We start from the raw sequence: 144,179 nt of genomic DNA, 5'->3' as shown, positions 1-144,179 counted from the left end.
ATATTCCGGAAATTTAATGAAAAACTGTAAAAAGCAGAAAAATGTGGAAGTCAAGAAAGTACAAATTGAAATATTTATGGAAGACTTAATCATACCAATGTTAGAGATAGACAAGGCTCAACAACAGTTAAGATGGGAGGTGATGAGATAAAAACAGTGATGTATAATTAATCTTCAGGAAAGCCTCCTGGAACAGATGTCATTCCTGTGGAACTTTGTAAATTAGGAGGGAAGAAAGTGATAAAAAGCTGGAATATTTTGTTTAACAGTATTTTAAAAGGAGGAGAAGCACCAACATTTTGGAAGAAAGATGTGGTGCCTGCATTAACTAAAGATGTCAAAGGCCCTTCAGACCCAGATCATATAGACCCATTTCAATTTTAAACCACAATTATAAAGTATTTATACTAGCTAAAAGAATGGCAAAGGTGTTGACAAAATTGATAGCTATGGATCAGTGTGATTTTCTGGAGGAGAGGCAAACATTTGATAACATGAACAGAACAATGATGATCCAGAGGGAAGCAGAATGTAAGAAAATACCTCTGTTATTGGTGGGTCTCGATACGAGAAAGCATTTAACAAACTAAGCTGTGATTTTATGATTAGGGCATTGGAAGCATTTGCATTCCATGATACAATATTAAGATTAATTAGAAGGATATGTGAAGGATCAGAGGCAAGAATTAAAGTGGGAGGGTTACTCTCTGATAAGCTGTGTTGAATAGGGGAACCAGGCAGGGATGTCCTCTTTCTCTTTGGTATTTGCTTTATATTTACAGCCATTGGCAAAGAAAATAAGGGACTCAGAAATACAAGGATATAACTAGTACGGTAATCAAGTAAAGTTGGATTTATTTGCAGATGATATTATTTTGTACCAGATAAATCCATAAATGACATCTCAGTGCTGTGATTTGCGTCTATTTCAAATCTGTTTGGGATATAAAATTAATGAAGATAAGACAAATTCTATAGCCGTAATTTATGTACCCACGCAAAATTGGTTCATCAATACCCATATTTATGGGGACATGATAAGGTGATGTATTTAGGACTATGGTTTAAACATGCTTCTGTTATAGCAGCTAAGGATATGTGGGAAGAGACTACACAAAAGATAATGCAACGAACTGAGAAACTGGAAACTCTTATTTATGGATATGGATAGTAAGATACAAGAAGTGAAAATGTTTTTAGTTACTTTAGTCTTGTATACAGGCTAGGCATACTTTTATCAACCCAGGGAGAAGCTGTGGACAATAATTAATAAAGAATTAAACGTACTTATCTGGATGGGAAACCAGGCAAGATTTATCTGGGATAAGCTGATTCCCCAAACAGAACAAAGTGGTTTATTTTTACCTGATTTGAAGGGATATTTTAGATCTACACAGTTAAAGCTCATATACATACCACAAATAGAAGGTTATAATTCAAAGTGGAAAATGATGATGATGAAGCAAGGGGGGGTGTTCAAGAAAAGGAGAAAGAATGGGATTCAGGATGCAGATCCTTAATGAGAATAATAACTATACGGGATATTGCATTCATAAAATAGTAGAAAGTATTCTAAGAACTAAACTAATACAAGAATGGAGAAAATAGATTTTGCCAATAGGGATGACTACAAGTAGGGGTACAGAAAATAGGCAAGAAGGGGCTAGAATTTACATGACAAACCTGGTAAAGGAACCAATATATTGGGAGCAAATAGCTCAAGCAGGAATGCTAACAGAGTGTGATGAAGCCAAGAAGACATTAGGATTACAAGCTAGAGACTGACGTCCCTACCAGCGCTTGATCCCAGAGTACAGGCAAGGAGAAAGGGATATGAGAATTTTAAATGAAAGACCTGCTCTGGTAGAGATTTTATTGAATCTATAGCCAAAGCAGCTATTAAAAAGGGATGATTAGTAAGGCATATCAAATATTGCATGATAACTATAAGAATCAATCAGAGGAAGTTAGAAAAGTTTGGGAAGAGAGACTGGAAAAGCAATTTACAAGAAAACAATGGGAAGCCGTATGTATGGCTCCCAAATATCCAACAAAAGTACACAACCTAGTCCAGACGGTTTAGGATCTTTGCTTGGAAGTGTTTAAATATGTATTTTTATACCCCAACCAGACTTCAAAGAATTTTTCCTCGGGTAGACAGCAAATGTCAGAGGTGTGATGGAGAGGAAAGAGGTAACTAGGAGCATATGCTTTAGGAGCATAATGAGTTGGTAGACTTTAAAAATTCCCTACAGAGTCCTCTAGCAGAAATATTTGTTGATAAAATGGCTGTAAGTAAGGAAATGATAATTCTGAGCTGTGAAACAAGACCTGAATTGTCTAGACATAGTAAGGTCTTATTAAGTTTAATTCTGTTGGCTACCAAAAAAGCAATTACTAGAAAATGGAAATCCAAGTCTACACCAATTGAATATGAAGTATTGAATATTATAAAATAGATAAAAGAGCTGGAAGAGGAATCTTCAGAAAAGGGAAGGAGCAAATTGGATAGAAGTAAGTGGAAACTGTGGGAACAATACATGGATAATAATGTTCAGGAGGAGGAGTGAGGAATTCAGCAATGTGTTTGTAATACTGAACAGAAAATATCAACAAAGAAAAGATACATGATATTTATTGTTTTTTAATGGAAGCATGTTAAAATTGTTAGTTTTCTTCTCTGGTAATGTATGTTTGCCTATATGTTAAATGATAGGTCTAATTCAACTACGATGCTAAAAGGAGGAATAAAAGGTCACAGAGTCTGAATGGTCAGCATTTTGAATTTTAGTACTTTCACATACAGAGAGGAAAGATCTATAACTGGTCTCCAAGAAAGCTCTTTCTTTAGTATCAAAAATTTTCTGAAATACAAGCCTTTGCCGATTTGATATGGAGGCACCAGTTCTATGGCTCCTAGGGTGAGTTAATGATGAAGAACCCGAAGATGTTTGGTTCAGAGGGTGGGGAGAAATATACATGAAAGGAGGTATTTGTATCCAGTACCAACTGTAACCCTCCTGAACCACTTTTAGCACCCAAGAGTCTGAAACAATATGTTGCAAAAGAAGAATGAATGCAGACAGTTACTGGAACAGATTTTCAGAGATAGGGGCAGGAAGGGTGGGCAGGAGGGATTGAATGGTGGTATTGTCATTCTTAAGCATTAAACTTTTTTTATGTTTAGGAAAAGAACCTTGTTTTTTGTGGGTTTTTTTCTTCTGTGTTTGCCTTTATTCGGCAGGGATTGCATGTGTTTTAAAGGAAAATAAGATTTGGGAGGTTTGTGAAGGGGCAGAGTTTTAAATATCTTAAGACACTCCCTGAATTAGCTTCCCTCTTTCATCAAATCATTTGAGGACCTGAGCATCAGGAGAGCCAAACAAATCCTAGCTATCTAGTGCAAAATTCAAAAGTTCAGGCTTTATTTCATCAGCAAATTTTTGGTGACATACCCAGGCATATCTCCTACAAATTGTGGAAGTAGCAGTGGCCCTAGACACAGTATCTGCACAATAATACACACTCTAAGGCATGCTTAGATACTTGAGAAAGATTAGAAACAATACGATTCATAGGTTCATAGGTTCATACTAGGCTATCTGCCCTGGGGCAATTATAAGCCTAGCCCGATTCTGTATGGCTTACGCCACCCCTTGATTTGAGTATACTGTGCCCTTTTTAAGGTTTTGTTTACTGTGCCTCTGTCTAATAGTGACACAGGAGTAATCCCTGGGACAAACCTATGATCCCCCATCCACTTATCGAGATTCTTCTTGAAGAGATTCAGTGAGGTGCTCTGCCTCACATGAACTTGAATTCTATTCCAGAGCGAAGGGAGCCTCTGGGTTATGAACCTGTCCCTCCAGCAAGTTCTATTTATTTCTGTGCTGAGGTTCAAGTCCCTCGAGTGTGTGGCTCTAAGGGATTTAGATTTACTTAGGTGGAGAAAGGAGATGTCCTCTGAAAGAAGTGAGGTGGAGTATTCCCTCAATCTGTCTGCGCAAAACAGAATAAGCTTACACATGTCTGCCTGCTAGTTAATAATTCTATAAGCTAAAGTGGAAGAAAATAAAAATTCTCTTACCATATATATCCAATACCTTGCCTTCTTTGTTCACTGCAGAGGGGTTGGTGCTAACAAATAGTCTGTTGTCTACTGGCAAAGAGGTAGATATAGCAACTAGTTCTGATCAAAGATGAGAAAACAAAACACTGATAGTCTGAGGTACTTTATAATGTCCGTCTGTCTTTCTGAGGAATGAAGGATCCACTTATAACATATGATATTTCCTCAGTTCAGGTGGAACATCCACTTTTTCCCCAAAAAATACCGCATTCATCCTGGAAATAGTCTGAAAGAAAGTAAATCTCCCAGAGGAGGTGGGAAAGAGCACATTTCCTCAGAATCAAAGTTATGGGCTTGGAAATCCATGGGTGCAGAAGCCCTGTCTCTGTCAGAATTCTCTGACAGATTTTCCTCCAAAATTTCTTTAGTGACTTTGCCCTCATGTAAGAATTTCTCAGCAGCAGGATTAACAGTCTGTAATAATAGCCTGGCTAAGGCAAGAAAATCATCTTTCCTAACAGATACAGTCCTTCAGATGAACAACGTCTAACCTTCTGTTTTTTTCTTTGAAGATAACACCCTAAAAGGCCGACTTGAAGATGGCAGTTCAGCCCTTTCAAGAGGTCTCTTTGCCCTGTTACCTGGAAAAGCATCCCTTGCGGTGTCTCCCTGCCTCAAAGAAGATGATTCTCTCATGCCCACAATGGACACTGGAATAGCCAAGGAGGATGTGGTTGCTCCCCAGTCCATGGTGGCTGAAAGGACTACACCAAAGGAACACTGAGAAGAAAGTGAGTAGTCTGTGGAACAATGTTTGTTCACTACAGGTTCACTCACTAATGGGTGAGGCACTAACTAAGCCCAACAGTGGTGTCAAGGGCTCTTTATTGTGTTATTTCTTCTTTGTAGGTACAGCGGGAGAAGAGACAGCAAAACCAGATTAGGTATCCATGCTGCAGTCAAGGATGAGGACTGAATGCCGATAAGCAGTACTGTAACAAGTCACACACACACACACACACACACACACACACACACACACACACACACACATTTACACTTAACCCCACAATTCTTTTTCTGTAAAAGCAACAGAAGAACACAAAATTCCCTACCAGAAACAAAGCACTTGCGTATAATGCACACTGACAGAACAAATAACAGGTAAGAAGTCACGAAGTGCAGACAAGCACTACATACATAGAAAATAATTTCTGCCTATTTAAAACCCTCTCCAACCCTTAAATTCTCATAAATAAACTAAACGTTTACACAAACAGGACACTTTTAACATAAAAATAGACCCCAAATCTAAAAATCATCCCTAAACTAAAATAGGGCTCCCTGACAGGAAACTTCCGATATTGTGAAAAAATACCAGATATGAGAAGTTAGATTCTTTTAATCTATTTCTCAGAGAACAGTCAAAAATGGTGTATTTTTTGCAAGTGCACTGAACTAAAATTTATCATCCGTTAGAAAAAAAATGGGATAAAATGTGCATTTTAATAAAAGATTGAAAATTATTTTCTAAATATACAGGATTATTTTTAATATTATGATGTTCTTTTTAAATTAGAAAAATAACCTGCCATAAAGCAGTCTGACATACCTAGCAAAGGGACCTTCAAAATAAACATACGTAGACAATCTCTGTTTAGTAAACATATTAATTTTGAGGTATGTGGATTTTTTTTTGTTTGCAGTAGTTATATACTGCGGTGGTGGTGCTGCGGTAGCGTTGTTGCCTCACAGTTAGACGTTGCCCGTTCGATTCTCAGTTAGAACGTCTTCTGTGTAGCGACATGCGTGAATGGGCGTTGAAGGTTGTGCGTTAGGCCTGGCAAGCCAGTACGTAAAAATCTACTGCCAATCATTAGCGGACTGGAGTTCCACTGTGGCGAACCGTAACCGGGAAAAGGCCAAAAGACACAAACAAACAAACATGAGCTTTTAAGGAAGCTGCACCCAGTTTAGATTCCTGACAAAATCTGTGCTCTGCCTTGGTATGAGACTGCAGTTGTATAGTAGTTACAAATATTTATTTATTATTTATTTCTTTGCAGTTTGTTAACCAGGAAATTCCATTGGGCCAAAATGAGCCCATTTTCAATGGATGCCCGGAGAGAAAAGCTCCATATGCAATTATTACAAAGCTAATATCAACAAAGCTAACAAGTAAAATACAATTTTCAAAAACTACTAAAACACAGTAATATAGAAGACAGAACAACAATACTTGAGCAAGGTGTTGTAACATATGCATTTGCTTTTGTTTTTCTTGTTCATAACTGTTGTTTGACATGTCATTCATAAATTACTGCTAGCTTATATAGAATGTAACAAGTACAGCAAATTGGGAAACACTGTTTTATTTTATTTTCATTTCAGAGTCCTTTTTGCCTCACACAAAATCCATATTTTTATCTGTATTCATTTCTTGTGGGGTTTTTTTCAGTTTTTTTCTATGCTTGCGATTTTTCAGCATGCAGCTATATGATTTAAATTTATGCAGTGATATCGTGATACAGAGATGGAATTTATAGACGTTGCATAGTACCCAGGGAAGCAGCCACATGGAAGATGCATGTCTCAAATGCCCTTGATTTTGTCTCATACGTTTGTGTCTGTTCCTCATAATGTTTGTAGTTTTCTGGCAAGCTGTTAAGAACTGCAGTCATTAACTAATGACAGATATTTGAATTTCAGACTTCATACTATTCCGAAAATGCATGTTAGTATGAAACTTGTTATTCTAGCAACTTAGTAAACAAGAATAATATTTAAAATCGGTCCCTGATTTGGGGTCTCTGTCCCTTATTATTCTTTGGATTTGTCCTTGTCTGATTTTTGTGCCAAGAGGTCAAGAGCTATATATAGCAGATTTCTAAAGCAATCAGTTCCTTCACCACACTTAGAGCCATGCATAGTGCAGACCAGTGTATGCAACTTTAATGTAAATGTTTTCAAAATAATTTTGCTTTGTTGGAGCTCAAAGCAGAGTAATCTAGTAGTTTACTTCCACTGTATATATAGTAAGCTGTGTGTGTGTGTGTGTGTGTGTGTGTGTGTGTGTGTGTGTGTGTGTGTGTGTGTGTGTGTGTGATAGCAACTCAGTGTCAGTGACCACAGATGAAGTGCTGGGAAGTGCATTTTTTTTTTGCAGGGTGTATTCTTATAATATGGACTCATAGTACTGAAATATTAAGGCAGATCAGAACTGTTACTGTGTGAGATAGGTTGGAAAAAAAAACAGTCAAAGTTTCAAAAGTTCAAAGCATGTTGAGGAAAAGTGTCTAAAAAAGAAAATAATGATTACTGTAGAGGAGCATGTGGTCCGTGTCTGTGTGAGGGGCACGTTAAGTTAAATATTTAGTACAAACTTTAAACCTATCAGTTCTGATGTACTTTCTTCACAAGTAGAATATGCTCTCACAATACAGAATTAAAAGCAGCAAAAACAGGTGACCCTATTTTTATGCATCAAAAGATGCATATGATGTCCAGTGAATCTATCCAGGTGATCTGCTGGGGCAAAAAAAAGCATGATCCCCTGTAGGGTGACCACCGGAAACAGAATATAACATATGTAGTCACTAAAACTGCTCAGCTCTAGAATGGTAAAAATATGCATATATTTACTTTGGAACAAGTAAAAACATGAGATTAAACCTCTCAAACCTCTTCCAAAAACAGAATGATCTTTACAGCCCCATTAAGCATGCAGAGATGAACTGATTTATCATTGGAGGACTTTAAATGTGAGCCAGAAAGTGGTTCACAATATCTATGTCTAAAATCCACTGGTCATTTGTGAGGATTCTCCATACCAGTGGAAACTCAAGAGACCCACATAGTTATAAGTAGTCCCAGACAGGAGTCAGGAGTGTAACAAAATAGTGAGCAAGGTCATCCTGTTGGGAAACGTATCTGTCAGGTAGAGGAAACAAGACTGTGCGACACTTCACAGCCTTCCTTAGGCAATAAAGTAGAGAAAACAAGACTGTGCAACACTTCACAGCCTTCCTTAGGCAATAAAGTAGAGAAAACAAGACTGTGCAACACTTCACAGCCTTCCTTAGGCAATAAAGTAGAGAAAACAAGACTGAGACACTTCACAACCTTCCTTAGGCAGTAAAATAGAAGAAACAAGACTGAGACACTTCACAGCCTTCCTTAGGCAGTAAAGTAGAGGAAACAAGACTGTGCAACACTTCACAGCCTTCCTTAGGCAGTAAAATAGAAGAAAGAAGACTGAGACACTTCACAGCCTTCCTTAGGCAGTAAAATAGAGGAAACAAGACTGAGACACTTCACAACCTTCCTTAGGCAGTAAAATAGAAGAAACAAGACTGAGACACTTCACAGCCTTCTTTAGGCAGTAAAGTAGAGAAAACAAGACTGTGCAACACTTCATAGCCTTCCTTAGGCAGTAAAATAGAAGAAACAAGACTGAGACACTTCACAGCCTTCCTTAGGCAATAAAGTAGAGAAAACAAGACTGTGCAACACTTCGCAGCCTTCCTTAGGCAATAAAGTAGAGAAAACAAGACTGAGACACTTCACAGCCTTCTTTAGGCAGTAAAGTAGAGGAAATAAGACTGTGCAACACTTCATAGCCTTCCTTAGGCAGTAAAGTAGAGGAAACAAGACTGAGACACTTCACAACCTTCCTTAGGCAGTAAAGTAGAGAAAACAAGACTGTGCAACACTTCACAGCCTTCCTTAGGCAGTAAAGTAGAGGAAACAAGACTGAGACACTTCACAACCTTCCTTAGGCAGTAAAGTAGAAAAAACAAGACTGTGCAACACTTCACAGCCTTCCTTAGGCAGTAAAATAGAAGAAACAAGACTGAGACACTTCACAGCCTTCTTTAGGCAGTAAAGTAGAGAAAACAAGACTGTGCAACACTTCATAGCCTTGCTTAGGCAGTAAAGTAGAGGAAACAAGACTGTGCAACACTCCATAGCCTTCCTTAGGCAGTAAAATAGAAGAAACAAGACTGAGACACTTCACGGCCTTCCTTAGGCAGTAAAGTAGAGGAAACAAGACTGTGCAACACTTCATATCCTTCCTTAGGCAGTAAAATAGAAGAAACAAGACTGAGACACTTCACAGCCTTCTTTAGGCAGTAAAGTAGAGAAAACAAGACTGTGCAACACTTCACAGCCTTCCTTAGGCAGTAAAATAGAAGAAACAAGACTGAGACACTTCACGGCCTTCTTTAGGCAGTAAAGTAAAGAAAACAAGACTGTGCAACACTTCATAGCCTTCCTTAGGCAGTAAAATAGAAGAAACAAGACTGAGACACTTCACGGCCTTCCTTAGGCAGTAAAGTAGAGGAAACAAGACTGTGCGACACTTCACAGCCTTCCTTAGGCAATAAAGTGGTGGAAACAAGACTGTGCAACACTTCACAACCTTCCTTAGGCTGAAAATTAAAATCTAGCAAAGATAGACTTCTAACTGTGTGATAACTTAAACCTCTTGCATCAGAAGCCTCATGGGATATATGCAAATCACCCATTAAGGATATCAGGTGTTTCGGCTAAATGGCCGAGGTGGTGCAGTGGTTAGCATTGTCGCCTTACAGCAAGAGGTTCTCCCGTTCGATTCTCGGCTGGAGCGCCTTCTGCGTGGAGTCTGCATGTCCACCCCGTCGTCGAGTGATGTTATAGACATGCAGGTAGGTGCGTGCGTGAACAGGAGTTCTGCTGTGGCAACCCCTAACTAGGAAAAGCCAAAAAACAGCTAAATGACAATTCTGAATGTCCATAATATTTTCTTTTACTTTCATTTTTAAGTCTATTTATGGACAATTTCAGGCCATTAAAGCCAAACTTCTCTAGCTGTGGACATGCATGTTTCTGCCTTCTTATGACATCATCAGAACAGCATTAGAGGAATTATCAACCTTTGGAAACACAGGGTTGTCATACCCAGCTGATATCCATAAACATTAGGGTGTCTACAAAATATCCCAACTAACAAACTAAAACAAAGAGTAAAAAGGTCACACAGATAACTAACTGGTTAAAAAACACAAAAAGAAAAATCTAGCAAAGATAGAATTCTGTGTGATACCTTAAACCTCTTGCATCAGAGGCCTCATGGGATATATGCAAATCACCCATTAAGGATATCAGGTGTTTCGGCTAAATGGCTGCCCACAGCTAGAGGGGTTTGGCTTTAATGGCCTGAAATTGTCCACAAATAGACTTAAAAATGAAAGTAAAAGAAAAAGTCATGGACATTCAGAATTGCCATTTAGCTGAAACACCTGATATCCTTAATGGGTGATTTGCATATATCCCATGAGGCTTCTGATGCAAGAGGTTTAAAGTATCACACAGTTAGAAGTCTATCTTTGCTAGATTTTTCTTTTTGTGTTTTTTAACCAGTTGATTATCTGTGTGACCTTTTTACTCTTTGTTTTAGTTTAGGCAGTAAAGTAGAGGAAACAAGACTGTGCGATACTTCATGACCTTCCTTGGGCAGTAAAGTAGAGAAGTAGAGGAAACAAGACTGTGCGACACTTCACGACCATCCTTAGGCAGTAAAGTAGAGAAGTAGAGGAAACAAGACTGTGCGATACTTCACGACCTTCCTTAGGCAGTAAAGTAGAGAAGTAGAGGAAACAAGACTGTGCGACACTTCACGACCATCCTTAGGCAGTAAAGTAGAGAAGTAGAGGAAACAAGACTGTGTGACACTTCACGACCATCCTTAGGCAGTAAAGTAGAGAAGTAGAGGAAACAAGACTGTGCGATACCTCATGACCTTCCTTGGGCAGTAAGGCGGCCACTTCCTCCAACAGGGATTAGGCTTAGACAAGGAAGGCAGTAGTAAAATGGGTGTGATCATATAGGCCCTCCACAGAGGTGAAGGCCTGCTTCCTTTAAAAAAGATCAGCAAATAATCCCAGGAGGGTGGCTGAATACCACTTTCCACAAGAAATGGGCATTCAGGATTTTGTTCCTGACTACCTGCAAAAGGAAGGCTAATCTTAGCCATGCCATCCTGTGCAGGAGGACACCCCAATCTGCAGCCTAGCTAGAATGCACATTCAAAGTTGGAGTGAAATGTGTGACACCCCTTTACAGAGGCTGCAAACAGAGGTCTTCATTGAGCTTTCCTGACCAAGCAAGACTAAGTGGAACGTGGGGAAATATTTGAATATCCAAATCCCCAAAGTGGAGGAGAATAAAACTCTACTGTTCATTTCTAGTGTCTGACTCCTTCACAAACATCAAGGTGGCAAGGTACTGTAGTCTCTGGGATCTATGATAGATTGAAGTGATTACAAATGAATCAACAATAGGGTACTTTGTTAATTTCTCTAGCCACTCAAGTAGGGAATAACACAGGGCACCTGCCTCCCTGGGAACTGAAAGGGCAGAGTCAGGGTCCTCCAGACTGCTCAAATAGCATTCTTAATAACATTCTCCATGACAGTTCATGGCTTCTCAGGCATCTACCCCAGAAGCTCCACGGGGTATTTCCTGAAGATGGAATAGGTGCCTGAAGCCATCTAAGCCACTTCTCATGATGATGATGGCATTATCAAAGAATAAACCAGAAAAGTAAAAACAGCTGGGAGTGGACTCACTATCCCTGTCCATCTTAGACATAATGACTTCAGGGTTCTCAATCTCCTCATAGGAAATAGAGTGTAAAGGAGCCCATGTCCCCATTACCACCAAAGGTCAGCTTACAAGTTATGAGATGAAAGGGATAATTCTACCTGTGCTTTCTAGGTGTCAGAGGACATGGAAACAGCATTCAGTGGTTTGCCAGGAGAATTGTAAGATGATGGAGGGAGGCCTATGCCAGGCTCATATCTGGATTCAAACCATACTCAGAAGGATGCAATCACAAACCACCAATTCAAGCTCTACCAGGCAAACATTGGTTTGATATCTTGCCTCTGAGATATCAGCCTGGCCCAGAATAATCAAAGAGATCCTCTGCAATCAGCACCTGCCTATCTGACAAGGTCCAGGAAGGAAGTCCTGTGTCTGGACTACCACTGATGCACAATCAGGTGATTTGAGGGACTAAGCCCAGGATCAGTCTAGTTAACTTCCATATCTAACCAGTCAGCTAGAGGCAGGGAGGTGCAAGAATCCTGGGATGCATACCTCAAAATGAGAGCTGTGCCAGAACATCTCTTCAGGACCCCTCACCCTCTATTGAGGCAGAGGACCTCTGCAGGCTCAAATCATTCCTAACCAAGGAGAAGCTCAATTGGGCAGCATATCCAGTTCAAGTCTGCCATTTCATGGCTTAAAATGTGATGTCAACACTGTTTTATTATCCAGTTAATTGTTCAGGGGCTGTTTTTTCCCCAATTTTATCTTGAAGATTTGGTCCACTTTTGTTTTCCGTTTGTTTTCCGGTTTTGCCAGCTTAAACTGCTGGTTCTACTCTCTGCTCTATGCATGTTATGTACTTAACATGTGCCTATGCAAAAGTAAAACAATTCTTTGTGTTCATATTACTATGCATTACAGTCGGTACTATTATTTGGATATGGTTTTTACTCTGAATAAGTTATGTTTAGACTTTCCTTCTCTACATACTGTATTTGTAAATACTTGCCTTATGCTGTTCCACCTGTTTTTTTTTAATGTATCTGTTCCTTGAATGAAATGTTTTTGCTGTATGTTCACAGGTTCATAGATGTTTACTAGGCTTACAACCACAAGGGCCTTTTTAAGCCTAGCCATGCATCCCAAATCTCTGACAAGCTCTGCTACCATTGATAAGTGTAAGCATGGGCCTGGGAGATGAACCATTTACATTTTACCTAGGTGCCAAACCATGGATGCATTTCTGGTTTCCCATCCAATTGTCCAAGTTGCACTTGAATTGGGTTAGGGAGGAACTCTGCTTCACATGGATGGGGATGGATGTATCTTACTTTTGCCACCTTAGACAAGAGTCTTGGCTAAAAAGGGTCTTTGGACCAGTCCACTTACCTGGTTAACAACCTTAAAACAAATAAACACTCTCTTGGCAATCTCACTGAATTCACACTCTACCAAGTTTCATCAACTGTGATATATTGTCAGGATGTGTATTATGAATTGTATCTTGTTAGTAAATTGCTTAAAGCTTTTTGATCCCTACTGCAATCTGGTATAAACTGTTATTATGTTTCTTTTTTTGTTTGTTTTCTTGTTTGTTTGCTTGTTAGTTTGTTTTTGTTTACTTTGTTCGTTTCAGTGGCTACAAGAATTATGCATAAACTGTCTTGGTTTTATGAACCCCCCCAGACACAGCTTTGGTTTAATTCACTGCCATCTACTACTTCTGCTACTAACTCCTGGTTTGCTACTCCTGTTTCTCTGTACATTGTCAACTTTAGGCTGAATTCTAAAATGGAAGAGGGCCTCTACTGCAATGTAATACTATCCTGAGCCTATTAATCTACAATGCACCCTCAGAATGTCATCATGACACACAGCAGAGTAAACAGGAGAAACAAAGTAACCTCCACAGGGAATGCTTCTCAGAACGTACCACACTGTGTGTGAATGGGTAATACACCATATTTTAATGAATCTCATTACCTTTACATGGCACTCTCTGACACATTCTGAGTCCACCACATTCCCCTTAATAGTGTACAAAGCTATCAGATACTACAAGGCCACCCGCATAGCAACCTTAGTACTGCAGTCATTACAGAGGAGGAAACACCAGTATGCATGCAGTACTAAGGCAGAGATACAACATGAGGCATGATGTGTATGAAAGAAGGAATGTGCCTCATAACATTTAATTTTGCTTTGAAAATCAGCTACTGTTTACGAACAAGATGTCAATGTGTTTCAAGAAACTGTGCATACACACTGACTTTGTCCAGTAATACTACACACAACATCAGGATTGCAATGCATTGTGATACCCCTGTATGTCAGCCACACTACAGCAAGCACAGGTGCACTCCCTATGTAATGTATGCAGTACTATGGGTGACGTATAGGTGAAGCTCCTAGAGATGCCAAAATTGCTATGGGCCTTCCCACTGGAGATACTTCTCAACTATCCAGATTTTCGCAGAACGTCCATATTTTTTGCTTCATATTTTTGATGCGTTCCTCACAAAATTTGTTGTTTTCTGGTGAATTATGAAGACTGAAGTCACTAAATAATGACAGATATTTGAGTTTCAGACTTCATATCCTTCAGATAATTTATGCTAATGTAAAACCTTTTGCTCTACCAACTTTTTAAGTTTATAGCAACAATATTTTTAAAAAATCCTATTTTTGGGCCTTTATCCCCCCATTATTTTTGACTTTGTCCAGATTTCTTGCACTAAGAACTTGAGAGGCTTGCCACTGGGTACAATGAGTTATGCCACTGAGGAATAAATAAACTTGTATGCAATTCCAATTTGTATTTACCAAAAAGTTTGGAACATTGAAAGTAAAATATATGGAATCTGGTGCACAGTTGTCACCACCCAAACAGAATACTGTGATTCCTCATTTGAATACTATGCAGAAGGAATTACATGTGTCCTTTTATAGAATCAGCAATGTTTCAACAGGCCTTCAAAACTTAAGGTACCATGCTACCCCAACAGTTAATTATGTTACAATACAATCCTTTACTTTCAGCTCTTGCAGTGTCTTACCAAATTCTGCTTCTGACACACATTGTAGTATTGGTTGATTTCTACAAGCTCATTTTATTTTAATGCATCCTCAATACCAGGGCACCAATGTGCTGTTCTGATAACTTTTACATGGCCGTTGATAGGGTCACTGAATGTGTCATGTATTTCATGCAAACATATCTTGGAAATGTTTTCAGGTTGGTCCAGCATCACCTGTCATCATTTTGCAGTTTCCAATCTCCTTCAGACTGGCCCTCCTGCATAGGATAAAATCTACCTGTGTGCATCATCCTCCACTCTTCTACATCACCCTATGCTCCTCCCTGTTCTTAAAATACGTATTCACATCAGCCAAATCCATCCTTTTTGCAAAATCCACTACCATCTGACCTACTGCATTCCTCTCCTTACCACCATACCTACCCATCACCTCCTCATCCTCTCTGTTCCCTTCACCAACATGCCCGCTGAAATCCGCTCCAATCACCACTCTCTCAACCTTGGGTACACACTCCAACACGTCATCCAACTCACTCCAAAATTCTTCCTTCTCATCCATCGCATACCAACTTGCAGAGCATATGTACCAACAACATTCATCATCACACCATCAATTTCCAGCTTCATAAACATCATTTTATCTGACACTCTTTCACCTCCAAAGCATTCTTGACATACTGTTCCTTCAGGATAACCCCTACCCCATTTCCCTCCCATCCACACCATGGTAAAACAACTTGGGCCCTCCTCCGATACACCTGGCCTTACTCCCCTTCCATCTGGGCTCTTGCACGCACAATAAATCAACCTTCCTTCTCTCCATCCTATCAGCTAGCTCTCTCCCTTTACCAGTCATACTGTCAACATTCAAAGTTCCTACCCTCTCTTCCAAGTTCCTACCCTCTCTTCCAAGTTTCTACCCTCTCTTCCAAGTTCCTACCCTCTCTTCCACACTCCTAACTATTCTCTTTTCGGGATGCACAAGCCAATGTATTTTTTGTGCCAGTCCCAAGCTCAGATAAATGGGGAGGGTTACATCAGGAAGGGCATCTGGTGTAAAATTTTTGCTAGATCAAATATGTGGACAACAATACAGATTTCTCTGAAAGATGGTGTAAAATTGCAAAAATCCTAGCAATGCCACTGGACTACATTACATCTTACCATCAGGGAAGAAAAGTGCATTCGCCAGTCATTTATTTTTATTCAGCAAAAGATACTGACATGTAATTAATTACATCAAAATATTACCTTCAACCACCAGGGATTATCCAGTTGTAAGATGCTGTACCCTAACTACTAGCATTCGTGTAAATCATATTAACAACAGTGCAATATTTATTGCTATCATAAAATTATGTGAAATATTCTGTCCTCACTAGTGATATTACATTACAAAACTGTACAAGCTATAAAACAGGAGCAGGATAGCGTGGACAGATGTAATGTCACTTTTCATTAGCATCACCATACCTAAGAACTCTGCCAGAACACAATGTGCTGGAATCAGTGTGAAACAAATCCAATATGGATGCTCTGTTCTCCTCACCAAAGTCTTTGTGTCTGCTCAGAATGGAGGCCAAAACTCCTGTAGCTGAAAGACTAAGCAAGGCACCACTATTCCATAGAAAGCATTCAGATTTACCTGCTAAAAGCCATAAGTATAACCACACATTCTGGTTTAGTAATGCTGTTTTCATTAAAAAAACAAAACTGCATTGTTGGAGCTTCTTCATAGTGCCCCAATCATAATGTTTTCATCCACAGACGAAGCTGTAGAAAGGATGAGATGATGGGAAAGCTGCCCCTTGTCGTAAGGCATGGATGGTTCTCTGTAAGAGGTGCTGATCAGTCTCTGAAAGCAGTATGGTAAACATGCTTCAATGACAGTCAATGGTTTTGTATGATGAACTGCAGCAAGCAGTTTGTATATCTCTTCACTACAGTTTGGTAAAGAGCTATTATGCAAATGTTTCTTAAATGGCAATCTGTGAACCAGTAAAATGAGTGAAACTATAGCAAGGAGCTATTTTAGTTGTTTGCTAGCTTAGCAGAGGTGTTGATGCAAGAAAGCTATTATGTATCAACATAATATTGCTTTGCTGTATAAAAACACCTTTGCTAAATTAACAAACAGCTATACATAATAGCTCCTTTTGTTTTAATCCTCACCTTTAGTAAATCCAACCTTGTTACAGCTTTATTTACATACATTACAAAAAAATGAATACATGTTGATAAGTGAATGTCTTCTCCATGCACATAGAGAGATAGATAAGACATAAGCACAAACACACATGCATGCACACACACTGAGTCACTGAATGTATGGTTTAAATTTAGGATCATAGGGGATTACTAGGTTATTGACCCGGAGGTCATTTTAAGCCTAGCCGTTTCAACCCAGTGAAATACTATAGAATTGTTAGTCAATACCCAAGATTGCATTTAGTGATGACTGACCACGTCCAGGAGGGTTGTGGGCTCTATCCCTGGTAAGAATTTAAGGTGCTCCATCCACTCATCCAGGTTCGTCTTGAACAGTGTCATAGAGATGCTCTCTTTCACATGAATTGGTAGCCTGTTCCAAAGAGGTGGCAGTCACTGGGAGATAAATCTGTCCCTCCAGCATGTCCTATTTAAGTCACAGGCCATATTTAAATCCCTGGAATGGGTAGCCCTAGACCCATTTGATTTACGGATATGCAGCAAGTTCATTAGGTTTGGGTCTTGGATTGCTCTGTAGGCCAGGCATAAGTTTCCCCTAAGAAGTCTATATGATATGGAGTATAGTGACAGGGACTTTAGTTGGTCTCTGTAAGACACATACTGGAGCCCCTTGATCTTCTATATTAGAAACCTCTGAGGTCTCTCTAATTGCTGCAGGTGCTTAGTATAATACATGCTGAATGGGACGTTATACTCAATTATGGGCCACATAAATGTTGAGTATAGGGGGTTATAACTTCTTTTGCTCTTGAGGCAATGCCAAGTGCCGAGTATAGGGGGGTTATAACTTCTTTTGCCCTCGAGGCGATGCCTTTACTAATCAAGTGTGCTATGTGGAAAGCTTTCCTTACTATAGTAGACGTGGTGATTGAAGTTAAGGACGTAGTCAACCTGTGATCCCAGGTCCCTTCCCACATCATGGGTACTTAGGGTATTGTTGTTGGTTTGACAATGTGAAGGGACATTATTTGTGCTGAACGGAATGATGATGCATTTCTTTGCATTCCATTTGAGACCGTTACTAATACACCAGTCAATGGTCTGAGTGAGACCCTCCTGGAGTATACTGACATACTTTGGGGATTCAATGATTGCACCTAGTTAGCAGTCGTCTGCAGACTTGGTTAGCCACAACTTCTTACTTTTGACCTGAACTTCTAAGAAGTATATACCAAACAGTAGGGGACCCAGCACTGAACCCTGTGGGACACTGCTGGTAACAGGTCTGCTGGTTGATGTGGAGTCACCCACTTTGATAGTGTGTGCCTGGTTTGTGAGCCAGTTGGCAACCCATCTTACAATGTAGGGGTTTACACTCAGTTTGCTAAGTTTATCGGTAATGCCCGAATGTGGGATTGTGTCGAAAGCCTTTGCCAAGTCGAGGTATGCTGTATGCACAGATCTGCCCTCATCAATGGCCTTGGTCACACTTTCAAAGAACCCCCCCCCCAATTTAAAAGGCAGGATCTGCCCTTCACAAAGCCGAATTGGGTAGGATCCACTATTTGGAGGTCACCTATGTCTTTATTTATGAGGTCCATAAAGATCCATGGCCTTACAGATAAGACTGGCCAGGCTTATGGGTCTGTAATTCCCCAGGTCTGTTGCTAGGCTACATTTGTGGAGGGGAATAACTGTAGCTGTTCTCCATTCCTCAGGAACAAAGCCTGTGGTTAGGCTATGATTGAAAATGGTACTTAGTGGTGATGCTAGTTCATGTTTTAGCCTGTTTAGAAGACAGCCTGGGATGTCATCTGGTCCCATAGAAGCTGTGTTTCTGCCTTGGACAGGGCTTTGAGGACATGCCCTTCAGATATGTAGGGTTGGGGGAGTGTTTGTTGTAAGTTGACAGGGAATAAGGGAGTGAAATGTTCACCAAACCTATCTGCTAGCAGGTTTGCTATCTCTGTGGGTCAGTGTGTGTGATACCGTTGGTCACTAGTTCTGCACATGCTTGGGTCCCACCATTTAGTTTACATATGTAGCTGTAAAAGGCCTTATGGTTATCCTTGGCAGTACTTGCTAGGTTTATCTCAAAGGAGTTCTTGGAGGATTTGACAAGTTGTCTTATTTGTCTGTTAAGGTTGAGGATGGTGCTTTTCCATTGTTGGGGTCTTGCCTTTGTTTTCTTGAACAGCAACATTTTGCATATATTGTAGAGTTAGTTGATGCTGGATGTCCACCATGGCGGCTTGTTTTTACTTGGGGCTCGGACTTTGATTCTTTCTGGTACGGCCGAGTTTATACACTTATGCTAGTGATTGTACAGGGCTTTAGTGTAAGCTTCGGCATAGTTACCACTTTCAGCTTGGGTTGGCTTGGAATGCATTTATACCTTCACCTAGGAGGGTATAGTTTGCCTTGGCAAAGTTTTTTTAGTCTGATTTCACCCTTTGTCAGTTCTAATGTTAGTGTCAGTTCGAAGGTGACTGATTAGTGGTCAGTTTTAACTAATGAGGGTCCAACAGTTGTAGCAGTGCACCTGTTTGACATGTTGGTGAGGACCAGATCTAGAAAGTTTGTTCCTCTTGTTGGGTTATAGGTAATTTGTTCCAGGGCATTTGAATTAACAAAGTCAAGGATCTCTTGTGCTAGCAAGTTAGAGCTAGCATAGTTTTCCCAGTTGATGGTGGGATAATTGAAATCTTCCATAACCAGTGAGTTTGGCAAAATCTGGATTGTCTTCAGTTTGGTTAAGTAGGCTTCATGGGTGTCATGACCCATGGAGGGGGATCTATACCTGGCTAAGACCTGAATGAGGGTCTTACTCACCGTAACCTGGACCTGGAGTAATTCCATGGAGTTGTCCAGTATAATTAGATAGGAGGTAAATTTATCTCTAACATAGACTGACACCTACATCTTCTAGTTTTGGTTTAAGTTCCTAGCATTTAGCAGTATGACCCATATTTTATTCTGATTGGTTAATTTCATGTCAGTAATGTTTTTAAAACCTTGGCTAAAAAAGTTACTATGGGGTGGCAAAAAACTTTGCCACCAGCTGAAAGCCTAGGGGGTGCCAGGTGCAAACCGTCTATGGCAAAGCAGCGAGGTTGGTTGACCATGGCTTCCCAGGCTGACAGCAACTGGATCCCCTTTGAATGACACCAAAAACTGAGCCAGTTATTAAAATCAATCATTTTTTGTTTATACTGTGGCATCATTCTAGGTGAGGGTAGTATGCTGCTCAAGGCTAGGGACATAGCTGCCTGGGACACATACTCAGAGAGCTCAACCATGTCTCTCTTCATATGGTCCAATGAGGCATGTCTCAGGTCATTCACACCAGCATGAACTATTACAGAGTCATAACAGTACTTGTTGCTGAGAGACTTGAGTGCATGTGTTATTTGACGAATCCTGGCAGCAGAGAGGCAGCTGACTGTGACTTTCTCCTTGCCCAACCTGGGGAGTGGGACATGTGTGTGTCTCACTATTGAGTTTCCAATGACAAGAAAACTTGTTTTTTGAGTGTTATGCCTTACAGGCTTGGTGGGTGAGACACTGGTATTGCTATGTGTCATGGGAGCTGTTGGGACTGTGTTAGCTGTAGCAGTCTTGAGTTTTGGAGGTCTCTAGTGTTTTAGTAAGTTTTTTGAGAGAACCTCCACTGATGTGGATTTACGTGTTTGATGCATACTATGTGTATGAGTAGTAGTACTATGTGAATATGTAGTGGTGAGTGAGTTGACAACCTTCTCCGTGTTACAGTTTTGAGTGAGAGAGAGAGCATGGATTCTAGATTCTTGGTGTAAATACATATCTTGCACTCTGTACTAGATTGTGTTATTAGTTGAGGGTTGTCTGTGTACATGAGGCAGTTGCTACACTGCCTCAAGAGAACTAAGTCAACAAGGCTGGCAGGAGAAACAAGGGTAGTCCAATTGTCCATAATGCTAGCTTGAAGACTGCTGTCACTAGGGGGCTTTTCAGAAACAATCATGGAGCAGCTCAGTGATTGGATATTCCTGCTGGGTTTTAAGGGGGAAAACTGTTGAATTTAACTGTCCAGCTTTGGTAAACAGTTGCAAGGTAGTGCACCATACTGTGCTATGTGCAAACAAGCAGAAACCTGCTCAAACGCAGGGCCTAAATACCAGAAGTTAAAACTTGAAAAAAAGACTCTAAAAAGATTCAAAAGGACAAATGAGGATTCTTATTCCAAGCCCTAGACAGGCCTCTTTCTACCAGACAGGTCCCAATCAGCACAATTCTCTCAAAAAAGTGCAGATAGGCCCCTTCCAATCCAAGATGGCCTGGAAAATATGCTCAGAATAAACAAACCACTACAAACAGTTCCAGAAGCAGCAGGCCTGGATCTGGACTATGCTACAGCTACTAGCTACCCTAGTTTCAGCGGGAAACACTAGAGAATATTTAACATTGCATAACAATAGCAGTGACACACTGAAAAAATGTTTAAAAACAGCAGAAAATCAGCCAGGAGGCAGTTTCTTTGTCTCATACCTTCTGTTTTCTCAGATGCATTTCTTAATTACGTCTGCTGCAGCACACAACCCTGACATTGACAAATGGGCAACTATAAATTTTAAGAAACATTTGTTATTACTGAGGAGATACTGTAACATTGAATATTGCATGTAAAGGGAGGAGCTAGAATATCATTTGAAAGAAGGCTAAGAGAAGAGTTCCAAAGCAATGAACAAAGCATCAGAGGCACTCTACTAACTTCTGGAAAGTGACTCGGTACATGGCACAAAGAAACTATCAGGGTGCGAGGCAAAGAAAGAAAGACAGATAAACATAGTCAGACACCCTTCATAAGGGATGCCAGCAGCAACCTGCTCACCAGCCCACCAACCCACAGGGCATCAAAGGAAGATCCAGCAGCTTCTGAATGAAAAAAAAAACACAGAAGGTGTATGACCCCAGATTCAGCCTACGATGAAAGAGGAGGAACCTACCACAAAAGAAGTAAGAACAGCGCTAAGGAAAATGAAGTCAGGGAAAGCAGCAGGCTCAGATGAGGTCACAGCAGATACGGGAAATATGTTGGGTGAGATGGGGAGAAATGGCTGCTAAGGGTACTCATAGCAGTATGAAGAGAAAGGCGTATCCCAGTTGACTGGAGAATACGAATACTAGTGCCAGTCTTCAAGAACAAAGGGAACATTCACAACTGTGGGCAATACAGAAGTATCAAACTCCTGTCACACTGCATGAAAGTTCTGGAGAGTGTGCTTGATAAATGAATACCCAGAGTAATTGAAAGTAAGATGGGAGATGAACAGTTTGGATTCAGATCAGGATGCACCACAACTGACCTGATGTTTGCAGTGAGACAGATATTTGAGAAAAAGTTAGAGATGAGGAAAGAGTCCCACTGGGCATTCCTAGACATGGAGAAAGCACATGACAGGGTCACAAGAAAGCTTATTTGAACAGGCCTGCAGTGGTTCTAAGTCCCAGAAACATTGGTTGAATAAGTGCTGGCTATGTAGAAGGACCCAATGACATAAGTACAAACATTTTTGGTCTCACAGGGGGGTTCCCAGTGGGGGGTCTATATTATAACATTGAAGTTCTCTAACATCGAATGTTATAATCTGTCTTTCGGCTTTTCCCGGTTAGGGGTCTCCACAGCAGAACTCTGGTCCGCTAATGATTGGCAGTAGATTTTTACATACCGAGTTGCCAGCCCTGACGCACAACCTTCAACAAAGGTATGCCCATTCATGCATGTCTCCACGCCGAAGACGCTCTAGCTGAGAATCGAACTGGACAGCGTCTTACTGTGAGGCGACACTGCTACCGCAGCACCACCACCGTATCTAACCCATAATGTCGAAGGCTGAAAACAGCGAAGGTGCAGGACATCGAATTCTTTCCTAGGGAAAGAATTCAGTGGGCCGTTGCTGTGGCTTCACTGTTTTCAGCGTTCCATATGTTGGAGCGTTATGGGTCGGGTTCAGGTAAGTGTGCGATTGTGTGTAGGCTAGAGGGCGGGTCAGGTAAGTGTGCGGTTGTGTGGACCTTAGTGTTAGGGCGCGGGTTCAGGTAAGTGTGCGATCGTGTGTAGGTTAGGGTTAGGGGGCGGGTTAGGGGAGTTAGGGTTAGGGGACGGGTCAGGTAAATATGCGATTGTGTGTAGGTTAGGGTTAGGGGCGGGTTAGGTGAGTTACGGTTAGGGCGCGGGTGAGGTGAGTGTGCGATAGTGATGGACCTTAGGGTTAGGGTTGGGTTAAGGTAAGTGGATAGCTAGTACTGTATGTAAAGTTTAGTTTAGGTGTAGGATTTTAAGTGTATGTGTGTGGATGGCTGTTTTTTGTGTGTGTTTGTGCTGTGTGCATGTTTCTCGGAATAGCGAATTTTTTTCACTGGGAAAAAATTCGCTATTCTGACTGTTCGATGTTTTCACACTTCGGTGTTTAGGGTTCGATGTAATAACATTCGATGTTAGAGAACTTCGATGTTATGATATAGACCCCCCAGTGGGAGTGGGTGTGCATCAGGATTCAGATCTGAGCCTACCGTTCTTCATACTGGTGATGAACTACATTAGCAAACAGGTGAGAGGGGACAGATAAACAAGGATGCTGTATGCAGATGATGTGGCATTACAGGCAGACTCTAAGGAAGAGCTTCGGCAAGGGTAGGGGAATGCAATGCAAACCTGAAGGCACGTGGCATGAAACTGAGTACTGAGAAGACAGTTGTAATGGCAGCAAATGGGGAAATCAGAAGAAGTTGTGAATTGAGATAGAAGGGAAAATAGTGGAGCAGGTTAACAGCTTCAGCTATTTGGGAGGCATGGCTGGGGATAAGGGAAGTCTGAGTGAGGAGGTCAAAGCTAGAATCAGAGGGACTGCAGCCAACTGGCACAGTGTCAGTGCTAAAGTATGACAGAAGAATTCCAAAGAAGCAGAAAAGGAAAGTGTATAAAACAGTGGTTGGTGCAACCAGTACTACTGTATGGTACACAAACATGGACAGTTAAGGCAGAGCAGTTGAGGAAGACAGAAGTGATGGAAATGAAGTGCCTGAGATGGGTGGCAGGATGCATACTGTGGGACAGATGAAAAATTGGTACATCACAGCAAGAGCCAAAGTAGCTCCAACTGCAGAAATTTTGTATTTATTTATTTATTTAACATTTGCCGACCGGGAAAGTCCAACTAGGACAAAGCCTATTTTCAGAGGCGGTCCAGAGAGAAACATTCCAGACGCATGTCTTTGGAATGTGGAAGGAAACTGGAGTACCTGGAGGAATCCCATGGGAACACAGGGAGGACATGCAGACTGAACACAGAAGGCACTTCAGCCAAGAATCAAACCGGAGAAACTCTTGCTGTGAGGCGACAACATTAACTGCTGCACAACTGCCCACCCAAAGATCAAAGGGAACAGGTTAAGGTGAAAGGTTAAGGTTAAGCAGAAAAGCAGGAGACAATCTGGTGAAAAAGATTTTGCACAGACAGGAACAAATCAAAATGAAATAAGGGTATCCTGCAAAGAGATGGATGGATTGTGCAGGAAAAGACCTACAATAGTCAGGCATGACTGCCAAAGAAGGTAGGAGACTCAAAAACCTCCAGCTATTCTCTGTCTCATATTGTCTACTTAGAGGCGATCTCTGCTTGACTTACAAAGCCATGAATGACCCAGCTCTGTTAGAAATGCTACATCTAAAGAAATCCCAATCCCTCCGCACCACAGGTTCCAGGGACCTCAACCTCATTACCACAATCAACGGAACATGCTGGAGACAGGTTCATAACCCAGAGACTGCCCATGTTCTGGAATAGACTTCCCATACATGTCAAGCAGAGCACCTCACTGGCCCTCTTCAAGAGAAATCTTGATGAGTGGATGGGAAATAGAAAGTTCACCCCGGGGATCACTCCAGTGGCTCTACTTGATAGAGGCACTGGGAACTAACGTCAGGTGGCACAATGCCAGGGCACTTCTATGGGCTAGGCTTGTAAAGGCTCCAGGGCCATTAGCCTAGTACACACCTATGAACCTATGAGAGTGGCATTGACTTGAGAGAGATGGCAGCAGTTGACACGACACCCTGACCCCATGTAAAAAATGGGAAAAGGTGGGGGTTGATGATGATGATTATGATGTTTATCATTTAAATGAATGGCTGGTAGGAGATTGAAAGGGCACTACCTCCTCTTCAAAGAATTCTACAAGTGCTATTTTAGCAAAACTGGTGTTCTTGAAAGCATCTAGACAACAAAGGTTCACCTCACAATTACTTCAAAATGCTAAAGTAATGTTTTAGTAACCATGGCACGGTCTCTCAAACCCAAACTAACTTCCAATGCTTCTTGGTAATAAAAAAATGGCCTTCCTACTATAACATAGTTGTGGTGGTTTTACCTAAAACGGGGAATGATCCTGCAGATGCTGCCTCATCTTGGGCAATTTCAATATTAAATCATAACTGCAAAGTATTTATGTCTATACTAGCTAAAAGATTAGCAAAAGTGCAGTTAAAATTAAAACATTTAGATCAATGGAGATTTGTAAGGAAGAAGCAGTCATTTGACATTAATAGAACTCTAATAACTCAGGCAGAGAACAAAAATACCATTACTACTGGTAAGCCTGCAGAGAAAATACCATTACTACTGGTAAGCCTGCAGAGAAAATACCATTACTACTGGTAAGCCTGCAGAGAAAGCATTTGATAGGTAAGTCAGGAATTTATATGCAGGTTAGTGGCTGATTTGTATTTCTGATTAAAACAATGAACCAAGACTAAAAGGGGGGGTTGTCTGAGAAATTGAGTTTATCTGGATGAATAAGGCAAGGATGTTTTCTCCTCATTGTTTGCAATACATATAGCAAATATCAAAGGTAATAAGAAGTGCAGGCATCTAGGAGTATGAGTGGAGGGGAAAAGGAAAGAATAGCATTGTTTACAGATTACAAAATATATTTAACACATCCAGAACAAGAAGCCTCTGTGTTTTACAATACTTGGAAACAGTTCCAAACTTTTTTTTGGGGGGGGGGGTTATAAATAATGTAGATCGGGGGTTTTCAACCGGTGTGCCGCAAGATTCTATGAACAAACCATTTCCATTCTTGGGCTAAATAGACAAAATGCACTGCAATGCATTTAGAGCTAAAATCAGTGAGAGTGATCGAGCAGTCTTGTGTGAGTGAATGCGTTTATGAAAAGAGAAGAGACTGTGTGTGTGGGACAGAGAATGAAGAGCGAGAGCAAGTGAGTGATCCCCTGGCAGCACTTAAGAGGTTTACACATAACTCCCAACCTCTTGCAGCAAGAAATCTGGACAAAGCTATAAATAATGGGGGGACAAAAGACCAAAAATAGGGACACTTTTTAAATATTGCTCTTACAAACTTAGAAAGTAGATAGAACAAGAGGTGGTTACTGTTGGTGGAGACAGTAGCAAGATTTTTGCTTGTTACATTTTCCCTTATCACTTTGCTTGTGGTCCTCCAGAGGTTTTTCGGGCTCAGCTCTACTGTCAGGTAGAACACTAAGCCTAGCCTCAGAGGTACCAACACACCTCTCACCCACTAGCTATTCCTAAGTGCGACCTCCCTTCCTGACCATATAAACTTATCTAACAATATAGATGTACAATTTTCCACAGTTTCTCCAGCCAGCTTGGTCGACATGGGTATCATGAGACAGTGTAGTAACTGCCTGATGTTCACCAACAACCATCTGCTCCTAGACCACACAAACTCAGCATGTGAGAGGTGCAACTACATTAAGAATCTTGAATCCTTGCTGTCTCACACACCATTCAGTGCATATGACAATGAGCGAGTCGTCAGCATGCACACCTCACCTGCTACTCCACCCAACCCCACATTACACATACCTACATATACAGAGGTCCTCACCAAAAACATACCTAAACACCAAAGACTTCCCAAACACAAGCACTATTCACATAATATTTCCTCTGCAGAACACAATAAACATAATAGCTCACATACCAGTGTCTCATCTGTCAAGCCCTCAAGGCAAAATACAAAACCAAACATATTAGTCATAGGTGATTCCATCATGAAACACACAGCTGTCCTTCTCACCAGGCTGGATAAGGAGAAGGTCAAGGTCAGCTGTCTGTCATAGGTTCATACTAGGCTATCTGCCCTGGGGCAATTATAAGCCTAGCCCGATTTTGTTTGGCTTACGCCACCCCTTGATTTGAGTATACTGTGACCTTTTTAAGGTTTAGTTTGCTGTGCCTCTGTCTAATAGAGACACGGAAGTAATCCCCGGGACAAACCTACGATCCCCCATCCATTCATCAAGATTCTTCTTGAAGAGATTCAGTGAGGTGCTCTGCCTAACATGAATTGGAATTCTATTCCAGAGCGAAGGGAGCCTCTGGGTTATGAATCTGTCCCTCCAGCAAGTTCTATTTATTTCAGTGCTGAGGTTCAAGTCCCTCGAGCGTGTGGCTCTAAGGGATTTAGATTTATTGAGGTGGAGCATGTCCATTAATTCTGGATTGGACATAGCTTTATATGTCAGGCATAGATCGCCTCGAAGTAGGCGGTATGCAACTGAGTAGAGCTGGAGTTTTTTTAACCAAGCAGCATATGGCATCTGTTTGAGTCCCTTGATCCTCTTGGTGAGGTACTTTTGGGGTCTTTCTAATTGCTGCAGGTGTCGGGTAAGGTACATCCCAAAAGGGGTATTGTATTCTATGATGGGCCTGATGAGGGATGAATAAAGGGGCATGATTACCTCTCTTGATCTAGAGGTGAATCCTTTCATGATGAGGTGGGCTATGTAAAAGGTCTTTCTAACCACTTTCGCAATGTGGTTGTCAAAGGAGAGATTGCTATCAACTTGGGTCCCCAGATCCCTAATTTCTTTCTCTGTACTTAATGGGTTACCGCCTATGTGGTAATTTGTGGGCACATTGTTTTTGCCAAAGGGTATGACTATACACTTTTTGGCATTTAGCTTTAGACCATGGCTCTGGCACCAGTTATCCATCTCTGTAAGACCTTTTTGAAGGAGGTTTGTGTCAGCTGGAGAGTTGATTATGGCGCCTAGTTTGCAGTCGTTTGAGCCATAGTCCTCCCACGTTGGCCTGTACCTCGGAAAAGTATATACCGAACAAGAGCGGTCCCAGGACAGAACCTTGTGGGATGCCACTTGTGACTGGTTTCGAGTCTAACATGGCTCCAGCAACTCTCACTCTGTGGGTTCTGTCTTTGAGCCAGTTTGCGACCCATCTTGTGACATAGGGGTTTATATTTAAGCTGGATAGCTTATCTATGATGCCCGAGTGGGGTATTGTGTCAAATGCCTTTGCTAGGTCCAGATAGGCAGTGTGAACTACCTTCCCTTCATCTATGGCTTTGGTGACTGTTTCGAAGAAATCAACCAGGTTCAAAAGGCAGGATCTGCCCTTCATGAAGCCGAACTGGGTAGGATCTAGTGTCTGTAGGTCCCCAATGTCTTTGTTTATAAGCTCCATGATGATCATCTCCATAGCCTTGCAGACTAAGCTAGTCAGGCTTATGGGGCGATAGTTTCCAGGGTCCGTAGAGGCTCCACCTTTGTGGAGTGGGACCACTGTTGCTGTACACCATTCTGTGGGCACATATCCTGTAGTGAGGCTGAGATTGTACAGCTGTTTTATTTGAGGGATTAGTTCTTCTTGGAGTTCATGGGGACGCCATCTGGTCCCATGGAAGCAGTGTTTTTTGCTTTGGAGAGGGCAGCCTTCACCTGAGCATCAGAGATGTTTGGGAGGCAGCCCTCTGCCGGGATAGATACTTGCTCGTTTTTTGGGGAGGTGGAGAAGTTTGCACTGAACCTGTCTGCCAGGATATTGGCGATGTCTGTGGGTTCAGTGTATTTTTTGTCATTTAGAATCAACTCAGAACAAGTTTTGGAGTTGCATCCCAGGTTCCTAACATAACTGAAAAAAGCCTTATGATTGTCTTTAGTGTCCTGAGCAATTTTTCTCTCGAAGCTGGCCTTGGAGGATTTTATGAGGGATCGTAATTTTTTGCTAGTACTGATCAGAGATGCCTTCTCTATTAGGGATTTTTCTCTATCATGTAGTATCTTCCTCCTTCTGTTGTACAGTTTATTTATGGCTGGGGTTCACCAGACTGGATGCCTGCCTTTGGATGTTTGGGTTTTGATTTTGTTTGGGATAGCATGATCCATGCATTCCTGGAGATGTCCGTAGAATGCGTTTATATAGGATTCTGCAGTTTATAGTTTCCACTGGCCCTGGGGCCTTGAAGGATTCCACTTCGGTTTTGAGAAGTGAGAAGTTCGCTTTTGAGAAGTTTTTCACTGTGGTTTTCTGGGCTGGATGTGGACATCCAGTGAAATTAATTTATGGTCTGATCTTACCAATGAGGGATATACTTCAGGTGTGGAGCATAGAGTCCCCATGTTGGTAATGATCAGGTCTAGTATGTTATCCCCTCTTGTGGGAGTGGAGACTAGTTGTTCCATAACATTTGAGTTTATAATTTCCAGGAACCTTTGGGCTAAAGTGCTGGGGCTTGAGTAGTGCTCCCAGTCTATGTTTGGGTAGTTGAAGTCGCCCAATATGGTGTTCGAGAGATCTTCATGTTCTCCAATGTTTTCAGGAAAGCCGAGTGGGATTCCTGACTTTGAGAGGGTGGTCTGTAGGATGCTATAAACTGAAAAGCAGTCTTGCCCACTGTTAGTTGCACATGGATGGTCTCCGATACTTCGTGCAATGCCACTAACCTGGAGGTGTGGATATCCTTGATAAATATGGAAACTCCCACTCCATTTGTGGTTCGGTCCAGGTTTTGGAGCCGAAAAGCATGATATGAGATATAACCTGGTAGTGCTGGGGTGCTCTCTGGAGCCTTGAACCAGGTTTCTATCACTGCACAGATATCGATGTTCTCCACACTGAGGAGAGCTTCGAGTGCGTGCATCTTGAGGTTAAGACTTCTGGCATTTAGCAGCATTACCCTTAGTTTCTTGTTTCTTGTACTGTCTATGGAGGTGGGTTTGACTTTTGAGCCTTGCCTAAAAAAGGCACTATGGGGGTGGCAAGAGCCTTTGCCAATATCCGAAAGCCCAGTGGTGACAGGTGCAAGCTGTCCCTAGCGAAGGTGCCAAGATCCGCCATATCACACATGCACTCAACTCTCTCGACAACAGGTACTGTTATGACTCTGTCATAGTCCATGTTGGTGAGAATGACTTGAGACATACCTCTCTGGACTATATGAAGGGAGACATGATTGAGCTCTTGGACTGTGTGTCTCAGTCTGGTATGTCCCTAGCCATAAGCAGCATTTTACCTTCACCTAGGATGATGCCTCAATGTTGTTGTGTCTTTCGGCTTTTCCCGGTTAGGGGTCGCCACAGCAGAACTCCGGTTCACTAATGATTGGCAGTTGATTTTTACGTACCGAGTTGCTAGCTCTGCTGCACAACCTTCAACAAAGGTATGCCCATTCACGCATGTCTCCACGCAGAAGACGCTCTGGCTGAGAATCGAACCGGACAGCATCTTACTGTGAGGCGACAACGCTACCGCAGCACCACCACCGCAGTACTAAACAAACAGAAAATGATGGACTTCAGTACTTGGCTTAGTTTCTGGTATCATTCCAAGGAGATATAGTATCTGTCAGTCTGGGATGACATGATCGACAGACCTCCATGCTTTGCCAGAGATGGTCTTCATCTGTCACCCCTGGGATTTTGGCTACTGCCCAAGGCTCTTGACACCCCCATAGTTCCTGTTTTAGGCAGTGTCTCAAGGACAAAATTCCCAATGTAAGAACTCCATCTAAGAACAACCTCAGTGTTTTGCTGCTAAACACTAAGAGTACTAACATGAAACTGCATTCACTGGAAGCAGTCCTGAACTTGGAAGACAGACATTTGTGCAGTCACAGAGATCTGGTAAAAGTCTGGGGAGAGCACCCCAGCCATATCAGGCTACTCCTCCTTCCACACACTCAGACCACAAACCGATTGCATGAAAAATAAAGGAGATGGTGTATCAATATTCATTAAAGAAAAATACACCTCCAGATTGGTTAGACAGCATGATTCCCTGGAGACACTTCAGGTGCAATTAACTGTTGCTGTTCAAGTCATTGCCAGTTACAGGACCCCCTCCATGAATCAGGACACCCAGTCTGCCTATTTGGATCTACTTGAGTCTATCAAGATACATCCGAACACCATAGTTTTGGGTGACTAACTACCCATCCATTGACTGGGGAAATTACTCATACGCAAATTCACTTGCCCAAACGTTCCTCGGCTTCATTAACTCCAATGCCTTGGACCAGCTAACTGACACCCCTACAAGGGGTGCCAACATCCTGGATCTGGTGCTTACCAGTATGGGGGACCACTGTAGCACCCCCATTTTGAGGTCTTTCCTGGTGAGATCTAACCATAAATCAGTCTCATTCAAAGTTACTATCACACCTGACTCCCCCCCCCCCCCCAGCACCAACTAAGCTAAAAAATGTCATCAAATCAAGTTATGACTTCTTACGGGATGATATAAATAGCTTCACTGCACCTCCACCCTCAGATGGAACTGGCAACTATACAGAGTTCTACACAAATGCTTTATACAAACACCTGAACAACTGCATTGACTCAGCTGTACCTCATAGGACCAAAACAAGCTCCTCACGGAAGAGCAAACCTGTCTGGTGGACAACTTCCATTAACAGGCTTTACAGTAAGAAGAAGAAATTGCTGTCTAAGAATAAGAAGAAGCGAACCCTAAATTGGAAACACTCCTCTTCTCAGCTTAAACAAGCAAATAAGACTTCTTGTGAAGTCCTCCAAAGCCAACTACAAATCCAAATTAGCTTCCTCAACTAAGGACAACCATAAGGCATTCTTTAGTTACTTCCATAACCTAAAAGGAAAGGCCCAGATTTGTGCCAAACTGGTAGTTAATGATACTACATATACCAAGCCTGTGGACATTGCTAACCTTTTAGCCAACAGATTCTGTGAAAACATCACTCCCCTGTCCCCGCCACACTTACCCCAAGACATCCCTACCACCGGTCCTCTACACTGTATCTCTAAGGAGCAGGTCATGAATGCTCACTCCAAGGTCAAAAACACAGCATCTATGGAACCTGATAACATCTCAGGCTGTGTCCTACATGGGCTCAAAGAAGACTTAGCAACACCATTGGGTACTCTTTTCAATCATAGCCTAAGCACTGGCTTTGTCCCATCTGAATGGAAAAAGCCCACCATTGTCCCCTTGCACAAAAGTGGTGTTTCCACTGACCCCGGGAACTATAGACCTATTAGCCTGACTAGCCTTATCTGCAAGGCCATGGACAGACTTATCACGGACCTTCTCAACAAAGACATTGGTAACCTACAAACACTTGACCCTATTTAATCTGGATTTGTCAAAGGGAGATTGTGCTTGTTAAACCTGGTGAACTTCTTCAAGACAGTCACCAAGGCCCTTGATGAGGAGAAATCCATGCATACAGCCTACCTAGACTTAGCCAAGGGTTTTGACACTATCTCCCACTCAGGCATAACTGACAAACTCACCCAGCTAGGTATCAAGCAGTATATCATTAGATGGGTTGCTAACCGGCTCACTGATAAAACCCATATAGTCAAAATAGGGGAATCCACCTCCAACAGCAGACCTGTAACCAGTGGCATTCCACAGGGATCATTCTTGGAACCTCTGCTGTTTGGATTCTATTTCTCAGAAGTGTAAGCTAAAACTAAAGGTCTGTGGCGACAAAGTTTGCTGATAACTGCAAACTGGGAGTGGTCATAGAATCTCCAGACGATGTCAACATCCTACAAGAGGGTCTTACATAAACAAATGACTGGTGCCGAAGTCATGGATTAAACTCAATGCAAAAAAAATGTATTAGCATCTCTTTTGCTAAGAGTGATGTTCCTGCTAACTACCACATCAATAACAACACCCTAAGTACCCACTCAGTGGTGAGAGACCTGGGCACACAAGTTGACAGCAACCTTACCTTTGATCACCATGTCTCCACAGTGGTAAGAAGGGCATTCTATACTGCTCATCTCATAAGTAAGGGCATTGCTTTCAGAAAAAAAAATATAACCTCTCTGTACTCTTCCCTCATCAGGCTAATAATCGAGTACAATACTCCTTTTGATATGTACCTTTCCAAGCACCTGCAGAAACTGGAGAGACCACAAAGGTTCCTCACAAGAAAAATTCAAGGTCTTCATTATCTGTCCTAATAGGATAGTCTGAAATCACTGTCACTTTATTCTGTTTCATACGGTCTACTCAGAGGTGATCTTTGCCTTGCATATAAGGTAATCTTTGACCCTGCTTTATTGGAAATACTGCATATCCGCAAGTCAAATGGTACATGGGTTACTCGTTCTAATGGCCTTAACCCGGTATGTGACATTAATAGAACCTGCTGTAAGAACAGACTTCTACTTCATGTCAACCTCATTGGCATTCTTCAAAAGCAATCTGGATGACTGGATGGATAACCGTAAATTCACCCCAGGGGTTCCACCCATGTCCCTCTTGGACAGGGGTGATAGATGCTCATCATGGAAATAAGGGTAAAGCTTGGATAGACTTGTAAGGGCCATAGGGTCATTAGCCTAGTAACCTCCTATGATCCTATGGTCCTATGAATTTTCTACACTGGATTAGGTCTGAAACTCAAATGACTGTCATTATTTTCTGACTACAACTCTCAATTATATGCCAGAAAACTGCAATTTTATGAGAAACAGACCAAAAATATAAAGCAAAAATATGGGTTTGGGTACATCTCCTCTTAGCTCAAGGTATCTGGATAAGCCTAAAATTAACAGGTGACAAAGGCTCAAAACAGGATCATATTTTGAATGATGTGCGTGTGTGCGTGTGTGTGTGTGTGTGTGTGTGTGTGTGTGTGTGTGTGTGTGTGTGTGTGTGTGTGAGAGAGAGAGAGACAGAGACACCACTGTCAGCAGCAGTGAAGAGGTTTGCACACCTCTGGACCTTTCAGCTGAAGAAATCTGGATAAACCTAAAATAAAGGGGGGGACAAAGGCTCAAAAATAGGAACAGATCTCAATTATTGCTCTTATAAAATTACAAACTTGCTTAAATAAAAGGTTTTGTGTTAGCACAAATTTTCTGAAGGAAATAAAAATTAAACCGATATATTTTGGATGTGACATTCTTCCTCCAACACCATTTACATATCCTACAGCAAGTGTGAAACATTAGGTGGCGGAAGTATTTTACATCAAAAATATATATAAAAAATATAGTAATACAAAAATAAATATGTAACTATCACAACAAATTGTAGCATTCACTGCAGTAGCTCTGTGTGTTGATGTTGAATGTGTTTTCTATGCCTAAGCAAAAATATTCAGCTGTGCACAAATGCCTACTTTGAACATGTGTGTTTAATATATTTTTTGGTGTGCTGCAAGATTTTTTTAATTAGTTTATGTGTCCCATGAGATAAAAAAGATTGAAAATCGCTGATGTATATAAAGGAAAAGCCATAGTTATAAATGATCTCCTTTTAGCTTCATAGGTGTGTACTAGGCTAATGGCTCTGGAGCCTTTACGAGCCAAGCACATAGGATTACCCTGGCATCATGCCACCCGACCTTAGTTCCCAGTGCCTCTGTCGAGTAGAGCCACTAGAGTGATCCCCAGGGTGAATTTCCTATTTCCCATCCACTCATCAAGATTTCTCTTGAAGAGGGCCAGCGAGGCACTCCACTTGACATGCATGGGAAGTCCATTCCATAGCATGGGTAGTCTCTGGGTTATGAACCTGTCCCTCCAGCTTGTTCTGTTGATTGTGGTAATGAGGTTGAAGTCTCTGGAGCATGTAGTGCAGAGGGATTGGGATTTCTTTAGATGTAGCATTTCTAACAGAGCTGGGTCAGATATGTCTTTGTAAGTCAAGCAGATATCACCTCTAAGCAAGCGATAGGAGACACAATAGTTGGAGTTTTTTGAGTCTGTCCATATTGGGCAATTGTTTAAGGCCTAGATCCTCTTTGTGAGGTACTTTTGCAGCCTCTCTAGTTGTTATAGGTGTCTAGTGAGGTACATGTCAAATGGGACATTGTACTCGATGATTGGCCTAATGAGGGAAGAGTAGAGGGAGACCATGACCTCTTTCTTCCTTGATGCAAAACCTTTAGTAATAAGATGTACCATATATATAAGGACTTTCTGACCACAATGGCAATGTGGTGGTCAACAGAGAGGTTGCTGTCAACCTGTGTTCCCAGATCTCTTATAATGCCTTCTGTGTTCAGTGGACTACCATCGATGTGGTAATTCATGGGAACTGGGTTTTCCCCAAAGGGGATGACGATACAATTTTTGACATTGAGCTTAAGGCCATGGTTCTGACACCAGTCGTTGGATACAGTGAGGCCTTTCTGTAGGATGTCAACATCACTTGGGGAGTTAATAATAGCTCCCAACTTGCAATCATCTGTGAACTTTGTCAGCCAGAGTCCCTTTCGTGTTGGACTGAACTTTAGAGAAGTAGATACCAAACAGGAGAAGACCCAGGACCGAACCCTGTGGGAGTCAATTTGTGACTGGTCAGAAGTCTGACTTGGAGTCAGCTACTTTCATACTGTGGGTTCTATCTGTGAGCCAGTTTGCAACCCACCTAGTGATATAGGAGTTGATGCCTAGCTTAGTGAGTTTTTCTATGATTCCTGAGTGGGGAATGGTATAAAAGGCTTTGCCAGATCAAAGTAGGCTGTATGAACCACCTTGCCTTCATCCACAGCTCTGGTGACTGACTCAAAGAAGTCGACCAGGTTCAGCAGGAATGATCTACCCTTCACAAAACCAAACTATGAGGGATCCAGTTTGGAAATTCCCTATATCCTTGTTTATTAGGTCCATGATAATGTGTTCCATAGCTTTGCATATCAGACTCATCAGGCTAATGCGGAGATAGTTCCCAGGGTTTGTAGTCGCTCCTCCTTTGTGGAGAGGGATGACTGTAGCAGTGCACCATTTCAGTAGGGACAAAGCCTGAGGTGAGGCTGTGACTGAACAGGGCACACAGGTGAAGTGCCAGTTCACTCTGTAGTTCATATAGAACACAGCCAAGGATATTGTCAGGTCCCATAGAAGCTGTATTCTTGGCCTTGGACAATTCTATTTTAACCTGTGCAGCAGTAATATTTGGTGCCTGGCAATCTGCTGGTATTGTGATTGGTCCTTTGGTGGGGGAGAGAGTGGTAAAGCTGGCACTGAACTGTCGGCCAGTATATTGGTAATATCTGTTGGCTCGGTATAGGAGGTGCCATTGTGCAATAGCTATGAACAAATCTGGGTATTGCCGTGGAGATTCTTTACATAACTATAGAAGGCCTTGTGGTTGTCTTTACTATCTGCTGCAATTCGGTTTTCATAGCTAGCTTTAGAGGATTTGATGAGGGATCTCAACTTTTTGTTGAGGCTGCTAAGAGTTTTTCCAGTCTTGGGACTTAACCTTATTCTGCATCAGTTTCCTCCTTCTGTTGTAGAGTTTGTTTATGGCAGGGGACCACCAGATTGGCTTCCTTTTTTGGAGGAGAGCGTCTTGGTTCTATTGGGTATGACAAGATCCTTGTATTTGTGTACGTGCTCATACAGTGCATTGGTGTAAGATTCAGCAGTCATGCAACTATTCTCCATTTGCATGGGTGCAGTGGGGTTAGCCACCTATTTTTAGCAGCCTCCAAAGTTAGCTTTGGAGAAGTTTTTCATGGTGGTTACCTTTGCAGGGAGGGTGGGAGGGATGTGGATTTCCAGTGTGATTAGTTTGTGGTCGGATCTAACCAGGGAGGAGTTGACTACTGGTGTAGAGCAATGGTCGCCCATGTTAGCAATGACCAGGTCAAGGATGTTGCTACCTCTAGTGCGGGTAAGAATGAGCTGGTCCAGAGCATTGGAATTAATGAATTCCAGGAAACGTTGGGCAAGAGTATTGGTACATGAGTAGTTTTCCCAGTTAATGGAGAAGTAGGTGAAGTCACCCAGTATGAGAGTGTTAGGTTGGACCCTAATATTCTCCAGAGTGCTTAGGAAAGTGGAGTGTGAGTCTTGGGACATAGTTGAGGATCTATAGCAGGCTCCGACCTGAATCGCTGTCTTACCTAATGTTAGCTGCACCTGAAGTATTGCTGATGCGTTATGTTGTCTACCAGTCTGGAGGTGTGCGCATCCTTTATGAATATGGAAACACCACCGCCTTTGGAGCTTCAGTCCAAGTTCTGGGGCCAAAAGGTTCAAGTCTCTTGGATCAATACATATTCTGATATCATCTGAACTTTCTTATGGGCTACTACCATGGATGATACCAATTCAGTTGGTTCTTCTACTGGACAAATTACTCCTACCTGTACCATGTTTTCTATCTCAGTCTTGACTCTGTTCTGCACAGTTAAAGGAACTTTCTGTGCTGGTCTGATAACTAGGCTGACCTCTGGGTCTAACCTCATGGAGTACACAACTGGAAGTTTGCCTAGTTTGCATATCAGCATACTCTAAAAAAAATAGTTTGGGCAACATTTGAGCTGTTGTTATTCAAGCTTACATGGTGAACCTCTTTCTTAAATGAAAGCAGTTCTATTTTCAAACTGTCTCTGAGGCCTAATAATGACTGCACATGTCTGTTGACTACGTAAAACTGCAAATCATAGCTGTTCCCTGCAGAGTAACATGAAAGCACTACTGAACCTTCAATGTGAATCTCTTCACCACCATAAGCAACAAGCATCACACACTTTGTCAAATCAAGTTGCTCTGCAGCTTTTACTCTAGCAAACATTTCTGCTGACATAAAATTGCACTTTGAGCCGGTATTTACTTGAGCTCTACGGGACTCCCATTAATTCAAACAATGCAAAAGATTTCATTCTTTGCCCACATATCTACTGCATTAACCGTTTCACCAAGCGCAGACACACCACCAACATAAAAAGTAGGGATGCACTTTCTAATTGATCAACTTGTCTCTTTGCATGTCCTTTTTTAATAAAAGACTGTGCCTTATTTGATTTACAAAACCTTTTGAAATTATTCTACTTATTGCAAAAATGGGAAAACCACTTTTCTTGTTTGGGTTCATGATTTCCACCAGAATAATGACAGTTGACTATAAGGCTAGCTACAGATTTTGCTGAGTCACCCCTGTGCTTTGCTGTATGCACCATAGGCTTTACTGAAGTAGCTCTGGCCTTTGCTGCATAGACCACATGTTTTACTAGGGATGCCCAGGATGTGGTCCTGCCTGTAGGCTTGTATCTTTCAACCTTGTGCTGCATACAATCTACATTGGCTTTGTTGCAGTGCCTTCCACAGCTATTCTCATTTGTAAGCATCCTTGTGTGCTTTTCTGTAAGCTCGTATAGCTGACAAATCTCAATAGCCTTGTTTAACGTCAAATCACTGTCTTGAAACAAAATCTTTCTCACCGTGTCATTATTAATACCACACACAAGCCTGTCTTTTATCAACTCATCTCTCAAATCACCAAATCTGCACGTTTTAGCCTTATTTCTCAAGTCGGTTATATACACTGCAAAAGTTTCACCGGCTTTTGATCTCTTGTGTAAAATAAGTGCCTTTCCATTGTAATATTCATTTGGGGTTAAACATTTCTCTAAACTTATGTTTTAAGCATTCAGGGTCTTCCTGCATTTCAGCCTGTACCACAATATGGCAGTCTTCCTCTCCCCTGCAAACACAGCAGGTGCATACACAAATGAACGCTCTCTTTCTCTGAACCAGCTAAATTAAGCAGAATAAATGCCTTTGTACATGTGTCTTTGTCAGAAAAAAGCAGCCTTTATAAAAATATTGTATTCCTGCTCAAACACTCTCCAATTTTCTGCAGTATTGTTATCAAGCACAAGTCGTGTGGGTCTGCAAAATTTTTCTGCCATGTCCACAGATTATAGTAAAACACAATGCAATCTTGGTCCTTGTAATTATGTAAGAACATGCACACATACTAGGTACTTGTAATAATATTCAGATGCATAATAAACTCTTCAAAAGACTGCATTTTGCGAAATATTCTTTGAATTTGTCGAACTTTCCGAAATAACTGCATTGTAATACTGCACACACTTGCCAACACTTTGCATACTTCTGAGATTTCGAATAGCTTTAGTTAATGCGAAAAAGTAGTACATTGCGAAAAAATATGGTCGTTTTCTCTTTTTTATACATTTTATGCGGTCTGGATATAGTTTCAAATGTTTTCATAATTATTTTGAATATTTTTATCAATATGTCACAGTTTCAGACATTTCATTTAATAAGGAAATTCATTTTGAGCATTCTGAATGCTTTGTTTAATATTTGTAGTGAAAGAAATAATTTAAGCGAATTTTAGCACCTGGAATTTGTTTCTGACCTGTTTGGGAGTCATTTGAGCAGTTGGGGTGATCCACTCCTTTGTATTCTTCTATTTCTAACCAATTGCCTCATGGCTGAGACCCTGGATCTCATTCTGACACCATGTTGCTCATTTTGTGCATAGTAAAAAGACTACGGCTTGGGTTTTCGTTTAAGTAGTTTATCACATCAGGATGGATGGCAGGAACATTAAACTTAAACAAACTATCCAACTGACTGACTACTACATACATGCAAGCTCAAACTCTGGCTGTTCATTCAAAATGGCACTCTTGCTTGCACATGCTCAGTACTTATATGCAAGTGCCCACTGACTGGAATGGTTCTTAAAGGTATATCACACACTCTGATCTACAGTATGCTGGTCAAACCTCAGTCCTTTAGCACTTTCCAGAAATGCAATTATTTATTTATATACTTGGGAAGACAGGCAAACTATTGATTTGTAAAATCTCTGGACTTTGCGTATATATGCTTTATGAATAGCACACACATGACAGCACCAGTGGCAATAATGAAGAATGCTGGGCAGTGAGTAACTGCAGATCCAGAATAGAGTGATGTGGTTATTCAAGATTCAGTGTTCTCTATTATCACTTCAGAGTGTTACTACCACTAAAATGATAAAAGTAAATTAAAGCGTTTTCAATTATCTCTGAACATATCTCCTGGCTGTCCCTGATTTTACCTCAAAAATTTGCTCTGTTACCTCATAATCCAATCTAAAGCTGGTAATTTAAGGAGAAAATGAAGTGGAATATATTAGACTTCATTACTTCTGAAAATGCTTTCTAGTTCATATCCTCCTACAGTGTCAACTTCTCATGTGCATAGGTAGGTACTAGGCTATCGGCCCTAGGGCCCATACAAGCCTAGCCAAAAAATGTATCCTGGCTTTCGCCACCCAAGAAAATTATTTTCCTGTGCCCCTGTCGAGCAGAGCCACAGAAGTGATCCCCGGGGTGAATTTCCCATTTCCCATCCAATCATCAAGATTTTTCTTGAAGAGTGCTAATGAGAGCTCTGTTTGACATAGATAGGTAGTCTGTTCCAGAGTATGGGAAGTCCCTGGGACAGGAATCTATCCCTCCTGCATGTTCTGTTTATTTTGGTGACAAGGTTTAGGTCCCCAGAGCGTGTAGCTCGGAGGGATTGGGATTTCTTTAAGTGGAGCATGTCCAACAGCTCTGGGTTTGACATAGCTATGTATGTTAGGCAGAGATCATCCCTGAGTAGGCGATATGCAATGGAGTAAAGCTGGAGTTCTTTGAGATGGTCTGCATAGGGCATCTGTTTAAGGCCAGTAATCCTCTTTGTGAGGTATTTCTGTGGTCTTTCCAGTTGTTGTAGATGTCTTGTGAGGTACATACCAAAAGGGGCGTTGTACTCTATAATGGGTCTAATGAGTGATGAGTAGAGGGGAACAATGACCTCTTTTTTTCTGGATGAGAATCCTTTTGTGATGAGATGAGCCACATAGAAGAATTTCCTGACCACTGTGGCGATGTGATTATCAAAGGAGAGACTACTGTCCACCTGTGTCCCAAGGTCTGTTATCACATTTTCTGCATTAAGTAGACTACCAGCTATGTGGTAGTTCATGGGTACAGAGTTTTTACCAAAGGGGATGACAATACACTTTTTGGCATTGATCTTCAGGCCATGGCTTTGACACCAGGTATCTGTCTCAGTGAGGCCCTTTTGTAGTTTAACCACATTGTTAGGAGTTTCGATTATGGCTCCTAGTTTGCAGTCATCTGCAAACTTTGTTAGCCAAAGACCTTCTGTGTTGGCCTGCACTTCAGAGAAGTAGATACCAAACAGGAGAGGACCCAGGACTGAACCCTGTGGTACTCCACTTGTCACTGGTCTGATGTCGGATTTGGAATCCGCTACTTTCACAGTGTGGGTTCTGTCCATGAGCCAGTTGGCAACCCATCTTGTGACATAGGGATTTCTACCTAGTTTAGTGAGTTTATCTATAATTCCAGAGTGGGGGATGGTGTTGTACACCTTGGCGAGATCTAGATAAGCTGTGTGAACCATTTTACCCTCATCTATGGCTTTGGTGACTGCTTCAAAGAAGTCAATCAGGTTTAGGAGACATGATTTGTCTTTTACAAATCCAAACTGGGTAGGGTCCAAAGTTTGGAGATTACCAATGTCTTTGTTTTTGAGTTCCACGATGATACATTCCATGGCCTTGCAGACCAGGCTTGTCAGGCTAATGGGGCGGTAGTTCCCGAGGTCCGTCTTGGCTCCCCCTTTGTGAAGTGGGATAACCGTCGCGGTGCACCATTCAGTGGGTACAAAGCCTGAGGTGAGGCTATGATTGAACATGGTACTTAGGTATGGTGCCAGTTCATTCTGTAGTTTGTCTAGAACGCAGCCTGGGATATTGTCAGGTCCCATGGATGCTGTGTTCTTGGCTTTGGATAGTGTGTTTTTTACCTGTGCAGCCGTGATTATAGGAACTTTGCATTCTTCTGGTATAGAGATGGGCCCTCTAGGGGGTGAGAGGGGTACTAATATTTTAAAAAGTGTCCCTGATTATTTCTGGACATGTCCCCGATCTTGGAGGTAAGAAAGAGACCGAGAGCTATGTCACACAGAGATCTGACTGACAGTTCAGTACATACCTTTCAAATGTCCCTGATTTTGGCTCATAACATTTTGCCATGTTCTATGTAAAAAGCTTGATATTCTTCTGAAAAATCAGTGAAGATTACAGTCAATAATGCCACATATTAAGAGTTTCATACTTATTGTTAAGAAAAATCCATGTTGATGTGAAATCTGTTCTAGTAACTTTGTTATGTGATTTAGGAGTAATAGTTTAAAAAGGGACCCCGATTTGTTTTTTTTCCCCACTCTTTATTTTTAGCCCTCGCTGTGTATCTTCAAAGACATTGAGAGCTAGGGTTCTCTTATTCAGTATATCACAATGGCTACCAAGTACCAAACTCATTTACACATTTACACTAATAATGCTGAATTTATAAATTTACAATGGGCACACTGATCAGTTTTTTTCAATCAGCATGCACACGTCAGTACATTAATAAGCTTTGACTACATTTCAGAGGAAAAAAAAGCAGAATCAAAACCATATGATATATAGTTATGCAGCTGCTGTAACATTCTGAGAGCTATGCAAAAACACACATGGTCCAGTGTTCTCCATCACTGCCTCAAATGCCTTAAGCAGCATCCTACCATCACCCAGAATGATGCCTCAGTACAAACAGAAAATGACTGACTGTAACATTTGGCTTAGTTTCGGGTGTCATTCCAAGGGGATCCAGTACCTGACAGCCTGTGAGGACATGACTGACAGACCACGATGCTTTGCCAGAGATGGTCTTCATCTGTCTCCCCTGGACTTCAGGCTTCTGGCAAAGGTTCTTGCCTACCCCATAGTGCCTTTTTAAACAAACTCATGGGGAAAAAATTACAAACATGAAAAATTCTTCTAAATGAAATTTAAAGGTCATGCTGCTAAACGCTAGGAGTCTTAACATGAAACTGCACACATTGCAAGCATTCTTCGCCCTGGAAGATACTGACATTTGTGCAGTCACTGAAACCTGGTTCAAAGCTGCAGAGAGCATGCCAGCATTACCAGGTTACTTATGCTACCATACTTTCAGGCCCCAAACAGAGGGCTACAAAGCCAAAGGTGGTGGAGTTTCAATATTTATCAAAGACATACACACCTCCAGGCTGGTCAAACAGTATGACACACAGGAGACACTCCAGGGGCAGATAACTACTGACAAAATGCCTAGTCAAATCATAGCGAGCTACAGACCCCCAACCATGACTCAGGAGGCCCACTCCACCTACCTGGACTTACTTGAATCAGGTAACTACTGACAAAATGCCTATTCAAATCATGGCGAGCTACAGACCCCCAACCATGACTCAGGAGGCCCACTCCACCTACCTGGACTTACTTGAATCAGGTAACTACTGACAAAATGCCTATTCAAATCATAGCGAGCTACAGACCCCCAACCATGACTCAGGAGGCCCACTCCACCTACCTGGACTTACTTGAATCAGGTAACTACTGACAAAATGCCTAGTCAAATCATAGCTAGTGACAGACCCCCAACCATGACTCAGGAGGCCCACTCCACCTACCTGGACTTACTTGAATCAGGTAACTACTGACAAAATGCCTATTCAAATCATAGCTAGTTACAGACCCCCAACCATGACTCAGGAGGCCCACTCCACCTACCATTCAAATCATAGCTAGCTACAGACCCCCAACCATGACTCAGGAGGCCCACTCCACCTACCTGGACTTACTTGAATCAGGTAACTACTGACAAAATGCCTATTCAAATCATAGCTAGTTACAGACCCCCAACCATGACTCAGGAGGCCCACTCCACCTACCTGGACTTACTTGAATCAGGTAACTACTGACAAAATGCCTATTCAAATCATAGCGAGCTACAGACCCCCAACCATGACTCAGGAGGCCCACTCCACCTACCTGGACTTACTTGAATCAGGTAACTACTGACAAAATGCCTATTCAAATCATAGCTAGCTACAGACCCCAACCATGACTCAGGAGGCCCACTCCACCTACCTGGACTTACTTGAATCAGGTAACTACTGACAAAATGCCTATTCAAATCATAGCTAGCTACAGACCCCCAACCATGACTCAGGAGGCCCACTCCACCTACCTGGACTTACTTGAATCAGGTAACTACTGACAAAATGCCTATTCAAATCATAGCGAGCTACAGACCCCCAACCATGACTCAGGAGGCCCACTCCACCTACCTGGACTTACTTGAATCCATCAAGATTCAACCTTCTACCCTGATCCTGAGTGACTTTAACTACCCAACCATAGAGTGGAAGACCTATTCTAGCTCAAACACAAATGCCCAGAGATTCTTCGTCTTTGTCAATGCCAATTCATTGGATCAGCTGGTCGACAACCCCACAAGAGGTCAAAATATCCTGGACCTGGTACTAACCAACATGAGTAGCCACTGTAGCACCCCTACAGTGTCATCCACCTTGGTAAGATTTGGCCATAAAGCAATCACTTTCAAAGTCACCAACTCCCCTGACCCCCCACCCCCACCCCCGGCCAGGGTTGAACAAAAATAATTTTCCAAAGCTGACTACAACCTCCTGAGAGCAGGTATAAACAGCTTCACATAGGGTTGCCACCTTTTCAAATGCCCAAAGTGGGAATTTTTTTGTAGAAATGTGAGATTTTGCAGGACAAAACATACCCACGGCTAGTACAAAGGTCAGAACTTCACTTTTTTTGCCAAAATAAAAGCTTATTTTTGTAGCATTTGAGTTGCATCTGCTATTTGATATAATATTTATGTGTTTCATATACAAAATAACAGTTTTGTGCAACTATTAAAGACAATTTAAGAAATATATTTTGTCTTAAAATCTCAGGACATTTGCCATTTTTTAGTTTTTTTCACAGGACACAACTGTCCAAAGTGGGACTGTCCCTCGCAAAGAAGGGCAGGTGGTAACCCTAGCTTCACAGCCACCATCCCTTCAGTTGAATCGAGCACTAATGTCCAAGCCTACACCAAAAAACTATATGAGCACCTACATAGCTGTATGGACTCAGCAATACCTGACAGGTCCAAATCATCATCCTCAAGGAAGAGTAAACGTGTCTGGTGGACAGCAGCAATAAACAGACTCTATAATAAAAGGAAAAAATTGCTGTCCAGGACCAAGAAAGAGGAGGTGCCAAGTTGGAAGCAATCTCTTCTTTGTCTGAACAAGCAAATAAGGTCACTGGTGAAATCCTCTAAGTCTTACTTCAAGTCCAAATTGGCCATATCCACTAAGGACAGTCACAAGGCCTTCTTTGCATATGTCCGCAATCTCAAAGGTAACTCCCAAATCTGCTCTGAATTGGTGGTCAAGAATACCACATAAACAAAAGCCATAGATATAGCCAACCTGCAGGCAGACAGGTTCAGTGAAAACTTTACCCCCCTGTTCCACCATCAGTAAAACAGGACATCCCCAGAACCTTCTTCCCTCCCCTCATCACCAGGGAGCAGGTTATTAATGCCCTTTCAAAGGCAAAAAATACAACCTCCATGGGACCCGACAACATCCCAGGCTGTGTCCTACATGAACTCAGGCAAGAGCTCTCAGCACCACTAGGCACCCTATTCAACCAAAGCCTGTGCACCAGCTTTGTCCCAGCAGAATGGAGGACATCCACTGTCATCTCTCTACACAAAGGTAGAGGGTCCACCGACCCAGGCAATTACAGGCCAATCAGCCTAACTAGCCTGATCTGCAAGGTCATGGAACGCATTATCATGGACCTTATAAACAATGACATTGGCAACCTCCAAACACTTGATCCCATACAGTTTGGTTTTGTCAAAGGGAGATCATGCCTGTTAAATTTGGTTGCCTTCTTCTAAATAGTCACCAAAGCCATGGATGATGGTAAGACAGTGCACACTGCCTACCTTGACCTAGCCAAAGCCTTTGACACTATTCCCCACTCAGGCATAATAGATAAACTCTCCCAGCTAGGCATCAACTCATATGTTACCAGATGGGTAGCTAACTGGCTCACTGGCATAACCCACTCAGTCAAAATAGGGGAAGCCACCTCTAGTAGTAGACCCGTAACAAGCAGTATTCCCCAAGGATCAGTCTTGGGGCCTCTATTGTTTGGGATATACTTTTCTGAGGTGCAAGCCAAAGCCAGTGGTTTGTGGCTGACCCAGTTTGGTGATGACTGCAAGCTGGGCACTGTCATAAATTCCCCTAGTGATTATGATCATCCCCCAAGAGGGCCTTAACCAAACTAATGACTGGTGCCAGAAGCATGGCCTCAAACTGAATTCCAAGAAATGCGTAATTACCCTCTTTAGGGAAAATGGTATCCCCACTAATTATCATATTAATAACAATGTACTAAGCACGCAATCAGTCATGAGGGACTTGGGCACCCAGGTTGATAGAAACCTGACTTTTGACCACCATGTTCCCTCTGTTGTACAGAAGGCTTTCTACATGGCCTACCTCATAAGTAAGGGTATTTCATCCAGGAACAAGGAGGTCATAAAATCCCTGTACTCCTCCCTTATCAGACCCATTATCGAGTACAATGCCCCCTTTGGCATGTACCTTGCCAAGCACATGGAGCAGTTGGAGAGACCACAGAGGTTTCTGAACAGACAAATCCAGGGTCTCAAACACCCATCCTATACAGATAGGCTAAAAGCCCTGTAGCTCTACTCAGTCTTGTACAGAATGTTCAGAAGTGACCTGTGTCTGGTATACAAGGGCATTTCAGACTCAGCCTTGATGTCTTAAGTCAAACTCCACTCTCGCAACCCGCACGTAGAGTCTCAACCTGGTCTGTGACATTAATAGAACTTGTTGGCGGGATAGATTTGTGTCCCAACAACTCCCCAATCTGTGGAATAGACTCCCTCTCCATGTCAAACACAGTACCTCACTAGGCCTCTTTAAGAGGTTCATAGGTTCATTAGGTAGGTACTAGGCTATTGGCCCTAGGGCCTATACAATCCTAGCCAAAAATATACCCTGGCTTTCGCCACCCAAGAAAATTATTTTCTTGTGCCCCTGTCAAGCAGAACCACAGAAGTGATCCCTGGGGTGAATTTCCTATTACCCATCCAATCATCAAGATTTTTCTTGAAGAGTGCTAATGAGGAGCTCTGTTTGACATAGATAGGTAGTCTGTTCCAGAGTGTGGGAAGTCTCTGGGACATGAATCTATCCCTCCAGCATGTTCTGTTTATTGTGGTGTCAAGGTTTAGGTCCCTAGAGCGTGTAGCTCGGAGGGATTGGGATTTCTTTAAGTGGAGCATGTCCAACAGCTCTGGGTTTGACATAGCTTTGTATGTTAGGCAGAGATCGCCTCTGAGTAGGCGATATGCGACAGAGTAAAGCTGGAGTTTTTTGAGACGGTCTGCGTAAGGCATCTGTTTGAGGTCAGTAATCCTCTTTGTGAGGTATTTTTGCGGCCTTTCCAGTTGTTGTAGATGTCTTGTGAGGTACATACCAAAAGGGGCATTGTACTCTATAATGGGTCTAATGATTGATGAGTAGAGGGGAACAATGACCTCTTTTTTCTTGATGAGAAACCTTTTGTGATGAGGTGTGCCACGTAGAAGGATTTCCTGACCACTTTGGTGATGTGATTATCAAAGGAGAGACTACTGTCCACCTGTGTCCCAAGGTCTCTTAACACACTTTCAGTGTTAAGTAGACTACCACCTATGTGGTAGTTCATGGGTACAGAATTTTTACCAAAGGGGATGACAATGCACTTTTTGGCATTGAGCTTGAGACCATGTCTTTGACACCAGGCATCTGTCTCAGTGAGGCCCTTTTGTAGGATTTCCACATCGTTAGGAGTTTCAAGTATGGCTCCTAGTTTGCAGTCATCTGCGAATTTAGTTAGCCAAAGACCTTCTGTGTTAGCCTGTACTTCAGAGAAGTAGATACCAAACAGGAGAGGACCCAGGACTGAACCCTGTGGTACTCCACTTGTCACTGATCTGAAGTCTGATTTGGAGTCTGCTACTTTCACAGTGTGGGTTCTTTCAGTAAGCCAGTTGGCAACCCATCTTATGACACAGGGATTTATACCTAGTTTAGTGAGTTTATCTATAATTCCAGAGTGGGGGATGGTGTTGAACGCCTTGGCGAGATCTAGATAGGCTGTGTGAACCACCTTACCCTCATCTATGGCTTTGGTGACTACTTCAAAGAAGTCTATCAGGTTTAGGAGACATGATCTGTCTTTTACAAACCCAAACTGTGTGGGGTCCAGGGTTTGGAGATCTCCAATGTCTTTGTTTATGAGTTCCATGATGATACGTTCCATGGCCTTGCAGACGAGGCTCGTCAGGCTAATGGGGCGGTAGTTCCTGGGGTCTGTTGTGCCCCCCCCCTTTGTGGAGTGGGATAACTGTCGCAGTGCGCCATTCAATGGGCGCAAAGCCTGAGGTGAGGCTATGATTGAACATGGTACTTAGGTGGGGTGCCAGTTCATTCTGTAGTTCATGTAGAAGGCAGCCTGGGATGCTGTCAGGTCCCATGGATGCTGTGTTCTTGGCTTTGGAGAGTAAAGTTTTTACCTGTGCAGCCGTGATTACAGGAACTTTGCATTCTTCCGGTATAAAGATGGGCCCTTTAGGGGGTGAGAGGGGGGTAAAGTTAGCACTGAACCTACTGCCAGGATGTTGGCAATATCAGTTGGTTCTGTATATTTAGTGTCATTGTGCTGTAACTCAGAGCAGATCTGAGTGTTGCCATTGAGATTTTTGACATAGCTATAGAATGCTTTGTGGTTGTCTTTAGAATCAGTGGCAATTTTGTTTTCATAACTAGCTTTGGAGGATTTTATGTTGGATCTCAGCTTCTTACTGAGGCTGATCAGGGAGTTCCTCCAATCATGGGATTTTACTCTTTTTTGCAACAGTTTCTTTCTTCTGTTGTAGAGTTTGTTTATGGCAGAAGACCACCAGATTGGCTTCCTTTTTTTGGAGGATAGCATCTTGGTTCTGTTAGGGATAGCATGATCCATGTACTCGTGTAAGTGCTTATAAAGTGCATTTGTGTAGGATTCAGCAGTCGTACCTCTATTGTCCATCTGCATGGGTGTCATGAAGTTTGCCACTTCTGTCTTAAGAAGCGTGAAGTTGGCGTTGGAGAAATTTTTTACTGTTGTTTTCCTAATGGGGGTGGGAGCAGGATGTATATGTCTAGGGTGATTAGCTTGTGGTCGGATCTGACCAACGAGGAGCTGACCTCTGGTGTGGAACACCGGTCACCCATGTTGGTGATGACCAGTTCTAGGATATTGCTGCCTCTGGTGGGGGTGTGGATAGGTTGATCCAAGGCGTTGGAATTGATGATTTCCAGAAAACGTTGAGCAAAAGAGTTAGTACATGAGCAGTTTTCCCAGTTAATGGTAGGGTAGTTGAAATCACCCATTATTAGAGTGTTGGGTTGTACCTTAATATTTTCCAGTGTATCAAGAAAAGAGGAGTGGGACTCCTGGGGCATGGTGGGGGGTCTGTAGCAAGCTACAATCTGGATTGCGGTTTTGCCCAGAGTTAGTTGAACTTGGATAATCTCGGATGCATTATGCTGAGCAACTAGCTTGGAGGTGTGTATATCCTTAATGAATATGGACACGCCTCCACCTTTAGTGTTTCGGTCCGGGTTTGGTGGCCGAAAGGTGTGGTATGAATTATAGCCTGGTAATGCAGGGGTGCTCTCTGGAGCTTTGAACCAGGTCTCTGTCACTGCACATATGTCAATGTTCTCCATTTTAAGGAGTGCCTCGAGTTAGTGCATTTTGAGGTTTAGACTTCTAGCATTGAGTAGCATTACCCTCAGATTTTGCTTGCTTGTACCTGTTATGGTGGTGAATTTGTCATTTGAACCTTGCCTAAAAAAGGCACTTATAGGGGTGTCAAGAGCCTTTGCCAGTATCTGGAATCCAAACGGTGACAGGTGCAGGCCATCTCTGGCAAAGCAGCTTGGTCTGTCGATCATGTCATCTCAGGCAGACAGATACTGGATTCCCTTAGAATGACACCAGAAGCTTAGCCAATTGTTAAAGTCAATCATTTTGTCCTTGTACTGTGGTATCATTCTGGGTGATGGCAGGATGCTACTCAGGGCTAGGGTCATACCGGCCTGGGCTACAAGATCAGAGAGCTCCTCCATGTCTCTTTTCATGTAGTCCAGGGAGGTATGTCTCAGGTCATTCACACCAACATGGACAATGACAGAGCCATATTTGCACTTGTTGTGGAGTGACCTGAGTGCATGCATTATGTGGCGGATCCTGGCACCTGACAGGCAGCTGACAGTAACTTGTTCCTTGTTTAGCCTGGTGAGTAGAACATCAGTGTGCCTGACTATACAGTCACCTATGACTAGAATGTTAGGTACGTTATGCCTTATGGGCTGTAGTTGAGTGGCACACTGAGTATGTGGGCTATGTGTCATTTGGGTTGTGTTGGGGGGTGGAGGTTGCTTGCATTTCTGCTTTGGAGGTCTTTGTTGTTTGGGCAGATTAGTACTGAGAGCCTCCGCGAATGTAGGTGTGTGTTTTGTGGTTCTGTGTGTGTGTTTTGGTGGTGTAGGTTTTGAGGGACTATGTGATGAGTGTGGTGCGGTGCAAGTGTTTACCTTCTCCTCTTGACTGTCTAGGCCAGTCTTTGGTAAAGAGAGCTTTGCTTCCAGTTTGGCTATATAAGTGCATCTCTCACAGGTCGTAGTGTTGGGTGGTAGGAGGAGAGGGTTGTCTGTGTACATGAGGCAATTGCTGCATTGTCCCAAGATGCCCAGATTCATCAGGTAGACAGGAGAAAACACTGGGAGCTGACCTTTAGACATGCCAGAGTAGGTGCTTATTTATTAAGTACTAAAAACTGTTTTCCTCTAGACAAGTGAGGAAAGTTGAGTGCTGTAGTAATTTGTAACTTATTTAGTGCTTACAATGAGTTCTGAACAAGTGCTGAGATCAAAGAAACAGATGAGTGCTAAAACTAAAAAGCTGGCTTGTTGCAAGGGAAATTTTGAAAAACAGACTTTACGGCACCAGGAATAGTTTAACCCCAGTTAAGTAGGGGGGGCTTAGGAGCTCACAAACAGTCCTGGACACAGCAAATCCGTATCTGACCTGCCACAGGAAAGGGGGGAAGCAAGCTTAGAATTTTTTTTTCCAGTACAGTGGAAATGGAGAAAACTGGAACAGAAGTTAATTGAACGTTAAGAATCTGAGTGGGAACCTGGACGACTGGATGGGAAACAGAAAATATACCCCTGGGATCCTACCTGTGTCCCTGCTGGACAGGGAAAACAGGTGCTGATTTTATGGGAACACAGGTGAAATTCTTGGCTAGGCTTATAAGGGCCTCCAGGCAAATAGCCTACTATCATCCTATGAATCTATGATCCAAGCTCATTCCCAGTCAGCAGTATAATGCAAGGTATATTTCCATAATATTGTTAGCAAAACAGGTCCACTACCACTTAACCTGTCTTAAAGGACAATGAGGAAGATCCAGCCTCTTTTACAGGCTACATTACAGGAAACCCATTTACAAAGGTATGCTGCTCATATGTCTCAACAGTACCTCATTATAAGGATGATTCCTCATTTTCAGTCTTATGTTCACCACAGTTCCATATTGAAAGGGTCTGTCACACATTCACCATTAAGATTTTTATCTGATACCAACAGCAAATAGCAATGAATCATTTTAGTTAATCAAAATAACTCTATTTTATTAGTACAAAGTAAAATGCTGTAGTCATTCTGAGGGCTCCTGTTTGAAAAAGATAGTAGTCTATAAATAATTGTTCCACATTTTACCCATTTGTTTTGCAGTATGCCCAACAGTGTTCCACATTTTTGAAATATTTATTTTATTTTACCAGCCACTGGGGATGCACAAAGCCAGTGCATTTCTTTGTGCCGGTCCCAAGCCCGGATAAATGGGGAGGGTTGCGTCAGGAAGGGCATCCGGCATAAAACTTCGCCAAAACATTTCATGCAGTCACCAAGAAAAATTTTTATACCAGATCGGTCGAGGCCCGGGTTAACAACGAATGCCACCAGTTTTGTTAGCCTACAGGGTGCTGGTGGAAATTGGGCTACTGTTGGCCGAAGGAGAAGAAGAGGCGGAAGACATGGCCAAAGGCAGGAGGAGAGGAGAAAGGCTAGGAATGTTGTAGTGAGGGTCGGAACTTTGAATGTTGGCAGTATGACTGGTATAGGGAGAGAGCTAGCGGATATGATGGACAGAAGGAAGGTTGGTATATTGTGTGTGCAAGAGACCAGATGGAAGGGGAGTAAGACTAGGTATATCGGAGGTGGGTTCAAATTGTTTTATCATGGTGTGGATGGGAGGAGAAATGGCATAGGAGTTATTCTGAAGAAACAGGATGCTGAGAGTGTTTTGGAGGTGAAAAGAGTGTCAGATAGAGTGATGTTTATGAAGCTGGAAATTGATGGTGTAATGATGAATGTTGTTAGTGCGTATGCTCCACAAGTTGGGTGTGCAATGGATGAGAAAGAAAAATTTTGGAGTGAATTGGATGAAGTGGTGATGACTGTACCCAATGGTGAGAGAGTGGTGATTGGAGCAGATTTCAATGGGCATGTTGGTGAAGGGAACAGAGGGGATGAGGAAGTGATGGGTAGGTATGGTGTTAAACAAAGGAATGCAGAAGGTCAGATGGTAGTGGATTTTGTGAAAAGGATGGACATGGCTGTGGTGAATACATATTTTAACAAGAGGGAGGAGCACAGGGTGACATACAAGAGTGGTGGAAGATGCACACAGGTGGATTATATCTTATGTAGGAGGGCCAGTTTGAAGGAGATTGGAGACTGTAAAGTGGTGACTGGAGAAAGTGTCGTTAGGCAGCATAGGATAGTGGTTTGTAGGATGACGTTGGTTATCAAGAAGAGGAGGAGGAGTGTGACGGCAGCACCAAGGATCAAGTGGTGGCATTTGAAAAAGGGTAATTGTGAGGTGGAGTTCAGGGATGAGTTAAGGCAGACACTGGGTGGCAGTGAAGAGTTACCAAATAGCTGGGAAACTACAGCAGAGCTAGTAAGGGAGACGGCTAGAAAGGTGCTTGGTATCACATCTGGACAGAGGAAGGATGACAAGGAGACATGGTGGTGGAATGAGGAAGTACAGGAGAGTATACAGAGAAAGAGGTTGGCAAAGAAGAAGTGGGATTGTCAGAGAAATTAAGAAAGTAGACAGGAGTATAAGGAGATGAGGTGCATGGCAAAGAGAGAGGTGGCAAAGGCTAAGGATAAGGCATATGGAGAGTTGTATGAAAGGTTGGACACTAAGGAGGGAGAAAAGGACCTGTACCGATTGGCTAGATAGAGGGACCGAGCTAGGAAAGATGTGCAGCAGGTAAAGGTGATAAAGGATAATGAGGGAAACATACTCACAAGTGAGGAGTGTGTGTTGAGGAGATGGAAAGAGTACTTTGAGGGGTTGATGAATGAAGAGAATGAGAGGGAGAGAAGGTTGGATGATGTAGGGATAGTGAATCATGAAGTACAATGGATTAGCAAGGAGGAAGTAAGGATAGCTATGAAGAGAATGAAGAATGGAAAGGCTGTTGGCCCAGATAACATACCTGTGGAAGCATGGAGATGTTTAGGTGAAATGGCAGTGGAGTTTTTAACCAGATTGTTTAATGAAATCTTGGAAAGTGAGAGGATGCCTGAGGAATGGAGAAAAAGTGTTTTGGTACCGATTTTTAAGAATAAGGGTGATGTGCAGAGCTGTAGTAACTACAGAGGGATAAAATTGATCAGTTACAGCATGAAGTTATGGGAAAGAGTAGCGGAAGCAAGGTTAAGAAGGGATGTGATGATTAGTGATCAGTAGTATGGTCTCATGCCAGGAAAGAGCACTACAGATGCGATCTTTGCTCTGAGAGTGTTGATGGAGAAGTACAGAGAATGTTGGAAGGAGTTGCATTGTGTTTTTGTAGACTTAGAGAAAGCATATGACAGGGTGCCTAGAGAGGAGTTGTGGTATTGTATGAGGAAGTCAGGAATGTCAGAAAAGTATGTAAGAGTGGTACAGGATATGTACGAGGGTAGTGTGACAGCGGTGAGGTCTGCGGTGGGAGTGACGGATGCGTTTAAGGTGGAGGTGGGATTACATCAAGGATCAGCTCTGAGCCCTTTCTTATTTGCAATGGTGAAAGACAGGTTGACAGACGAGATCAGACAGGAGTCCCCGTGGACTATGATGTTTGCAGATGACATTGTGATCTGTAGTGAGAGTAGGGAACAGGTGGAGGAGACCCTGGAGAGATGGAGATATGCTCTAGAGAGAAGAGGAATGAAGGTTAGCAGGACTAAGACAGAATATATGTGTCTGAATGAGAGGGAGGCTAGAGTAATGGTGAGGATGCAAGGAGTAGAGCTGGCGAAGGTGGATGAATTTAAATACTTGGGGTCAATAGTTCAGAGTAACGGTGAGTGTGGAAGAGAGGTGAAGAAGCGAGTACAGGTAGGATGGAGTGGGTGGAGAAGAGTGTCAGGAGTGACTTGTGACAGACGAGTACCTGTAAGAGTGAAAGGGAAGGTCTACAAGAGGGTAGTGAGACCAGCTATGTTATATGGGTTGGAGACAGTGGCATTAACAAAAAGGCAGGAGTTTGAGCTGGATGTGGCAGAATTAAAGATGTTAAGATTTGCACTGGGTGTGACGAGGGTGGACAGGATTAGGAATAAGTATATTATAGGGTCAGCCCAGGATGGAAGGTTTGGAGACAAAGCCAGAGAGGCACAAGTACGTTGGTTTGGACATGTGCTGAGGAGGGATGCTGAGTATATTGGGAAAAAGATGCTAAGGATGAAGCTACCAGGTAACAGGAAAAGAGGAAGGCCTAAGATAAGGTTTATGGATGTGGTGAGAGAGGACATGCAGGTGGTTGGTGTGACACAGCAAGATGCAGAGGACAAGAAGAAGTGGAAACAGGTGATCTGCTGTGGCAACCCCTAATGGGAACAGCCGAAAGAAGACGATGATTTGTTAACCGGGGGTGTCTGACTGAGCCATAAAGGCCCTTTTTCAGCAGAGGCCCGGGGAGAAAAGCTCCACAAAGAAAAATTACAGACACATTTAGTTATTTAGACATGATCAGTATACACACAAATTACAAGAGACATGTTTTTACAGTGGTATGCGGCACATAAACAGCTACAGTGGAGAGAACAAACAAAAAAATATTAATTTTAAAAATAAAGGTAATTAACAGATTTGTGGTGTACAGCTGAAATTTGGAACATAGGTAGAATACATACATAGTACACAGGTACTATACATATACATTGTAGATTAGCCAGTGTTTGTGAGTAAGATTATAGGTTCATAGGTTCATAGGTTCATACTAGGCTATCTGCCCTAGGGCATTTATAAGCCTAGCCAGAATGTATTTGGCTTTCGCCACCCATTTTAAATTTATTTGATATGCCCTTTTTCGAGGTTAGTATACTGTGCCTCTGTCTAACAGTGACACAGAAGTGATACCCGGGGTAAACCTACGATCTCCCATCCACTCATCAAGATTCCTCTTGAAGATAGTCAATGAGGGACTCTGCCTAACCTGGACTGGGATTTTATTCCAGAGTGAAGGGAGCCTCTGGGTTATGAATCTGTCCCTCCAGCATGTCCTATTTATTTCAGTGCTGAGGTTCAAGTCTCTCGAGCACGTAGCTCGATGGGATTTGGATTTTCTGAGGTGCAGCATGTCCATTAATTCCAGGTTGGACATGGCTTTATACGTCAGGCACAGATCGCCTCTGAACAGGCGGTATGCCACTGAGTAGAGCTGGAGTTTCTTTAACCGGGCAGCATATGGCATCTGTTTGAGCCCTTTGATCCTCTTGGTGAGGTACTTTGGGGTCTTTCCAGTTGCTGCAGGTATCTGGTAACGTACATCCCAAAAGGGCATTGTACTCAATTATGGGCCTGATGAGGGATGAGTAAAGAGGCATGATGGCGTCCCTGATCTAGATGTGAATCCCTTCATGATTAGGTGGGCTATATAAAATGTTTTTCTAACCACTTTGGCCACGTGGTTGTCAAATGTGAGATTGCTATCAACTTGGGTCCCCAGGTCCCTAATTACTTCTTCTGTACTTAATGGATTATCACCTATGTGGTAATTTGTGGGCACTTTGTTTTTGCCAAAGGGGATGACTATACACTTTTTGGCATTTAGCTTGAGGCCATGGCTCTGGCACCAGTTGTCTGTTTCTATGAGGCCCTTTTGGAGGATGCTTGTGTCTATTTTCAAGTGCTCTAGATTTAGTATGTATATGTTATCCGCTTTCACTAGTAGTAGTTTGCTTGATGATCTAAGAGGCCTTTTGGCTGAGTGATGTTGTACTAGGTTTTTGAGGGCAGGAGACTTATTGGGGAGGTAATAGAATGACAGAGGTAGAGCTGATTGTAGGTTAGGAGGTTGGGCAGTTCAAGCCAGTGGAGCTGTCTCAAATCAGTACAGTGATGAGTTCTATATGAGCAATTTGCAGCAAAGCGGGCAATTCTGTTATAGCAGGCTTCCATTTTGCTTAGTTCAGTTTTGTTGAGATTAGTCAGAATGGGAGATGAATAGAGTAGGGTGGATAGAAGTTGGGAGCGAGCAATGGCTGATCTTGTGTTGTTGGTAACAAATGGTTTGATAAGGTAGAGTGACCCCAGTTTGGCATGTCATTTTTTAATAGTTAAGTTGAGATGACTATCAAATTTTATGTGGGAGTCTATGGTTATTCCCAATAGCTTAGCCTGTGTCACTGGAGCAATTGGAGTAGCATTTGTGGAGTAATTGACTGTTAGTGTTTTTTGTTAGAAAAACATAAGGTTGTAGATGCATGATACTATTGTCAAATTATAATTAAATAGCTGGTAAAAATATTCCTATAAAATCATTACTATGTTTTATAAAGACAGTAAGGTAAATATCTCACCCTTGGTTTACACCTGGTAAGGAGAAAACGAGAAGGAACGTGCTCATTGATGTAGCCTCCAAAATCTCGCGAGAGTTACGCGCTGTTTTTCTCGTTGCTGTATGACGTTTACGTAGTTGTAGCTTCCGTTTTAAAGGAGTGCAACCTGACAAATTCACGTTGAAAAATGGCTGCTTTAAGAAGTTGGTCTCGTGTTCTTAATCGGGCTTTTCTAACCCAGAGTCGGCAGTTTGCTGCTGCTGCAGGACATGTGGAATCGCACCAGGCAGGTAAGGGTGTGCGATGTGCAGGAAAACGGGTATTAAGGAACCGGGAAGCACTGTAGTGACCTTGTGAGGTCGGTATGGGGTTAGGGGGATAAGATGACAGGACGAGTGTGACTGGTCCGCTTTGGTAGGTTACAGGTGATCATTTTCATCTTTGCGACGGGCCTGTTCTTTCGGTTCCACTTTATAATATTTCTAATGTGGTCTTCTGTCTGCAAGTTCCAGACTGGGGAGTTCCAAGGTCACATGGTTTATTTAGCGAAGGTATTGCTGTTCTTCTGACTTGGAAGCCCAGCTGCCCATTTTAATTTATTTATGCTACATTACTGACTGCTAACCTGCTTTGGTGGCATATTCTTTTTGACCCCCTGCAATATTGTAGCTGTTTTTCTCGTTATTGGTCTGCTGGTGACACTTGCATCTTTTTTTTTGGGGGGGGGGGGGGTACGGAATGGGTGCTTTCTGCCTTTTATGCTTGGAGGGTGGAAGACCCATTTGACCTTGTAGACAAGGATTCTTAAGGCTGTCTGTACACAGCTTTAACTTTATGTTGCTCTGACCCCACGGGGCATGGTGGAAGGTCCACAGCAGTGGGAAGTAAGGTTCCCCAATGACTGTGGAAGTCTGACGATTTTGGCTTGAAACTGAAATCCCGGATGTCTACTAGTTTTTCGTTACTCTGAAGCACGGGTTCACACTGTGTGCTTTGCATTTCTCACTGGGTGAAACTGTTTCAAGAAATCCATTTTGTTTGTATTTGTCAGGAAGTGAACAGATGCAAATTAACAGCAGAAATGGGGAAATTGGATTTGTACAGCTGAGAAATCCACGGTTGTATTAATTTAGTTTATGGTGAGTACACTTGTCTTTCTTTGTGATTTGCCTTCAAAAGGTACACTCTGATGGTAAGGTATTAACGCTCACCAGGCATGACATGTGCTGTAGTCTTGAGTGTGAGAGACTAGTTATGACTGCCTGGGAAAGCGGGTTGAATTTTATGGAACCACTCAGAAATTGCCATAAGAGCCCAAAACCTAAAGTTGTACATGTAACCCTAACATACTCTTACCACCCAGTAGTATTTAGTTTTACTTTACATGTAGTAATTTCCCATCCATTGGGTGTAACGATGGCCATGCACCATGCTTCTGGTATTTAATTCATAGTGTTGCAAAAGGTGAAACTTCTGGACTAAGAGAGCACCCAGAGTTTGGAAAGAGGTGTCCTAATAGCTGAAGGCTGACATTTGTTTTGAACTTGACGACTACTTGTGGTGGTTTATTTATACATGTTGTAGCTGACTTGTGTTTTGTGTGTGTGTGTGTGTGTGTGTGTGTGTGTATATATAGTTAGAGAGAGATAAGATATATGTAATATGTAGTTGTCACATGTCCAGGCACTTGTCACAACTGGAATGACCACAGTGATTTCTCACTAGTTTTAAGCTGAGGAAAAAACTATGCAGACTGTCTCAAAGCCTCATCTGGCTTCCTAGTATCATACAGGCCACTGAGAGGCTGCCTGTGTCTCGTGTACAAAGCTTCAGCAGATTTTGTCAGACTTGGTGTAGTGGTGTCATAAACACCCACTCGTGGATCTCCATCTCTCTTGCAAAATAAATAGAACATGTTGAAGGAGCAGGTATATTTTGCAGATAATACTGTACCATGCAACCATCTTACACAAAGTACCTGTCTTGCTCTATTCAAACATAATTTGGATGAATGTTTAAGTAACTGCAGATTTGCTTATGCTTTAGCCACCCTTTCCCTCAAGAATGGGGGCAATGTGTAAATATCCAGCATGTCCTCATTTGACCCACCTCTGGGTTATTTGTCTGCAAAATATAAGGGCTAAAAACTGCCACTGTGAATCGGTAGCCTAGTAAGTACTTATGAGAAGATAAGCTTTCAAAGCAGTGATTATCAAAACTGTAGCAAGAACTCTTTGCTATCTCTAGTCTGTTAATGTTATGGACACTAGCGTAGCTTCAACAAGAGGTACGGAGTAAGCAGAACGTATGAGAAATATATTTTTCTTACTGAAGTTGTAAGAAAATGTGCAGATATGTTCTGGTATACCTGAGAAACGATTGAAGCTCTCTTTTTTTAAACAAAAATGGTTCTGCAGACTTTAGCAGTTACATCCACTTTCTGTAGCTTCCTTTTTCTGATAAGTTGATTGCATCTTGTAATGTCTGGGAGTATGTCTGGGAGTTTAGTTGGCTGTTACAGCAGTGGATGCTGTAATACTATTTATTAGATGCTGATTAGCCAATTTCAGGAATCGATTGTATAGTCTGTACTGGGTAACTTTTAGATGGTGATTAGCCAATTCTTATTTCAGGAATCAATTATATAGTCTGTTCTGGGTGTTAGTTTTACAGAGGGGACTTTACTATCATAGTTTGTGGATCAGTTTAATTTTTCTGTTGTATTTCATGTTTGAATTGCCTTGTCTGAAGTAATTCAATATTCGTCATTTAAATCGGTCTCACCTGCGTAATCCATTGTAAAAATGAGGGATTGTGTGCTTATTTGGCGTGCAGTATTTATAACTGGATGCTGGCCTGTCACAGAAGTTGCACATAATGTCCTATAAATCTGTAGGAAAAATGGAGGTTCTTTAGCTGACATGGCACGTCTTTTGTGTTCCACTGACAGAAAAAAATGTCCATGGTTCAGCCCATCCCTGGACTCTACCACAGCACACTTCTGCAGATAATTTGGTGGATCTCTTGCTAACCTACAAAGACATCGTTCGGATATTCTTTAAAAATAAATGAAATTATCTGTTGTCTCTGCGTAAAAGGCTACACAGCCACCTTAAGTTTCTCTACAACTTTTTATATTTGATAGTAAAATGTTCTACCTTTATAATTTTGGTAAAACTCTTAACAAAAACATAGGTACATTCCTCTGAGTGTGTTAATCTTGTAGAGCACATTCATATTTTCAATACATAGGATCGGTGGAGATTGCCACAAATGTCAGTATTTTGAATTTGTTCAATGTGCTGTATCACACAAGAGACTGCTAAATTAACCATTGTCTGGTGCTAAGGGTGTGTCCCTACCTGTAGTAGTGGTAGGTCTGTCATATAGCTTCATCGGTAAGTAGTAAGCTAGCTGCCCTTGCAGGTCATATAAGTCCATCCAGTTTCCCTTTTAATGCTTGAATCAACCTATTCTGTTTGGCCTTACCCATCCCCTGGTCTACTAGTAGGGATAATAGCTGGGATCCTACTGTATGCGCCATAGATAATTTAATAAGACCTAGGAGTGGGATAAATCTGTCAGTTGTACAGAGGGCCGTATGGGATATATTTTCTAATACCAATCCATAAGTCATAGTTTGTTAAATATAGATTGGTATAACCTTTGTTTTTTCATGTGGATGGGGAGTCTGTTCTAGGGCAGTGGTGTCTATGCAAGATGTACTTGTTCCTCCAGACCAGAATGATGATGCAGAAGCGGTTTAGATCTCTGGACTAAGCCCAGCAGCTCATCCCAAAAATTTGGGTCCCTAGTGTTGTGGGTGTCTGAGAAGATAATGTGCTAGTATGGCAGTAACTAAGGGAGGAGTTGGGGGGGGGGGGTATTAAGGTGGTACTCTTACTTGACTGCCTTTGTAAGGGACATCGGGGAACAGACCAAGGGTAAATATGATTTCCCATCCATTTGTCAAGGTTTTGTTTAACTGGGTCAGATATGAACTTATGTTTTACACGGAAGGGGGGCCAGCTCCATAACGCAGATCTTTTGGTACACGTGTGTCTTCAGCATATTCCATTTATTATAAACTAAGCTCAGATCCCTGGATCTAGTGTTTCTGGTCTGTTTTTGTACATGTGTAACAAATCCATTGGGGCTGGGTCTGAGGAAACCATGTAAGCCAGATAAAGATTTCTGGTCAGCAGCCTGTAGGAGAATCTGGACCTTCAGATCATTGTAGGACAAGATGCTCATGCCCTGATTTCGACTGAGTTTTGTGGGCAGGTGTTTCCTCAATGGAGTAATTGACTTGGGTTGACAACTTCCCAAGGGACATTGTAATGTATTTTGACATTGAGTTGTAGGCCATAGGTTTGGCACCAGATGTGTCAAACCCTCTTTCAAAATGTGGGAGTGTTTGAGAGGAGTCTGTAATAGCTCTGTTTAATCATCTGCAAACTCTGTGAGCCAGAGGCCTTGAATGTTCTACTTGACTTTCAAAAAGTAGATACCATATGGGAGCGGGTCTAGCACATAGTCCTAGGGGGCACACTGCTGGTGACTAGACTCTTAGAGGTGGTCTCAACAATCCTGCCTACTTGGATCCTGTCTGTGCCAACTGGCAATCCAGTGAGTTTGTAGGGAATTATGCCTTGTTTTGGGAGTTACTCAACATTGCCTGAGTGGAGTATTGTATTGAATGCCTTATCAAGGTCAAGATATGTGGTGTGTACTGTTTTCCCCTCGTCAGTTGCCTTGCTGACACTGTCTGCTAGGTTAAGTAGGCATGACCTTCTCAAAGCCAAATTAAGATGGGGCTAGTGTCCAGGGTCTGCAGGTTGCCAGTGATGTTGTTGATCATTTGTGATTTGTTCCATGGCTTTGCATTTTCGGCTTGTTGAACTGATGGGTCTGTAGTTAGTTGATGATCCACCCTTGTGGAGGGGAATGACTGACTGTTGCTGTCCTCCATTCACTTGGAAGGCAGCTTGTCTCAAGGCTATAGTTGGAGTGCCTTAAGTGGCCCCGATAGTTGTTTTAGACTGGGTTCAGGAGGCAACCAGGGCTGTTAGGACCGATGAGCATTGTTCTTGTATTTAGCCAGTGCTTCCTGCACCTGGTCCCTGTTGACAGATGGGGGAAGTATGATGGGGATTCCACCTGTTGGAGATGGGGGAGTGGGGGGGGTAAAATTTGAGCTGAATTTATTGGGCAGATTTGTTATGTCACCCTGATCGGTGAAAGTGCTTCAACCGTTCAGCATACTGTTACTTTTAAGGTTCTGGACATAGTTGAAGGCCTTGTTTCTCCTTTAGCCTACAAGGCTATGTAGATCTTCTAATTAGCCTTGTTGGACATAATTAGACCTCTTAGGTTGTGCAGTTGTACAAGATGACGATTGTTTTAAGGGAGCTGTTCTTCTTGACCAGCCAGTTTTCTGTTATATACCCTGTTTAGGTGAGGATTACACGTGTGGTTTGTTTTCAGTGTTTCTTTGGGTTTGCTGCTGGTAGGAACTGTGGCCCCACTGCAGCCATTCACTCTTGTATATGGATTGTGTGAATAATTTTGCATAGGTGGTTGTGTTTTTGGGGCTGGAGGGAGCCTTGAAGTTGAACAAAACTGTCACTTAATAGGATGCAGTTGGCCGAGTAGCTCCTGTTACCGATTTAGCTTGGTTTTCCGGGTTGAGACAATTTAATGAAAAATCTTATCACTTGTGATATAGCCAGTCCTACATTTTATATAAATGAAACCAAACCATATTGTCATAATTTTAGTTGCATGCATTGTACATCACTAACCATACTGACACAAGTCAAAACATTACGTAGCTGTTCAAATCTTGTCTTTTAAACCTAATTCCTCCAGTGTACGTATTATTCCCACAATTCCCATTTGTTTCTACGTAATTTGCTTTTTTTTTTTTTTCTGTCACTATATATATTCACTGCTAGTACAGTTGGTTTAGCCTTTTTCCAATTTCAAGTAATTGCTTTTTTGGCAGCCACCGTAATTTAGACTCAGCAAGGCCTTACTGTGTCTAATCAATTCTGATTGTGTATCGTAGCTCAAATCATTTCCATCATTACACCAATTTGCTCCCCTACAGTATCTGATAGAATAGTCTGCAGGGAATCTTTAAAGCGATCTTTAATATTTTGGGTTCTTGTCCTAGGGTGGTTTATAAAACGGGACGTAACATTAAATACCTTATGGAACACTCATCACCTATTGTCCCCTAGTTTACAGGTGTGCCACTAGTTGTGGTAGTTGTAGACAATGCACCTATGTTTGTAATATCAACACTATTTTTATTAAGGATGGTGTGAAAGGAATTAATTTACAGAGAGGGAATTGTAACTGCAAAGGGGATGATCTATATTGCTTTGTGCCCACTGTGTGAGAACTTTTATGTGGGTAAACAGAAAACTGAGCTCCAGGATATAGGAGCATCTTTATGCAATAGAGAAACGCACCCTGAATTAAAATAAAACACTGAGGTTTGTGTTTGGTATACTTGGTGGTTCCACAGTGTCGGGGGGGGGGGGGGTTGATGCTTGAGCTTAGGGAGGTATACTGGATTATTAGATTGAAAGCTAACTATATACCAGGTTTAAATGACCACATATCTTTAGTGCCTATTTTGAAAAAAGAGCATTACAGCCTTTGAAACATTGAAAGATTTTGTTTGTATTTTATGATTTTATACGTATATGGTTTGTTTTAGATCGCACTATTTCTTTTAATTCTGTCTGTCATTAGTGCCTTCATTGTTTTTCTGCTTTTCCCGGTTAGGGGTCACCACAGCAGAACTCCGGTCCGCTAATGATTGGCAGTAGATTTTTACGTGCTGGCTTGCCGGGCCTAACGCACAACCTTCAATGAAGGAATGCCCATTTACGCATATCGCCACACAGAAGACACTCTAATTGAGAATCGAACAGGCAACGTCTAACTGTGAGGCGACAATGCTACTGCAGCACCACCACCGCAGTATTAATTACTCATTTTTTAAAAGGTGTTTGCATTAATTTAAATGTTCTGATGATGTCCTTGAATATGTTTTATAGATGAAAGCGCTTAACATCTTTTTCTTATGGAGTTTGTTTGTCTCTTGGCTTTTCCCGGCTAGGGGTCGCCACAGCGGATTTATCTTATGGAATAAAGTGTTTTATTTTCATGTCGTAGTGTGGCTTATGATGGATTTTGTTACCCTGGGAGACCTGAGTCTTTCTCTGCTTTAGAACACATTGTCAGAACATAAGGCTGTATGAGAGCCTTACAACCCTACTTCCCACTTCACATTGGTGTACTGGCCCTACACTACTGGATTTGTCAAGACTACTTCCAAGTCACCTTGCCATCCCTCGCTGCCTGACACCTTACAGGAGCAGTTCTAACTTTCTCCCAGAAGTGAAATAAAAAGGGTGAAAGAAAGTATGTAATTATCCTGCTATATGCAGTGTAAATGGGCTTGTGAATTTGCTCTACCACTTACCTGGTGTTAGTGCAGGACTACAGCCAGTATACCCAGCAGCCTCCCCCTACTCATTAACTGTAAAACCCCTTTTCAATCATCTCCCCGTGCCTTTTCTCCTTGTATCCGTACTGCCTGCTCATCTATTTTACTGAGGCAGTGGCTCCTCTCCCTGTACTATAAGGATTTGCCACTAGGTGGCAGTCTTCACCCAACCACTATCTCTTTCCTCTCTCTCCTCCCCACTTAACTGCTTCTCTTCAGAACACTTCTTCTCTATCTACACTCACACAGTCATACCCTCCAGCCAGTTCTAGATACCTGCCTGCTTCCCTTTCACAATATTGCTTAAACCTTCCCACCCAGCTCCCCCTGTTCTTACCCATCTCCTGACTGTTTTCTCTCTCTCCTGCTGTCAGCTTCCTTGTCTTCTTTGTACCACCCTACCTACCCTCTAAATATATCCATCTTGCCTCTCTTCCTTACTTTTCTTGCTCATCGCGGTTTTTTTCTGTTCCAACATATTTTCTCTACCTCTTTTAGTATCCTGTACTCTATTCGTCATCCCTACCCCTGACTCTTACTTTCCTTCTGGCTACTATCTGACACCTATCTTTAGCTCCACCCTCTTCTCCCCCACAACTATCTTAAGGGCCAAATCCCCCGGGGCGCCATCTTTAACTCCCTGGATCCAATCGTGGCTGCTGTGTGCTCCTGGCCGTGCTGTTCCTCACTCCCAGTAAGTGTGCTATCCACCAGTTGTTGTTAATGCACTGTATCATTGTTGTGATCTTCTTCACCTTTATAATTCATCATCATTTATATGGTTTACAGTAACTTATTTTACCTGTGCTTTATCTACATTATGTTTGTAAACTACTCTCTCGGCTATAACGAGTCTATGGTTGCATACGGATATACTATTTGGCTGTGTATGTCGTCCATCTCGGCTGACAAGGTCATTGTAGTCCTGACTGTATGCTATACTGTTGTTTTAAGTGTCTTATAAATTGCTTTATAAATAGTGAATGGTTTTATTCCACTGCAGGGGCTAACAGTTGACAATTCCCTCAATCGATGTTACAACGCCTTTCTCCTCATAACGATATCTGTAACTTCCAAACTGCTTACGTTACTTTCGGCAGCTTCCACTACAAAACTAGACTAGTTCTTGTGGGTTGTTATTCGTTCTGCCCCACATTTATTACCTTTCTTCTCATCCTACTGCTGCTATATGTCCCACTCCATATCTATTACTTTTTCTCTGTTGGTCTCACCACAGCGATATTTTTCCTCAAGCCGTGGCGTACCTGTAGACTTAGTACCCTAGTATACACTAACTACCCTCTGCAATCGGCGTCTGCTGCCTGCTATAGCTCTGCGCCTAAGTAGCTACTTATAGGGATTGACTCTTGACTCTAGTTGCAGCGTTCCCTTGAGGGGCTTACCATAACTGATGCCTGCTCCGTTTCTACAGCTTTAGCGGCCCAGACATTATTGTTTATTCTCCTTAAATTTTTCGCTTGGTTGTATCGCTAATTACACTTAGTAGTATCCCGATCTTCACGCTGCTATTAATACATTGCTCTCCACATTTACCTTTAGGTCTTGGTTCTTCTTTTACCCTTCGGCTTACTAGATACCGTAAGCTTATTTAGATTATAATTAGTGTGCAGCTTCCATCCAGCTGTGCTGTTTTGAAATGGGTTACGCTCTCTAAGGGCATGTGGGTTTACTCATACTAGAGATCTTTTAGGGCTCGTGAGTAATACTCTTCCCAGGGTGTTAAATAGGGCTAGTGGGTTATACTCCTCCTGGTGTGCTTCTTGGTCGCTAACTGCCACCATGTGGCTTTGCTGAGCATCTGTTTAGTTCATAGCTTTATGCTGTAAGCATTTTTAGCTCTGTTTACAGAGGGTGTTGTAATTCTGTGTATTTCCTTACTATATATATGAACGCCACTATCTAAACGGCTCCATTAGACTCACCGGCGCTCCCCTTATACATAATTCCTGGCGAGTCTAAAAGGCTCTTCCAATTTAGCAAAGGAATGTTTTAGACCTATAATTGTAATCCTTTGCTACAGTTGCCATTCATAATATGCATTTTGCGATTATATTTTGCTACATGTCTAGCTAATCTATGTAAAATGTTTGAATTACTGTTTTAATGGTGAAATCACACAAGTGTCTTCACTACCAATTGAAGGTTATTGTACTGAATATCGTAGTTACTAGGCATTTATCTCTATTGTTTGCTGGTAATTGTGGCACAGGCCTTGTATCAAGGGGCTTTTGTACCGGTGATATCTGTGCTATGTTTTTTGTATTTGTCCTCTGCCTAACATATTACTATTGTAGTCTCTATATCTAACTGCTTAACCTTAGATGCATGATCAAACTGCCTATCTTGTTAACTTTAAAACTTTCCCCTCTGTTTTTTCTGTAGCCTTACAACCCTACTTCCCACTTCACATTGGTGTACTGGCCCCACCCTACTGGATTTGTCAAGACTACTTCCAAGTCACCTTGCCATCCCTCGCTGCCTGACACCTTACAGGAGCAGTTCTACCTTTCTCCCAGAAGTGAAATAAAAGGGGTGAAAGAGTACGTAATTATCCTGCTATATGCAATGTAAATGGGCTTGTGAATTTGCTCTACCACTTACCTGGTGTTAGTGCAGGACTACAGCCAGTATACCCAGCAGCCTCCCCCTACTATTTAACTGTCAAACCCCTTTTCATACCTCTCCCCGTGCCTTTTATCCGTGCTGCCTGTTCATCTATTTTACTCAGGCAGTGGCTCCTCTCCCTGTACTATAAGGATTTGCCACTAGGTGGCAGTCTTCACCCAACCACTATCTCTCTTCCCTCTCTCTCCTCCCCACTTACTACTTCTCTTCAGAACACTTCTTCTCTATCTACACTCACTATCAGTCATGCCCTCCAGCCAGTTCTAGATACCTGCCTGCTTCCCTTTCACTCTAACATAATATTGCTTAAACCTTCCCACCCAGCTCCCCCTGTTCTTACCCATCTCCTGACTGTTTCCTCTCTCTCCTGCTGTCGGCTTCCTTGTGTCTACCCACTCCGCTCCCCTACCCCCAAATTCCATCCCCTACCCCCAAATTCCACCCACCTCCACACCTCCTAAGCCACTCCCTCTTCCTCTATTATCCAATCGCACTTACCCCCCAATTATACCAATTAGGCTCACCCTTACTCATCACTTGTACTATAACACCACTCCTTCGATACCTTTACCATACCCCTCTTCTAATAACTAACAGAACTATTGCCCCTATCTACACCCACCTTATCCATTCTTTTATAAAACCTTAACCTGCTGTCTAACTCTTCTTATAACCAACCTCAGTAAATATGACTTCAACTCCAATGTATCCAATATTCCTAGCTATATTTACTATCCTCACCTCTACCTACCTCCTCACTTCCTTCGAAAAACAGCACCATTACTTTTTTAATCACTCTCAAAAACAAACGGCTATATACACCTCTATACTCGCTTGTAATCTGACTTATATCACTTCCACTCCTACCGATTACCCAAATACCACCAACTCTCCCACTTTAAATATAACAATCTTACAATAAAAAATATAAATATCTATTTTTTTTCTAAAATATAACTGACAAATAAAACCCCTCAATGTCTCCTTACTCGATGGGGACATCCACCCTAACCCTGGCCCAGCCAATCCTGCTACCCTTACTACCCAACCTAAACTCCCCTACTCACTCTTAATAGGACATCTGAATATCCGCAGTCTTAACAATAAAGTAGCCCATCTCCATGCCCTTTTAGATAATCACTCCTTTGATATCCTTTGCCTGACAGAAACTTGGTTAAAACCAGGAACCAAAGACAACGAAGAGGATACAACATAGTTAGACATGACCGATTAAGACAAAAGGGAGGGGGTGTAGCAGTACTATTCAAAGATGGATTCCATATCTCCACATTACCATGTAACCCACCTCATGATAGCAATGCTGAAATCCTGGCCACCAAACTCCAAATGAACCCAAAGAAAGCTTTATATATTATATGTATCTACCTACCACCTGGCAGTAATATCAGCATTATCGAAGGAATACTAAACTGGATATCCTCAGCTTACCCCCAAGAAACAGTAATACTAGGTGATTTTAATACTGACTGGAAAAGTGTTAATGCATACAACTCCACCTCTTTAACCTCCACGGCTTTACTCAATCACCTCCACAACCAGAATCAACAAACCAAACAATAGAGTACCTTAGATTGGATTCTTATTAATAACTCAACTCCTACCAGACTTAACAAATCAAACAACAAAGAGAGTACCTTAGACTGGATACTTATAAACAGACATGAATATGCCTATAAGATAGGCACTCTCCCAGGTAAGTGATCATGCTTTAACCTACATTATTAAACAAAAACAAGATCTGCCTAAACACTCTACTTTTAGGACTGCACGTTCCAATAAACACTTCAACCAAGAATCATTCCAAAATGAACTCTGTGCCTGTAACTGGAACCCCTTAAAACCTCTACCACTTCATGAAGCTATAACTCTACGTTTTTATCCATCCTGGACAAACATGCACCTATACAGTGTATCCGTATGAAATCCAAATCAGCCCCCTGGCTCTCTAAAGAAACTAGACAAAACATTCTACTAAGAAACCAATCCTGGGCTAAGTGGAGGGCTAACAAAAATATCTCTGATCAACATTACTTCGGGGAACTGAACAATTCCACTAAAAAGGCAATTCTTATGGACAAAAAACTATTACTGCAAGTTGCAGCAAATTCATCAAAATAATCCCCAAAAGTTTTGGTCCAGTATAAACAAACTCCTTTCCCCTGGATGCTGTCACACACCTACCCCTCTTGACACTGATCCTAATACCCCCCTTCAAACTGCCAATTCATTCAATACCTTCTTTACAGATCCCATTCAATCTCTAGCTAGTCAACTAATCCCAGATAACTCTAGCCCTTCTACTACCAGATCATCTTCTCTACCAACTTTTAAACTGCAACCCATCTCTACTACTTTCATCTGTAAAATCATCCAAAAACTTAAACCTAGTACCCCTTCTGTCGACCAAATAACATCAGAATACCTGCAAAAAGCAGCTAAGGTAATTGCATACCCTGTATCCATCCTCATTAACAATCATTAAAGAAGGAACCATTCCTGACATCTGGAAAATCTCCCATATTATTCCCCTTCATAAAGGTGGCAATTCAAATGATTACTCTAACTACAGACCAATAGCCCTATTATCTCCTCCATCTATAATAATGGGAAAATGCATTCACCAACAAGTACTACACCATTTATCTCAACATAACATAATAGCAAACTGTCAACATGGCTTTAGGCCATCACATAGTACCACAACTGCTCTACTATCTTTTATTGATACCATCAACAGAAACCGCAATAACAATATCCTCTCATCTGCTCTATTGACCTCTCAAAGGCTTTTGACATGGTCAACCATTCCCTCCTCATCAACACTCTAGAATCCCTTGCCTTCAATCACCTGACTATTAAATGGTTCAGATCCTACCTGAGCAATAGGCAACAAGCCGTTCTCTGGCAAAACAAAATATCATCCCTGCAGCCAGTGACCCTCTACCTGAGCAATAGGCAACAAGCAGTTCTCTGGCAAAACAAAATATCATCCCTGCAGCCAGTGACCCTCGAGTCCCTCAAGGCTCTATTCTAGGACCACTGCTCTTGTCATTATTTATCAATGACCGCCATCTAGCACTCCCTCAAGCCCCCTGCATTCAATATGCTGACGATTCTACCCTAGTATGCTCAGCAAACTCCCCTTCAGAACTACACTCTCTAACCCAAGATGTATTTAACATAGTAGAAACATGGTTTACTAAGAGATGCCTCCTTCTCAATGCTAAGAAAACCAAGCTCCTCCTCTTTACACCCACCAATAAAACCTTACCCATTGATTTCTGTGTCCTCCAATAACAGCACTACCATACTTCCTGATGTGACCACCAAACTGCTCTGAATACTTTTGATACCCACATAAATAACACTATCAAAACTGTCAATAGAAAAATTGGTTCCTTATACAGGATCAAACCTTTCCTCACCCCTATAGCCAGAACTAAAATTGCTCACTCTCAATATCAACTCTTCTGTACGCTTCATCCATATATACTAACCTAAAGAAAAATAATCTTACCAAACAAATTCTTATAACATCACCAGATTTGCAACTGGCATTCCCTTTAGAACCCACCACTGTTTGAATCTGAATCTAAGGCAACTAGGCTGGCTGGAACTACAAAACCAACTGATAGTATCCCAACTCACCATTGCCCACAAGATCTTCTACCAACCCAACACTCCTATATTCTCCAATCTCATCCTCCAGTACAAAAATCTTAACTCCCTGCGCTCTTCCAACAAACAACAACCTGGTTGGAGACTTTTTTTTTTTTTAACACTGTTGGAAAAATCTAGAACCTACTGCCAAATTACTTTCTTCCTTGCCTCTATTTAAACACGACCTCAAACACCTAAATTCTCACTGGCTATGCCCCTGCAGCAATCCTGACTAATCTTCTTCCTCTCCTTTTTCTAATTACACCTCCTGCTACTTCTTATTTCTACTACTCTTACTTCAACTACTTGTACTCTAAATTGATTGTTACATGCTTACTCCTTGTTTGATGTACTAACTGTTCCTAATTTGATATGCCTAAAGAGTAATGCCTACTCTATATTACTACTACTTACAAGGCATACTTTTTAATTTTAAAATTATTTACTTGTACTTTTTATTTTTATTTAATCCCTGTGGATGATTTTCTAAGTTGTATAACTGCCGGAGCTTTTCTCCCTGGCCCTCTACTGAAAATGGAAATATATCCAGTTAGACTAGCCCGGTTAACAAATGTAAAATAATAAATAAAATACGTTGGTGGTGTTTGCAACGGATTGGTGTATTGTGGAATCTTTTAAAGTGTGCCAACTCTTTACACACCCAGAAAATGTGTACCCATATTACTTCTCTTCCCAATCGCACCTCCAACGTTTGCTGTCTACCTGAGGAAAAAAAATCTCTGGAGTCTACTGGTGGTATACAAATACCTGTGTAAACACCTCCAAGGAAAAATGCATAATTTTGTTGCACGTTTGGGAGACGTGCTAAAAATGCATAATTTTGTTGCACGTTTGGGAGACGTGCTTTGTTTTTCCCGATCCTTTCTAACCTCCTGATTCTTGTAGTTTGCACTATTTTATATGCTCTACTAATTGTACCGTTTTTTAACTGCAGTTTTTGTGCTAGATTAGTAGAATCTACTAAACTCTACTAGTATTGGTCTTCCATATAGGACCTCTCTATCAGTCCTTGATAGGGATGGCAGTCTCAGACTTGCTGTCCAAATCTTGGCTGGCATATTCCCTATCCTCTCTCTTGGTTCCTTTGACAGTTTTCTCCAATAAATTTCAACTCCCCATTGTTTTTATCCCTAGTTGGTCATCCTTGTCAGCAGAATCTTTTTTTTTTTTTTTTTTTTTTTTCATTCCTGTGTAGGCTTAGTTCTTAGAATACTTTGTTACTTTGAATATAATATTGTGTGGTTATTGTTCATAAAGATCCGCATCCAAAATTCCAGCCTTTCCTTGTTTCTTGAGCCCCCTGCCCCCAAGTTAATCATCTTCCCTTTCCACATGGGAGTTATAGATTTCTGCTTGTGCTATGTATAGGAGCCTTAACTGTGTAGCCCTGAAATACCCATTCAAATTGGGTAATCCCAATATGCCTTGTTCTGTTAGAATCGGTTTATGCCAGTTGACCCTTGCTGCCCACCCCCCCCAATAAAAATCGTCAATTTCTTTAATTGCTAAACACTTCTCTGATGGTAAAATATGCCTGACCTGTGTACAAGACTAAAGGGACTAAGCACATTAACTGCCTGTATCTTGCTGTCCATATCTGTTTTAACAGTGCTTCTGGTTTCTCAGCTTATAGGATCGTAGGAGACTACTGGGCTGTTGACCTTCAAGCCTAGCCTTTTCATCCCAATGGAATACCATAGAAATGTTAGCCAATACCCAAGATTGCATTTAGTAATGGCTGCCCATGTCCAGGAGGGTTGTGGGTGCTATTCCTGGTAAGAATTATGGTGCCCCATCCACTAGTCCAGGTTCCTCTTGAACAGTGTCAGAGGTGCTCTGTTTTACATGAATAGGTAACCTATTCCAAAGATGTGGCAGTCGCTGAGAGAAGTCTGTCCCTTCAGTATGTCCTGTGTAAGTCGCAGCCATATTGGATCTCTGGAGTGGGTAGCACTAGTCCCATTTGATTTAGAGATGTGCAGCAAATTCATGAGGTGTGGATTAGAGATGGCTCTAAGCCAGGCATGAGTCTCCCCTAAAAAGTCTATATACTAGAGTATAGTGACAGGGACTTAGTCTGTGTAGACCTCTTGCTGTAGTACCTTGATCTTAGTTGGGGAAACTCTGAGGTGTCTCCAATTACTGCAGGTGTGCGGAACATAACGAAAGGTGCATTGTACTCAATTATGGGCCTGATTGGTGCAGAGTATGGAGGGGTTATAAAGTTTTGTGATGGGTTTGGATGGGGATAAGGGAGTGAAACTTTTACCAAACCTATCCGCTAGCAGTCTTCTTATCTCTGTGGGGACTGTGTGTGTTCCGTTGGTCCAAAGTCCTAAAAATGCTTGGGCCCTACCTTTTTTTTTTTTTAAGGTTTCGTATTACCTTTTTGTTTAGTCTCCCACATATCCTTAGCTGCCGCACTGGAATCCTTTCCAATCCATACTCCTAAAGTACTTCATTTTATCATGTCCCCATAAGTACGGATATTGCTGAACCAATTCCTGTGTTTTTACTTAATTTACCACTGTTGCCTTTGTTTTAGTTTCATTAATTTTGTATCCCAAAAAGATTTGAAACTGTGTCAAAATGTTCCACGACACTAAAATGTCCTTTTCTAGTTGTCTGGTATAAAAATATTTGCAAGTAGAGCCAGCTTGACTACCATTATATCCTTGAATTTGAATCCCTTATTTTGTTTTCCAGTGGTTGTAAATGTGATGCAAATAACAAAGGGGCAAAAGGACGCCCTTGCCTGGTTCGTATGCTCAAGCAGACATTATCAGAGCAAACCCACCTGCTACAATTTTCACTTCTTATCCCTCATATCTTCCTAATCTCATCAGGGAGTGTGAATGCTTCCATTGCCCTGCTCATAAATTCCCAGCTTTGTCTGCATCAAGACCCACCAACAGTAGTGGTAATTTCTTACATTTCGCTTCCCTATGGCTCTTCGATGTTCTGTTGTCACATGCTTCCCTGCCTTCCATAAATCCACAGTGATCCATATCTCTCAATTTTAGCATCTCTTGACATTTTTAGCTATTGGACATAAACACGTTATAGTCATGGTTTTATTGAAATGGGGCCTGTATGAAGCTGGATCTGATGGGTCTTTACTCTGTAGGAATTACAGCCACCACCACTTTCTTCCAGCATGTTGGTATTTCTCTTAAAATGCTGTTAAACAAAACCTTCCAGATCTTTGTTTTTCTCTCCTAGCTTCCATGTTTCTCTTTTGTACATACTGTCAAAAGAATTTCCGAAGTATTTCTAGTAACTCTACAGGTTCTCTTGTTTTCCTTATTATAACCTCTGTAAGCTTGGAGACAGCTTTCTTTTGCCCAAGTCGTTGTACTGAAATTTTTTTATGCTGTAGAATTAAACAGTTGCTTACAGCAATCGTTTTAAACTTGTGTATGTTATCCTTTTTTTTTTTCTGTTTAGCATTCTGTAGTTGCTCCTTCTGCACTGAATTTTCTGCTATTCTGCAATACTTTAACAATTCAGTTCCTCTGAATTTTTGTTACTAAACCATATCTCTTATTTCTACCCTGTTTGTAAACTCCACTAAAATTGTATCCCACTCCCTAGTTATATTTTCAGAAGTTTCTGTTTTCTCTAATTGCTCCTTAATAATTTCCACTACAAATTCCTGTTTCCAACAGATGGGCACCAGTGTCTTCATTACCCTGTTTTTTTTTTGTTACTGGCACATGGTCTTAAATTGTTGTTGGGTGCATAACGAGACTTTCAATTGAGTGCACATGTTCCTGTGAAATGGAAAGTCTGTCTAGCCTAGCCCAGATTTTGTACCTTGCTAAGTAATATGTAAATTCGGTCATCTCCTAGTACTCAAGTCACATTTCCATGGCATGCCAAATGTTTTCATACACTTCTTGAACAATCTACCCTCCTTTGTTATATTTTTCCCTTCTGGGTCCCCAGACACATCTTCACTGCTTTCAGTCAAATTCCAGTCCCCACCTATAAGTAATATTCCTTGCTAAAAGCTGATTTCTCCCAGATATTTCTTAAAGCAGTTTTAGGTGGAATATAAATACATGCCAGTACAGTCCACATCCCTTGCCAGTAGCCCCTTACTACTACAAATCTACCTTTAGTATCTTTTATCCTCTTTTGCTATTGGAGCTGCTGTTGCAATTAATATAAGTACTCTTCGTTTCCTTTTGTCCCATGTATTCCACTGAATAACCGTCCTCAAAACCTTTATCAAATTCACGTTTTGTTTCTTTCCAGGTGTCTCATGTAGCATGGCTATTGCACTCTACATTTTTTAATATAGTTCCCTACACTTTCTCTTGTTTTTATCTGAGACTGACATTTAAAGACCTTACTGAAAGCATCATTGTTAATTTATTCCTACCTTTTGTGTGTAACAGCCAAGTGTCTAGTTCCATCTTTTGTTACATGCATACACTGTTTAGCAAGATCTTTTATGTTTCTTGTTGTATCCAGTTGAGCCTGTGTCGCATCTTACAAAACTGTTTTATTGGAAGCCTTCCAAAAAAAAAACATGCCCAATACCAGTACCTCACTGAAACCTATTAACAAAGGAAAACCCCACTCAGACAGCAAAGAAAAAATGTCTTGGTGTTTCTTGCTTTTTAACACTATTTTTGCACGCTATACTTTGTTTTTAAATCTAATTCCAGAGTTGGCCCACATGATGTCTGGCATTTTTGATTCTTTAGTCTGCATTGAGATACCTGAAGGTAGTGTTTGGCTTCCATTATAGCCTTGGAGCTCCCGTCAATGTGTGTTCACGTATACACTGCTTTCCTTGTCAGTCAGGTTTAATTACCATTTCTTGCTTTTCATTGACTACTCAAGATCTCACACAACAGTATTCTTGGTGCCAGTTACTTTTTCTGAAGTGGCCAGTTTTCATTCTTTTTGTCATGCCCAATTTCTAGTCCTTAAACTCGCCTCGCCTCCCCTTCGTATCTGTCAGTGGCAAATTTGAGCCGTTTGCTGCTGTGATCGATCACAGGAGGAGACAAAGCTCATGTGCTGAGAATACTGTTCTGTTTGATTTGTAAGAACTGCAGTGTGCTAAAGGGGAAAATAGGAGTACTTGGATAATATGCTCCAAAGCAGAAAAACTTGCCACGTTGACTTGGGCAACTGAAAGTAGAAATTATAGTTACAATTAAAATAACATCCTGTAGGTGTTTGAGAGAGGGTGGTTTCCATAAAATATCTAAAGTAGAAAAATGTGGAAACCAAAAAAAAAAAACTAAATGTAAATATTCATGGAGGATTTAAGACATGCCCAAAAAAAAAAAAAACCTAAATGTAAATATTCATGGAGGATTTAAGACATGGTTGGGGAAGACCTGCCTCAGTTTAATAGCCAAGATAGAGAAAATAGTGGTGTATAGTCAGGGGAGTTGAACCGATTCCATTCCTGTGGTCGTTGGGAGCAAAGAAATTGACACAGGTTTGAGTATTTTAAAAGGTGGTGGGGGTACCCACATCTTGGAAGAAAGCTGAGATGACTGTTCTGTCCATCAGACCCAACTTTGTATACAGCAATTTCGGTTTTACGTCATGTTTATGAAGAAGTTGCCATTCTCTTAGCAAAATGTTTTCTTGGGTAGATGCCAAATGTTGGAGATGTGTTGAGGAAGAAATGGGTACCTGGGGATACGTTTTTGGTGTTGAGATGGTAGACTTCAGAAATTCCCTACAGAACTAGTGAGCAAAGGGGTGTAACTCTGTGCTGATTTTTTTTCCTGAACTGCCTAGACATAGTATAATTCTGGTGGCTGCCGAAAAGGCGATTGCCAGAAGATGGAACTCTGTCTAAACCATCTGTATTTGAAGTAGTGAATATTACAACAGAGAGAGGATCTGCAAGTGGGATCTTTACATAAGGGAAGGAGTTAATTACTTACAAAATGGAAATTGTGGGAATAATGAATGTGTTGAGGAGTGGAGTTTAAGGGAAGGTAGGGAATGAGCATTCTCTCTGATGTTGTAGTGATATTACACATCACATTGTTTTGTAACAGGAAATCGGATACTGTTTGTCAAAAGTACAGTTAACAGTGTTAATTCAAAGTATTAAGGCAAGAAGAAAATGGCAAATGGGTTACTAAAATTGATTGTGTTGTATCCGGATGTCTTTTTGTGGAAGAGGCAAACTGATGGTCCTGTCTGAACAGAGGAACCAGGCAAGGGTGTCCTCTTTCCCCTTTATTTGCTTTGTTTATAGCCAGTGGCAAAATAAGGGACTCAAAATTCAAGGATAAAATTGGTATGGTACTCAAAGTAGCTTTATTTGAGGATATGTTGTATTTGACAAATCCTGGAAGACATGCTGGTGTTCATAGGTTCATACTAGGCTATCTGCCCTAGGGCATTTATAAGCCTAGCCAGAATGTGTTTGGCTTTCGCCACCCATTTTAAATTTATTTTGCTATGCCCTTTTTTGAGGTTAGTATACTGTGCCTCTGTCTAACAGTGACACAGAAGTGATCTGGACCGAGGAGGGGGAGTATCCATATTCATAAAGGATACCCACGCCTTCAGGTTAGTGGCAACGCACGAAGCATCGGAGACCATCCAGGTGCAATTAACCATAGGTAAAACTGCCCTACAGTTTGTAGCATGCTACAGACCACCTTCTCAAACTCAGGAAACCCACACAGCCTTCCTGAAGACACTGGAGAGTATGAATGTCTCTCCAAACACCATCATATTGGGTGACTTCAACTACCCAAACATAGACTGGGAACATTACTCAAGCCCCAACACCCTAGCCCAAAGGTTCCTGGAGTTCATAAACTCAAATGCTATGGAACAACTAGTCACCATTCCCACAAGAGGAGAAAATATACTAGACCTGATCATCACAAACATGGGGACAAAATGCTCCACACGGAAGTATATCCCTCATTGGTGAGATCAGACCATATATCAATCTCATTGGAGATCCACATCCCGCCCCCACCCCAGCAAAAAGGACCACAGAGAAGAACTTCTCAAAAGGAAGCTTCACCCTTCTTAAGACTGGAGTGGTATCCTTCAAGGCCCCCGAGCCAGTGGGCTGAAACCCTTACAAATGCCTTCTACGAGCACCTCCAGGAATGTATGGATCAAGCAATCCCTAATAAAATCAAGACCCTTTCCACCAAAGGCAGGCACCCGGTCTCGTGGACCCCAGCCATAAACAAACTCTGCAACAAGAGGAGAAAGCTACTACATGACAGAGCAAAATCCCTAAAAGGGAAGGCATCTCTGATCAATACTAGCAAAAAACTACGATCCCTCATAAAATCATCCAAGGCCAACTTTGAGAGAAAAATCGCTAATGACACACAAGACAATCATAAGGCCTTTAGCTATGTTAGAAACCTGGGTGGAAACTCCCAGATATGCTCAGAATTAGTCCAAAATGATAAAATCACTGAACCCACAGACAATATACTGGCAGACAGGTTCAGTGCAAATTTCTCTCGCGCCCCCCCCCCCAAAAGGAGAAATATCTATCCCACCAGAGTCTAGCCTCCCAAACATCTCAGATGCTCAGGTGAGAGCTGCTCTCTCTAAAGCAAAAAACACAGCATCAATGGGACCGGACGGTGTCCCCGGCTGTGTGCTACACTAACTTAATGAGGAACTAAACCCACACAAGGCTGCTGTTTAATCTTAGCCTTACTACAGGATACGTACCCAAAGAATGGCGTACGGCAACTGTGGTCCCACTCCACAAAGGCGGTGCTTCTACAGACCCTGGAAATTACCGCCCCATAAGCTTGACGAGCCTTGTTTGCAAAGCTATGGAGAGGATCATAATGGAACTTGTAAATAAAGACATTGGGGACCTACAGACACTGGATCCTACCCAATTTGGCTTTGTCAAGGGCAGATCCTGCCTCTTGAACTTGGGTCGACTTTTTCGAAACAGTCACTAAGGCCATTGATGAGGGTAAGGCAGTTCACACAGCCTACCTTGACCTAGCAAAAGCGTTCGATACAATACCCCACTCGGGCATCATAGAAAACCTCACCAGCTTAGATGTAAACCCATATGTCACAAGATGGGTTGCAAACTGGCTCAAGGACAGAACACACAGGGCTAGAGTTGTTGGTGCCATGTCATACTCTAAGCCTGTCACGAGCGGTGTCCCACAGGGCTCAGTCCTGGGCCCCCTCTTGTTCGGCATTTATTTTTCTGAAGTGCAGGCAAACATAGGGGGATTGTGGCTGACAAAATTTGCAGATGACTGCAAATTGGGCACCATAATTGACACTCCATCAGACACAGACATCCTCCAGAGAGGTCTCATAGAAATGGATAACTGGTGCCAGAGCCATGGCCTTAAGCTAAATGCCAAAAAATGTATAGTCATACCCTTTGGGAAAAACAAGGTAACCCCTAATTACCACATGGGTGGTAATCCATTAAACACGGAAGAAGTTATCAGGGACCTGGGGACCCAAGTTGACAGTAACCTCTCTTTTGACACTCACATTGCCAAAGTGGTTAGGAAGATCTTCTACATTGCCCACCTGATCATGAAGGGATTCACATCCAGATCATTAGAGGTCATTGTACCCCAGTACTCTTCACTTATCAGACCAATGATTGAGTACAACGCCCCATTCGGAATGTATCTTACCCGACACCTGCAGCAGTTGGAAAGACCCCAAAAGTTCCTCACCAAAAGGATAAAGGGGATCAAACATATGTCATACGATGCCCGACTGAAGAAACTCCAGCTCTATTCAGTCGCATACCGTCTGCTCAGAGGTGATCTGTGCCTGACATACAAGGCCATGTCCAACCCGGAATTAATGGACATGCTCCACCTCAAAAAATCCAAATCCACCAGAGCCACGAGAGCAAGAGACTTAAAACCTCAACACGGATATAAATAGGACGTGCTGGAGGGACAGATTCATCACCCAGAGACTCCCTACACTATGGAACAGAATCCCAGTCCATGTGAGGCAGAGCCCCTCACTGATTCTGTTCAAGAGAAATCTTGACGAGTGGATGGGAGATCGTAGGTTTACCCCAGGAATCATCTGTGTCACTGCTGGACAGAGGCACAGCAAACTAATGGGTATAGTATTCTCATCCTAAGGGGTGGTGAAAGCCACACACACTCTGGCTAGGCTTATAAATGCCCTAGGGCAGATAGCTTAGTATGAACCTATGATACCCGGGGTAAACCTACGATCTCCCTAGTATGAACCTATGATACCCAGGGTAAACCTACGATCTCCCATCCACTCATCAAGATTCCTCTTGGAGGGTCAATGAGGGACTCTGTCTAACCTGGACTGGGATTTTATTCCAGAGTGAGGGGGGCCTCTGGGTATGAATCTGTCCCTCCAGCATGTCCTATTTATTTCTGTGCTGAGGTTAAAGTCTCTCGAGCGCGTAGCTCGATGGGATTTGGATTTTCTGAGGTGCAATATGTCACTTAATTCCGGGTTGGACATGGCTTTATACATCGGGCACAGATCACCTCTGAGCAGGCAGTATGCCACTGAGTAGAGCTGGAGTTTCTTTAACCGGGCAGCATATGGCATCTGTTTGAGCCCTTTGATCCTCTTGGTGAGATACTTTTGGGGTCTTTCCAGTTGCTGCAGGTGTCTGGTAAGGTACATCCCAAAAGGGGCATTGTACTCTATTATGGGCCTGATGAGGGATGAGTAAAGAGGCACGATGACCTCCCCTGATCTAGATGTGAATCCCTTCATGATTAGGTGGGCTATATAAAATGTTTTTCTAACCACTTTGGCCACGTGGTTGTCAAATGAGAGATTGCTATGAATTTGGGTCCCCAGGTCCTGTACTTAATGGATTACCACCTATGTGGTAATTTGTGGGCACTTTGTTTTTGCCAAAGGGGATGACTATACACTTTTTGGCATTTAGCTTGAGGCCATGGCTCTGGCACCAGTTGTCTGAGGCCCTTTTGGAGGATGCTTGTGTCAGCTGGAGAGTCTATTATGGCGCCCAGTGAACTTGGTCAGCCACAGTCCTTCCGTGTTGGCCTGTACCTCCGAGAAACCGAACGAGAGGTCCCAGGACTGAGCCTTGTGGGACACCACTTGTCGCTGGTTTTGACTCTGACATGGCTCCAGCAATTCTAACCATGTGGGTTCTGTCCTTGAGCCAGTTTTGCAACCCATCTAGTGACATAGACATAGTGGTTTATATTTAAGCTGGTGAGTAATCTATAATGCCCGATTAATGCCAGAGTGGGGTATTGTATCGAAGGCTTTTGCGTGGTCCAGGTACGCTGTGTGGACCACCTTCCCCTCGTCAATGGCCTTTGGTGACTGTTTCAAAGAAATTGACCAGGTTTAAGAGGCAGGATCTGCCCTTAAAGCCGAACTGGGTAGGATCCAGTGTCTGTAGGTCCCCACTATCTATATTTATGAGGTCCATGATCCTTTATAGCTTTGCAGACCAAGCTAGTCAGGCTTATGGGGCAATAGTTTCCAGGATCTGTTGAGGGACCACTGTTGCTGTATGCCACTCTTTGGGTACATATCCTGTAGTAAGGCTGAGATTGAACAGTAGTTTTTTGTTTGGGTTTAGCTCTTCTTGGAGTTGTAGGATGCAGCCCGGGACACTGTCTGGTCCCATTGATGCTGTGTTTTTTGCTTTGGAGAGGGCGGCTCTTGCCTGAGCATCTGAGATGTCAGGGGGGCAGCACACTGCTGGGATAGATATTTGCCCTTTTGATGGGGAGGGGGGGTGGGAGTTTGCACTGAACCCATCAGCTAGGATGTTGGCAATGTCTGTGGGTTCGGTGTATGTATTTATTTATTTATTTATTTATTTATTTATCTATCTATTTATCTATTTATCATTTTGGACTAATTCTGAGCATATCTGGGAATTCCCACCCAGGTTCCCGACATAACTAAAGAAAGCCTTGTGATTATCCTTGGTGTCCTGTGCAATTTTTCTCTAAGCTGTTAGAGTGCCCGTAGTTTTTTTCTAATAGTGATCAGAGATGCCTTCCCTTTTTGGGATTTTGCTCTGTCATGTAGCTTCTTCCTCCTATTGTATAGTTTGTTTATGGCTGGGGTCCACCAGACAGGACGTCTGCCTTTGGAGGATTGGGTCTTGGGATTGCATGATCCATGCATTCCTGAAGGTGTTCATAGAATGCGTTTATAAAAGATTCTGCAGTCTGGGCCGTATTTTCCACAGGCCTGGGGGCTTTGAAGGATTCCACCTTGGTTTTGAGGAGTGTGAAATTTACTTTAGAGAAGTTTTTCACTGTGGTTTTCTGGGCAGGGGGGTGGGGTCGGGATGTGAATATCCAGTGAGATTAGTTTATGGTCTGATCTTACCAGTGAGGGATACACTTCTGGTCTGGAGCATGAGTCCCCATGTTGGTGGTGATCAGGTCCAGTATGTTTTCCCCTCTTGTTGGAGTGGTGACAAGTTGGAGTGGTGACAAGTTGTTCGATAGCATTTGAGTTTATAAACTCTAGGAACCTTTGGGCTAGAGTGTTGGAGCTAGAGTAATGCTCCCAGTCTGTTTGGGTAGTTGAAGTCGCCCTACTGCCCAACTGTGTGTGTGGGTGGTCACAGGGAGGACATGAAGGCACCCCAGCCGAGGATCGAACTGGAGAACCTCTTGCTGTGAGGTGGCAATGCTAACCTCTGCTCCACTGCAGCTGGCCTGTATCCACAACTAATACTATCTGACAAGTACCTTTCACTGAACAGTTTACAAAAGGTGTTCTACATTCCCTTTTTATGCTCTCCAAATTCTGCCACTGTCCTAAACCACAAGTCTTCATCTACCATTGAGCACAAAAAATGTACATTTTTAGTCTTGGATAGACTTCATAACCTGTTCACTCCATGCTGTCACTTAGCAGTTAATCTTTGCTTACTGTCTGTTCTGATAGTCGGTCACCACACCCAGAGAAGAAAGGGTGTTCTGTGGTATTGATGAATGTTGCTCTGAATGCAGGTAGCTTGAGTTTTACATATTTGTACTGCAAGAGCCAGAAGCTCAGGTGTAGAAATAAGTGCTTTAACACCAGCTGTTTCATTTCAAGAGACTGGGTTTTCCAACTTGCTGACATCACATGGAGAGACTGTAGCTTGGGTGGACCATTAGTTTGTAATCAGTTGGCAGCACTTGTCTGTAAACTGCACTTGACAGTACAACGTATGTAGATGGGAGAACCAAGGGTAAGCCTGAATGCCTTGTGTTTTTTGTGGAGACCTGAGATGGGGCAGTGAGATTGGTTGTAACATAGCTTCAAAACACGATATTAGAGAAGTGTACTGAGATGGCCCAAACCTTTCCCCAGTGAGTAACAGTATGCTTTCTGCATTCAGGCCTTTTATTTTCCTTTTTTGCAGTGAGATGTTGACAAAATAGTAATTACTGTTATCCTCTCCTCCTCAAAGATGGTCTCTTAACCAAAACTTCCACATCACTGGCAGACCAGAATCATCGGTGTATCCAGTACTGTGCATCATTCATGCATCTGTAACATCACTGTTTTATGCACGATACATAGACTGAAAAAAAAAAATGGTCTTAGTCTGGATAACCATGGAACAGCAGTCCTATTAATGAAGCAAATTAAAGAACTGTTACCCCTTAAGATCTTTGCTTGTATAGAAGGAAACGGTTATCTTCCCATATATGTAGCTGCTTGTAGGCTTTTTACATAGGTTTTTCTAGGTTTTGGTGCCGTGTTGATGTTCAGAGGAAGCAGTGCCTTGCCATTTGTGATTCGTAGCACCCAGCACCAGTTGCCCATTCTTTGCAATTCCCTGTGTACATATTTTAGTAAAGCAGAGGTTTCCAAGGTTTATCTGGTGATGTAAGGAACCCTTTTGGAGAGGCAGAATGTGTAGCTAACACACGCACTACTGCTCCTGAGCAAAGTGTAAATTAGATCGCTGGAGTACTCCATTAGTTGCCCAACACCTCGTGTTGCATGCAATGATGAAATGCACACTTGTCTGTCATCGGCACAAGACTGAGCACACCCCTTCCTCATTGCCTTATTCTGTTAATGTGACACCCTTTTGTTTCTTGGTGTGAAGCAGGTGTCCCCTAAGGATTTTTTTTTTTGGGGGGGGGACTCTGAACTCTTGACTACATTATACTTCACGTTCAACATGCATGCTGTTCTTGGGTGTGCTGTCTAAAGCCATGTGTTCTATTGCCTCCACCCTTGCCTGTTGCTGCCCTTGGCGCTGCCAGGTCAGCGCCTTGCAGTGGAGATTGGTGATCATTGCTTTTCCCAGCCATGTTTGAACCCTTCACTTCTTGGTATGGTAATGAAATGGGTCCCTAGCAGTGTTGGGACAAAGCCCTTTTAATCTATGAATTAATAGTACCGTAGTTGTCTAGCAATTGCTTTTGGAGATGGGTGAAATATATTTACTTTGTTTTTTTTCACTGTACTTTGTTACTACCAAGCACTGGGTGTTTACAGTTGCCTTTTGATATCATGCATCTCTTACGGAATGTTAACTTATTCTTGTTTTATTTAACTCTGAGAATAGTGAGTCATGACTCTGGGTTCTCCATTCCAAGCACTCATTTTAAAGCACTCCTTTGTTTTGCCTGTAATGCGTACTTGTTAAATTAAGATGCCCACCATCAGTACTGTATGGCTAACACTTTATTGTACAGCTTGGTTAATTTGAGGTGTGATTGTAATAGACTCATTTTGTTGTGTACATGCTTTCTGGACTATATGCCAACTTCCATGAGTTGGATTGTGTTTTGAGATCCTCAGTGGCATTTGTTTTTCTACTTGTGTGTAGGTCGTATGTGGAAGATCCTGACCTTTGTGGTAGCTCTCCCAGGAGTCGGTGTTTGCATGCTGAATGCTTATCTGAAGATGCAGCATCACTCTCACGGACAGCCAGAGTTTGTTGCCTATCCACACCTACGCATCCGGAGCAAGGTATCAAAAAATCTTTTGCACGTAACATTCACAGTATTTGTTTCTGAATGTATATTGTGTCCTTTACACAAGATACATCATACATCTGAAAGAGGGCAGTGTTTCTCCCCACACCCTCCGTGGTACATGTCTCCATCGGGATGCAACTCTGAGTCGTTGGGGTGCACCAGTGTTATGGACACGTGCACAGTGAAAAAGCTCCAAATGGGACATTCCCAGATCAGCATTGCCAAGTCATATTTTGGATATCTGAAGATCCATAACATCCTGAGCATTATTGTATCTTCTGTGTAGTTTTTGCTTTTTAGTAGAAAGATGTGGCTGAGCTTCAAAAATATTGTCTTTTTTCAGACTGAAGCCCTAGCACTTATTCTGGGTGTGTAAGCAGATATGGCGAGTCCTTTTGTGTTGTATTTTATAATGGATAGGATGTATATTTGGTTGCAGAAAGTGGTCAGGTTTGATGTTGGCATTATGCAACTCTGCCCTCCATCTGAAGCTGTTATAGTAAAAAAGCTGTCCATCCTATGCCACAGAAGGTTGTAGTGGTGAAGTTGCATGCAGTGGCTGGACTTGTGTGTAAACTACTGCTGTGCCAAGAGTAAAAAGTGCCTTTCTGTAGGTCATGCTGACTTTGGTATTAGAGCTTCACACTTCTGAAAGTTACTACTGTAGTTTGTGTAGCCATTTTGACCTGGTACCATAATGTTTTGCTGTCCATGGTACAGAAGTGGGTTGCTGAAGATGGATCCCCTAGCTTGGTAACTGACAACTGAGAACATGTGAATAACAATGTAGTTGGGATCCTTGGTCAATGCCGGTCTTGTTAGTTGGTATAGTATTTGCTGAAGTAACTTCTTGAGTGTTTCAGTTTAAAAAGTTGACTTTTAAAGGCAAGAGAATCCTTATTGCGAAGAAAACCAAGCAAGGAGTTTGGCATTAAAATGGTAATTGCAGCACACGCACAGTGCAATGGTTATGCAAGACGAGAATCAAGACAGCAATGTCAAACGCAGGCCGTGTAGAGTACTGTTATCTTAGAAAAGGAGGAAATACTTTGAATTGGTTTGCTTTTGTTCTTAGAACAGACATGACTGTAATTGCGGATGGTCTGTGATGTAGTAAGCAACTTTGCAATTCCAGTAATTATAGCCATTTCCAAACTTCGTAATTTGTCTGGTTAGTGCATTTTAATTTTTGAAGTTTGTGTGTTCATGTAAGCTTTAAAATTCCATGACAAAAGTGAAGCAGCTTCTTTCGGCTGTTCCCGTCAGGGGTCGCCTCAGTGGATCATCTGTTACCGTTTCTTCCTGTCCTCTGCATCTTGCTCTCTTGCACCAGCCACCTGCATCTCCTCGCCACATTCTTAGGCCTTCCTGTTTTCCTCTTACCTTGCAGCTCCATCCTTTTCCAATATACCCAGCATCCCTCACCAGCACATATCCAAACCAATGCAATCTCGCCTCTCTGGCTTTATCTCCAGACTGTCCAACCTGAGCTGACCCTCTAATACTGATTCCTAATCCTGTCCATCCTAGTCACACCCATTGCAAATCTTAACATCTTTAACTCTGCCATCTCCAGCTCTGACTCCTACCTCTTTGTCAGTGTCCCTGTCTCCAACCCATGTAACATAGCTGATCTCACTACCCTCCTGTATACTTTCCCTTTCACTCTTACTGGCATCCATCTGTCACAAATCACTCCTGGCACTCTTCACCGTTACTCTGAGCTGTTGATCCCGTATTTAAACTCCTCCGCTTTAGCCAACTCTACTCCCTGAATCCTCAACCATTCCCCTGTCTTTCCTCTCATACACATGCACGCACATGTTCTGTCTTAGTCCTGATGACCTTCATTCCTCTCCTCTCTAGAGCATATCTCCATCTCTCCAGGGTCTCCTCAACCGGTTCTTTACTCACTACAGTTCAGTGTCATCCGCAAACATCATGGTCTATGGGGACTCCTCAAACCTGTCCATCACCATTGCAAATAAGAAAGGGCTCTGAGCTGATCATTGATGTAATCCCACTTCACCCCACTTCACCTTAAACACATCTGTCAATCCTACTGCAGACATTACCACTGTCACACTACCCTCGTACATATCCTGTACCACTCTTGCATCTTTGCCACTCCAGACTTTCTCCTACAATACCACAACTCCTGTCTAGGCATTCTGTCATATGCTTTCTCCAAGTCCACAAAGACCATAGTGCAACTTCTTCTGGCCTTCTCTATACTTTTCTATCAGCGCACTCAGAGTAAACATCACATCTGTAGTGCTCCTTCCTGGCATGAAACCATACTGCTGCTCAGTCATTTCCTTTCTTAACCTAGCTTCCACTACCCTTTCCCATAACTTCATGCTGTGACTAATCAAAATCCCTCTGTTACTACAGCTCTGCACATCACCCTTATTCTTAAAATCAGTACCAAAACGCTTCTCCACTCCTCAGGCATCCTCTCACTTCCAAAATTTCATTATACAATCTGGTTAACTTCACTTGCCATATCTCCCAAACACCACCTTGCTTCCGCAGGTATGTCATCTGGACCAACAGCCTTTTTCCATTCTTCATCCTCTTCATAGCTGTCCTTACTTCCTCCTTGCTAATCCATTGCACTTCCTGATTCACTATTCCCACATCATCCACCCTTTATCTTTCATTCTCTTCATTCCTCAGCCCCTCAAAGTACTCCCTCCATCTGCTCAACCCACACTCTCTCCTTGCTTGTAACTAAGTTTCCCTCACTATCTTTTATTACCCTTAACTGCTGCACATTTTTCAAAGCTCAGTCTCTCTGTCTAGCCAGTCGGTACAGGTACTTTTCTCCCTCATTAGTCTTACTCTCCATACACCTTATCCTTGGCCTTCGCCACCTCTCTTCACCATATGCCTAGTCTCTTTATACTCCTGTCTACTTTCTTCATCTTTTGACAGTCCCACGTTTTCTCCAACCTCTTTCTCTGTATAGTCTCCTGTACTTGTTCCACCACCAGGTCTCCTTGTCCTCCCTCTGTCCAGATGTCACACCAAGCACCTGCTGTGCTGTAGTTACCCAGCTATTCGGTAACTCTTCACTGCCACCCAGTGCCTGTCTTAACTTCCATGAACTACACCTTACAATCACCCTTTTTAACTTCCATTTGATCCTTGGCAGTGCCCTCACACTCCTCCTCCTTGATCACTGCCACCCAGTGCCTGTCTTAACTCTTCCATGAACCATCATCCTACAGACTACCATCCTGTGCTGCCTCACTAAACCTAGCAACCACTTTAGTATCCAATCTCATTCAGTCTGGCCCTCCTGCATAGGATATGATCCACCTGTGTGCATCTTCCTCCACTCTTTGTATGTCACCCTATGCTTCTCCCTCTTCTTAAAATACGTATTCACCACAGTCATGTCCATTCTTTTCGCAAAATCCACAATCATCTGACCTTCTGCATTCCTCTCCTTAACACCATACCTACCCGTCACTTCCTCATCCCCTCTGTTCCCTTCACCAACATCCCCATTAAAATCCGCTACAATCACCACTTTCACGCTTGGGTACACTCCTCACCACTTTATCCAACTCGCTCCAAAATTTTTCTCATCCATCACAGACCCAACTTGTGGAGCATATGCACTTAAGTCGTCATCACACCAACAATTTCCAGCTTCATAAACATCACTCTGACACTCTTCTCATCTCCAAAACACTCTTGGCATACTGTTCCTTCAGGATAACCCATTTATACTCCCATTCACACCATGATAGACAATTTAAACCCGCCTCCGATACACCTGGCCTTACTCCACATGTATCTGGTCTCTTGTACACTCAATATATCAACTTTCCTTCTCTCGTTAGCTCTCCTTAGACCAGTCATACTACCAACGCTCATTTTCCTACCCTCACTGCCACACTCCTAATCTTCCTGTATTTGGGCATGCCTTCCCCCTCTTCAGCCAGCAGTAGCCCGATTTTCCATAAGCACCCTGTGGGCTAACATTACTGGTAGCGGTTGTTGTTAACCTGGGCCTTAACCGATCCGGTATGGAAGCCTGCATTGTACGTATGTCATTTGGAAAACATTTTACACCGGATGCCCTTCCTGACAACCCTCCCCATTTATCCAGGCTTGGGACTGGCACGAAGAAATGCACTGACTTGTGCATCCCCAGTGGCTGGGTTGACAAGTTTTACACATTATCTTGATAGTTTTGTCTGACATGCTATTTTATTTCTGACCAGTTATGAGTTGGTCTGGGCTGAGACTGAAATTGGTTCATTTGGATCAAGTGCTCTACCCTAGTTACTAAATTCAGTGAATAAATTTTAATGCCTGTGAATTATAGCATTACTAAGATATATATATACCCCAAGTGTAACATTCGTTACAACTGCATTTTCTTTTTATGGGATGCTGGCATCCTAAAATGGCTTCTATATTTAAAAAAATGCATTTTCTTTTTATGGGATGCTGGCATCCTAAAATGGCTTCTATATTTAAAAAAAATATTTATCTCCCAAGTGTGATTCATAGCCTAGTACCTATCAGCCCAAGGGCCTACGTAAGCCTAGCCAACAAGGTTCCCTGGCTTACGCCACCCAAGAAAGTTATTTTCCTGTGCCACTGTTGAGCAGAGTCACAAGTGATCCCCGGGGTGTATTTCCCATCAACTCCTCGAGATTTTTCTCGAGTGCTAATGAAGAACTTTGCTTGACATAGATGGGTAGCCTGTTCCAGAGTATGGGAAGCCTGTTCCAGAGTATGGGAAGTCTCTGGGACAGGAATCTATCCCTCCAACATGTCCTGTTTATTGTGGTGACAGCGTGCAACTCGGAGGGATTGGGATCTTTAGGTGTAGCATGTCCAACAGCTCTGGGTTTGACATGCCTTTGTATGTTAGGCAGAGATCACCCCTCTTTGTATGTTAGGCAGAGATCACCCCTGAGTAGGCATTATGCTACGGAGAGATCACCCCTGAGTAGGCGTAATGCTACAGAGTAAAGCTGGAGTTTTTTGAGGCGGTCAGTACAGGGCATTTGTTTGAAGCTAGTAATCCTCTTTGAGGTACTTCTGTGGTCTTTCCAACTGCTGCAGATGCCTTTAGGTACATTCCAAAAGGGGCATTGGACTCTCTAATGGGTCTAATGACTGTAGAGGGGAACAATGACCACTTTTAACCCTTTTATGATTAGGTGTGCCACGTAGAAGGACTTCCTGACTACTGTGGTGATGTGTCTATCAAAGGAGAGACTACTGTCCACCTGGGTCCCAAGGTCTCTTACCACGTATTCGGTGTTGGGTAGATTGCTGCTTATGTGGTAGTTCATGGGTACAGAGTTTTTACCAAAGGGGGTGACACTGCACTTTTTGGCATTGAGCTTGAGGCCATGGCTCTCAACAGCGAGGCCCTTCTGTAGGATGTCCACATCATTTGGGGAATTGACTGCAAAGCCATAGTCCTCTGCAAACTTCGTTAGCCAGAGGCCTTCTCTGTTGGCCTCTACTTCAGAGAAGTAGATACCAAACAGGAGACGTCCCAGGACGGAACCCTGTAGTACTCAACTTGTCACTGCTGTGAGGTCAGATTTGGAGTCCAACTTTTACAGTGTGGGTTAATGACATGGGGATTTATACCTAGTTTAGTGAGTTTAGCTATAATTCCAGAATGGGGGATGGTGTCTAAAGCCTTGGCGAGGTCAAGATAGGCTGTGTGAACCACCTTACCCTCATCTACGGCTTTGACTTTGAGGCAGTCACCAATCAGGTTCAGGAGGCATGATCTGCCTTTCACAAACCTGAGCTGGGTGGGATCCAGAGTTTGCAGGTTACCAATGTCTTGAGTTCCATGATAAGTTCCATGGCCTTGCAGACCAGGCTCATCAGGCTAATAGGTTGATGGTTCCCGGGATCAGTGGTGGCACCCCTGATAGTTCCTGGGATCAGTGGTGGCACCCCCTTTGTGGAGTGGGATAACTGTTGGTGTGCGCCATTCAGTGGGCACAAAGCCTGATGTGAGGCTATTATTGAACATGGTGCTTAAGTGGGGAGCCAGTTCGTTCTGAAGTTTGTGTAAAACGCAGCCTGGGATGTTGTCCCATGGATGCTGTGTTTTTGGCTTTAGAGTGTGCAGCTTTTACCTGCGTAGCTGTGATTACAGGGACTCTGCATTCTTCCTGTATAGATATGGGCCCTTTAGGGGGTGAGGGGGGTAAAGTTAGCACTGAGGGGGTAGTTGGCTATCTGCCATTTGGTTCTGTAAATTTCGTGCCTTTGTGCTGTAACTCAGAGCAGATCTGGGTGTTGCCATTGAGATTCTTGACATAGCTATAGAATGATTTGTGGTTGTCCTTGGAATTGGTGGCAATTGGTGGCAATTTTGTTTTCCTAGCTAGCTTTGAAGGATCTTATAAAGGATCTCAGCTTCTTACTGAGGCTGGCCAGGGAGCTCCTCCACTCTTGGGATTTTACTCTTGCAACAGTTTCTTCCTTCTGTTGTACAGTTTATGGCAGGGGACCACCAGATTGGCTTCCTTTTTTTGGAGGATAGTGTCTTGGTTCTGTTTGAGATAGCACGATCCATGCACTGGTGTAAGTGCTTAGAGTGCATTGTGTAGGATTCAGCAGTTGTAACTGTATTGTCCATCTGCATGGGGTCATGAAGTTCACCACTTCTATCCTAAGCATGAAGTTGGCTTTGGAGAAATTGTTTACTATGGTTTCCTTAATGGGGGATAGGGGCAGGATGTGGATATAAAGGGTGATTAGCTTATGGTCAGATCGGACCAACGAGGAGTTGACTTCAGGTGTGGGACACTGGTCACTTATGTTGGTAATTACTAGGTCTAGGATATTATTGCCCCTGGTGGGGGTGTGGATAAGTTAATCTAGGGCATTGGAGTTTATGAATTCCAGAAAGCGGTGAGCAGAGGAGTTGGTACACAAGTAGTTTTCCCAGTTAATGGTGGGATAGCTGAAATCGACCATTATTAGGGTGTTTGGTTAAACCCTAATATTTTCCAGTACATCAGGAAGAGAGTGGGAATCCTGGGGCATGGTGGGCGATCTGTAGCAAGCTACAATTTGGATTACAGTTTTGCCCAGAATTATTTGCACTTGGATAACTCTGATGCATTACGCTTAGCAACTAGCCTGGAGGTGTGGATATTCTTAATGAATATGGACACACCTCTGCCTTTGTTTCATTCCAGGTTACATGGCCAAAGTGTGGTATGAGTTGTAGCCTGGTAGTGCAGGGGTGCTCTCTGGAGCCTTGAACCAGGTCTCGGTCACTGCACGGATATCTATGTTCTCCATTTTAAGGAGTGCCTTGAGGTGAGTGCATTTTGAGATTTAGACTTCTAGTATTGAGTAGCATTACCATCAGTTTTTTTTTTTTTGCTGGCCTGTTCCTGTTATGGTGGTAAACTTTTTGATTTGAACCCTGCCTAAAAAAGGCACTATAAGGGCAGCAAGAGACTTAACCAGTATCCAAAATCCCAGTGGTGACAGGTGCAGACCATCTGTGGCAAAGCAGTGTGGTCTGTCAACCATGTCATCCCAAGCAGACTGATACTGGATCCCCCTTAGAATGACACCACAAGCTTAGCCAATTGTTGAAGTCAATCATTTTGTCCTTGTACTGCGGTATCATTTTGGGTGATGGCAGAATGCTACTCAGGGCAAGGGTCATACCTGCCTGGGCTACAAGATCAGAGAGCTCTTCCATGTCTGTTTTTATGTAGTCCAGGAAGGTACGTCTCTGGTCATTCACACCATCATGGGCAATGACAAGAGTCATATTTGTAATTGTGGAGTGACCTGAGCGCATGGGTTATGTGGTGGATCCTGGCACCCGACAGGCAGCTGACAGGAACCTTCTTGTTTAGCCGGGTGAGTGGGACATCAGTGTGCCTGACTATAGAGTCGCCACGTTGTTTTGCCTTATTGGCTGTGGTTGAGTCTGTGGGCTGTCATTTGGGTTGTGTTGGGGGATAGAGGTTGCTTGCGTTTCTGCTTTGGAGGAGGTCTCTGTTGCTTAGACAGATTGTTATTGAGAGCATCCTCAAATGTTTGTGTTACTATGTGTGGATTTTGGTGGTGTAGATTTAGTGAGACAGTGTGGTGTGGTTTAGTGAGACAGAGTGTGGTGTGGTGCAAATGTTTACCTTCTCCTCATGACTGTCAAGTTCAGTCTTGGTTGGAGAGAGCTTTACCTCCAGTTTGGCTAGATAAGTGCATCTCTCACAGGTTGTAGTGTTGGGTGGTAGGAGGAGAGGGTTGTCTGTGTACATTAGGCAATTTCTACATTGCCTCAAGATGCCCAGATTCATCAGATAGATAAGAGAGAACACTGGGAGCTGACCCTTGGACATGCCTGAATAAAAAAAAATATTTTTTTAGATAAGTGAGGAAAGAGTACAAGAGCTGTTTTTCTCTAAGCCAGTGAGAAGTAAGTACAAAAACTGTTTTCCTCTAGGGAACGAGGAAGATTGAGTGCTATAGTAATCAGTAGCTTATTTAGTGCTCAAAAGTTCTGAACAAGTGCTGAGCATGAGTAAGCAAATTTTAAGTGCTAAAACTAAGAATCTGTATCGACACTAGACTAGTTACAGGACAGAAACCAGTGCAAATGCAGACTTCCAAATCAAAAAGTTGAGAGAGGTGGAAGATTGCCCAAACGGCCAATAACTACAATTTCTGGGCTAGAACCACTCCTTATGTTACCTAGTGCTTACCACTCCCACTGATAAGCTAGAAGGCTTCCCTCCAACACAGAAAGGCTTGGGGGGGGGGCTCAGCTTACATACAGTCCTGGATACAGCAAATCTGTATCTGGAACACTAGTTACAGGAAAGGTAGGAAACTGGCTTAGTGGTTTATTTTGTGTTTTTTTTTTTTTTTTTATAGAAAAGTAGCAAAAACAGTAGTAAACAATTCACATGCAGTGCAAGCTAGCACACGAGTATGTAGCAGTATTGGACCAAACACAGTTTAAAAAATGCAATTAAATTTAAAAAGGACTAAAAGCAAGTGCAGAGAGTTTATTAGGTAGAATGTGGTAGAGATGGGACTAGGAGTGTCCCAGATCAAATCTACAGTGGGGTGGGCAACTGCAAAAGCCACCAAATTTAAACTACAAACCAAAAATAGGGAGGGGGGTGGGACAAAACAGTTTCAACAGAGATCTAAGCAACAACTAACGGTACAAACTTTAAAACCAAAAAAATATATACTCTGCTCTGTATATTTGCAGATAGTCTGTAAGGCAGTCTCTCACAACACCAGTTCCAGCAGTTGTCATTCCTTGGGTTTCAATTTTGTCCTGTAGGCATGTCTGTTAATCCTAGTGTCCTGAGCTACAAGACCACATGGCATGCTTTTTACAGAGTAATGATTTTCCAGTTTGTTTGCAGGTCCTCTCAGAATTCCTGAGTTATACTAGAAACTTAAAAACAACTCTTCCACTCCTTCACAACTCCAAGTATATGCATATACAAAATGAATACTAGAAACTTGTCAGATGTTGGTAGATTGCCACATTGATTTGAGAGGAATGTGTTCCTGTAATGAGTTAATTTTGGCTTTGTGACGCCCATACACTGGCCCAGTAATCAAGGAGCCTCAGTACTCGCCATTAGCACTAGTGAGGGACGTGCACATTGGGGGGATAACTACGCACAAAGTACAATTTCCCTTAAGAGCACACAGAGATCAGTCAGTCTGGGGCTGGTTTCTCCCTCCACATCCCCAATAAGACTCCCCACTGGCATAGCTATAGGGTACAGATCTCTCGGCCTAGTGGTCAAGCTAAAACCTCCAGCATTGCTCTCTGTCCAGCCAGTGCTTTGTGTCCCTGCCCAAGTAGCTGACCACGCACAAGATTTGATTTAGATACAGACACACAAGACACTCCTGGGGAAGGCTTGCACACCAGTTTCACTGTGTAGTATTATCCAAGTAATGTGACCTAACAGCAAAACTATTGGAATGGCTTGGACAGTATTGCGAAATACATGCAAGTACTCTAGCTTAAATTATCTAGACAACAGCCACAGTTAAAAGGTTTAAAATATTTAATAAAAGTGAGAATACTCATCAGTTCAACAGTGCTAATACAGAGTTTAGAAATCACAGGAAACTTGAACAGTATTGTAGGATAGTCTGACATATAAATGTAGAACTAGACTAATCTGGCTAAATCTGAGAAATCAGTGTTCTGAATACTACTTGCATACAGAGCAAGCAAGTGCTGGTGAGTGGATGTTCTTACTGGATCCCAGACGAGATAAATGATACAAAATGCTCAGTCTTTTTCAGAGTCTTAAATTGATAATACATTGTCATTTCACATTACATTATTTTTATCACTTCTTTAGTTCCCAGGCTAACTCAATTTACATTTATTTGTAAGCTGCACCTGGCCAGGAAGCCACAGCAATAAGACACTTTTTTTTACATGTAAAATCTGTTAATTATCTGTCTTAACCAATAGAATTTGCTAGCCCATACATCCCGTCTCCGAGCTTGATCAAACAGTTGTGATTCTTAACATGTTCCAGCAGGATGCACTGTGGTTACATTTTTGAAGTTCAGTGCAACATAGTTTAATCATAATAAATAGTTCTTTTTACATTTGTAAAAGCCTGTGGATTATATTAATATTTACAATGACTTATAATTATCTACAAAATTCTATCTAGCTAGGCTGGCAGCCTTTCAGTTTATCAATTTATGAATTTTAAAGTTGGAACATAGGCTTCAGTCAGAGCTGTTCCTGTATGTGTGCTTCCCCTAACCACCTGCAAAAAAAAAAATAATTGCCACTGTTAAACTAGAAAAGAAAAGTGACTGCCTTTACTTAAATTTGCTCTCGCAAATAAGGTGCTATGCTGTCAAGCTATAGGCTTTAATTTCTGATGTCCATCAAGCTATAGAAAAAATATTTGATGTACTTTGGGAGAGTACAGCACTGGTACTTTTGAGTAAAAGTGGGCTATTCAGTCAAATCTTCCTCCTTGTGGATAAGGCTGTTTAGTTGCATTCTGGGAACTGTTTAGCCCTTTCATGCAGCCATGACTTTGGAATGTTAACATCGGTGTCTTCTATCCATAGTATAAGGACTTGTACACTCCATTGGGAAGTGGAGGAGAAACTTGCGTTTTGTAAAGTTTGTGTAGGTAGAGCTCCTCAGTCTGGCACTTCAGAGGAAGGTACCACTTTTGCCAAAGATAAAATCCATTGTCACCACCTCCCTTTCCCTGTATGGGGATAATTTCTGAGAATTGGCATTCTGAGTCTCTCATTGGAGACCTATGAGAATATAGTAAAATTAGTATTTTGAGAGGGGGTATACTGACAGTCTCTTGTTTGGGGGAGCAGTATAAGCAGGGGCATTCTGGTTTTCCACCTTGAGAAATGTGAATGTCAGACCACAAATGTTTTGAAATGGCCAAGTGGTTTAGTCCCTGAACAGGAATGTTAAGTCTTATGCCTTTTCCACTGTATGAAACCCTCTGACCATACATCCATCCTCAACCCCTTTTCACATTTTGCGCATGAGGTCAGTGTGTTACTTAAGCAGTGGTAGTCATCTTGAGCCAAGGTTTACACCGCCGGTTGGCTAGCCCTGCCACGGTAGTTCATTCATACCACTCACTCGTACACTTTTTCACCTGTGGCCAATTTAGCGTCCCATCCACCTACTGCATGTTTCTGGAATGTGGGAGGAAACGGGAGCACCCGGGGGAAACCTATGTGACTGCAGGGAGGACATGCAGACTCTGCACAGAAGGCATCCCAGCTGAGAATCTGACTGGAAAACCTCTTGCTGTGAGGTGACAACACTAACCGCTGCACCACCACAACCACCCCTCAGACCTCACTAACTGAATTTTTAACTTTGACAAAACCTTTGCTTGAGCTGACTTCGCCTGAAACAAGTTAAAGCCAGTCAATATCCACAAGTTAAGCTTGCTTTATGGAATGATTCAGTTTGCACTTGGAGATCACAAGGGAAGGGGGTGGCAGTTCTTCTCACGGTGACCATATTAGCAGTTTGGTTCACTGACATTTTGGTAATTTGGGCTGCTTATGGTTTGCAGCTGGTACTTGCTGGATGTCCTGTTTTCACCCCTCCTGTCTGCTTTTTATCCATACTGCTGCTGGTGATCCATAAGGCAAAATTTACCAGGCATTCTGGCAGCCTGGTTATGCAGCCAGGACTGTGGAAGTTTGACTGCAGTGTTAAAGCAGCTGTTCTGTCCATTGGTGGTTGTCCCATTTGTCTTTCCTGTCAAACTTTGTAGCTGTAAGATCGTCATGGACCATATCCTGTCCATATCCTCATTTCCAAGAGCAAAGAACCCTGGTTTAGCCCCCTCAAGTAATGCATTTCCACCCCATTGTTTGCAGTTTTTGCATTTTACTGCATTGCAAGATCCCCAGGACTGTGTGTACAGCAAGCTGATACCTGACCAGTATCTTGTGAAAAATGGTGATATCCCAACAATAGTGCCCCCCCACACACACACACACAATCAGTATTTCTTTAATGTGGCATCCAAGTATTTACTTGGCTTTGGCAGTAGCAGTTATCACTGACTTTTGATCCACAAAAAAAAAAAAAAAAAAAATTTCCAGCTTGCATGTAACACTTTGGATGTTGAGCCCTACATGTCAAGTACCATGAATGTCTGGGTTTTGAGTCTGCTTCCTCTGTCCCTGATGGGACAGTTTCACTCTGATCTTTCCTTGGGCTTTCATCCATTTTTTTCACTGTGACCTCTGTCTGCATGTTCAGAAAAGTATAGCAGTGTTGTGCTGACAAATATTGATTTAAGGAAAACTTTTGAGGGTTGATGACTTAAGACTAAGGTAAAATGGGATTGGAGAATTGTACTCCATCTGAATGGAGGTGGAAACTGATCTTGAGAGAGAGCGAGACATTTTAATTTAAATGTGATTTGTGGGGGTGTTAAAAGGAAAGAACATAGAAAAATGTGGGGAGGTATGTTTAGTACCAAAGAGGATTTGTAAGTAGAACAAATGATGAAAAATAAACTGCAGATTATGGAAGATTTGGTAAATCTGAGGTAAAGGTTTCAAGGAGACAGTGGAGCACTTGGTTTCTCTGTATTCCACAAACTTTATGTGGATAAATGACTGCAAAAAGAAGCAGATGCATTTAGTCCACACAACTATGCTGTTGGCATATGCCAAGTTGTTTTTTTTTTTTTTTTTTTTTTTTTTTTTTATTTGGGGGTGTGTACTGAAAGCCTAAAGTTGAATACAGTGACCTCCATGGATGTTCAGAATTGTGGTCACGGCTGTAGAGTTGTGGGGCAGGAATGGTGGGCCAGTTTGAAGTGGTGGAACTTGTGTGGCAACTGAAAGTGTGTAAATTTTAAACCCTTTTTGAGAGGGTAATAGGGACTTTGTTCTCAATCTACTACATGTTCATAATGGGGTAGTTTTGGTACAAGATGAGGACTGGGCAGCTATAGGCTAGTTGTTGGCATATTAACTATCCACTTAATGTGCATGGTCATGCAGCACCCTTAAAGGAGTACTGCACCCACAGACTCAAACTTGTTTAAAACATCATGGCATGATGTTTCCTACACTTTAACAGCACTCTGGGATTATTTACAGGATTTTAAATTTTTATATGTAATTCCAGACTCTGGCCACCTGGAGGCTGGCTTATTGACATGGTTTGGATAAATCAGGTTGCCATCCAGTATCCCAGAAATCATTGTTTGGCCAAATGTTACATCATGCAGGCCTCAGTTTGCCTAAAGCTCCTGTCCTTTCATAGATGTTGCATGCGTACAAAGTACTGAGTAAAATAGAACAGTGTAAGTAACATTCCCTGCTGCAAATGCCACAGAACACACTCGGAATGCTGTTTACTGCTGCCTTTTTTTTTTTTTTTTTTTTGTAATTTAGTTTAAATGGCACTAATTTGTAAGGCAATGAATTCCAGTCAATTTACTTCTCCCCTCCCCCATAACATTTGGCTTCCCTAGCTGTCAAAGTCCTGAGGGTAATTTGACCTGGTAATTCCATTAATTGGCAGATCTCAGCAGGGTGTTTGACTCATAGGTTCATACTAGGCTATCTGCCCTAGGGCATTTATAAGCCTAGCCAGAGTTGTGTGGCTTTCACCACCCCTTAGGTTGAAGAATACTATACCCATTAGTTTGCCGTGCCTCCGTCCAGCAGTGATAGAGAGATGATCCCCGGGGTAAACCTACAATCTCCCATCCACTGGTCAAGATTCCTCTTGAACAGAGCCAGTGAGGTGCTCTGTCTCACATGGACCAGGATTCTGTTCCACAGCATAGGGAGTCTCTGGGTGATGAATCTGTCCCTCCAGCACGTCCTATTTATATCCGTGTTGAGGTTTAAGTCTCTTGCTCTTGTGGCTCTGGTGGATTTGGATTTTTTGAGGTGGAGCATGTCCATTAATTCCGGGTTGGACATGGCCTTGTATGTCAGGCACAGGTCACCTCTGAGCAGACGGTATGCGACTGAATAGAGCTGGAGTTTCTTCAGTCGGGCAGCATATGGCATATTTTTGAGCCCCTTTATCCTTTTGGTGAGGAAATTTTGGGGTCTTTCCAATTGCTGCAGGTGTCAGGTAAGATGCATTCCGAATGGGGCATTGTACTCTTATCATTGGTCTGATAATTGAAGAGTACAGGGGAACAATGACTTCCCTTGATCTGGATGTGAATCCCTTCATAATCAGGTGGGCAATGTGTGTCAAAAGAAAGGTTACTGTCAACTTGGGCCCCCAGGTCCTTTATAACCTCTTCTGTGCTTAATGGATTGCCACCTATGTGGTAACTTGGGGTTACCTTGTTTTTACCAAAGGGTATGACTATACATTTTTGGCGTTTAGCTTAAGGCCATGGCTCTGGCACCAGTTATCCGTTTCAATGAGACCTCTCTGAAGGATATCTGTGTCTGATGGATTTTCAACTATGGCGCCCAGTTTGCAGTCATCTGCAAACTTTGTCAGCCACAATCCTCCTATGTTTGCCTGCACTTCTGAAAAGTAGATGCCAAACAAGAGGGGGCCCAGGACTGAGCCCTGTGGGACACCGCTTGTGACTGGCTTGGAGTCTGACATGGCAGCAGCAACTCTAACCCTGTGGGTTCTGTCCTTGAGCCAGTTTGCAACCCATCTTGTGACATATGGGTTTACATTTAAGCTGGTGAGCTTTTCTATGATACCAGAGTGGGGTATTGTCAAACTTTTGCAAGGTCAAGGTAGGCTGTGTGAACTGCCTTACCCTCATCAATGGCCTTTGTGACACTTTCAAAAAAGTCGACCAAGTTCAAGAGGCATGATCTGCCCTTGACAAAGCCGAATTGGGTAGGATCCAATGTCTGTAGGTCCCCTATGTCTTTATTTATGAGTTCCATTATGATCCTCTCCATAGCTTTGCAGACCAGGCTTGTTAAAGCTTATGGGGCGGTAATTACCAGGGTCCGTAGAAGCACCGCCTTTGTGGAGTGGGATCACAGTTGCTGTACGCCACTCTTTGGGTACGTATCCTGTGGTAAGGCTAAGATTAAACAGCAGCCTTATGTGTGGGTTTAGTTCCTCATTGAGTTTGTGTAGCACACAGCCGGGGACACCATCTGGTCCCATTGATGCTGTGTTTTTTAGCTTTAGAGAGAGCAGCTCTCACCTGGGCATTTGAGATGATTGGGAGGCTACACTCTGGGATAGATATTTCTCCTTTTGGGGGGGGGGGGGGATTTTCACTGAACCTGTCTGCCAGTATGTTTGCAATGTCTGTGGGTTCAGTGATTTTTGTATCGTTTTGGACGAATTCTGAGCATATCTGGGAGTTTCCACCCAGATTTCTAACATAGCTAAAGAAGGCCTTATGATTGTCTTTTGAGTCCTTGGCGATCTTTCCTCTCAAAGTTGGCCTTGAATGATTTTATGAGTGATCATAGTTTTTTTACTAGTATTGATCAGAGATGTCTTCCCTTTTAGGGATTTTGCTCTATCTTGTAGTAGCTTTCTCCTCTTGTTGTAGAGTTTGTTTATGGCTGGGGTCCACCAGATCAGGCGCTTGCCTTTGGTGGAAAGGGTCTTGATTTTATTTGGGATTGCTTGATCCATGCAATCCTGGAGGTGCTCGTAGAAAGCATTTGTAAGGGATTCAGCAGCGTGGGATGTGGTTTCCAATGGCTCAGGGGCCTTGAAGGATACCACACCAGTCTTAAGTGTTCATCATACTAGGCTATCTGCCCGTGGGCATTTACAAGCCTAGCCCATAGTTTTGTGGCTTACACCACCCCTTTAGTATGGGGAACTATACCCATTATTTTGCTGTGCCTCTGTCGAGCAGTGACACTGAGGTAATCCCTGGGGTATATCTGCGATCTCCCATCCATTGGTCAAGATTTCTCTTGAACAAGGCCAGCGAGGTTCTCTGCCTCACATATACCGGGATTTTGTTCCACAGCATAGGGAGTCTTTGGGTGATGAATCTATCCCTCCAGCATGTCCTATTAATAGCAGTGTCAAGGTTTGTCTCCCGCCCTTGTGGCTCTGACGGATCTAGATTTTTTGAGGTGAAACATATTCATCAAATCTGGGTTTGACATGGCCTTGTATGTTAGGCAAGGGTCACCTCTGAGTAGGCGGTAAGCAACTGAATAGAGTTGGAGTTCTTTCAGTCGGGCAGCATAGGACAGATGTTTGAGACCCTTTATCCTTTTGGTGAGGAACTTTTGTGGCCCCTCAAGCTGCTGCAAGTGTCGGGTCAGATACATTCTGAATGGGGCATTGTACTCAATCATTGGTCTGATGAGTGATGAGTATAGGGAGACTATGACCTCCCTTGATCTAGATGAGAATCCCTTCATGATAAGGTGGGCAATGTAGAAGGTCTTCCTAACTACTTTGGCTACATGGGTGTCGAATGACAGACTACTATCAACTTGGGTCCCCAGGTCCCTGATAACTTCTTCTGTGCTCAGTGGATTGCCACCTATTTGGTAGCTAGGGGTAACCTTGTTTTTCCTGAAGGGTATGACTATGCATTTTTTGGCATTTAACTTTAGGCCATGGCTCTGGCACCAGTTATCCGTTTCTGTGAGACCCTTCTGAAGGATATCTGTGTCAGATGTGTTTTCTACTATGGCGCCCAGTTTGCAGTCATCTGCAAACTTTGTCAGCCATAACCCTCCTGTGTTTGCTTGTACTTCGGAAAAGTAGATGCCAAACAAGAGTGGGCCCAGGACTGAGCCCTGTGGTACACCACTTTTGACAGGCTTTGAGTCAGACATGGCGCCAGCAACTCTGACCCTGTGTGTTCTGTCACTCAGCCAGTTTGCAACCCATCTTGTGATGTATGGGTTAACATTTAAGCTGAGTTTTTCAATGATACCCGAGTGGGGTATTGTATCGAAGGCCTTGGCCAGATCGAGGTAGGCTGTATGGACTGCCTTTCCCTCATCAATGGCTTTGGTGACTGTTTCGAAAAAGTCAACCAAGTTTAGAAGGCATGATCTGCCTTTGACAAAGCCAAACTGGGATGGATCCAAAGTCTGCAGATTCCCTATGTCTTTATTTATGAGGTCCATTATGATCCTCTCCATGGCTTTGCAGATAAGGCTTGTCAAGCTGATGGGCCGGTAATTTCCAGGGTCGGTGGAGGCACCGCCTTTGTGAAGTGGGACCACAGTTGCAGTGCACCACTCCCTGGGCACGTATCCAGAGGTAAGACTATGATTAAACAGCTGTCCTAGCTGTGGGTTTAATTCCTCGTTGAGTTCGTGGAGCACACAGCTGGGGACACCATCAGGTCCCATGGATGCTGTGTTTTTTGCTTTGGAGAGCGCAGTTCTCACTTGGGCGTTGGAGATGTTTGGGGGGCTGCAATCGCTTGGTATAGATCTCTCCTTTTGGGGGGGGGGGAGGGGAGGGAGAAGTTTGCACTGAACCTGTCAGCCACTATGTTGGCAATGTCTGTAGGATCAGTAATCTTCACATCATTTTGAACTAGTTCTGAACATATCTGGGAGTTTCCTCCCAGGTTTCTAACATAGCTAAAGAAGGCCTTATGATTGTCTTTTGAGTCTTTAGCTGTTTTTCTCTCAATTTGCTTTGGATGATTTGAGAGCTCTTAGTTCTTTACTTATAGTGATCAAGGGTGTCTTACCTTTTAAGGATTTTGCTCTGATCTTGTAGTAGCTTCCTCCTTTTGTTGTAGAGTTTGTTTGTGGCTGGGGTCCACCAGACTGGACGCTTGCCTTTGGTACAAAGAGTCTTTGTTTTGCTTGGGATTGCCTTATCCATGCAGTCCTGCAGGTGCTGGTAGAAGGCATTTGTAAGTGATTCAGCGGCTTGAGTACTGTTTTCCGCCAGCTCGGGGTTCTTAAAGGAGACCACACTAGTCTTTAGAAGTGTGAAGTCTGCTTTCGAGAAGTTCTTTACTGTGGTCTTTTTTATTTCAGGTGGGGGTGGGATGAGGACCTCCAGCGAGATTAGTTTGTGATCTGATCTCACCAGTGAGGGGTATACTTCCGGTGTTGAACATTGTGCTCCCATGTTCGTGATGATGAGATCAAGTATGTTTTCTCCTCTTGTGGGGATGGTGACTAGTTGTTCCATGGCATTTGAGTTTATGAATTCCAGGAACTTTTGGGCTAGGGTGTTTGGGCTTGAGTAGTGTACCCAGTCTATATTAGGGTAATTGAAGTCACCTAGTATGATGGTGTTTGGTGATACATTTATCCCCTTTAGTGTTTTCAGGAAGGCCATGTGAGGTTCCTGAGCTTGTGAGGGTGGCCTGTAACATGCTACAATTTGCAGAGCAGTCTTGCCTATGGTTAATTGCACCTGGATGGTTTCTGATGCATCGTGCGTTGCCACCAGTCTGGAGGTGTGGGTGTCCTTGATGAATATGGATACCCCCCCTCCTTTCTTGGTATTTTCTGGATTTTGGGGCCGGAACGCATGATATGAGGTAAAACCTGATAGTGCTGGGGTGCTCTCAGGAGCCTTGAACCAGGTTTCTGTCACAGCACAGACATCGATGTTCTCCATACTGAGAAGGGCCTCGAGTGCGTGCATTTTGAGATTTAGACTTCTGGCATTGAGCAGCATTACCCTTAGTTTTTTTCCTTTTTTGTGTTCTAGGGTGGTAGGTTTAGAATTTGAGTCTTGCCTAAAAAAGGCACTATGGGGGTGGCAAGAGCCTTTGCCAATATCCGGAATCCCAGGGGTGACAGGTGCAAGCCGTCCCTTGCGAAGCAGCGTGGCTTGTCCAGCATGTCATCCCAGGCAGACATTGGATCCCCTTTGAATGACACCAGAGTTTAAGCCAATTGTTAAAGCTGATCATCTTATCTCTGTGTTGTGGCATCATTCTTGGTGAAGGTAGGATACTGCTCAGGGTCAGGGTCATACCTGCCTGGGCTACATAATCAGAGAGCTCCTCAATGTCTTTTCATGTAGTCCAAGGAGGTACGTCTCGGGTCGTTTACACCAGCGTGGACAATGGCTGAGTCGTATTTGTACCTGCTGTTGAGAGACCTGAGTGCATGCGTTATGTGGCGGATTCTAGCGCCCGACAGGCAGCTTACTGTGACCTTCTTACTCGTCTGGTGAGCGGGACGTCAGTGTGTCTGACTGGAGTCACCAATGACTAGTGTGTCTGGCATTGTTTGGCCTTAAGGGCTGTGACTGTTTGACACTCTGACTGTGAGGTCTATGTGTTGCAGGTGTTGTGTTCTGAGGTGGTGGTTGTTTGGGTGTCTGCTTTGGTGGCCTCTGCTGTTTTGGTAGATTTTTGATCAGAGCCTCCGAGTATGTCTTTGTGTGTTTATGTGTATGATTTGAGGTTGAGATGGTACTATGAGACTGGGTCTATAGTGTGTGTGGTAACCTTTTCCTCCTGACTGGTCTTGCCAGTCCTATGTTGAGAGAGCTCAGCATGTATTTGTGTTTTGTGGGAGGAGGAGAGGGTTGTCTGTGTACATGAGGCAATTGTAACATTGCCTCAATATTCCCAGGTTCACCAGCTGAGCAGGAGAGGACACTAGCAACTGATCCCTCGACATGCTAGAAGGACTATACAAAAAAACTTTAAAAGAGATTCCGGGGGACGTGGGTGACTGAGAAATGGGGGTTTGCCTTTTTGGGGTGCTATCTATAAGAGTGCCGTATCAAGGTAATAAGTACTGTAGGAGCAAGTGCTAGGTTTAACAGAGAATAGTCTACTTGGAGTCAAGTAGAGATGATCTTTTTAGTTATAGGATACGCTGATTTGATCAGTAGTATAGTTCGAGGAAGGTAGTTTTAAGGGAAAATTTGAAGAGTGGACTTTAGGTAGCCCGAATAGTTTAAACCTGCTTAACCGGCGCTGCCCTAGTGTGCAACAGTGGCAGCTCCGTGCTAAAGCGTGCTTTATAGCAGGGGGCTGGAAAAGACAGGAAATGACCCAAAATGGCCAATAAACTACAAGTTACTGCCTTAAACCACTCCTCTGAGGACAAACAGGCAGCTCAGTACTCCCTACTCCCACTAGTGAGTAAAGAAACTACCCCTTGACCAAACAAGGAAAATGGAGAAAACAGGAACCAAGACAAAGCCCAGGGATCAGCAAAATCTGATCACTGGAACAAACTATTAGGAAAGTATGGAAAACAAGAGTGTTTTTTTTTTTTTTTTTTTTTCGCCCATGTGAAGTTGGCTTTTGAGAAGTTCTTCACTGTGGTCTTTTTTGTTGGGGGTGGGGACGGGATGTGGATCTCCAGTGAGATTAGTTTATGGTCTGATCTCACCAATGAGGGATATACTTCCGGTGTGGAGCATTTTGTCCCCATGTTTGTGATCAGGTCTAGTATATTTTCACCTTTTGTGGGAATGGTGACAAGTTGTTCCATAGCATTTGAGTTTATGAACTCCAGGAACCTTTGGGCTAGGGTATTGGGGCTTGAGTAATTTTCCCAGTCTGTTTGGGTAGTTGAAGTCACCCAATATGATGGTGTTTGGAGAGGCATTTGTACTCCAGTGTCTTCAGGAAGGCTGTGTGGGGTTCCTGAGTTTGAGAGGGTGGCCTGTAACATGCTACAAACTGTAGAGCAGTTTTGCCTATGGTTAATTGCACCTGAATGGTCTCTGATGCTTCGTGAGTTGCCACCAGCCTGGAGGTGTGGGTATCCTTGACTAATATGGATACACCCCCTCCTTTTGTGGCACGGTCCAGGTTTTGGGGCCAGAACACATGATATGAGGTAAAACCTGATAGTGCCGGGGTGCTCTCAGGAGCCTTGAACCAGGTTTGTCACAGCACAGACATCTATGTTCTCCATACTGAGGAGGGTTTCGAGGGCGTGCATCTTGAGATTTAGACTTCTGGCATTGAGCAGCATTACCCTTAGTTTTTTTCCATTATTGTTTTCTAGGGCGGTGGGTTTAGAATTTGAGCCTAGTCTAAAAAAGGCACTATGGGGGTGGCAAGAGCCTTTGCCAATATCTGGAAACCCAGGGGTGACAGGTGCAAGCCGTCCCTTGCGAAGCAGCGTGGCTTGTCAAGCATGTCATTCCAGGCAGACTGACATTGGATCCCCTTAGAATGACACCAGAAATTAAGCCAATTGTTAAAACTGATCATTTTGTCTCTGTATTGTGGCATCATTCTTGGTGAAGGTAGGATACTGGTCAGGGTCATACCAGCCTGGGCTACATAATCTGAGAGCTCCTTTATGTCTCCATGTAGTCTAGGGAGGTACGTCTCAGGTCATTCACACCGGCATGGACAATGACAGTCATACTTGTACTTGCTGTGGAGTGACCTGAGTGCTATGTGGTGGATTCTAGCGCCCAACAGGCAGCTTACTGTGACCCTCTCCTTGTTCAGTCTGGTGAGTGGGACGTCAGTGTGTCTGACTATGGAGTCACCTATGACAAGTGTGTCTGGCATTGTTTGGCCTTAAGGGCTGTGACTGATTTGCCCACTGACTTTGTGATCTATGTGTTGCTTGTATTATGTCATGAGGTGGCAGTTGTTTGGGTGTCTGCTTTGGAGGCCTCTGCTGTTTTGGTAGATTTTTGATCAGTGCCTCCGAGTATGTCTGTGTGTATGTGTTTGATTTGTAGTTGTGAGTTCTATGTGAGACTGGGTTTATGGTGTGTGTGGTTACCTTCTCCTCCTGTCTTGTTTTGCCAGTCCTGAGTTGAGAGAGAGCTCAGCCTCCAGTTTGGCTATATAGTTGCATCTCTCGCATGTATTTGTTTTGTGGGAGGAGGAGAGGGTTGTCTGTGTACATGAGGCAATTGTAACATTGCCTCAATATTCCCAGATTCACCAGCTGAGCAGGAGAGGATGCTAGCAACTGACCCTTTGACATGCTAGAAGAAATGAAAAAGTTTGCTGTGTAACTGAGTCAGAAAGGACCTATAGGCATGTGGGTACTCAAGGGGGTTTTAAGCTAGTGAAGTACTATCTTTGCTCTAGCATTTCCTTTGTTAGAGGGGACATTTTTTGCTGCACTATAGCCATGGCCTTACTTGACTGCAATCACATCCAGTAAGGTCTTGCACCAAGGAGCTAAGAATAAAACACTTATACTATTAACCAGTTTAGATCTTTATTAATTTAAGTGTTAAGGTATCACTTCATGCTTCCACCTTGTTAAAAATTGAGATTTGCATGTGCAAAGTGTGTTTGTATGCAGTGTTTGCCTTGGTATGTTTTTACTCCACTGGTTGGTTTGCAAAAAAAAAAAACTTTTGCAGTGTCCCTGGATTTGTCTTTGTACATACAAACCACATTGCTATATTATCCCCTTCCTTTTTCTTGTGTCCAGAAGTCACTTTTTAAAGGACATCGAGGTTAACTTGCGTTGAATTAGATAATAGATGTCACTGCAAAGAATCACTGTCGAAATATTTGTGCATGGACAAAATCCCTTTCTAAATCTATTTGCCAGCCTCCAGTTCAGTTGGTGCTATGGCTTTAATATACTGGTGTGTTTGCTCATGCCTTCCAAATATCTCCACCATTACATACCAGATGTTCTTCATCTCACATTGCTGCAGTCCTTACACTTGGGTAGTCCACTGTCCTCGGTCAGCCCGAATATCAAAGTATAAGGCTGACGTCGGTCAAGGCGCATTTGACCGACATCAAGACGTCGGGGTACAAATGCGCATGACCGACGTCATATCCTCAGTCTTTTTTGCCGCATGGTCCGATGCAGAAGCAGCATTGCAAGTGCCGGTTGGCGTTCTGAGATTTTTCGTTTTCGAAGTTTCAGACCGAGTCAAAGTTGGCTAAGTACCCCGTTGGGGAATATTTTAGTTTTTTCTTGCCTCAGTGGTTTACCGGATGTCAGAAAAAGTGAATAATTGCATTTCTTGTGGGAAACAGATACCGCATAGAGATTATCATACTTTGTGTATTCCTTGCTTAGGGCCTGAGCACGACGTTGTTGGCTGTCGCTCTTGTGCTAGATTTAATAAATGCACTATAAAGAGAAGGTTGGATTGTGCCAGGTTAGTCTTTGGGAAGCGGTGCAATTATAAAATGCTGTCGGATGCTCCGCCCGCTTCTTCGAAGCGCAAGGACAAAGCAGTTAAGCCTAGGCTGGAAGAACCGTCTGTACCGGACGCCGGTTCTTTAGAGGTGTCGGTGGAGCCGGTGGTTCCTCCGGAGATTTCTTTGGGTTCCCAGGGAGAGACTTTGTTATTGCAGGATGTGGCCTCTCAGGAGGCAGGTCAGGCCGAAGGGGCTTCTCAGGTTACTTTACTCCCCTCCCTTCCTAAGGTGGTTAGGCCCTCTCCTTCTGTTGCCAAGGCTTCTCCCAGGGGCAGGCCAGGTTTAGCTTCAGTTGGTGTCACCCCTAGTTCTTCAGGAACTGTGCCCAAGAAGCATATGCTTAAAATGGCAGAAGATTTGATTACTTTGATTAGGGGTTCTTTGCCCCCTCCTGATAAGAGACCTAGGGTGGAGCCTGAGCCAGGGAGTTTTGAGCAGGCTTGGATGTTTCAGAGTCTTCGGCTGAAGACTTGCAGGAGTATTCTCCTTATTCTGACTCTGATGTGGATGATTCTACTCCTTCTGCTTCTCCTCCTGAGGATTTTTCTTTTTCAGAAACTCTTCATTCTATGAGGGAGCATTTTAAGTGGGAAGGCCAGGACTTCTCTGATTCCAGGAAAAGGCTTAGGGAATTTTTGTTTTTGCCCCAGCATAGGCCTTTGGCTATACCTCCTCTTTTAGATGTGGTGGAAGATGTTTTTGCAGAGGCTTCACTTAATCCTGATTCTTTGCCTCCTGCTCCTGTTAAACCTGATAGATATTACAGGGTGCCTGAAGCTCATAAGTATCGAGTCCTAGGGCAGACCCAGAAACTGTTAGTCAGGGCCCTAAAGGTGTTAAGGCTTCTGTTGTCAAGAATCCGGTTCCTTCAGACAAAGAGGCCAAAGCTTTGGACAGATGGGGAAAGAAAGTTTATACTTCTTCCACTCTAGCTATGAGGGCTTTGAATTGCCAGTTTCACATGTTAAAATACCAAAACTATCTCCTTTCACAATTGAAGTCTAAGGTTGATGCTCTGGCGGAAGGTATTGATTGTAAAGAATTGCAAGATTTAGTACATGTTTCTGAACAGGTGGGTAAGCATTCTTTGCAATGTGGTTTTGATGCTGTACAGGCCTCGTCTAGGGTGGCTGCCACTGGGTCAGTTCTTCGCAGGCACGCCTGGCTGAGGGATCAGAATTTGTCTGACCATGTTAAAACAAGGATTTTAGATGCTCCTTTACAATCTGATGTGTTGTTTGGTTCTCCTGTTGAGACAGTTTTAAAGAAAATGGAAGACAAGGCTAAGTCTATGCAGACTGTTAAAGATTTTTTGCAGGTTCAGCCTCCAAAGTTTAGTAGAAATTGGCCTACTAAGGGGTGGATGTATCCTTCTTATGATTCCCAGTCTAGGGGTAGATCTAGACGTGGTAGGGGCAGAGCTCAGGGTTCTTTCAGGCCTCGTACAGGGAGTTCTCCTGCACAGTCTTCAGGTGAGGGCAGGGGTCAGTCCTTTCGTAAACAGACCCAATGACCTACCTTTTCAGCTGCCAGAGTCTTCTCGTCTGGCAGCCCCTTTGGGAGGAAGGTTGGCACTTTTCAAAGAAAATTGGAGTTTAATTACCCAAGACAGATGGGTATTGGATATCATACACCATGGTTACAGGTTTTATTTCCATACCTTACCTCCTTTCAAAGGCATGCCAGACGTTCCTCCTACACAAAGAATAGAGGCTCACAAGCAAATTTCTCTTACTCCAACTAGGGGCCATTCAGCCGGTCCCTATGCCAAGAAGTGGGCCTAGGATTTTATTCTCGCCTGTTCCTCATTCCAAAGAAAGGGAACACGTGGAGACCAATTTTGGACTTATCTATCCTCAACACTTATCTGGACATTCCCAAGTTCAAAATGTTGACGCTACAGCAGCTTTTACCTCTGCTGGGCAAAGATCATTGGATGGTAACTTTAGATCTCAAGGAGGCTTATCTTCATGTTCCTATCAGGCTGAGTTGCAGGAAGTATCTGCGTTTTCGAGCTGGGACTTCTCATTATCAGTTCTCTGCATTCCCCTTTGGCCTATCTACTGGCCCCAGAGTGTTCACGAAGGTTCTGGCTCCAGTGATAGCTTTCCTCAGGTTAAAAGGAATACAGATTTATCCTTATTTGGACGATTGCCTAATTCTGGCTCAAGGAAGGGACGAGCTTCTTCATCATTTGGAGTATGTGATAGCAGTGCTAAGATGCCTGGGGTATTCTGTGAACGAAATAAAGTCCAGTCTAGTACCCTCTCAAGACATGTGCTTTCTGGGTGTGAGACTGAATACAGCATCCCAGATGGCCTTTTTGACCCCGGACAAACAAAAGAATCTTTCCCTTTACTTTCTTCAGTTGTCTCATCAGTCCGGGCTGACTGCAAGGACAGTCCTTCAAGCCTTAGGGTTCATGGCATCTTGTATTCTGGTGCTTCCCAATGCCAAACTGCATATGAGGAAGCTACAATGGTATCTCAAAAATGTATGGACACAGCACTGCCAGGATTTGGACACTGTCATTCCAATAATACCTTGCATTCAAAAGGAATTTTTGTGGTGGGCTCAGGAATGTCACCTAAACAAGGGACTCTCTGTGACCCGGCCAGAGGCGAGTCAGACTCTAATGACAGATGCCTCAGACAAAGCTTGGGGAGCTCATCTGAATGGAAAGTGGATACAAGACAAGTGGCCTGCCAGACTACAACATTTACATATCAACTTGAAAGAGATGTTAGCAGTCCAGTTTGCATTAATAGCCTTCAAGGATTTACTTCTTCCAGTGCAGGTGTTGATTCTAACAGACAACACAACTGTCATGTGGTACATCAACAAGCAAGGCGGAACACATTCTTATCCTCTATGCAGGCAAGCGATGATTTTGTGGGAGACTGCTCTCACTTTACAGCTAAATCTTCAGGCAAGGTTTCTGCCGGGAGCACAGAACTCCTTAGCAGATGTGTTGAGCAGACAAATAATGGATCCCCACGAGTGGAAATTGGATCCTCATGTATTTCAGAAATTGACAGTGTCATGGGGAACTCCAGACATAGATCTGTTCGCTTCCCCACTAAACCACCAGCTGCCAAAGTTTTGCACAAAAGGTTTCATCCAACAGCTTGGAGAGTGGATGCTCTTTCTTTCAATTGGAGCAATCTTCATGTGTATGCCTTTCCGCCTCTGCCTCTTCTCCCAAAGGTACTACTAAAAGCCAGACAAGACAAGCCAAGGATGATTTTAATAGCTCCAGATTGGCCTCGACAGCATTGGTACCCATTACTGAGGAGCCTGGTACGGAAGCCTCCATGGCCTTTGCCTACGATTCCACACCTGTTGTCTCAGGAGGACAGTCATCTGCTCAATGTCAAGCTTCACTCTCTGCACCTAACAGCCTGGCATATTCTGTTTTGAACCATAGTGGGCCTCCACTTCCACAACAAGTTTTGAATGTTATTTTGGAAGCTAGAAGGCCTAGTACAAGGAAAGTGTACGCAGAAAAATGGAAGAGATTTTTATTTTGGAGTGCAGCAAAGGATTTTGATGTTTCTGAGCCTAATTTAAGTGTGGCTCTTCAATATCTTACTGAGTTACTGGACAAGGGTTTGTCCTTCTCTTCTATTAAGGTTCATGCTGCAGCAATTTCAGCTCACTATGATTGTGACCCACCATTGTTTTCTCATCCTTTGTTCAAGCAATTTCTTAGAGGGGCAAAGAATATAAGACCCCCACGAAACGCTCCTACTCCTGCTTGGGATCTCAATTTTGTGTTGGAGAAACTCACTCTACAACCTTTTGAGCCTGCAGCTACTGCTGAATTAAAGTTTTTATCATGGAAGACCTGCTTTTTTGTTGGCTATTACCTCTGCAAGAAGGGTTTCTGAGTTGCAGGCCCTTATGGCAGTTGAGCCTTTCTTGATTTTTCATAAGGATAGGGTATCTTTACGGACTAATCCTTCCTTTATGCCTAAAGTGGTTTCTAGTGTGGCTTTAAACCAAACTATTCATTTGCCTACCTTTTATGCAAATCCCCAAAATAATGGGGAAAAGATTTTGCACACTTTAGATGTACACAGGCAGTTGCGTTATTATTTGGACAGAACTAAAGGGTTCAGGCAGTCTCAGCAGTTATTTGTTTCTTTTGCTTTGAGTTCACAGGGCAAGCCTGTGTCAAAACAAACTATTTCTAAGTGGATTGGGTTTTGCATTGCTTTCTGTTATTCCCATCATGGCAAGGAAGTTCCAGCTGGGATTAGGCCTCATTCCACCAGGGCTACTGCCACTTCAACAGCTTTTTAAAGAGGGGTGGCAACTAAGGATATTTTGGAGGCAGCTACTTGGAGTTCAGTGCATACTTTTTCCAGGCATTATCACCTACCACTTTACTCTAAATCCAGGGCTGGTTTTGCCACTGCTGTTTTGCAGGGCATTTTGGCAGCTCCTGCTTCCTTATAATTTGGCCATCCTCCCTTTCCTCTGCTTTGGGATTCTACCCAAGTGTAAGGACTGCAGCAATGTGAGATGAAGAACATAGTACAGTTTTGTACCTACCATAAATGTAGATGTTCGAAGATCCACATTGCTGCAGTCCAATTTACCCTCCCTCCTTCCCCTCTGTTGTTGGAGGCGGTTGTGTGGGTTGGGTGGTCAATTGGGTGTATATTGTTTATTGTATATATTGTACATATGTTTGGTGCTAGGAAGGTTGGTGGTTGGTTTGCTGTCTTTTGGTTTTTGACCTTTATTTTTAGGGTCTTCTGACATCTGGGGCAAGAAAAGACAGGATATGACGTCGGTCATGTGCATTTGTACCCTGACGTCTTGATGTCGGTCAAATGCGCCTTGACCGACGTCAGCCTTATACTTTGATATTCGGGCCGACCGAGGACAGCGGACTACCCAAGTGTAAGGACTGCAGCAATGTGGATCTTCGAACATCTACATTTATGGTAGGTACAAAACTGTACTTTTTGCAGTGTAGTAACCACCCAACATGCCCATACACCTTTAGCCATCAATATGCAGCTACTCCTGTTCATGTGAGAATATGAATTCATTTTCAGACTTAAGGTGTGAAAGCTGCACTGAATAATTCTAGGTGCTTGTTCAGGTTTCACATGGTGCTTGCTTAGAGCTACTCTTATGTTAAGCCACTATGAATATGTTGCACTGCCACCTCTGATACCAGGGTAATGTTTTAATCTTTCTATTCCCGCACTGCACACTAGCAGTATCTGGTGCAAATACAACAGAGAAGTATGCAAGCGATACACCACCCAAGCATCATTTGCCGTGCAGAATGTACAAGTATGCTTACCAAATTTCTGTGTTTCCAAACATCGGTGTTACTACGCTACTACTGAATAAAATGAACAGCACTCGGGCTGGGGTAAGGACAAGGGAGCCATGACATCACAGAATGGGTAGGTCTTATTATTTTAGTTGGAATCCGATGACTGCTGTGGTGATTTCACTTTAGGGGGAGGGAACTGATTAAAAAAAAGTACCTGCACTGCCTGGCCTCAATGTCTGTGATTGGGCAACTCCAGCAAGCTTTATTCAAACGTGAGAGAATCATTTTTTAAGTGAATCCATCACAGTATAAGAAGGTAGGCTTCTGTTAAGGGGAATTATAAAAATTGTAAATGCTTTACTGTTGTTGTTTTACAGAGGACAATGTAAATAGGGAGGAAAAGCGCCATGAAGTTTAGGAATACATTAGAGAAACCTGTTGTACTCCTTTAATCATAGCTTTTTTTTTTGTTCTGCACTCTCCCAGCAGATGAGTGGTGGTCACCTAATCCAGTTGCATTGAACCCCTGTTTGGGTCTCTCTTATACCAAGTACACCCCCTCCCCCCCCGATGTACCATGCGGGGCTGCTTGGGCATTGCTGTTGTAATCTCCTTCCCCATAATGGCTTCCTTCAAAGAATGCAGTCTGGAAAATATTGGCATGCATGCTAGATGAATTTGTATTCGTGATCAGGTGAAACTATCCAAGTCTTAAGTACACACACAGAGCTAGTGTTGGTGACCTTTGCCTTGTAGGTGTAATATGTGTGTTCCATTCTTGAAACTAAATGAGATAAACATCCTGGCAAAAATGTTGGTCTCTTGCTGTCCCTGATGCATGGGTAAACATCCTGGCAAAAATGTTGGTCTCTTGCTGGCCCTGATGCATGGGTAAACAGACCTGAATCTTCCTCTGCTTACCTGGGTTTGAATGACTAGTAGCCTGGGCTGGAGTTCCTGGTCAAGCAACAGTGGGAATGAGTAACTGAGACCAGATTTAGTGTGACAGGAGCCCCATCAGAGTGAAAGATTGGAACTGCAGATCACCAGGAGAAATACCAGGGGGGAGTACCCACACTCGCGGAGCAGTGGTATGTGCAGGAGTTTGTGGACACTGCACTCTGCTGAGTGGTGGTGTGTATATATGATATTGAAAGGCTTTTGTCAAGTTGACAGTTGCAATCCCCTGACTGTTCCCCTCTGTGTACTTTGGCTGGTGTTGGAGATGTTTTTAGCCATGGGGGTCGGGGTGCCATGGTGTTCCCCTCTGTGTACTTTGGCTGGTGTTGGAGATGTTTTTAGCCATGGGGGTCGGGGTGCCAGAAGAAAGATTTTTAATAGAAAATGTTGAATTTATACTAAGTACCATCACAGTCCTAGATCACAGCTTGAAATTGTGAACCATCAATTTTCCTTGAGGCTTTTATTTATTTATTTTTTTTGTTCTGGTCTTTTTCTGAGAAACTTGCCTAGTCTGTTGGTGATGTGTAGGTAGCAGTGAAGTACTGTGTAGCCCAACCTGAAATAGTTGTCTGTGGTTCTTCAAGGCAAAAGGCTGTGGGCCCAGAACTGTGTGGTGGCTCGGGGCTTATACAGTATCCCAGTTAATCCAACTGTGGCTTCAAAGGTCAACAAAGAGGAGTAAATGTCCAAGTTGTGGCTTCAGATTGTCAGAATATTGAGTGCAACGCACTAGGCCCCTAATGTCCATGGGATGACGTCTTATCTATTTGGATTGTAGCTGTTTAATTTGGGACTTTCTGCTTGAAACAGCAGAAATTGGTATGATGGTGCCTAGCTCCATGATCTAGGAGGATGAAGCCCAGATGGAAAGGTTTAATACCAGGGTTCAAATAGTGGCTTGATGGCTGGAGGACCTGGTAAGAAGTGGGATTGAGTGGGGTTCAAATAGTGGCTTGATGGCTGGAGGACCTGGTAAGAAGTGGGATTGAGGTGGGTTATGTCATCTCTCCATTGTCAGGAATATGAGAGGTTCTCCCTGCCCCCCAAACAGGTGATTCATGGGGGGGGGGCCGAGTCACCTGGATGACTTGCCATAGCAGATGTACTCCAGCACCTGGGGCATTACATGCATACTCTGGGATAAGGGTTGGGCCTTAAAAGGGGAAACTTATTGTAATCCTGCCGTATGATGCCTTAGTCTCCTCTTTACCATCTCTAACCTCGTCTATGGCCAGTGAAGAAACTGTTTGGGTTTGGGAGACACTCCCCCCCCAATAAAAAAAGCATGTGATGGCTTTAGCAGGAACTGAGGGCGTGATGGAGTGTTTTTTTTTTGTTTGTTTTGTGAGGCTTGTACATAGCAGAGGTCTCTCTCTCTCCTCCTTCTTCTTCTCTCTCTCTCTCTGTCTCTCTCTCTCTCTCTCTCTCTCTCTCTCTCTCTCTCTCTCTCTCTCTCTCTCTCTCTCTCTCTCTCTCTCTCTCTCTCTCTCTCTCTCTCTCTCTCTCTCTGTCTCTCTCTCTTTCTCTCTCTCTCTCTGTCTCTCTCTCTCTCTCTCTCTCTCTCTCTCTCTCTCTCTCTCTTTCTCTCTCTCTCTCTCTCTCTTTCTCTCTCTCTTTCTCTCTCTCTCTCTCTCTCTTTCTCTCTCTCTCTCTGTCTCTCTCTCTCTCTTTCTCTCTCTTTCTCTCTCTCTCTCTCTCTCTCTCTCTCTCTCTCTCTCTCTCTCTCTCTCTCTCTCTCTCTCTCTCTCTTTCTCTCTCTCTCTCTCTCTCTCTCTCTCTCTCTCTCTCTCTCTCTCTCTCTTTCTCTCTCTCTCTCTGTCTCTCTCTCTCTTTCTCTCTCTCTCTCTCTCTCTCTCTTTCTCTCTCTCTCTCTCTCTCTCTCTCTCTCTCTCTCTCTCTCTCTCTCTCTCTCTCTCTCTCTCTCTCTCTCTTTCTCTCTTTCTCTCTCTCTCTCTCTCTCTCTCTCTCTCTTTCTCTCTCTCTCTCCTCCTCCCTGAACTATTGAGATGCTTTCTTCCCTTCGTGACATTACCCACTGTAGCCATCTGTATATTTATATGTATCCTGTTCTTGTATCTGGATGGTGTTGCTAACTGGCTTTCCTGTTTGGGTCACAAGGGGCTCCATCCACTACATTTTCTTTAAATTTCCTTTGGGTATGATTTTGCTGTCTTCCCTTAGTGACATTACCCGCTGTAGCCATCTGTATATTTATTTGTATCCTGTTCTTGTATTCATTGGGTTCAAGGTACATCATATCTGCATCCTCATTTCCTAGCGTAACACAAGATAATGTTTCTGATATTGGAGTGTAGGAAGGGTTATTTATGCACTTCAGTGTGATGCAGGGTAAGTTGTTTCTAATTTGGGACTTTGGCAAACACCTGCTGTCTGTAGACCTGTAAAAATGTACTTGTAATGTGAGCTTGATTTGAAAATGTACTGTAAATAGTCAGAGGTATGCTTCTTGGTAGTTTTATTTGACTGTTTAATGTTTTTCTCTTTCTAGCCGTTCCCATGGGGTGATGGGTCCAAAACCCTGTTTCACAACTCCCATGTAAATCCACTCCCAGATGGCTACGAGGACCATGGTGACCACCACTGAGACAGGACCACTTGGACTGGAATCTGAATCATGCTTGGATGCTCTTTAAATGGATCAGAATTGTGTGGAACACAGTATACTGGACCAGTTGATCAAATCTTTCTCAGCATTCCTGTAGTTAAAATAAACTACTGAATTAAACTTCAATGGTCTGTCTGTTCCTTTTTTGTAACACAACATGCACTTTTATTCATTGGGTGGTATTTTGACAGCAGTTTGTGCCCCAACAGCCGTGTTACAGCACAGTAAAATTTGAGCCCCTCTTTGGGGGGGGGGGTGCATGGTCTGTCCATTTCCTCTCTTCTGAGGGTGTTTGGGGGATGGAGGGGTGATCAGCGGTTCCCATAAAGGCACTGAGGAAATATTTGAGGGTACACAGGTAGTTTTTGGGCTATTTCTGCACCATGGCAAGAGGGATAAAGGCCTGACTATATAGCACAATCAACCCAAGGCTGACTAGATGTAGAGGAACCAACTTGGGAGTAATAGTAATGATGGTGCAGTGCCTGTCCTCCTCTCCTTGGGAGTAATAGTAATGATGGTGCAGTGCCTATCCTCCTCTTCCCCAGGAGGGGTGAACTTCAGAGTTGCCCATACTGTCCCCTGGTAGAGACGTAATTGGTATAGGGTGTTTTGCAGGCTTGTCACTTGTGGAACTAACTACCCAGCACTATGCCTATTGCATGACCACGCTGCAAGTCTGGCCCCTACAACATTTGCTGTGTCAGGTGTACTGTAGATGGTCAGCATGCACAGAGGAGCAAAAGAAAAACAAAGGGCAATGTTGGGTACAGCAACAGGTCTGCACCTTGCTACAGACTTGGGTCACTGCTTGTGATGAAGAACTTCAACACTGAATTTTGGCTTAGCCTGAAGCACTTGATGGCATGTCCTAATATACATGCCCATAAGTTTGACAAATGGCATCATGAACCTTTTCAGATGTCGTCTTGATGTATGATTCAACTCGCTGTAGGTGCAGTGTCAAAATCTCAAAATTAGTGGAGCTCCACCATGTCTGGTTAGACTTCATGACTACTTTATTTTGCCAGATTGTTCTGCAGCTTATGCTGTCACATTGGTGTAGTTTCAGGTGTTCTTCGTGTTTCACTGCTGCAGTCCTCACATTTGGGTTATCTGCTTGCAGTAGCCCTCAGTCGGTCTGATTTATCAAAGTCTTGGGTCCTGAGTCTGTTGCTGTCATCTTCCATGACGTCAGTCAGGGGTATAAAACACGCAGCTGACACCAGTACATCAGTCTTTCTTGCCATATGCTGCCCAAAGCAGAACCAGTTCGCAAGTGCCGGTTGGCCAATTCCTGAAACTTCCAATCTGAAATAGTTAACTTCATTTGTGCATCAACCTATGGGTCTTCGGATCCTTATCGAATCCGAGCCGGCAGTTTCCAACAGCATAGATCTGAGCTCCAACCTCCTTCCCCTGCCAACCCTACCTGACCTCAGATCTAGTTTGCCATGGTTTCATCCAGCAGCTCGATCACCGAGTTCGAGGCTTAGCATCTTTTGAGAGAATTTTACTATTTCTCCCCCTTTTTTGCAAAAAAAAAAAAATTTGGTGTATGTGTGTTGTGTACAGGTCCCTCATTAGTTTCCTTTTACCTGTCTGTTAATCTTCATAGTTTTCCTTCCCCACCCTCGTTAGTGCGTTAGGAGTGTGCTGTGTGTTGGGGCCTAGCGTGCGTGTTTCCCTTTCAGTATGTCGGTGGCCCCAAAAGCTGTTTTTTCAAAGTGTACAGAGTGTGGCCATAAGCTATACCTGGCGGGTGGCCACACTCTGTGCGTGTTTTGCCTTGGGGTTGGACACCTCTAGTCCGGTTGCTCCATATGTGCGGCGTTCAACCCCAGGGCACTTAAGGACCGGAGGACTAAGCTGGTTCTGGCGGGACTGCTGCCCCCGGACTCTGCTTCAGCCTCCAGTCCCATGGTGGCTCCTGCCGCAGCTACTGCCACTCCTGCCTCCCTTCCACTGGCCGGGACTCTACCTCCCACTTCGGGCCAGGAGGATAGGGAGTCCAGGAAAGAGAAGCAGGAGGAGAAGCACCTCTTCATCGGCCTCGCCGGCTAAGTGGTCTTCTCCCTCCAGGACTTCCAAGTCTTCCACCCCTTGGCTCCGGTCTCCTTTTTCACCAGGACCGGAGGAGGAGGCCCGACCCCTGTCGAGGTCATCTAGGCGGCACTCTGTCCCACCTTGGTGGCCTCATCCAGATCCACCCGAAGCCTGACTGACGCAGACCTGGACCGGATGATAAGATTCCTCCAGGCCCAGCTGCAAATGGGAGTGCTCCTGCCCCCCCCCCTCCAGGGGGGAGCTAGACACCTTTTTTTTGCCCCAATTGCTTTTTCTCCGACCCGCTTCCCAGGTTCGGAGTTTTTGGAGCCGGGTAGCATCGGCACTGGGTGGGGGGGGTGTCTGCACCGACAGTGTTGGGTACTTCACCGACAATGCCCTCAAGTCTGTCCAGTCCCTTTTCTTCAGATCCGAACTCTAAGCCGAGAGCTGAGCTTCGGACCAGAGGGTCTGTGTGCCTTCGGCTCCGCCCAGGTCTGAGCATACTGGACCTTTGGATCAGACCACGTCTGCTCCAGCCCCAATCCGCCCATCTGATCCAAGGGAGGGTCTGCTCTCTGATCCGAGAGAGTGGCTCTCCTTTGGCATTCTATGTAGTGGAGAGGGTTCTGTAGAGGGATTCCAGACCCCCGGCCTTGGCTACAGCTCCACCCTGCACCTCATCTCAGATGGGTCCGACTTCAGTCAGCCAGTCCCAGGGACAGCCTGCTCCAACGTCCCAGGTCGTTCTGTTGGAACATGATGTTGCTGGTGAGGTCTCCTCGGACAGCCCCCCCCCCTAAGAGATTCCTTGCAAGTGCAAGAGGAGGCACTTGGACTCCCTGAGTCCTTGACTGAGGACACAGATTTGGAGGATGGGGAAGGTTCCCCAAGATCACCCCCCCGAGGACGTCTCCTTTGGAGACATCATGGAGATGCTCAGGATTAGGTGGGGTGGTCTGCCCCAAAGCCTACCTTGTACGAATGTGTTCCTGGAGGCATTTGAAGCAGGCCCGTCTACCTCTTGGGTGTCCCTCCAGCTGACCCCCTGGTAGATCTGATCACTACCAGGGCGCGGAAGGAGCCGGACACTGTGGAGCCAGTCCCAAAAAGACCTGACAAAATACTTAGTCCACCCTTTGACAGATCTCACTGGAGTAAGGGAACCCCTGTAGATGCCATGTTGGTGGTGGCGGCCACTAAAAGGGAATTGGCCCAGGAGAGTCCCTCTGTCCATCCTCCAGACAAGGAGTCTCGGTCGATGGCTCGATTAGGGAAGGGTATTTAGTTCAGCTACCTTCTCAGTGAGGTCACTGAACTACATGGCACATGTCATATGACTGCAGCGAGACCTTATCAAAGATTACGCCACGTCGCCCCCGGAGTCCATGTTGGCAGACAAACAATTGTACTCTTCCCGAATGGCCACTCTTAGGTCTATCACCTCTATGCGGCTACTGTCCCACTCCACGGAAGGGGCCGTTAGAGCTAGCGGAGCAGGCGTTATGAGGAGACAGGCCTGGCTCTGCCACTGATTTCGTGGAACCCTTTAAGGCGTCTTTCGCTAATGCCCCTTTTGATGGTTCTGCCCTTTTTGGCAAAACCGTACGTGATACCTTGGTCCAGAGCGAGAAGGACTGGAAGACATGGTCTGCCGTCTGAGTCCGCTTCTCTGCTCTCCAGAGGTCCTTTTCAAAGAACCAAAAGGGACAGAAGATGTGGTTCCGGAAGTCACAACAGCCCGTTCCGCTCTGGACCCCCCCCAGTCCTTCCTCGGCAGAGGAGGACAGGGTGGACGCCACCCTAGAGGCAGAGGGGGCCTGAGGAACTTGAGGTCCAGAGAACCGTTCTCTGACCGGCCCACACAACAGCCCTGAAGGGTTACCCGACTGCTCCACTTTGGAGGCAGTCGGGGGCGCTTCTCGAGGCACCTAGCAGCTTGGGAGTCCATAGCGACTGACCGCTGGGTGCTTAGCATCCTATCCAGTGGTTACCAGATCCCTTTCTCCCATCCCCCTCGCAATCCCAGACACCTCGACGTCCCACCTGAGCAGAGGGAGGCTGCAGCTGTGGAAATCCAGCAGCTGCTAGAAGAGCGCCATCCAGCACGTCCCCCCCCAGACCAGTACAGATCAAGCTTTTACTCCAGGTTCTTCTTGGTGCCAAAAAGGACGTGGGACTTCAGACCGATCCTCTACCTATCCCTCTTGAACCTGTCCGTAACCAAGGAAAAGTTCCGGATGGTCACTCTTCAATCCATTCTCCCCTTCCTGCAGGAGAACGACTGGATGTGCTCTATAGACCTCAAGGATGCATACTACCACATTCTGATGGACAGACTATCTAGGAGGTTTCTCTGCTTACGGCTAGGAGCCAGCCATTACCAATTCAGGGCCCTTCCCTTTGGTCTCACCACAGCCCCCAGGGTGTTCACCAAAGTTCTATCGGTGATAGCTGCCCACCTGCGACTGCAGGGCATTCCGGTTTTCCCATACCTAGACGACTGGCTCCTGACCGCCCCCACAAGGCATCTACTCTGCGCAGCCAGAAACTCCTTTCTTCACCTAGCAGCCCGGCTAGGGATCACTATCGGCATAGAGAAATCTTCCCTTTCTCCAACTCTAACCATAGATTTCATCGGAGCAAGGTTGGACACAGGCGTCTAGCCCTATTAACTCAGACAGGAGTGCGGACCTTAAGACTCCATGTGCGGGCCATCCTACTGCAGGCACCCCTGGCGGAATTGGTCATGAGGACTTTGGGTTCGATGGCCACCATCAACCTATTGCCGATGGTGCATCTGAACATGAGTCCTGCAATGGACTCTCCCAAGTTCAATTGTCTTTTCTGCAATTCCCTCTGTACCACCCTATTCTCCTCAGCAGGGTTTGCAAGGAGGCCCTCTTATGGTGGCTCTAATCCCTGGACCTCCAAAAGGGGCACCCCTTTTCTATGTCCCCTAACCACGGTGACCACTGACACTTCTCTCCTCTGGTGGGGGGGCATTGTGCGGGCAGGACAGTCCAAGGCACGTGGAACAGCACTGAGACCTCTGCATATAAATGTCCTAGAGATGAGGGCTGTGCTTTTGGCGTTGCAAGCACTACAGAGCCGCCTTCCCGTAGGAACGATTGCAATCCAGACTGACAACATGGCAGTTATCTGGTACATCAGCAAACAGGGAGGAACCAGGTCTTATCCCCTTTATCGAGAGGCCATGAGTGTGGGAATGGGAGAGTTCCACCAACCGCTTTCTCATATCGACGCACATTCCGGGACGGTCCAACATTTTATCAGAAAAGTTGTCGCACCATCCTCTCACCGTACGAGTGGTCTCGAGCCCAAAAGTAGCGAAGCAGATATTCTCCACTTGGGGTCAACCTTGTTGCGATCTTTTCGCCTCTCCTTCAAATGTGAAATGCAACGACTACTTTGCTCTAATTCCCCCACCCGGGGAATCCCCACGAGACGCTCTGGTGCATGCTTGGCCCCCTGGTCTCCTTTATGCTTATCCTCCTTCCACTGATATTGAAGTTTCTACAGAAAGCCAGTCGGTTGCAGAACAAGATAATCCTCATTGCCCCATTCTGGCCTCGCCAGGCTTGGTTCCCGTATCTTTGGTCTCGCCTAGTGAATCCTCCCTGTATTCTGGATCCCATTCCAGATCTCGTAACCCATCCATTGGATCTTCCGACCCCACATCTGGACAGCCTCAAGCTCACTGCTTGGTTGATCCAGTTCCAAGGTTAGCTAGGACTCCTGGTATCTCTTCCCAGGTCAAAGCTGTTCTGGTGGCAGCGCATAAGCCATCCACCAGAAAGGTCTAGGATGGCAAATGCGTTTTTTTCTATTTTGGCGGAGCACAGAGATCTAGATCCTTTCACAGCTCCGTTGCCTGCGGTGTTAGATTTCCTATCGGGACTCTTCGATCAGGGCGCCAGCTCCTCTACAGTCAAGGTTCAGTTGGCAGTTATTTCTCACCATCACGTAGGAATCTACCTTGGACCATTGATCTCCTCCAAGTTATGCAAGGCCTTTCTGAAGGGAAACCTTGTTACTCAGACCCCTGGTGAAGGATGCAGTCCCTCCTTGGGACTTAACTTTGGTATTGCAGGCACTTACAGCCCCTCCCTTTGAACCTGCAGCTTCAGTAGATCTAAAATTTTTATGGAAAACTGCCTTTCTTGTAGCCATCACCTCAGCTCGAAGGGTTTCTGAATTTCAAGCCCTTTGTGCAAAACCACCTTATTTGTCTTTCCACAAAGACAAGAGTCTACCTCAGGACCAATCACTTCTTTCTTCCAAAAATTGCATCCGAATCGAATATTAATCAGTCCATTAACCTACCAGTTTTTTTCCCCAGTTACCAAAACAAAGGGGAACATAAGTTGCATCTGTTGGATCCGCACAGACAACTGCGCTTTTATTTACACACAACAGCTGGTCATAGGCAATCAGATCAGCTGTTCATTTCCTTTGCCAAATTTTAACTTGGGAAAGTCTGTTTCCAAAGTCACACAGTAAAGATGGATTTCTCAGTGTATTCTGTTGGCATATGAATGTACTGGTCGGCCCGCACCTCTAGGAGTTCATGCCGACTCTACCTGGTCTGTCTCTACCTCGGCGGCCTTTTGTTCTAGACTCTCGTTGGATGATATCTGCTCAGCAGCAACATGGACTTCATCTCATACCTTCATTAATCACTACAAGCTGGATATTGTCTCCAGAGGGAGAGCATCCTTTGGCTCTACAGTGCTCCGGAACATCCTTCCTTGAGGACCGCCCAAGATTTAGGTAGCCGGGGACTCTGTCCCATAGGTTGATGCACAAATTAAGTCAACTACTTCAGATTAAGAAGTTATGTACTCACCATAACGTTCCATCTGAGTAGGTAAACTTCATTTATCAGCAACCAACCTCCGTCCCCCTGACCTTCAGATGTTCGAGATGTTACCTTCCTTATGGCAAGGGTATGTAGCTAGTTTTGCGGGTGATTTTTTTTTTTTTTTGTTTTGCTTATCTAGCTGTGGGCAAACTCTTATCTGAGGTCAGGTAGGGTTGGCAGGGGATTGTGGGTAGGGGAGGAGCTTGGAGCTCGGATCTCTGCTGTTGGAAACTGCCGGCTCTGATCCGATATGGATCCGAAGACCCATAGGTTGCTGACAAATGAAGTTTACTTACTTGGATGGAACGTTATGGTGAGTACATAACTTCTTATTTTCAAGTTTCAGAACCAGTCTTCAACTAAAGCCAAGTACCCCGTTGGGGAAACTTTTTTTCTTGCTCTAAACAGATGTCAGTAAAAGTCAATAATTGTATTTCTTGTGGAAAGCAAATACCTCAAAGATTTTCATTTGTACTGTATTCCTTGCCTAGACCCTGACCACGACATATGTCACTGTTGGTTTTGTGCCTTATTTAAGCAACAAACTATTCGTCTGTATATTTACGCTTCTAAATATTTTGGTACTCTGTTCAATTATCCAGATATGTCTTCGGTAAGCCATCTGACTACTGACATTCCGAAAAAATGTCAAGATAGGCCGCCTAGGTCCAAAGCTGCCGACTAGGCTTCTAAGCCAGTCGCCAGTTCACAGATACTCAGAGGCGCTTTCGCAGCCCCTGATACTCTACTTCAGATTTGCAGGCCTCTACTGAGACCCATTCGGAGTCCGGTATGCCGTGAGATGCTTAAACTGTGGAACCTGCGGGTGTCTCTACCTTGGATGGGTCCGGAGCCACTGTGCAGGCACCGGTTTCTGAGGGTGTATTCAGACCTACTGACTTGCATATTAAACCAACACCATCTTCAAGGCCTAAAACTCGAACCATGCCTAGAAAACAGACGCCCAGACCGCATGGTCAGGCCTTTATGCCTAAAAAAACAAATAAGAATGGCTGAAGACCTTATTACTTTAATCAGGAGAAAGCCAACCTTCCCCCCTCTAAGAGACCTGGGACTGAATTTGCTTATGGTACTTCTGACCAGGATTCTGAAATTTCTGTTTCCTCTGACCAGGATTTACCCTTATCTACCTATGAGGATTCTGATGCAGAGGACTCTGTTACCTCTGCCCCCCCCCCCCAGAGGATTTCTCTCTTGGTGAAGCCTTGCATACCCTGCCTTTTCAGAATCTAGCTTGGCCCCTGACTCTACCTCCTGCTTCCAGAAAACCTGATAGATATTACCTGGTTCCTGACTCCCAAGTTCCTTTTTAAAAATCCTACTGCAGATCCTGAGACCATTTCACGGGAACCCAAGGGCATTAAGGCTACTACTGCCAAAAATCCTACCCCCTCTGATTACTCTGATTCTAAAAAAAGAGGCTTGGGGATTTCTTACTCCTGCCCCACACAGGCCTGTAGCTATCCCTCCTGTACTAGAAATTGTTGATGCCTTTTCAGAATCTAGCTTGGCCCCTGACTCTCTACCTCCTGCTCCCAGCAAACCTGGTAGATGTTACAGCGTTCCTGACTTTCACAAGTTCCGTTTAAACCTTTTAAAAATCCTACTATGGATCCTGTGACCATTTCACAGGGACCCAAAGACATTAAGGCTACTACTGCCAAAAATCCTACTCCCTCTGATAGACTCCAGGGTGCTGGATAGATGGGGTAAGAAGGTATACACTTCTGCAACCTTGGCTATTAGGGCCTTAAACTGTCAAGTTTCATACGTTAAAGTATCAGCAGCATGTTATTGGATTGCATAAACAGAAAATGATGATTCCTGACTGTGCTGAAAATAAGGATTTACAGGATTTAATGCATTCTGCTGAACGGGTTGGAAAACCTACTTTGCAATGTGGTTTTGATTCACTAGAGGCATCTTGCAGGGCTGCTGTATTTAGAAGGCATGCTTGGCTTAAGGATCAATCTCTGCCAGATCGTGTTAAAGCTAAATTGCTGGATGCTCCCTTAAATCACACCTGATTGGCAACAAAGCAGAAGTTGTTTTAAAAAGCTGGAGGAAAAAGCTAAATCTAATCAAACTGATGTTCATCGTGTTACCCTGCTGCAGTCATCACACTTATCTTGCAGTCAGGTGGTCCCGCAGTTGGCCAGAATTCCAAAGTCTTGGTCCAGCGTCGGTTGCTGTCGCTTCCTTCCTGACGTCAGTGCGCCAGGGGTATATATACTGCATCAGATGCCATTTTCTTCAGTCTTTCTTGCCACGCGGTGCCCGAAGCAGAAGCAGTTCGCAAGTGCCGGTCGGCCGATTCCTGAGATTTTCGAACTCTAATTTCAGACCGAAGTCTACTATAAAGCTAAGTACCCCGTTGGGGGAAACCTTTCTTGCCTCTGACCGATGTCAGAAAAAAGTTAACAATTGTATTTCTTGTGGGAAGCAAATACCTCATAAGGATTTTCATTCTTATTGCATACCTTGCCTAGGCCCAGACCACGACGTCACTAGTTGTCATTTTTTTGCTAGGTTTAATAAGCGTACTATAAAAAGACGCTTAGATTTCGCACGACACTACCGTAGAAAATTTAACTACACTATGCCATCGGAGCAACCAACTATCTGCGTGCACAAAAAACACAAGGATAAGGACAGGCAGCCCAGGCCTAAGCCAGATTCTGAGGCCTCGGCTGGTCCAGTCTCCAGTTCTCCAGCCTTCAGTGTGAGGCTCTGACGCAGCCCCTGACTACCACAGATCTGGAACCAGAGACTGCTTCGGAACTTTTGGCAGAATGTACCAGGCTGACGCAGCCGTTTTGTTCAGGCCCTACCGACGACACTGCTGAAAAGGATGTCGGTGCTGCAGAAACACCTTCGGTTTCTGAAGGCATCTTCAGACCGACGCTCACCATTAAAACATATCCTAAGACTGACTCCTATTAAACCTAAAAGGACTGCACTTCAGTCTCCTGTTCAAGGCACCATGCCTAAGAAACAGATGCTCAAAATGGCTGAAGATTTTATCTCTAATCAGGGGTTCTCAGCCCCCTCCTGACAAAAGGCCTAGACAAGCGGAAGATTATGCATCCTCTGAACAAGTGCCCATTTCTTCAGACTTCTCGGAGGACCAAGATTACTCTTTCTCCCCTTATGAAGATTCTGATGCTGAGGATTCCATTCCCTCATCTTCTCCTGAAGACTACTCCTTTGGGGAAACTTTACACACTCTGAGGGAACATTTTCACTGGGAAGGTCAGGACTACTCTAAGGCTGTTTCTTTTACTCCCCCAGCACAGACCACTTGCCATTCCACCAGTTTTAGACATTGCGGATGTTTACTTGGAATCCAGTTTGAACCTAGACTCTCTTCCTCCTGCTCCGGCCAAACCTGATAGATACTATAGAGTGCCTGATTCCCACAAATTTCTGTATAAAAGCCCTGTTGCTGATCTGGAGACTGGAGACTATCTCCCAGGGTCCCAAAAGGGGCTAAGGCTTCTATGGCTAAAAATCCTGTACCCTCTGAAAGGGACTCCAGAGCACTAGACAGGTGGGGGGAAAAGGTTTACACCTCAGCCACTTTAGCTATGAGGGCACTAAATTGCCAATTTCACATGCTAAAGTATCAGCAATTTCTTATCTCTCAGTTAAAACAAAGAATAAGCACTCTCCCTCAGTCTGAATTGAAAGAAATGCAGGATCTGTTGCATGCAACTGAACAGGTGGGCAAACATACTTTACAATCTGGGTTTGATTCTTTGGAGGCTTCCTACAGAGCAGCTGTCACTGGGTCTGTTGTACGTAGGCATGCTTGGTTAAAGGAACAAACTCTGCCTGACCATGTTAAAGCAAAGCTTCTAGATGCTCCCTTACAGCAGGATGTTCTTTTTGGAGTTAAAGCAGAAGTCTTAAAGAGAATGGAGGCTAAGGCAGAATCTATGCAGACAGTCAGATTTCCTACAGGTACAGCCCCCTTGCTTCAGCAGAAATTGGCCAACAAAACATTGGTCCTTTCCAGCTACTGACAGACCACAGAGGGGTAAATACAGACGTCCAAGAGGCAGAGGACAACCACAAGCCCAGTACAAGCCTCGCCAATGGGGCACTGCAACACAGAAGGGAGAAGACAGGTCCCAATCTACCAGAAGGCAAACTCAATGACTTGCACCTCATCTGGCCAAGCAACACTCTCTTGGCAGCCCCCTTGGGAGGAAAACTCGCACTTTTTTCAGACAACTGGCACATTGTCACAAAGGACAAATGGGTCCTAGACATAATTTCACGAGGATACAGATTCCATTTTCACACCTTGCCAATGAGAGGAATGCCAAACCTGCCACAAAATCAATGGGCAGAGGCACAAAAACAAATTACAGCTCTCATGGACATGAGCCATTCAACTGGTACCTACTCGAGAGCAAGGTCAAGGATTTTACTCAAGATGCTTTCTAGTGCCCAGAAAGGACAATGCCTGGAGACCAATTCTGGACTTTTCAATTCTAAACGCCTCCTTACAAGTACCCAAATTCAAGATGCTAACACTACAGCAGCTTCTTCCCATGTTGGGCAAGGGAGCATGGCTAGTAATGTTGGACCTCAAGGAGGCATACCTGCATGTCCCTATCAGACAAAGTTGCAGAAGATACCTCCGTTTCATTGCAGGTTCAACCCATTACCAATTCTCTGCACTGCCCTTTGGCTTATCTACTGTGCCCAGAGTCTTCACAAAATGCCTGGCACCAGTAATTGCATACTGCAGATTAAGAGGAATTCAAATATATCCATACCTGGATGATTGCCTCATCCGAGCAGAAAGCAAGGATATTCTCTTACAACATCTGGCTTTTGTAAAACATCTAAGTTGCCTGCAGTACACAGTAAACGAAAATAAGTCAAAACTAGTACCCTCACAAAATGACATTCCTTGGTGCCAGCTTGAATACAATGGCCCAGAAGGCTTATCTGATACCAGACAAACCACTACAACTGACTCATTTCAAAACAATGGCAACAAAGACCCAACTAACTGCAAGAAAAATTCTGCAGGCTTTGGGCTTCATGGCATCTTGCATACTTCAAATACCATTTGCAAAGCTGCATATGAGGAAATTACAGTGGTACCTAAAAAGCGTATGGTCTCAACACCGCCACAGCTTGGACACTGATATCTCTCATTCTCTGCCTACAACAGGAGTTTCTATGGTGGTCACAGGTATGTCACCTCAACAAGGGTCAGCCTTTCACCTTGCCCCCAGCCAGGCAAACTATAACAGATGCATCAGACTACCCCTGGGGGGCACACATGGCAGGACAGTGCGTTCAAGGCGTATGGACTGCAGATCAAAGGAATCTGCACATCAATCAAAAAGAGATGCTAGCTGTACAGAATGCTCTGACAGCCTTCAAGAGTCTTACATCCAGGACAACTTGCAATAAAGATGGACAACACCACAGTAATGTGGTACATAAACAAGGGGGTACACACTCCTACCCTCTATGCAGGCAAGCAATGACCTTGTGGAACACAGCTCTGACTTGCCAAGTTCAGTTACAAGCTCAATTCCTGACAGGAAAGAAGAACACATTGGCAGACTACCTCAGCAGAAAGATCATGGATCCCCACGAGTGGAAACTGGATCCACAAGTATTTGCAATGATAACTCAAAAATGAGGCCTTCCAGACATAGACCTGTTTGCCAGTCCTCAAAACTATCAACTAACAAAATTCTGTACAAGGCCATTTCACCATCAAGCTTGGAAAATGGACGCACTCTTATTCAGTTGGAAAAACCTGACAGTATATGCCTTCCTTCCGTTGCCTCTGCTCACAAAGGAGCTTCTGAAAGTCAGAAACGAGAGACCATGACTGATGTTCATAGCCACAGACTGGCCACGCCAGCACTGGTACCCACTATTGAGGAATATGGCCCAGGGGCCACCTTGGATTTTACCACAAGTTACCCATTTGCTCACACAGCAAAACAATCATTCTTCACAGCCAGCTCAAAACCTTAAATCTGGCTGCATGGCAAATCACCTAAGCATCCAGCCAGCTCCTCTTATGGATGTTATTCTGGAAGCTAGGAGGCCAAGCACCAGGAAGGCTTATTCGGACAAATGGAAAAGTTTGTGCCTGGAACTAAGCCAAAGGCCAAAACATAATTCAGCCTCACATTCTACAGTATCTGCGATGTTGCACAAAGGGCTTTTTCTTCCATTAAAATCCATGCTTCGGCTATTTCAGCCCACTACAACACTGATCCACCATTGTTTTCGCATCCACTGCTAAGGCAGTTCCTCAGAGGGGCAAAAAACATTAGGCCCCCCAGGAGAGCACCTACACCTACATGGGACCTCAATTTTGTTCTGGAAAAACTTATTCTACCTCCCTTTGAACCAGCTTTCTCTGCAGAATTACAGTTTCTATTATGGAAAACTGCCCTGCTGCTAGCAATAACTTCAGCTAGACGAGTATCTGAGCTGTAGGCACTAATGGCAGTGGAACCTTTCCTTATTTTCCATCAAGACAGAGTTTCTCTATGAACTAATCCTTCCTTCATGCCTAAGGTGGTTTCCAGTGTGGTTTTAAATCAAACCATCCACTACCCACCTTCTTCCCTAATCCACAGAACAAAGGAGAGAGACTCCTGCATTCCTTGGACATTCACAGATGACTTTGTTACTACTTGGATAAAACGAAGGCTTTCAGAAAATCTGACCAGCTCTTTGTATCCTATGCTACAGCTTTGCAAGGGAAGGCTATATCAAAACAATCAATTTCCAAATGGATAGGGCATTGCATTCGTTTCTGATATACCCATCATGGAAAACCAGTTCCTGCTACCATTAGGCCCCACTCTACCAGGGCAACAGCTACATCTACAGCCTTCCTCAGGGGGGTTCCAACCAAGGAGATTTTGGAAGCTGTAACTTGGAGTTCAGTTCACACCTTTACCAAACACCATCACTTACCACTTTACGCTAAGACTAGGGCGGGCTTCGTCACTGCAGTTCTACAGGGCCTTCTAGCCTCCACTAACCCACTATGACTCCTCCACCCATCCTTAGCTTTGGGATTCTACCCAAGTGTGATGACTGCAGCAGGGTAACACGATGAACATGGTACAGTTTTGTACCTACCATAAATATAGATGTTCGAGTGTACACCCTGCTGCAGTCCAGGTTACCCTCCCTCCATTCTCTGATCTAACTGACTAAATCTCTACAATACCTTCCTGATGTATTTGCTTATAGCTGGAGGGATTCTTTGTTTGTGCAAAATTAACTCAATTTGGTTCTAATTACTGACCACCCTTTTGGGGGCACCTGACATCTGGGGCAAGATCATGGCGTCGGATGCAGTATATATACCCCTGGCGCACTGACATCAGGGAGGAAGCGACAGCAACTAACGCCGGACCAAGACTTTGGAATTCTGGCTGACTGCGGGACCGCCTGACGGCAGGATAACCCAAGTGTTATGACTGCAGCAGGGTGTACACTCTAACATCTACATTTATGGTAGGTACACAACTGTACTTTAGATTTCCTACAAGTACAGCCTCCAATATTTAGTAGGCATTGACCCTCTAAGAATTGGTCCTTTCCTGCCTCTTCCAGGCCTTCTCAGTCCAAACCCAGAATCAGCAGAACACCCAGGCTTCAGTCCCAGGGTATGCACGGGACTAAGTGGAGGGCTCCCACTTCCAAATCGGGGAGTAGTAAGATTTCCCCTATGGTAAGCTGTCTCAATGACTTGACTTTAAAACTTCCAAGCACTTCTCAACTGACTGCTCCTTTATGGGGAAAGATTGCTCTGCAGGCAAAAAACTGGGAGCCATTACCCAGGACAAATGGGTTTTAAATATAGTTTCCCAAGGATACAGATTTCACTTCCACACGTTACCAACCCCAAGCGGTTGGCCAGATCTACCCCCCAAATCAGTGGACAGAGGCTCAAAAGCAAGTACTCTCTCGAGCATAAAGGCTATTCAAACTGTACCAGAAGAGGAAAAGGGACAAGGTTTCTACTAAAGACTTTTCCTGGTACCCAGATAAGACCACTCTTAGTGTTCTATTTTCTATCTTGAACCCCTTTTTGGTGATTTCAAAATTCAAGATGCTAACTCTTCACCAGTTGCTTCCTATGTTAGGCAAAGATGCCTGGTTGGCAACACTGGATTTAAAGGAAGCCTACCTGCATGTCCCAATCAGGGAATCTTGCAGAAGATACCTACGCTTCAAAGCAGGCTACATGCACTATCAGTTCTCTGCACTGCTCTTTGGCTTATCTACTGTGCCCAGAGTATTCTCAAAGTGCCTAGCTCCAGTCATTGCATTTTGCAGGCAAAGAAATATTCAAATATACTCATACCTGGACGATTGTCTAATTCAGGCAGAAAGCCAGGATATATGGCTTGGAGACAACTCACACGCTAAGAATAGTGGGCTCCACGTCCGACTGTAAACCAGTCACAAGTGGTGTACTGCAAGGCTCTGTTCTGGGACCCCTACTGTTCGGCATATATTTTTCAGAAGTACAGGCAAACGCAGGAGGACTATGGCTAACCAAGTTCGCTGATGACTGCAAACTGGGAGCTATAATTGACACTCCGGCTGACAAGGACATCCTTCAAAAGGCCTTACTGAGACAGATACCTGGTGTCAGTCATGGCCTCAAGCTAAATGCCAAAAAATGCATAGTCATCCCATTTGGGAAAAACAAAAACACCGACAAATTACCACATAAGCGGCAGCCCCCTTCTTACAGAAGAGGTAAGAGATCTGGGGACCCAGGTAGATAGTAATCTCTCCTTTGACAATCCTATTGCCAAAGTAGTTAGGAAATCCTATGTGGTCCATCAAATTACTAAGGGGTTCGCATCTAGAAATAGAGGTTATAGTGCCCCTCTACTTGTCACTCATCGGACCCATCATAGAGTGCAATGCCCCATTTGGGATGTACCTCACAAGACACTTCCAACAGCTGGAAAGACCACAAAAGCACCTCACCAAGAGGGTTACTGGCCTCAAACATATGTCCCATGCAGCCCGACTGAAAACTCCGGCTGTACTCAGTGGCATATCGCTTACTCAGAGGTGATTTCTGCCAGACTTAACAAAGCCATGTCCAACTCAGAATTGATGGACATGCTCCACCTAAAGAAATCCAAGGCATTGCAAGCCATGCGCTCTAGTGAGCTTAACCTTGCCACAACAATAAATAGAACTTGCTGGAGGGATAGATTCCTGTCGCAGAGACTCCCCCTGCTTTGGAACAAAATTCCTACCTACATTAGGCAGAGCCCCTCACTAACATTCTTCAAGAGAAACCTTGACGAGTGGATGGGTAACGGAAGATACACCCATGGGATCACTTCGTCTCTGCTTGACAGAGGCTGTTAATTAATCGATGGCGCAGCGAAAGCAGACACTGTGGCTAGACTTATAAATGCCCTAGGGCAGATAGCCTAATACCTACCTATGAACACGACTTCCCAGATGGCTTTCCTCATGCCAGTGAAACCAATTCATATGACAACTTCAAACTAATGGCCACAAAAACCCTGTTATCTGCAAGGCAAATACTGCAAGCCTTGGGCTTCATGGCCTCCTGCATTCTACTAATTCCATATGCAAGACTGCATATGAGGAAACTACAATGGTATCTAAAAAGCCTATGGTGTCAACATTCTCAGGATCTAAAGCAATGATTCCTATCATACCTTGCCTATGGTTAGTTCCTTTGGTGGGCAGAGGCCTGCCACCAAAACAAGACACTACCATTCACTCTTCCCCCTGCTGCCCAAACCCTGACTACAGACCCATCAGACTATGCATGAGGGGCTCACCTGGCAGGGAAGTGCATTCTGGGCAAAAGGAGCCCAAATCTAATGCACCTGCATATCAATCGAAAGAAATGTTAGCTGTACAGAATGCTCTGATAGCCTGCAAGGACCACATTCTTCCAGGACAATTAATGGTAAAGACTGACAACACCACTGTTATGGTACATAAGCAGGGGGGTACCCATTCTTACCCCCTCTGCAGACTAGCCATGGCTCTGTGGAACACAGCCTCGAGCTACCAAGTGCATCTACAGGCTCAATTCCTGCTAGGGAACCTAAATACACTGGTAGATGAACTAAGCAGAAATCTCATGGTCCCACACAAGTGGAAACTGGAACCAAAGACTTTCAGCATGTCAATAAACAAATGGGGGAGCCCAGATATAGACCTGTTTTTCTCTCCCCAGAACTACCAATTGAACAAATTCTGCACAAGGACTCCCCGCAAACAAGCATGGAAAGTGAATGCTCTGTCCTTCAGCTGGAAGAACTTATGCCTTTCCTCCTCTGCCTCTGCTCTCAAAAGTACTACTAAAGATCAGACAAGACAAGCCAAGGGCGATTTTGATTGCACCAGACTGGCCACGTCAACACTGGTACCCCCTCTTGCGCAGTGTCACTGTTGGCTCCATGGCACCTGCCTCAGACCCCTACCCTGCTGTCACAGCAGGAGAGCCAGATTCTATACCATCCGCTTCAAACCCTGAACCTGGCAGCCTGGCTAATTACCTAATCTCCCTATTACCATCCCACCATCTCTCAGTAAACAAGTGTTGGATGTCATTTTGGAGGCAAGGAGGCCTAGTACTAAAAAATCCTTATGCTGAAAAACGGAAAATATTCTGTGCCTGGAACCAAACTCAAGGGATGGGCACAGCAGCACCCAAATTACCTCAGATTCTTCAATACTTAACTGAGCTGCTTCATAAGGGCCTTTCTTTTTCCTCCAGAATTCATGCCTCAGCCATTTCAGCACACAACCCACCCCTCTTCTCTCATCCACTGCTCAAGCAGTTCCTCAGAGGTGCCAAAAACCACCCAGGAGAGCCCCAACTCCAGCCTGTGACCTTAACTTTGTATTGGAAAAGCTCACTGTTCCTCCTTTTGAGCTGGCTGCAAGTGCAGAGTTAAAATTCCTTTCTTGGAAAACGGCCTTCCTTTTAGCAATCACTTCAGCAAGAAGGGTATCTGAATTACAGGCCCTTATGGCAGTGGAGCTTTTCATCATCTTTCATGCAGACAGCGTGTCCCTCAGGACCAATCCCTCCATGCCCAAGGTGGTATCCAGTGTGGCTTTTAATCAGTCATTTACCAACCTTTTCTAATCTGCAGAACGAAGGGGAACGGATACTGCACTCCTTAGATGTGCTCAGACAACTTAGATTTTACTTGGCCAGGAATAAACCTCAAAGGACATCTGAACTGCTGGTGGCATTTGCTGCATGGGCAGTGGGGAAGGCTATTTCAAAGCAAACCATTTCTAAATAGATAGGCCATTGCATTCATTTCTGCCATAAGCACCATGGAAAACCTATCCCACAGAGGATTAGACCCCATTCAGCCAGGGTTGCATCTACGTCTACAGCCTTTCTTAGAGGTGTCCCTACCAGGGACATCTAGAAGCTGCTACCTGGAGTTCTGTACATGCTTTCACCAAACATTACCATTTGCCAGTTTTCTCTAAATTTAGAGCTGGATTTGCCATTGCAGTCTTGCAGGGCCTTATAGCTCGTCCTAATGCTATCTAAATTCCTCCTCCCATCCTTAGCTTTGGGAATCTACCCAAATGTGATGACTGCAACAGTGAATACACTCCATCTACATTTATGGTAAGTGTACACAACCGTACTTTGTCTTTCCATTACTTTCTAGGGTAGATAACTTTACTGTTTTGAGGTATGGCTTTTGTAGATCACGTAAAACCTAATCCAGTGAGTCAGATCTTAAATGTACAAAACAGGAGTTTGAACATTTTGCACATTACAAATCTAGTCATCTAGAGCATTAAGATGGATTTTGGAGCTGCTGTGCATTTTTGCACTCCCTTTTGAAAGTTGGTCCACAGCATTTTCTGATTGCTATTAACTTCCAGTTGCACCTGCTGAGTTTGAGGTGCTGTGCAAGTTCTGAATTAAACTTCATTGGACTGTCCCTGCCCCCCAATTGCTTTTTGTGGGTGACATACAGTTTTAACTGAGCCCTGTCAACGACTTGTAGCAGATTCTTCTGAGGCTTAACTAGTTCCAATACTTCACTCCCACTACTTTAGATTTTTGCATTGCATACATGTATCTGACTGAAATGAATGGAGCGGCCAGGATTGTACTCCTCCTACCTTTTTCATGGCTTAAACATTTTGCTTCCCTCCTGCTTTTTCATGTGGTAGATCAGTCCTGCATTGCACTTACCCTTCTGGCATGGGTGACCAGTAGGGCTCCCTGCCATTGTCCTAGACCCGATTGGGATATATGACCACAGGGCTGTAGTCCTTGGCAAGGATAAGAGACTGTGTTATGGATACTTTCACAGAATTGTATTAAGTAATGAGTACCCCAAGCCAAATGCCTTCTGTGAAGGGCTTTACATGTTTGGTAACCATACTGTCATTGGTTGTGCCTGCCCATTTAACTCTTAATTCCACTGAATTATTGTTGTGCACTCAACAGCATAGTGTGCACGGGGTGTTATGTGCAAACTGTGTAGTAGAGCAGGCACTATTTACCTGCTCTGCAGTATGTTACGTCAGTCTTATTCTAATTTAGGTGCCTGTACTCTGCATACATATGGGGCATACATTGCAATGGAAGTGTTTACTCCCTGATTTTATTTTTTTGCATGTTTGTCACATTTAAATGATGTTCTTCATCTCACATTGCTGCAGTCCTTACACTTGGGTAGTCCGCTGTCCTCGGTCGGCCCGAATATCAAAGTATTAGGCTGACGTCGGTCAAGGCGCTTAAGACTGACATCAGGACGTCAGGGTATAAATGCGCATGACCGACGTCATATCCTCAGTCTTTTTTGCCGCATGGTCCGATGCAGAAGCAGCGTTGCAAGTGCCGTTCGGCGTTCTGAAATTTTTCGAATTCGGAGTTTCAGACCGAGTCAAAGTTGGCTAAGTACCCGTTGGGAATATTTTAGTTTTTTCTTGCCTCAGTGGTTTACCGGATGTCAGAAAAAGTGAATAACTGTATTTCTTGTGGGAAGCAGATACCGCATAGGGACGATCATACTTTGTGTATTCCTTGTTTGGGGCCTGAGCACGACGTTGTTGGGTGTCGCTTTTGTGCTAGGTTCAATAGGCGCACTATTAAGCGAAGGTTAGATTGTGCCAGGTTAGTCTTTGGGAAGCGGTGCAATTATAATATGCCGTCGGATGCTCCGACGCCCGCTTCTTCGAAGAAGCGCAAAGACAAAGCGGCTAAACCCAGGCAAGAAGAGTCGTCCGTACCGGACGCCGGTTCTTTAGAGGCATCAGTGGAACCGGTGGTTCCGCCGGAGGCTTCTCTGGAGTCCCAAGGGGAGACTTTGATATTGCAGGATGTGGCCTCTCAGGAGGGAGGTCAGGCTGAAGGGGCTTCTCAGGTTACTGTACTCCCCTCCCTTCCTAGGGTGGTTAGGCCCTCTCCTTCTGTTTCCAAGGCTTCTCCCAGAGGCAGGCCAGGTTTAGCTTCTGTTGGGGTCACTCCTAGTTCAACAGGATCTGTGCCCAAGAAGCACATGCTTAAAATGGCAGAAGATTTAATTACTTTGATTAGAGGTTCTTTGCCCCCTCCTGATAAGAGGCCTAGGGTGGAACCTGAGTTGGGGAATTTTGAGCAGGCTTCGGATGTTTCAGAGTCTTCGGCTGAAGACTTGCAGGAGTACTCTCCTTATTCTGATTCTGATGCAGATGATTCGACTCCTTCTGCTTCTCCTCCAGAGGATTTTTCTTTTTCAGAGACTCTTCATTCCATGAGGGAACATTTTAAGTGGGAAGGTCAGGACTTCTCTGATTCCAGGAAAAGGCTTAGGGAATTTTTGCTTTTACCCCAGCATAGGCCTTTGGCTATACCACCTGTTCTGGATGTTGTGGAAGATGTGTTTGCAGAGGCTTCTCTTAATCCTGATTCTTTGCCTCCTGCTCCTGTTAAACCGGATAGGTATTACAGGGTGCCTGAGGCTCATAAATATCTTTATAAGAGTCCTAGGGCGGACCCAGAAACTGTTAGTCAGGGACCTAAGGGTGTCAAGGCCTCTGTTGTAAAAAAACGGTTCCTCCAGATAAAGAGGCCAGAGCTTTGGATAGATGGGGAAAGAAAGTCTATACTTCTTCCACCTTAGCTATGAGGGCTTTGAATTGCCAGTTTCACATGTTGAAATATCAAAACTATCTTCTTTCTCAGTTGAAGTCTAAGGTAGATGCTCTGGCGGAAGGCATTGAGTGTAAAGAATTACAAGATTTGGTACATGTCTCTGAACAGGTGGGTAAGCATTCTTTACAATGTGGCTTTGATGCTGTACAGGCCTCGTCTAGGGTGGCTGCCACTGGATCAGTTCTTCGCAGGCACGCCTGGCTGAGGGATCAGAATTTATCTGACCATGTTAAGACAAGGATTTTGGATGCTCCTTTGCAGTCTGATGTGGTGTTTGGTTCACCTGTGTTGTCAGTCTTGAAGAAAATGGAAGACAAGGCTAAATCTATGCAGGCTGTTAAAGATTTTTTGCAAGTTCAGCCTCCGAAGTTTAGTAGGAATTGGCCTGCTAAGGGGTGGACGTACCCTTCTTATGATTCACAGTCTAGGGGTAGATCTAGACGTGGTAGGGGCAGAGCTCAGAGCTCCTTCAGGCCTAGGACAGGGAGTTCACCTGCACAATCTTCGGGTGAGGGCAGGGGCCAGTCCTTTCGTAAACAGGCCCAATGACCTTCCTTTTCAGCTGCCAGATCCTTCTTGCCTGGCAGAACCTTTGGGAGGAAGGTTGGCACTCTTCAAGGAAAATTGGAGTTTGATTACCCAAGACAGATGGGTATTGGATATCATACACCAAGGTTACAAGTTTTATTTCCATACCTTGCCTCCTTTCAAAGGCATGCCGGACGTTCCTCCTCAGCAAAGACTAGAGGCTCACAGACAAATTTCTCTGCTACTTCAAATAGGGGCCATACAACCAGTCCCTCTGCCAGAAGTGGGCCTAGGATTTTATTCTCGCCTGTTCCTAGTACCAAAGAAGGGGAACACGTGGAGACCAATTTTGGATTTATCTATCCTCAACACTTATCTGGACATTCCCAAGTTCAAAATGTTGACGTTACAACAGCTTTTACCTCTGCTGGGCAAAGATCACTGGATGGTGACTCTGGATCTCAAGGAGGCTTACCTTCATGTTCCTATCAGGCTAAGTTGCAGGAAGTATCTGCGTTTTAGGGCTGGGACTTCTCATTATCAGTTCTCTGCATTGCCCTTTGGCTTATCTACTGCGCCCAGAGTGTTCACAAAGGTTCTGGCTCCAGTGATAGCTTTCTTCAGGCTAAGAGGAATACAGATCTATCCTTATTTGGACGATTGCCTGATTCTGGCCCAAGGAAAGGACGAACTTCTTCATCATTTACAATATGTGATAGCAGTGCTAAGATGCCTGGGGTATTCTGTGAACGAAATAAAGTCCAGTCTAGTACCCTCTCAGGACATGTGCTTTCTGGGTGTGAGACTGAATACAGCATCCCAGATGGCCTTTTTGACCCCGGACAAACAAAAGAATCTCTTTACTTCCATCAATTGTCTCATCAGTCCAGGCTGACTGCAAGGACAGTCCTTCAAGCCTTGGGGTTCATGGCATCTTGTATTCTGGTGCTTCCCAATGCCAAACTGCATATGAGGAAGCTACAATGGTATCTCAAAAATGTATGGACACAGCACTGCCAAGATATGGACACTGTCATTCAGATAATACCTTGCATTCAAAAGGAATTTTTGTGGTGGGCTCAGGAATGTCACCTAAACAAGGGACTCTCTGTGACCCGGCCAGAGGCGAGTCAGATTCTAACGACGGATGCCTCAGACAAAGCTTGGGAGCTCATCTAAATGGAAAGTGGGTACAAGACACGTGGCCTGCCAGACTTCAACATCTACATATCAACTTGAAGGAGATGTTAGCAGTCCAATTTGCATTAATAGCTTTCAAGGATTTACTTCTTCCAGGGCAGGTGTTGGTTCTAACAGACAACACAACTGTCATGTGGTACATCAACAAGCAAGGGTAACACATTCTTATCCTCTATGCAGACAAGCAATGATTTTGTGGGAGACTGCTCTGTTTACAGCTAAATCTTCAGGCAAGGTTTCTGCCGGGAGCACAGAACTCCTTAGCAGATGTGTTGAGCAGGCAAATTATGGATCCCCACGGTGGAAATTGGATCCTCATGTATTTCAGAAATTGACAGTGTTATGGGGAACTCCAGACATAGATCTGTTCGCTTCTCCACTAAACTACCAGCTGCCAAAGTTTTGCACAAAAGGTTTCATCCCACAGCTTGGAAAGTGGATGCTCTTTCATTCAATTGGAGCAATCTTCATGTGTATGCCTTTCCACCTCTGCCTCTCCTCCCAAAGGTACTCCTGAAGGTCAGACAGGACAAGCCAAAGATGATTTTAATAGCTCCAGATTGGCCTCGACAGCACTGGTACCCATTACTGAGAAGTCTGGTGCAGAGCCTCCATGGCCTTTGCCTTGATTCCACACCTGCTGTCTCAGGAGAACAGTCATTTACTCAATGTCAAACTTCACTCTCTTCACCTAACAGCCTGGCATATTCTGTTTTGAACCCTGGAGGGTCTCAGCTTCCACAGCAAGTTTTGAATGTTATTTTGGAGGCCAGAAGGCCTAGTACAAGGAAAGTGTACGCAGATAAATGGAAGAGATTTTTATTTTGGAGTACAGCAAAGGAATTTGATGTTTCTAAGCCTAATTTAAGTGTGGCTCTTCAATATCTTACTGAGTTACTGGACAAAGGGGTTGCCCTTCTCTTCTATTAAGGTTCATGCTGCAGCAATTTCTGCTCACTATGACTGTGACCCACCATTGTTTTCTCATCCTTTGTTTAAGCAATTCCTTAGAGGGGCAAAGAATATAAGACCCCCACGTAGAGCTCCTACTCCTGCTTGGGATCTCAATTTTGTGTTGGAGAAACTCACTCTACAACCTTTTGAGCCTGCAGCTACTGCCGAGTTGAAATATTTATCATGGAAGACTGCTTTTTTGTTGGCCATTACCTCTGCGAGAAGGGTTTCTGAATTACAGGCCCTTATGGCAGTTGAGCCTTTCTTAATTTTCCATAAGGATAGGGTATCTTTAGTACTAATCCTTCCTTTATGCCTAAAGTGGTTTCTAGTGTGGCTTTAAACCAAACTATTCATTTGCCTACTTTTATGCAACCCCCAAAATAAAGGGGAAAAGATTTTGCACACTTTGGATATACACAGGCAGTTACGATATTATTTGAGCAGAACTAAAGGGTTCAGGCAGTCTCAGCAGTTATTTGTTTCATTTGCTTTGGGTTCTCAGGGCAAGCCTGTGTCAAAACAAACTATTTCTAAGTGGATTGGGTTTTGTATTGCTTTCTGTTATTCCCATCATAGTAAGGAGATTCCAGCTGGGATTCGGCCTCATTCCACTAGGGCTACTGCCACTTCTACAGCTTTTTTAAGGGGTGGCAACTAAAGATATTTTGGAGGCAGCTACTTGGAGTTCAGTGCATACTTTCTCTAAGCATTACCACCTTCCACTTTACTCTAAATCTAGGGCTGGTTTTGCCACTGCAATTTTACAGGGCATTTTGGCAGCTCCTACTGCTTTATAGTTTTGCCATCCTCCCTTACCTCTGCTTTGGGATTCTACCCAAGTGTAAGGACTGCAGCAATGTGAGATGAAGAACATAGTACAGTTTTGTACCTACCATAAATGTAGATGTTCGAAGATCCACATTGCTGCAGTCCAATTTACCCTCCCTCCTTCCCCTCTGTAGTTAGAGGCGGTTGTGTGGTTTGGGTTGTGAATATTGTGTATATATTGTACATATGATTAGTGCAAGGGTGGTTGGTTGTTTTTTGCTGTCTTTTGGTTTTGACCTTTCTTTTTTAGGGTCTTCTGACATCTGGGGCAAGAAAAGACTGAGGATATGGCGTCGGTCATGCGCATTTATACCCTGACGTCCTGATGTCAGTCTTAAGCGCCTTGACCGACGTCAGCCTAATACTTTGATATTCGGGCCGACCGAGGACAGCGGACTACCCAAGTGTAAGGACTGCAGCAATGTGGATCTTCGAACATCTACATTTATGGTGGGTACAAAACTGTACTTTTCAGATCAAACAAATATAAATTTTAGACAAAGAATAACCCAAGTAAACACAAACTGCAGTTTTTAAGTGATTTTATTTAAGGAAAAAAACTATCCAAACCTACATGGCCCTATGTGAAAAATTGCCCCCTAAACCTAATAACTGGCTGTGCCATCCTTGGCAACAACTGCAATTAAACTTTTGCGATAACTGGCAGTGAGTCTTTCACATCGCGGTTGAGGAATTTTGGCCCACTCTTTGCAGAAATGTCTTAATTCAGCCATATTGAAGGGTTTCTGAGCATGAACTACCTTTTTAAAGTCATGCCACAGCATCTCAATTGGATTAAAGTCCGGACTTTGATTAGGCCACTCTAAACCTTCATTTTTTTTTAAGCCATTCAGAGGTGGACTTGTATTTTGGATCATTGTCCTGCTGCAGAACCCAATTGCGCTTCAGCTTGAGGTCACAAACTGATGGCCCAGACATTCTCCTTCAGGATTTTTGGTAGAGAGCAGAATTCATGGTTCCATCAATCACAGCAAGTCGTCCAGGTGCAGAAGCAGCAAAGCAGCCTCAGACCATCACACTACCACCACCATGTTTGACTGTTGGCATGATCTCTTTCTGAAATGGTGTTACTCTTTACGCCAGATATAACGGGACGCACACCTCGCAAAAAGTTCTCTAGATGTTTTGTGGGTTTTTTTGTGACCTCTTGGATGAGTCATCACTGTGCTCTTGGGGTAATTTTTGTAAGCTGGCCACTCCTGGGAAGGTTCACCACTGTTCCATTTTCTTCTCCATTTGTGGATAATTGCTCTCACCATGGTTCGCTGGAGTCTGAAAGCTTTAGAAATGGCTTTGTAACTTTTTCCAGACTAATAGATGTCAATTACTTTGTTTCTAATCTATTCTGGAATTTCTTTAGATCACGGCATGATGTCTTCCTTTTTGGGATATTGTGGCCTACTTCACTTTGACAAGTTCTGTTTAATTTATCTCTCTGATAGTTCTGTTTATCTCTCTGATTCAACAGGTCTGGCAGTAATCGAACCTGGGTGTGGCTAGTGAAATTGAACTCTGCTTTCCCACAGTTACTTCATGAGTTAAGGGGGGGCAGTTACTTTTTCACATAGGACCATGTAGGTTTGGATATTTCTTTTCCTTAAAGTCATCACTTAACCTGCATTTTGTGTTTACTTGGGTTATCTTTGTCTAGGATTTAAATTTGTTTGATCTGAAACATTTTAAGTGCGACGAACATGCAAAGAAATCGGGAAGGGAGCAAATACTCATTGCACTGTATGTACTGAGGTAAGGCATCATTGTGCCAGAAAGTTGAACTGAAGGGTTCTCCAGTTTGCCTGACTGTCCAAGGTAAAAACTGCTACATTGCTCATGTTGCTTGCATTGCCCCACATGTGCTGAGTTCTATATCCACAGATGTTACACTAGTCAGAATGTATTTGCCCCAAGTTGCATTTAGGTGAAACAAGACTATTAAAAAAAAAAATACTTCCCCTTCCCCGTTAGACCTCAGAGTTTGCAGTTATATGAGGTGACAAAGACCCCTCTTGGCCATAGGTGAGAATGTGTGCGAGTGAGTGGCATAAATGAACTACTGCGGCAGGGTTAGCCACCCGGTGGTGTAAGCCTTGGCGCAAGATGATTGTCACTGTGGAAGTGACACACTGACCTCGTGCAAAATGGGAAAAGGGTTGAGGATGGATGGGTGGAAAGCCCCCATGGTCAGCATTTCCTGTTTTGGAAGAAAACTTGGGGGGGGGGCTCTTAAAATGCAACTGAGTAAATGGGTTTTGTTTCAGTAGCAAAACAAAGTTCAGTGCACCAGTACAGCACTGCTACTCTGACCGTTATACATGGTATGCAGCACGGTGTTCTTCTAAAAGA

At 43.5% G+C, this 144,179-nt stretch overlaps 1 protein-coding gene across 1 annotated transcript; it reads left to right on the top strand.

The window, feature by feature from the left end:
• The first annotated feature begins 56,988 nt into the window (after positions 1-56,988).
• On the top strand, positions 56,989-117,273 carry LOC122799674 (cytochrome c oxidase subunit 6A, mitochondrial). Its single transcript, XM_044068885.1, has 3 exons — positions 56,989-57,145; positions 84,536-84,678; positions 117,031-117,273. Exons 1-3 carry the CDS (start codon positions 57,043-57,045, stop codon positions 117,124-117,126), a joined length of 342 nt encoding a protein of 113 aa, XP_043924820.1. The 5' UTR covers positions 56,989-57,042; the 3' UTR covers positions 117,127-117,273.
• Positions 117,274-144,179: the final 26,906 nt, after the last annotated feature.

The sequence above is a fragment of the Protopterus annectens genome, chromosome 4.part0 (assembly GCF_019279795.1).
Source record: "Protopterus annectens isolate FY-2018-M chromosome 4.part0, PAN1.0, whole genome shotgun sequence".
Taxonomy (NCBI): Eukaryota; Metazoa; Chordata; order Ceratodontiformes; family Protopteridae; genus Protopterus; species Protopterus annectens.
Note: the sequence above shows the minus strand (reverse complement) of the source record. Positions and strands in the feature narration are given on the sequence as shown.

Coding starts and splice junctions, on each gene's coding strand:
- LOC122799674 (XM_044068885.1), top strand. CDS start 57,043: ATGGCTGCTTTAAGAAGTTGGTCTCGTGTTCTTAATCGGGCTTTTCTA. Junction 57,146..84,535: donor TGTGGAATCGCACCAGGCAG/GTAAGGGTGTGC, acceptor ACTTGTGTGTAG/GTCGTATGTGGAAGATCCTG. Junction 84,679..117,030: donor ACCTACGCATCCGGAGCAAG/GTATCAAAAAAT, acceptor TTCTCTTTCTAG/CCGTTCCCATGGGGTGATGG.